At 38.6% G+C, this 144,179-nt stretch overlaps 1 protein-coding gene across 1 annotated transcript, besides 6 other annotated features; it reads right to left on the bottom strand.

The window, feature by feature from the left end:
- Nucleotides 1-8,538: 8,538 nt before the first annotated feature.
- Nucleotides 8,539-9,643: a mobile genetic element.
- A 9,583-nt stretch (nt 9,644-19,226) lies between these two features.
- Nucleotides 19,227-20,182: a mobile genetic element.
- Nucleotides 20,183-49,415: 29,233 nt separating this feature from the next.
- Nucleotides 49,416-56,767: a mobile genetic element.
- Nucleotides 56,768-64,242: 7,475 nt separating this feature from the next.
- On the bottom strand, nt 64,243-141,032 carry nvd (neverland). The gene is made up of 6 exons (NM_001104200.3): nt 140,696-141,032; nt 117,176-117,569; nt 99,836-100,139; nt 64,932-65,043; nt 64,704-64,877; nt 64,243-64,643 (listed from the first exon to the last, which is right to left on the bottom strand). Exons 1-6 carry the CDS (start codon nt 140,840-140,842, stop codon nt 64,485-64,487), a joined length of 1,290 nt encoding a protein of 429 aa, NP_001097670.1. The 5' UTR covers nt 140,843-141,032; the 3' UTR covers nt 64,243-64,484.
- Nucleotides 88,216-89,325: a mobile genetic element.
- Nucleotides 90,700-92,812: a mobile genetic element.
- Nucleotides 92,980-96,779: a mobile genetic element.
- Nucleotides 141,033-144,179: the final 3,147 nt, after the last annotated feature.

Genomic DNA, 144,179 nt, shown 5'->3' with positions numbered 1-144,179 from the left:
GCCTTTGCTGTTTTTTCATACTCTTCTTTGGGGTCCTTTTGTTTAGGGGCCTCTTGGACAACGTTATTCAGACGTTGTCGTCTTGGTCCTGTTGAGCGTTCTGAGGAATTTCTCCTCTTAAACGCGTTCGACTCATTAGGATGATTCTGATAATGTTCAGTACGCTGCCTAAACCTGGAGGATGAATCGACCTCCATTGGCTGGGGCGCTTGCGCCTGAGTGTCCTTGTTGGTTTGTCCGTTATTTTTGTGGCGTTTGGTGAAGTGGGGATTCCTGTCCTGTCCCTGTTCTTCTTTATTTGGCTTCCCCTGGAAACGGCTCTTGCCGTTTGCCCCCGAATGCACTCGCTCCTCTACGGCCTTGGCGTAGGAGTTAGCGAACATGCTTCTCTCTATGCTTGCCTCTGCTTCTCTAGCTAAAGCCAGTGCAGATGGCAGGTCTTTTGGTTGGGCCGGGAAGACCACAGCTCTGAGGGCCTTTTTGAGCCCCGAAATAAAAGCATGCAGGGCGTCGGCTCTGACCTCAGCGTTAAGCAGGTCAGCACCCTCTTGTTCATGCGTCATTACGATTTTGTTAGTGACAAGCGTTAGCTTCTTTTCAACTTCATCGTAGTATTGCATTAGTGGTAGGTCTCCTTGCCTAACCATTTCCAATCCTTGCCTCAACAGGCGTAAGGATGTTTTGTCCGAGTACGTGCAGTCTAGTCTGGCCAAAATAGCATCGAAGTTCAATACCGTATTGTGGGAGACAAGTAAAGCCCCGGCTGCGCCACGGATTTTATTCCTTAATATGGCAACAGCCTGATAATGGGCACTGCTGCCATTGTATGGTTTGAAGAGCTCGTAGGCGTATATGGCCGATTGTCTCCAGGCCACATACTCGTCTTGGGTACCGGAGAACTCTGGTACAGACTTTATTATGTCAAGGGGAATGTCGCACCTAACATCGGGGTTAACAGAGACTTTTTCGTAAATTTTGATTTGCGGTGCTTCCACCTGCAAACTCTGTACCCGCGCAGCTAGGGAATTGAGTTGTGTCTGAAATTGGGATTGCTGTTGCGACAATGCCTGTCTGACGGCATTGTCGATAAGAGCTTGAATCTGATTGGGGTCCATGGTAATATCTACCGTGGCACTATCTAACGGCTGACCTAATGCTTGGCCTACTTGCTCCTCCTCCCAGCTATCCTCGCTTTCGTATTCGACCTTAACCCTTCTGTAGTTATGTGCCCAACTCATTGGTTGTTGGTTGGCACACCACAAATATACTGTTGCCGAGCACAATTGATCGGCTAAATGGTATGGCAAGAAAAAGTATGCAATATAATAATCTTTTATTGGGTATGCAACGAAAATTTGTTTCGTCAAAGTATGCAATATTTTTTATTAAAAGAGGGTATGCAATGTATTTTATTAAAAACGGGTATGCAATATAATAATCTTTTATTGGGTATGCAACGAAAATTTGTTTCGTCAAAGTATGCAATATTTTTTATTAAAAGAGGGTATGCAATGTATTTTATTAAAAACGGGTATGCAATAAAAAATTATTTGGTTTCTCTAAAAAGTATGCAGCACTTATTTTTTGATAAGGTATGCAACAAAATTTTACTTTGCCGAAAATATGCAATGTTTTTGCGAATAAATTCAACGCACACTTATTACGTGGCCAGATACACAACTTTTTTTTTTCCACTCGTAAATTTCTTGATTGCGTCAAAGAAGTGTCTTGTAAAACTTACATGCTTTTCTAACTTAACTACCCTGTTTGTCGCCTGACAAAGTGTGTTAAATTAGATTGGTGGGTTCAGATTGTTGGTTGGGCGCCAATTATATAAGTTCCAATAGGTCCAGAGTTATGTTATTTCCAGTAGGTCCAGAGATCTTCCTTCTTTCGCTGAGGTTCGTCTTAGACACTGTTCATGGAGATTAGGTTGGAGGGCTTGACTTCGCCCCCTTAATTATTATCACTAGCCTTGTGGCGATAGCGATTTGATTGTAAATAAGAACAATTGTGTTTAACGGCAGTGAGCCGGAGCAAGCTGTGGTTTATTTCGTCACAAGATTTGAACTGAGTAGAAGACAATATTGAAACTAAGTTTACCCTCGAGCAATGCATCGCGCCGCCACAAGTCGGCAAGCCGACTCAGCATTTCTTGCAGCGTGAAGCAACACTCCCCGATAGGAAGTGTCAGCTTTCCGCTGCCAGGCGTTCTTCGCGTGGAGCGCTGAACCCAATTCTGGCGCGTCAGCATTGTTCATACAAAGCTACTTAGTTGCTACGAAGCAATACATTGTTAGTTGTTAACTTGCACACATACAGTTGTCTGCTATCACTTTGTGCGTTGAAAAGAGCTGTTCGCTGTAGCGATCTCCGCTCTCTCGCTCTCGAACAAAAATTCGAGAGAGCCTGGAGCCACCTCTAGAGCCACGGCCAAAAAATCGTGTGCCAAAAAATCGTATGGCGTTACGCATCTTGTTATTCTAGGGTCTTTGGTTTGTGTCATGATTTGTTGTAGTGTACTTGCAGCTGTTCTTTCGCACGCGCTTGACGACATTAACACAGTATCGTCTGCTAACGTCGCAATCATTCAATCATTGATTCAGGGGTAGTTGGCGCTAGAATATCGGAGGTGTAAGTCAGGTATAATATGGGCCCAAGCACACTACCTTGGGGAACACCCGCTGACACTGGCATAATATCTGAGCATGCATTGTCGTATTTAATATAGAAATATCTGTTCTTTATATAGCTTTGAAGAATGGTATATAGGTTATATGGTAGTATATTTCTTAGCTTATGCAGCAGTCCTTTGTGCCATACTTTGTCAAATGCTTTAGCAATGTACACAGTACTAAGTACACAGCATATCAAAATTTCTTATTGTAGCAAAATAGCAAAATCGTCTGTTATTTTGTTAATTACTCGATGGGCCTGTTGGACAGTCGAGTGCTGCTTCCGAAAGCCGAATTGATGAGGAGGTATTATGTTTTTTTGCTTAACAGGTAAAAAGCTGATTGGTCTGTACGAGCCTATAGTGTTAGCGTTTTTGTTTGGTTTTGGAATTGCTTTAATTTTGCCTACCTTCCAAGTTATGGGAAAGTACTTCAATCGAGGGATTCCGTTAAACAAGTTTCTAATATAGTTTCAAGTTTCATTTTTATAGATGGTGTCGATTGCGTTGCTGCATATATGATGTTGTCATTTAAATATGCTATTGCAGAGTCCAGTTCGTTGTTTGTCTTTAGAGAGATATTTATTTCCATGTTCTGTTCCAAAATGTTGCAAAACATGTTCCAATTTGTTTTGCGGTTAAATAAAGGGGAGTCTTTGTTGTTTTCTTCTAGTCCACCATGTAATGTAATTAATATTGGGGAATGGTCGGAAGAGAGGCATTAGGCATTATTTTATTTTTAGGTTCTCGCATGTTATATTTCTTGTCAATTAAGTCCGGTAGTTTATAAGTGTCAGTTGGCCAGGAAGTCTAGTCTAGCTCGCCTGTGCTTAGAGCACGGCTATTATTGTTTCTTATTGATTCAAACAGTTTACGCCCCTTTGCTGTGGTAAGTCTGGACCCCCAAGTTATGTGTTTGGCATTATATTCACCTCCTGCCAAATACCGATTTCCCAGTGATTTTAGGAAATCGAGGAATTGGTCTTTTGTATTATTAAATTTAGGCGGGCAATAAACTGCAGATATATTTATTGGACCCGTTGTGTCTGAGGTCGATATAGTAGTAGCCTGTATGTAGTCCTTTTTGAATCCATCGAGTTCTATGCACTTGATGCTTTTTTTTAATTATTACTGCAGTACCACCATGGGCCTTACTGTCCGGGTGATTAGTAGAGAAAATATTATAGTTAGGTATGTTTATATAGGTTTTCCCAGTTGAGTGTGTTTCAGAAAGGAGCATGACGTCAATTGGCTTTTTATTTAAGAATGTTTTTAGTTCAAGTAAATGGCTTGAAAGTCCGTTAGCATTCCAGATGGCGATTGTTAGATGTTTATTTGTCAAGTTTAGATAATAAAAGCGTGAAATGGCTTTTATATCAAAGGCTGTATATCAGGTACAATAGCAGGTTGAGTTGTTGATTTGGTTTGATGGCTAGTTACTTGGTTTTTATTTAAGACTTCAGCATAGCTTACTACGTTATTTGTTGCACTGTGTTGTGTCGTTTGATGGGTTTTTTTTTGTTACAGGTATTTCTTTTTTTCGAAGAGTTGGGTATTTTTGAATTTGCAGTGCTTTGTACACCATACAACCTTTATAGTTTGCAGTGTGGTTTTTACTGCATAGTGCACATGTAATGATTGTTCTGCCCGATTTTGTGTTAATAGTACAAGAGGATGAGCTGTGTTTTCCAGCGCACTTTACGCAAGTGCGGTAATTTTGGTGCAGTAATTTTGTATATTTTTGACAGTTTGTACATTGAGGAAGTGTTCGCTTTGGTCGCGGTGGCTCAAAGATTACTTTGCAATGAAGTAAGTGCTCAATTTTATAAATGTCTTTATTATTTTCTTTCATTTTGAGTTCAATGGAGAATAGAGGCAGTAGTTGTTTGAAGTCGTCGCGCTGGATGTTTTGTAAATTTATAACTTCATGCCTTTGCTGAGCTAGTTCATTGATAATATCGTCTTTGTCTGTAGCATAATGGACGTTACGAAGAACCCTCTCTGGTCTTTTGATCGGAAGGTGTAGTATTTTGTCGATTTATCTTTTAATAGTCTTAATATGTTGTGATAGTGAGTAGTTTCTAGTGGCTGTATTTTTATTTCATTAGTTGATTTTAGTTCATATCGTGTTTCTTCCAATGAATTTAAAGCAGTAGTTAGTCCGTATATGTTTTCAACATTTTGAACATATATATAATAATATCAGGAAACAACATCATTAAAATTAAAAATTGTGCCATGCATATATATGAATTCCTAATTTCTAAAATTCTGGCGATTTTACACAAACGATTTATATCACCAACAATGTGACACGCTTAGAACCAATAGATCACTTACAAACAAGAGAAATGATAAAATCCCATGTAGAAACTACAACTTTTTTCAAATTATATGCATTACAACTTTTGTCATCATGATAATTAGTTTGACTCTGTAAGCTTAAAAATATAACTATAAAAAATATTGTCAAATATTGTAAACAAGAACATCCGCACCTTGAGGCTAATGTCAATGAAAATATTCAACCTGAAAACAATATTACGGTATATCCAAATTTAACGACCTGAGGACATGCAAAATTCAACGATTGGGGGGTGAAGTCCCTAAGACTTAAGCACATGCCTACACCCTAATACACATACCCAAATACATCCTACACTACTCCGGATGTACCCAACAGATACCAGATAAAAATAAGATTGTCATACGATCCTCGAGAGTGGAAAAACCCCAACTCCACCCACTGGTAGACTAAACATCCGTCCCCCAACTTAAACATTCCTTGCTTAAGCCCTCACCCCATCGTCATGTTCCCACGTTCAAAGCTCGGACTCGCAATCCCGAAGAACGAAAGTATTGATTTCAATAAACAAATTATAAGAATCTAAGAGCACTTGTATTCAAGAGCGAATGCTTTCTCTCTTCATTTCATCAGAACCCTAAAGTCTAAAGTCCATATCAGAAAAGCTCGATACCGAGGCTTGAACGTCAATCAAATCAGAATAATTAGTAGAGTTCAGTTTGAGACTTAATTATAATCGGTCAGTGTTCGTCTCAATAAAAATTATTGTAATCATTCAGTAAAATAAAATTATATTTTTTTTTACATATGACTATTGCAATTATTTAATTATATATGTCGGAGAAACCGAACGCGACTTTATATTCGCTTTCGCGTCCATATTGATCATCACAGCAAGTCGCCTGCGTGTTGTTCCTTCGGCAGTTCTCACCAGACTGATTTACTCAGGCGTCGCCCTCTCGATGCTTTTCGTCTATTTATTAACTTCGCTCAATTGCTTCTTTCTTACTTCGTTTCCACGAAAATCTACCACAACATCCATGCTCATTTGAATACACACACAAATGATGTCCACTCAATAACGGAACGCTTTCCGTGAATTTTATTGTTTGCTGCTCATTCTTAACATAACGGATAACATAATTTCGGCTAAATACAAATAATAATTCAACAAGTCGGCGATCTCTCGCATTGGTCAGCGTGTACCTCAACAGGCATCGACCGTAACTATTCGTGAGCGTACTTATACGTTCTTTTGCTTGTCAAAGATCTGAACACATATCGGTCACCATCAAGCTTTTCCGTTACCACAATGGACTTTGTTTGATGCCGTTCTTCACTCTTGAGCAAGACATGGTCGCCTACATTGAATCGGACAATCTTAGTTTTATTCTCATTAAATCTTTGCTTGTCATATTCATATATGATATTTTTTTCTTTATATTTTGCAAGGCCGAATCCCTAATATATATATATAGTAGCATAATATGCTTCACATATTACGCTTACACAAGCATTGTACATACAATCTTGCACATGCATAAACACATGCATACACTTAAGCGCATGATTTGTTGTGCATCCATACCGTTCTTTTTCCGTTCTTTTTTGTACACATATACTGATTAGACATTCCCGTTTCTCGCGACTCACTTCGAGCCGATCAAAAACTCTGCACAGTCAGTCTTAAGCTGACAGTTTTAAAATAAAGACGCTCACTGAAATTATTCGTGTTTCAATTTATAATTTACTTCAGCGTTGATCTTTGTCTTCGTCATAGACGGATCATTTATTCGACTCGAAATAGTAACTACGTAAGTGGCGCAGTCGGTAGGATGATACTAGTTGATGCGATATTAAACATATTCAATTCTCTGTGTATCATCCGCTAAAGAACTACAACTTCAATATCTCGCGTCGGTAAATCGGTACAATTGGTTCAAAAAAAAAAAAAAGAAAAACAACTTTTTGTAAACCAACAACATATCCGAAACCACAGAGTGATTGTGAAAGTGAACAACTTAAAATTGTATCAAATTTTAAGAAGACGCCTTTGAATTCGCTGAGTAGTAAATCCACAAAAGGTTACTCAAAACAAAGCGAAATAGCAAAGTGTGCAACACATGAAAACAGCTAAACTAAGTGAAAACTAAATAAAAGTAATTACAACTAAGTGAACTACAATAACAACAGTTAACCTAAGCGAAAAAAATAAATAAACTTAACCAGAAATAAACGAACAATAATAATAACAGTGTAACTAAGTGAAAACTAAATAAACTTAATTACAACTAATTGAACCATAATATTAACAGCTAAATTAAGTGAAAATTAAATAAAAGTAATTACAACTAAGTGAACTACAATAACAACAGTGAACAACTTAAAATTGTATCAAATTTTAAGAAGACGCCTTTGAATTCGCTGAGTAGTAAATCCACAAAAGGTTACTCAAAACAAAGCGAAATAGCAAAGTGTGCAACACATGAAAACAGCTAAACTAAGTGAAAACTAAATAAAAGTAATTACAACTAAGTGAACTACAATAACAACAGTTAACCTAAGCGAAAAATAAATAAACTTAACCAGAAATAAACGAACAATAATAATAACAGTGTAACTAAGTGAAAACTAAATAAACTTAATTACAACTAATTGAACCATAATAATAACAGCTAAATTAAGTAAAGACTTAATAAACTCAACTACAACTAAAATGAATTAAATGCAATTAAGTGAAACATTATAATAATAATAAGTGAGCGAACAACATGAAACCCATCAAACACATAAACTTAAAACGAAGACACAAACAAATAGTGAGAACTCAAACCCTATCCAAATCGCGAACCAAAATAAAACCACAAACCTTATCTAAGCTACGAACAAACAATAATCAAAATTCAAGACCAACAAACTACAATGGCAGTAGCAGCGCCAACACAAATAGAACTGTCTGAGTCGAATATGATTCAAGTCGAAAGACAAATACACGCAATTGAGGTTTTCAACGGAGATCCGAACACCTTGTATACTTTCATCAGTCGCATCGACTTCATCTTGGCTCTGTATCAGACCACTGATGAAAGACAAAAATTAATAATCTTTGGACACATCGAACGGAACATCAGTGGCGATGTTATCCGCACCCTCGGAGTAACCAACCTCAGCAGCTGGATCGAACTCAGGACGCAGCTTATACTTAACTACAAGCCCCAAACACCGAACCACCAACTTCTGGAAGAATTCAGGAACACACAATATCGAGGCAACATTCGTCATTTCCTTGAAGAAGCCGAAAGAAAACGACAGATACTTATTAGTAAATTAGAACTAGAAAATAATACTAACGAAACCATTCTCTATACTAGATTAATACAAACCAGCATCGAAAATCTAATTCAAAAACTTCCAAGCCACATTTATCTCAGAATAATAAACTGTAATATTCCAAACCTGAGATCATTAATAAACATATTACAAGAAAAAGGTCTTTACGAGGCACCAACCTCAAGTAAAGATAATGTAAAGCCATCTTCAATTCCAAGCAAAGTAACAACAAAGACACTAGAATAACAAGATGCGTAACGGCCATACATTGGTTTGGCACTATGCAGACACTTTTTTAGTGACGGCCAAAATTTCTCTCTTTCCGCTAGCTCCCGCTGAGAGCGTAAAAAATCTAAAAATGGAATTTGCTTGCTTGTGTGAGTAAAAACAAGAGACGAGAACGCGTATATGTGTGCGTGTTGTGCTAGAAGCCGATTTTCGGGCCGAAATCAATTCTGATCGAAGAAACGAATTTACATAGTACATATTAGGGTAGTTTATGCCAATTTCCTAACAATATTATAAAATAAACAAATTTTTAAAAATTCGCGCCCTGACTATTATAATTTTAAAGCTTTTTAAATTTGTTTGTTAAAATCGCCGCTCGAATTAGCTACCGTTTACACATTTATATTTATGTTTAATTCTAATTGGTCTCTCATCTGACAATTTTTTTAAAGCGAAATATTTTTTTTGAAACTCTTTTAATGTTAATGTTACATCATATTAGGTCAAATGATTTAATAAATATACTAAATAATTTAATATGATAACTGTTTATTGCAAAAGTAATATCAAAGACACTAGAATTATTCTAGTGTCTTTGCTTTGTTCATATCTTGAGGCACGAAGTGCGGACACAAGCACTCAACAATCATTGCCTTATTAATTTTTCACACGCCGCAAGATGAATACTCTAATGACAAATATTCTAATATAAAGCCATTTTTGAAATTTATTTTTGTGATAATATGTACATAGATTTGGCTATTTCTAATCTATTTTCAAATAATAATAACGTTAAGGCAATGCAAAACAAGAATTTTTCGCATGGTGCCAATTGATCAAAAATAATATAGATTTAAAGTCAAAGAACTTCTAAGGTGAAGGGCATATTTTGTCAAATTTACAATGCATGAGCATACGTGTGCACACATACAGTTGTCTGCTATCACTTTGTGCGTTGAAAAGAGCTGTTCGCTGTAGCGATCTCCGCTCTCTCGCTCTCGAACAAAAATTCGAGAGAGCCTGGAGCCACCTCTAGAGCCACGGCCAAAAAATCGTGTGCCAAAAAATCGTATGGCGTTATGCATCTTGTTATTCTAGGGTCTTTGGTAACAAACACTCCCCAGAATAGGCAAATGAACAATCAAACCAGACCCCTTGCACCCTTCCAACCATTCTATAACCACGCCTATCAACCCTATCACCAAGCATATTCTTATGTACACAGGTTTAGCACAAATCCGATACCCCAATATCAAAATAGACCTATCTACCCACAACCTAACATACCCCTGACACAAGCACCTAGACCAAACACAGCTTTTAACCGACAAAGTATTTTTCACCAAAATCGCTTTGGACCTAGCCACACTCACATGCCTACAACATATCCACAAACCGGAAACGTACAGACTAATAACCCAATAAAAAGACAGAGACCATCAGACAGCGGACAGTCGAAAATGAGCATAGAAGAGCTAAGATACCAAGAAGTATCGTCTAACCAACCCGAATATTCTTATAACTAAAATTACTATTATCCCTACTGTCCAGAATATTTTCAGCCTTATCCCTATCAATCGAACTATACCCCAGAATTAATTCCATGTCCCCTTGAACAGAACTATGACAATTCAGAAACGACAGAAGAGGAGAGACCAACAACAAATGACAACGAACAAGACAACCCCGAACAAGCAGAAAATTTTCGGTTAGTAGCCCCGGGTCAAGCCAATATAAAACGATCAAACATAATAATACCGAATTGAAATGTCTAATTGATACTGGATCTACGATAAATATGCTCACGCGAAATATTTTTCAAACACCAACACAATAAACCAATTACCTAATCCACACCAGTAATGGCCCGTTAATAATTAATGAACTTACGAACATACCACCTAACAACTACTTCCCTGTTGCCCAAGAGTTCTTGATCCACCCGTTCTCAGATCATTATGACATGCTGATTGGACGCAAATTGTTGTCCGAAGCCAAAGCAATAATCGACTATAAAAAGAAAACTGCCACTCTATTTAACAAAATATACAAGATAAAAGACGGTAACAACATTACCGAACAGAACCATATTCAAATGGACCCTTCATTTCCACAAGACCCCACTTACTTAGAAACCTCCACACTTCAGGAGAACTTGTTCCGATTAGAACACCTTAACGTAGAAGAAAAACTGAAACTAACTAATCTACTGACAAAATACCAAGACATCCAATTTCGTGAAGGTGACACGCTCACGTTCACAAACCAAGAAAAACATATTATGAACACCACACACAATATCCCCGTCTACTCTAAAGTTTATAGTTTCCAACAGACATATGAAAAGGAAGTAGAAAAACAGATCCAGGAGATGTTAGAACAGGGCATTATCCGAGAAAGTAATTCACCATACTGTAGCCCCATTTGGGTAGTACCAAAAAAACTAAATGCTTCTGGACAGCAGAAGCTTCGTATCGTAATAGATTATAGGAAATTGAACGAAATAACAATAAACGACAGATAAACCATACCTAACATAGATGAAATATTAGGGAAACTAGGGAGGTCAAATTATTTCACAACAATAGATCTTGCAAAGGGCTTTCATCAAATAGAAATGGACTCAGAGTCAATAGCCAAAACTGCCTTCTCTACAAAATATGGACACTACGAGTACACACGAATGCCATTTGGTCTTAAAAATGCCCCCGCTACATTTCAAAGATGCATGAACAATTTACTCCGTCCACTTTTAAATAAATGTTGTCTAGTATACCTAGACGACATCATAGTTTTCTCCACCTCTTTAGAAGAACACCTTCAAGCCTTACAAGCTGTTTTCGAAAAATTATCACAGGCAATCTTAAAATTACAACTAGATAAATGCGAGTTCTTAAAACAAGAGACAACCTTCTTAGGACATGTTATTACTAAATACGGGATTAAACCAAACCCGGATAAAATCAAAGCTATAGTTAAATATCCGCTACCAAGAAAAACTAAAGAAATTAAAGCCTTTTTAGGACTTACAGGATATTATAGGAAATTTATACCTAATTTTTCAGACATTGCCAAACCTCTGACCAAGTGCCTAAAGAAAGGAGCAACAATAGATATAAACAATTTAGAATACTTAGAAGCATTCCAAAAGTTAAAATTATTAATATCTGAAGATCCGATCCTAAAAATACCGAATTTCGAGAGGAAATTTACATTAACAACAGATGCCAGCAATGTAGCTATAGGAGCTGTTTTATCACAAGACGGACACCCTATTAGTTACATCAGCAGAACACTAAATGAACATGAAATTAATTATAGCGCCATAGAAAAAGAATTATTAGCAATAGTTTGGGCCACCAAAACCTTCAGACACTATCTGTTAGGACGACATTTCGAAGTAGCTTCTGACCATCAACCCTTGTGCTGGCTACACAAATTAAAAGAACCGAATTCAAAAGTAACAAGATGGAAATTTAGACTTTCGGAATATGACTTCGACATAAAATATATTAAAGGAAAGGAAAATTACGTAGCAGATGCACTTTCTAGAGTAAAGATAGAAGAAACATTTTTTGGAGAATCTACACAACATAGTGCTGAAGAAGACAGTAGCAATTTGATCGGACTATCAGAGAAAGCTATCAATCAACATAAAAGACAAATCATCTTTACCAAAGGTCCCAATAAAACAGAAATAGAAACTTACTTCAAAAAACAAATTATACATCTTTCATATGAAGAAATGACCCCGGAAATAGCCAAACGATATCTACTCGACTACTTCTGTTCAAAAAACAGCGCTCTGTACATCGAAAGCGATGCAGATTTCGAAGTAATTCAAAAAACATACAAAGAAACAATGAATCCAAGATATACAAAGATTTTCCGAAGCCTTATCTTACTAAAAAACATTCCCACATACGCAAATTTCAAAGAACTCATTCTAAAAACACATGAAAAACTTCTACACCCCGGAATACAGAAAACTGTTAAACTTTACGGCGAGACATACTACTTCCCAAATAGCCAACTCCTTATCCAAAATATAATTAACGAATGCCAAGTTTGTAACTTAGCAAAAACTGAACACCGAAATACAAAAATGCCAATGAAAGTCACCCCTAAACCCGAACATTGCCGCGATAAATTTGTAATAGATATCTATTCCTCTGAAGGGAATCACTATTTGAGTTGTATTGACATTTATTCAAAATTCGCCACCCTTCAGCAGATTAAAACAAAATATTGGATAGAGTGCATAAATGCTCTAATGCGCATATTCAATCAGTTGGGGAAACCCGAAATTCTAAAGGCAGATAGAGATGGCGCATTTTCTAGTTTAGCCCTCAAACGTTGCCTCGAAACGGAAAATGTAGAATTACAACTCAATACCACAAAAACAGGTGTTGCAGATATAGAAAGGCTCCATAAAACAATTAAAAAAAAAAAATCCGTATCATAACCAATTCCGATGACAATGAAGCTAAACTCAGTAAAATAGAAACGATTCTTTACATTTACAACCACAAGACCAAACATGACACTACTGGACAAACTCCTGCCCACATATTTATTTATGCTGGACAACCAATTCTAGATACACAACACAACAAAGAAATTAAAATCAACGGAATAAACAAAGACCGAACAGAATATAACGTCGACACTAGATATAGAAAAGGACCGTTGCAAAAAGGGAAATTAGAAAACCCTTTTAAATTAACAAAGAACGTCGAACAAACTGACGAAGACCATTATAAAATCACCAATAGGAATAGAGAGACACATTACTACAAGACCCAATTTAATAAACATAAAAAAAATATTAACTTCCCATTTCACAGGCCCCTGGTTCATCATAATACCCCTCCTCACGTTTATCATAGGAGACATCCCTATTTACCTACCCTAAAGATACTTATTTTGAAGAACATGGCAAAGTCTATAACCAAAATTTTAAAGAAATAAACAACGAATGTATTAAGAAAATTACAAAAAGAACTAAACCAATATGCTATTTCATCCCTACAACAGTTAACCAGATAATTAAATATGTAGAGCCAAACAATATACTTACTTGGAATATAAAAAATACTATTATAGAACAAGATTGCCAAGAAATAAATAGAAATGTAACAATTAACGGCAACAAAATAATAACAATAAAACAATGTAAAATCAAAATAGGAAAAATAACTATTTGAAATGGTGGAGTAAAACGCGAGGCGATTTAGTTAAAATTTAATAACTGTTTTATTTGACATAAGCGTGACACCGTTGTGAGTCGTTTGGAAGTTAACACAAGAAGAAGGAAGTTTCCAGAAAAACAAAAATAACTTATTCAGATCAGTGTGACCAACTTTCAGTATATAGTTGTTGCCAAATTAACATACATTATTTCAATACTCCTTCTCAACAACATATTCAGAAACAATTCATTTCAGTTATACATTTTAAGTGCTTGTTTTTCTGTAGGTTTTTTGTTAAAATATCTGCTAACATGTCGTTTGTACATATATATTTTACATCAATTTCCTTTTTGGAATAAAGTTCCCTAACATAGTGGTACTTTATGTCGATATGCTTACTTCTATTATGTAATACTGGATTCTTAGCTAAACATAAAGCACTCTGATTATCGCAAAGAATTAAAATTGAGTGATCTATAAAAAAACCCATTTCCTTCAGAAACTTTTTTATAAATACTGCTTCTCTTGCTGCAATGGACAATGCAACATATTCTGCCTCCGTGCTGGATAATGCCACCAGACTTTGCTTCTTTGACTCCCAGGATATTGGACCAGCTCCGTTTATGAAGACATATCCACTGTAGGATTTACGATCCGATGTGTCATTTACTGCAGTTTTTGCAAGACTTCATTGAGCTTGGCGTTCCACTCTCTACCGCTCTGTTTTAGTCCGTAAAGTGACTTATTTAGTCTCAAAACTTTTCCATAATGTTTATTATCAAATCCATCGGGTTGCTTCATATAGACTTCTTCGCTCAATTCGCTATTTAAGTAAGCTGTCGATACATTCATCTGATGTAGAAATAAGTTATGCTCAACAGCCAGAGATATAATAAGTCTCACCGACGAATATCTGACAACTGGTGAAAACGTTTCAAAAAAATCTATACCATATTGTTGTGCACATCCTTTAGCCACCAACCTCGATTTAAATCGCATCACATTACCATCCTTATCTCCTTTGATGTCAAAAACCCACTTACTACCGATGGCTTTCTTACCTTCTGGTAAGTCCTGTAGCTCCCATGTCTGATTAGCTTCGAGGGCGTCAATCTCCTTTTGAATTGATGCTACCCACTCTTGACTCATTTCAGACTGCGTCGCTTCAGCAAATGTAACAGGTATCTTGACATCTTGAACCTTCATCATGTTCAACAAGTTGTATTGTTTTCGTGGACGCCCGGGCTTTCCAGTTTTTATCTTCTTAGGACGACCAGGACCATGAATTTCCCGTTCTTCGGTATCATCGCTCTTCGCACTCTCGTAAACATCAGAACTATCGGCTTCATTAACCTCGCTGTCAATTTGCTCTTCCTCGAGCACCTCAGCATCTTCTTTGTTGTTGTCCACTGCCAAAATCTGCGAACAATCAACTCCAATTTCGTCAATAAGTGCCGTCTCGTTCTCGCTGTTTCCATACTTCGGATACCCTATAGTTTCCCCTAGAAAAACTACGTCTCTACTTTCGATTACCTGGTTCGATCCAATGCGCATTAACCTGTAGGCCTTCGCTGATGTTGAATACCCTATCATCATGCATTCAATGCCTTTTGGCTTGAACTTTCCTGCATGTTTCTTATTCAATGCAATCGCTTTGCATCCAAAAATTTTTAAATGCGATATAGAAGGCTTTTTACCTGTCCACAGTTCGAATGGTGTTTGACTCTTCAACGACCTTGTCTCCGATCTGTTGCGTAGATATGCTGCAGTCCTAACTGCCTCTCCCCACAGGGACTCATTCACTCCTGAATGTATAATCAACCTTGCCATTTCCACAAGCGTCCGGTAAGCGCGCTCAGCAACCCCGTTTTGCTGCGGAGTGTACGGTACTGTCAATTGCCGCTTGATACCGTTTTCAGATAGGAACTTCTGAAACTCGTGGCTTATATATTCGCGACCGTTATCGCTGCGAATTGCTTTAAGTTTTTCACCGGTCTGTTTTTCTGCAAACGCGACAAAGTTTTTAAACGTGGGAAGCAATTCATCACGGGTCTTCAAAAAATATACGAACATATAACGCAAATAGTCATCTATAAATGTTACGAAATATCTTGCTCCACCGGCAGATACTTTGTTCATTGGCCCGCAAATGTCCGAATGCACTAGCCCTAGCACTTTGTCCGCACGATTTTCTGCCATTTTTGGGAATGGTTTCACACAGATTTTACCTTTAGCACAGGTTTCACATGCAATTCGGTCTATGTCCACAACATTTTTGATTGACTCTAAGCCATTGACCATATTGTCACTTGCCATCTTTTTTAGGCTCGCCATGTTCAAATGACCATAACGATAATGCCACTTCCACAATTCATCATTTGCACACAAGTACATGCACCGATTGTTCGATGTATCAACATCAAAAAGATTTCCAGCTTTTCTTGCCTGTAACACTTCTTCATTTCGACCGTCCTTTATATACGCACTTTGCTTGTGAAAAATCACTTTATACACTTTTTCAACGGCTTTCGCTACCGATATGAAATTACTTTGCAAGCTTTTTACGTAAAGCACATTTTTCAAATTAACGGAACCATTCTTTGTTTTAACGGCCACCGTACCGACGCCATCCGAAAATATATAGTTTTCTCCTGCAAGTAATATTTTCTCTTTATGCTCTTTAATGTCCGCGAACCACGACCTTTCACAACACATGTGAGCAGTTGCTCCACTGTCCAAGCACCACATCGATTTCGTTAAAACGTCATTTTTATTTACACTTGCAAGCATAGTAAACGACTTCTCTTTTGCAGATGTTTCTACTTCATAATTTTTGTCTTTAACTTTGCACTGCGCAATAAAGTGACCTTCGCGACCACATCGAAAGCATTTTTTTTTTTATTCTTCTTTTCATCACTGTTCTTTTGCGCCGATCTATTTTTCTTGTGTCCCTTTCCACTGGGACGCGACACAAACGCTTGCTGCACACAAAGTTCCGTTTCGTCCGAACTCACTCTTTGTCTCTCTCCCTCTTCTATAATTTTTACTTTTAAATCAGAGAGAGTCGGTAACTGTTCGCGCGTTTCGATCGCTACCACGAAATTTTCGAATTTCTTACCGAGTCCCGGCGGCATCAAAATAGTAAGAATATCTTCAGAAATGTCCATATCAATTTCTTTCAGTCTTTCGACGATATCCACAAAATCATTTATGTAATTTTGTACGCACGCACTTTCCGACAAACTCAACCGGAGTAATTTCCTGAACAAGGTAATTTTCCTGGCGGGTCCACGAGGCTTGTACACAGCTGCAAGCTTGTCCCAAGCTTCTTTAGAACTAGCGCAGTTTTTAATCAAATTAATTTCTGAAGCCTTCACGCACAGCAATATTGTTGCTAGTGCTTTTTCGTCTAGTTCGTCGAATTGGGCTCCTTGCTCAGCTGTATCACCCTCCTGCTTCACGCGTCTTCCGCACACCAACGACCACATGCCCTAGTGCACCAATACACTCTTCATTTGCACCGACCATACTGCGTAATTTTCGCCGTTCAATTTGTCGATCGCACACAGCCCTTGTCCGCTCATGTTTATAAAAAAAAATGTTCAAGCTAATTATTTACAATAATTATTTTCCTCTTGATCACACACAATTCTTAAAGTCTTTACTACTCCTGGGCCCATAACCTATTTGAAATGGTGGAGTAAAACGCGAGGCGATTTAGTTAAAGTTTAATAACTGTTTTATTTGACATAAGCGTGACACCGTTGTGAGTCGTTTGGAAGTTAACACAAGAAGAAGGAAGTTTCCAGAAAAACAAAAATAACTTATTCAGATCAGTGTGACCAACTTTCAGTATATAGTTGTTGCCAAATTAACATACATTATTTCAATAATAACGTTAAACGAAAACCAGCTGAATTCCGAAATAAATCTAACACCATTGTACACACCCATTGAACTAATAAAAATAAAACCAATAGAACATAAGGACATTGTAAAACTAATATCAAATAATAATATTACAGTCTCTATCATCGTATCACTCACATTTTAGTATAGTTTGTATCTACTTAAAACTAAAAATAACAAAAACAATTATGGAAACACAAGACATAAACCCAACTGCATTACCAAGATTATATGCGTCAAGCCCAATACAAGCATAAGCTTCCTTTTAAGGGGAGGGAAGTAGCATAATATGCTTCACATATTACGCTTACACAAGCATTGTACATACAATCTTGAAACCAATTTACATTTTTGCTTACACTTAAGCGCATGATTTGTTGTGCATCCATACCGTTCTTTTTCCGTTCTTTTTTGTACACATATACTGATTAGACATTCCCGTTTCTCGCGACTCACTTCGAGCCGATCAAAAACTCTGTACAGTCAGTCTTAAGCTGGCAGTTTTAAAATAAAGACGCTCACTGAAATTATTCGTGTTTCAATTTATAATTTACTTCAGCGTTGATCTTTGTCTTCGTCATAGACGGATCATTTATTCGACTCGAAATAGTAACTACGTAAGTATATATATATGTATATATAATATCAATCTTTTCCTCTTCTATCATTGGCATCACACCCATTGGTCTAGCTTCCTTACCAATCAATAGTTCTAAAGGAATCATTTTTGTGACTCGATTAGCTGTGCAATTCAAAGCCAACTGAAATTTCTTCAAAGCATCCTGCCAAGATCTACTACTAGTCTCTACAGCAATTAGCGCGGCTAGCTCCCGTAGAAATCATTAAAATCATTACTAGTGAAACTGCGACTCTGATCAGCTATTAAACGACTTGGTACACCAAAAATACATATGGTTGACTTTAATGCCTCAATGCAGCTATCAGTGTCAAGGCTTAATGCGTGATGCAAACATATTTAGTGAAAGCGTCTATTTGAACTATCACGTATTCTTCGATGTCATTTTTACCACTTAGTTTGTCATGATGTCCATATGCACTTTGTGCCATGGTATGGAGACTTTAGGCATGGAGTGCAATTCTATTTGGGGTTTTCCCGATGTTGTTGCAATTCTCTAAAAAGTTTTTCACATATTTGGACATATTTTGAAACCAATATTGTGTGTAGTCCTTATCGAAGTCTTTTCCCACCCTAAATGCATCACAGCTTCGTGGACATGGTTTATTATGGACCACCTGAAGGCGCGTGGTATTACTGACAGGACTATTTCGGCCATTTCTCTGTATTCTTCTATGCAACATGCCCGATCTTAGTTCGTAAGTCTTTGCTAATTCGTGTTGCAATTCTTTATTTTGCAGCTCTGTCACTAGTTCAGAATTTTCTTCATCTTTACGCTGTTCCGCAAGCCACCACTTATCAGTTATGTCAGCAAACTCTACACGAACTTCAGTCACCTTATCGTTAGATAGATTAGGATCTGGTAGTGGGTTTCTAGATAAAAAGTCTACATGCTTTTCTATATTCAATCTCAAACTCATATGACTGTAAATATGCCCACCACTGATGTACCAAAGACACTAGAAGAACAATATGCGAACCGCCATACGATTTTTTGGCACACGATTTTTTCGCTCTAGAGGTGCCTCCAGTCTCTCTTGAATTTTTGTTCGAGAGCGAGAGAGCGGAGAGCGCTACAGCGAACAGGTCTTTTCTACGCATAAAGTGATAGCAGACAACTGTATGTGTGCACACGTATGCTCATGCATTGTAAATTTGACAAAATATGCCCTTCACCTAAGAAGTTCTTAGACTTTTAATCTATATTATTTTTGATCTATTGGCACCATGCAAAAATTCTTGTTTTCCATTGCCTTAACGTTTTTATTATTTAAATATTACTAAGAAAGAGTAAATAAAAATAAAATAAATTTCAAATTTTGTTTTTAAATTACTATTTTAACAATTTCCTAAATTTGTTGCAATAGTAAAGTACGGTAATATAAGCGCAAATAGAAAAATAAACGCGTAAATATAGGACCCATTACAATTGTAATGGCCTCCCCGTGGTGTTCCCTGGGTACCGATTATTACATATGTATATTACACTTAATTAATTATCAACATAAATGTAAATATGTAAACGCTAGCTAATTCGAGCAGCGATCTTAACAAACGAATTGAAAACACTTTAAAATTATAATAGTCAGGGCGTGAATTTTTAATTATTATTTTATTTCATCATATTGCTACGAAATTGGCCAAAACTCCCCTAATATGTAAATTCGTTTCTTCGATCAGAATGGATTTCAGCCAGGAAATCGTCTTCTTACACAAGTACGCACACATATAAACGTTCTCGTCTCTTGTTTTCACTCACACAAGCAAGCAAATTCTATTTTTAGATTTTTTACGCTCTCAGCGGGAGTGAGCGGAAAGAGAGCAATTTTGGCCGTCAGCAAAAAAGTGGCAGCATAGTCCCAAACCAATGTATGGCCGTTACGCATCTTGTTATTCTAGTGTCTTTGATACACTGCTGGTCTTAGGCACCATCTTGTGCACCATCGTTTTTTTAAGCAAAATCAATTATTCATTTAAATGCTTGTTCTCATTGTCCAAAATGCTTTTCTTATCAAAGTTTGAATCATTTTCAAGAAAAAAAAAATGTCCAACGGGTTGATTTGCGAAAAAATAACGGTACATTCGAAGATTCTACAAATTTCTTTGGCAATCACACGTGTTTTCGGTTGATCATTAGACGCAGCTTAATTTTCTTCATATTGCATAGACAAGTGTAAACTTTTGTATTGAAAAAATATAAAATATATACAAATACAGTGTTTCCGAGCTACATTTGAAGAAAAAATGGGTAGAGCTCCTGTTATGAGCTTATTGGAACGTCAAAAAGTAGACTTCCTACACTCGGGAGGGTTGTCCGATCGGAACATTGCCAAACAGATAAATCGCAGCTCCAGAACCGTTGACAGATATTTAAAGAATCCAGAGGCATTTGGGAAATAACTTTAAAGGAAAAAAAGCACTATCAAAACAAGCAGAACGCCAAATTGTTAGAAATGCTTCGATCAAGGAACTTTCCGCAAGCAAGCTTATCAACTGTTCAGCGTACAATCAGTAATTAAGAACACCTGAAGCGTCTAAAAATCAAGAAAAAAACCATTTTTGAAAACGCAAAGAAATACGGCTTCAATTTGCGAAGGAATACATGACGTGGAATGTTCAATCTGACACTCGCTTAAATGATTGGCGTTCAGTTGTCTTTACTGAAGGAAAACGTTTTAATTTAGATGGCCCTGATGGATTTCAATATTATTATCACAATTTGCGGAAAGATGAGCTATATTTAAGTCGCCACCATAGCCGAGAAGGGGGAATAATGGTGTGGGGTGTTATCACATTTTGTGGAACAATTGACTTGATTTTTATCGATCAAAAGATGAACGTATTTCCAAAATGAAAAGATCTTTTTGGACCAATTCCTTGGATTTTTCAAAAAGACAATGCTCCTATTCATAATTTTCGAGTAGTAAAGTCTTTTATTTCGAGTCAAAACGTTAATATCATGACCTGGCCACCATATTCTCCAGATCTTAACGTAATTGAAAATGATTCGGGCTGGCTAATACGGAATGTATAAGCGTTAACTGCAGCTATTAAACGTGCTTGGAGCAAGATTTCCTTGAGCTACATAAATTCCTTGTATCATTCTATGAAGGACCGGATTTATGAAGTTATTACTAACAAAGGAGGCAGTACTCATTACTGATATTATTTTTTTTTTATTGCAAATAATTCAAATAGTAACGCCAACTAATAATTTAAGTTAAAATCCAAATACTTTTCCTATACAAATTTAAAAGCCAACGTGCGTCTATTCTATTGACCATGAAAAATTCGCCCTATTTTGAATAGCTTTAATTTAATAAAATTAGAAAAACACAATTTGGTTACATATTTCAATATTATATTAAAAGTATCATTAAATAAGAAATGTTTTTGCATATCCACTTGTTTTCTATCGTCCTTTGATAAATAAATATGAAGCGAAGTTGTATGCAACTTAAGGTGCGTCTAACCTAAGACCAGCAGTGTACGTTTTGAAGTTATCCATTACCAGCTTCTTGTATTTAAGTACGACTTGCTTTCCATCGGCTATTGTTAGGTAAGTCCACATCAGTCCACTATGGGAAATTTACTCACTTTTTTTTGGCCAAAACCAATTTTTTGAAAGTCGGTCGATTAATATGTTTTATGTTTAGTTCTGCATACCAGAAACAAATAAAAATGCAGCTTTTAAAAACAGCTAGTGCACGTTACCGCCTGGCCATTCATCCTCGGCGATCCCCCGTCGAAACCCCCTCGGCAGCCAGAAGTCTAGAGGGCAAAACGCTGAGTGTTAGCACTAGCACTCGAAACGCTGTATCGGCTTACACTGAAACGCTCACTAGAACTTGAGATGCTGAATCGATACAAACATTGGGGCCACCAAAAACCCCTTGATACACAGAATCGCATCCCCTCCAATTCCATTTTTCTGTCCGATCAGTATATTAGTAAAAGCACAATGTAACAAACCAAGTTGTCAAGAACTATTAAAGAAATTTAAAGTCCAAACGCCCCACTCTCGAACCTATGGGGAGTTCACTGGCGCAGTCGGTAGACCTAGGCCGAAGGACAAGTTCATCTAGGATTCGTGAAGACCGAGGATAATCGGAGGAATCGGGAAGTGCGAGGATAATCAAAGGATTCGCGAAGATCGCCGATAATCCATATAATATTAATTATACTATCCATCAAAGGAGAAGAAAACAGTGAGTATAGTATGTTGTTTGTTGAAAAGGTGCTCCAAGTGTGGAACACTGACAACCATATTGGGAAGATCCTAATCTTCACCCAAACTCAGCGCATTGAGAGCAAAGGCCGAATGAGTAAACGCGAAATAAAAAGTCTTGAGCCGAGCGTCCGAACACGAAGAAGTTTTATTTGAAACTGAAACTGATACACATAAAAATGCCAGCTTCATGCGGCTGCTTATTTACTAATATATATACATACATACAGTTCATGTGTATGTATGTATGTTCTCATACAAAATTACATATGCACATGTGGAAATTGCCTATATTCAACACACATGTGGGCATTGCCTATATTCAACAGCCTTCCTCAATGCCAACATGTTTACAAAAATTAAAACAAATTTAACATTTTCATAAACCCATTATGCTTTCCCTTTGAAAGATTCTTTGTCATAATGTCTGCTATCATCTCATTCGTAGAAGTGTACTCTAACACAACGTGACCCTCTTTCATGACTTCTCTAATGAAATGATATCGAATGTCGATGTGCTTCGTCCTAGAGTGATGAACCGGGTTCTTCGCTAAGTGCTGCGCACTCAGGTTGTCGCCATGCATAACCGTCGGGGTCTTCAGATCACCGCATCCGATCTCCACTATTAGCCTTCGTAAAGCTATAGCTTCCTTGCAAGCAGTACTGCTCAACGCCACGCTCTGCTGCTTCTCGGACCTCCATGATACTGGTCCGCCAGACAGGAAAAACACATACCCTGTGTATGACTTTCGGTCCAAACGGTCGCCTCCCCAATCTGCATCCACAAAGCCGGTAAATGCCTGACCGCACTTTTGATAATGCAGCTTGACGTCCACAGTTGACGCCAAGTACCGGAGGATGTGCTTCACAGCCACCATGTGCTCAGAATGCGGGTCCTTATTCCTCTGAGCCAACTTCGCCACCGAATGTAGTATGTCTGGTCTGGTAGTAAGCCCAAGCCACATTAGCTCACCAATTGTAGACTGATACTGCCCTGCGTCGACCTTCTGGCACTGCTCACCCGCGCACAAAACTTGATGCCCTGCATCCAAAGGTGTCGTCGCTGGTCTACAGTTCTCGCTGCCATATGCCCGCAATAGTTCCTTGATATATTGCGAATGGCCCAAAGTGATTTCTCCAAGGTCGCCATCTCGTTGCACCTCCATGCCTAAGAACAAATGCAGTGGACCCTTGTCCGTGCACTCGAAAGACTCTGAAATCTTGGCTTTCAGATCCTCCATATCTTCTCTTGACTGGCACGCTAGAATTAAATCATCAATATATACTAAGATGAGCATCAGATTACCTTGACCACTTTGCTGATAAAGACATGGTTCATGATTACAGGCCTTAAATCCCAAGTCTTTTAGAACACCGTCGAGCTTGGAGTTCCACTCTCTGCCTGACTGCTTCAAGCCGTATATTGCCTTCCTCAGCAATAACACCTGGTCGGGATTAGCAGCATCTGTGAACCCTTGGGGCTGCTTCATGTACACAGTATCCTTTAGCTCGCTATTTAAGTACGCCGTGCATACGTCCATGTGATGCAAGTACAATTGCATCTCTGCTGCCAATGCCAAAATGAGCCTCACACTCTCGAGCCTGCACACGGGTGAAAAAGTCTCGAAGTAGTCCACTCCGAACTTCTGCGAACACCCCTTTGCTACTAGTCGTGCCTTGAAGCGCTCAATTCTACCAGAGACGTCTCGTTTCAGGGAATACACCCACTTGCAAGCCACACACCGGCGATTTCTTGGTAAGTCAGCCAGCTTCCATGTCTCATTTGCAAGTAGCGCCTTGTACTCCAGGCCCATTGCCTCTTCCCACTTTGCAGAATACTGCGAATTGATGGCCTCCTCATAGGACTTGGGAATTTCGACGTCGCTAGCCATCAACACGCCAAGTACATTGTATTGCTTCTTCGGGCGCCCTGGTCTGCCCGTCCGAACAATCTTTGGCCGTCCAGGCCCCACATGTACTTCAGCTTCTTCTGCCTCAGCTGCACTCTCATAGTCGTCGCTGCTGCCCACGGGTTCTGTATCGTCACCTTCCCGTGCATTCGAATCACTCTGCGGCTCCGGGTCATCAGTTGCGGGAAACTGGAACTCAATGGTATTTCCATGATTTACCAAACTACCAGACTCATCAAAAAGGACATCTCGCTTCTCGATCACACACCGCTTCTCTTTGTCAAACAGACGGTACCCCTTAGCCGCTATTGAATATCCAATCATACGATATTCCTTTCCTTTGGATTCGAATTTGCCTTTATGGACTCCTTTGTCCAATGCCACTGCTATGGCACCAAAAACCCTCAAGTGGCTCTCTGCTGGTATTTTTCCGGTCCACTCTTCCATAGGGGTTTTGCTTTGTAATGCTCTGCCTTTAAATAGTCATCAAAAACATTATTGACGAACTCACCACCATTATCGCTCCGGATACATTTTATCTTTCTACCTGTTTGTCGCTCGACCAGTTTCTTAAACTCGACAAACTTAGTGAAGACTTCGTCCTTCTTCCGCAAGAAATATACAAAAATCCGCCTGGACTTGTCGTCTATGAAAGTGAGAAAGTACTTTGATCCAGCAAGTGACGGTGTGCTAAAAGGCCCGCACAGGTCTGAATGGATCATATCCAACAGCTCTTCAGCTCTGCTCCTCGTTATCTTCGGAAATGGTTGCACATGGATTTTTGCCAGCATGCACGTCTTGCATACTGCGTCTGGTTTGAAAACGACCTTTTCAACACCATACACCATCTTCTTCCTCACCATCTCCTGTAGGCTGCTTGTATTCAAATGGCCATACCTTTTATGCCATAGTGAACCATCAGCATCAACGGCCGCAAAACAACTGTTATGTTTCCCTTGAAACATATACAAATTACCAGCTCTCATTACACGCAGTATTCGCTCGCCTTCCTGAATGACGTCAGCGTATTGTGGTCCAAAATTGACAAAACATTTATACTGAGCTGCACGGCTGACTGACATAAAGTTGCCGTTCAAATCTGGGACGAAGAGTACGTTATTCAATACCAGAGTACATAAATCAGTCTTCAGCTTCACTGTTCCTATGCCCTTTGCTAGTAGGAATCCATTTCCAGCAAGACTAATTTTTTCAGTGTGCTCTTCATACTCAGTAAAAACACTTCTGTCACAGCACATGTGACTGGTAGCCCCGCTATCGAGACACCACTGTGTTTTGCCAAAACCACCACCATCCAGCGCATTTAACAAGGAGCATTGTTTTTGTGTCGGGCTCTCTTTGTTTACTTTCTCGCGACGACAGTTCGCTTTAATATGCCCACGCTCTCCACAGTTATAACAAACTACGTCTTTCCTCTTCTTTGCGCTCGGCCGAGCTTCTCTCGCCGGCGCCTGTGGCTTATGTACTGCAGTAAATGCCTTTGCGCTCTCCGTTTGTTTTTCTCTCTGTTGCTCCGCTCCTCCCCTTCTCATGTCTTCCTCGATCAGCTTTATACATAGAGCATCGAAAAGCGGCAGCTCGTCGCGCGTCTCAATGGCGACAACGAAATTCTCGAAACTCTCTGGAAGGCTCGACAGCAAAACAACACTGCGCAATTTCTCGGTGATACCAATTTCCACCGCATCAAGGGCATCAAAGATTTCCTTAAATTCTTTAATATGTGACGATATACTCTGCCCTTCCAACAAACGTTTGCTCAGCAACTTCTTATACAGCATGACCGTTCGTAACGGCCCTTTCGGCTGGTGGACATCCTGTAAAACTTTCCATGCCTCAGCCGCAGTGAGACACCCTTTTACATAACCAAGTTGCGAAGACTTCACACTCAAGATGATCGTGGCCAATGCTTTTTCATCTTGGGATTGCCAAGCACCTCCAGTATCAACCTCAGGTTTCACGGACTCTCCTGAAACCACCTTCCACAAACATGCGTGCACCAACACTGAACGCATCTGGATGCTCCACGTTTCATAGGATCCATCCTCCAGCTTATCGATCTGATACAGGTTACTCATTCCGGCAATCTTGAGTAGACTCCAAAATCTAACTCCTGAGTTTTCACTACACGTTTCTCCTTTAGGCAGCTCCTAGGGCGCTGGGCCCATAACCTGTTGTATGTTCTCATACAAAATTACATATGCACATGTGGAAATTGCCTATATTCAACACACATGTGGGCATTGCCTATATTCAACATAGTAAAGTGAGGATTCTATTAAGAAGAAACCGCAAGTTATAGTATGAAGTTTTTAAAAGCATTGGGAATAGTATATGCAATGTGCGAAATGAATAATAAGCACATAATAGATAACCTGTATTAATCCAAGCCTAAATAATTATTATGAAGGCAAGTGCAAAGTAAAATAAATCAATAAATAACGAAATGAATAAGCTAAGTTCATAGATATAATTGTGGAAAAGTTTGGTGCAAGTCCAAATGTGTTCAGAAAAAGAAAATTAATTAAAGCGAGTTGAGATTAACAGAAGCGGTATGCGTGGAAATGAGTGGGTTCGACCAAACAAGCAATCGAGCGCGGCTCGATGCCACAACGAACGGCTCAATCGAACGACCGTCGGCAAACCTTGCATACAGTGGCGGACTAAAAATAAAAATTGAACATTTTAGGCTCGTTCAGTAGGCTGGGCGCCATTAGGAGGAGACCAGTTGATTATAAGGTTGATAACGCACAGGACGGCTGCCTAGCGTAGGAATGGATATACATATAGTAGCATATGTGCCATAGTATAATACTACATATACTTACACACACACACACATACATTACCACATAGCAACAGCCAGGTGGGACCGGATCCGAAGAAGCACTAATTGGCTTCAGCGTCCCAGCCTACCTAGTCAGGATCATCCGCAGCTACTTCTCAGATCGGGTCCTACTGTGCGATTTGTCGGAAGCAGTCTTCAGGCACCAGGTCACCAGTGGAGTCCCGCAAGCTCGGTTCTCGGCCCGCTTCTGTGGAACACCATGTTTGACGGGATACTTCGCCTACCGCTCGGGAGGAGCGAGATCGTAGGCTTCGCAGACGACGTGGCCTTGCTCGTTGTTGATAAGCATCCCGGCAAGGCGGAGGAGATGTGTAACCGGAACATCAGGGCCATTGAACATTGGCTCAGCTCAATGCGGCTAGAGCTGGCGCCGGAGAAGACGGAGGCTGTCCTGGTTAGCTCCAGGAAGGCAGTGGAGACGGTCACTGTCGAAGTAGGCGGTACCTCGGTGTCCTCCTCTCGGGCAATTAAGTACCTGGGAGTCACGTTTTTATTATTTAAATATTACTAAGAAAGAGTAAATAAAAATAAAATAAATTTCAAATTTTGTTTTTAAATTACTATTTTAACAATTTCCTAAATTTGTTGCAATAGTAAAGTACGGTAATATAAGCGCAAATAGAAAAATAAACGCGTAAATATAGGACCCATTACAATTGTAATGGCCTCCCCGTGGTGTTCCCTGGGTACCGATTATTACATATGTATATTACACTTAATTAATTATCAACATAAATGTAAATATGTAAACGCTAGCTAATTCGAGCAGCGATCTTAACAAACGAATTGAAAACACTTTAAAATTATAATAGTCAGGGCGTGAATTTTTAATTATTATTTTATTTCATCATATTGCTACGAAATTGGCCAAAACTCCCCTAATATGCAAATTCTATTTTTAGATTTTTTACGCTCTCAGCGGGAGTGAGCGGAAAGAGAGCAATTTTGGCCGTCAGCAAAAAAGTGGCTGCATAGTCCCAAACCAATGTATGGCCGTTACGCATCTTGTTATTCTAGTGTCTTTGATACACTGCTGGTCTTAGGCACCATCTTGTGCAACATCGTTTTTTTAAGCAAAATCAATTATTCATTTAAATGCTTGTTCTCATTGTCCAAAATGCTTTTCTTATCAAAGTTTGAATCATTTTCAAGAAAAAAAAAATGTCCAACGGGTTGATTTGCGAAAAAATAACGGTACATTCGAAGATTCTACAAATTTCTTTGGCAATCACACGTGTTTTCGGTTGATCATTAGACGCAGCTTAATTTTCTTCATATTGCATAGACAAGTGTAAACTTTTGTATTGAAAAAATATAAAATATATACAAATACAGTGTTTCCGAGCTACATTTGAAGAAAAAATGGGTAGAGCTCCTGTTATGAGCTTATTGGAACGTCAAAAAGTAGACTTCCTACACTCGGGAGGGTTGTCCGATCGGAACATTGCCAAACAGATAAATCGCAGCTCCAGAACCGTTGACAGATATTTAAAGAATCCAGAGGCATTTGGGAAATAACTTTAAAGGAAAAAAAGCACTATCAAAACAAGCAGAACGCCAAATTGTTAGAAATGCTTCGATCAAGGAACTTTCCGCAAGCAAGCTTATCAACTGTTCAGCGTACAATCAGTAATTAAGAACACCTGAAGCGTCTAAAAATCAAGAAAAAAACCATTTTTGAAAACGCAAAGAAATACGGCTTCAATTTGCGAAGGAATACATGACGTGGAATGTTCAATCTGACACTCGCTTAAATGATTGGCGTTCAGTTGTCTTTACTGAAGGAAAACGTTTTAATTTAGATGGCCCTGATGGATTTCAATATTATTATCACAATTTGCGGAAAGATGAGCTATATTTAAGTCGCCACCATAGCCGAGAAGGGGGAATAATGGTGTGGGGTGTTATCACATTTTGTGGAAACAATTGACTTGATTTTTATCGATCAAAAGATGAACGTATTTCCAAAAATGAAAAGATCTTTTTGGAACCAATTCCTTGGATTTTTCAAAAAGAACAATGCTCCTATTCATAATTTTCGAGTAGTAAAGTCTTTTATTTCGAGTCAAAACGTTAATATCATGACCTGGCCACCATATTCTCCAGATCTTAACGTAATTGAAAATGATTCGGGCTGGCTAATACGGAATGTATAAGCGTTAACTGCAGCTATTAAACGTGCTTGGAGCAAGATTTCCTTGAGCTACATAAATTCCTTGTATCATTCTATGAAGGACCGGATTTATGAAGTTATTACTAACAAAGGAGGCAGTACTCATTACTGATATTATTTTTTTTTTATTGCAAATAATTCAAATAGTAACGCCAACTAATAATTTAAGTTAAAATCCAAATACTTTTCCTATACAAATTTAAAAGCCAACGTGCGTCTATTCTATTGACCATGAAAAATTCGCCCTATTTTGAATAGCTTTAATTTAATAAAATTAGAAAAACACAATTTGGTTACATATTTCAATATTATATTAAAAGTATCATTAAATAAGAAATGTTTTTGCATATCCACTTGTTTTCTATCGTCCTTTGATAAATAAATATGAAGCGAAGTTGTATGCAACTTAAGGTGCGTCTAACCTAAGACCAGCAGTGTACGTTTTGAAGTTATCCATTACCAGCTTCTTGTATTTAAGTACGACTTGCTTTCCATCGGCTATTGTTAGGTAAGTCCACATCAGTCCACTATGGGAAATTTACTCACTTTTTTTTGGCCAAAACCAATTTTTTGAAAGTCGGTCGATTAATATGTTTTATGTTTAGTTCTGCATACCAGAAACAAATAAAAATGCAGCTTTTAAAAACAGCTAGTGCACGTTACCGCCTGGCCATTCATCCTCGGCGATCCCCCGTCGAAACCCCCTCGGCAGCCAGAAGTCTAGAGGGCAAAACGCTGAGTGTTAGCACTAGCACTCGAAACGCTGTATCGGCTTACACTGAAACGCTCACTAGAACTTGAGATGCTGAATCGATACAAACATTGGGGCCACCAAAAACCCCTTGATACACAGAATCGCATCCCCTCCAATTCCATTTTTCGGTCCGATCAGTATATTAGTAAAAGCACAATGTAACAAACCAAGTTGTCAAGAACTATTAAAGAAATTTAAAGTCCAAACGCCCCACTCTCGAACCTATGGGGAGTTCACTGGCGCAGTCGGTAGACCTAGGCCGAAGGACAAGTTCATCTAGGATTCGTGAAGACCGAGGATAATCGGAGGAATCGGGAAGTGCGAGGATAATCAAAGGATTCGCGAAGATCGCCGATAATCCATATAATATTAATTATACTATCCATCAAAGGAGAAGAAAACAGTGAGTATAGTAAAGTGAGGATTCTATTAAGAAGAAACCGCAAGTTATAGTATGAAGTTTTTAAAAGCATTGGGAATAGTATATGCAATGTGCGAAATGAATAATAAGCACATAATAGATAACCTGTATTAATCCAAGCCTAAATAATTATTATGAAGGCAAGTGCAAAGTAAAATAAATCAATAAATAACGAAATGAATAAGCTAAGTTCATAGATATAATTGTGGAAAAGTTTGGTGCAAGTCCAAATGTGTTCAGAAAAAGAAAATTAATTAAAGCGAGTTGAGATTAACAGAAGCGGTATGCGTGGAAATGAGTGGGTTCGACCAAACAAGCAATCGAGCGCGGCTCGATGCCACAACGAACGGCTCAATCGAACGACCGTCGGCAAACCTTGCATACAGTGGCGGACTAAAAATAAAAATTGAACATTTTAGGCTCGTTCAGTAGGCTGGGCGCCATTAGGAGGAGACCAGTTGATTATAAGGTTGATAACGCACAGGACGGCTGCCTAGCGTAGGAATGGATATACATATAGTAGCATATGTGCCATAGTATAATACTACATATACTTACACACACACACACATACATTACCACATAGCAACAGCCAGGTGGGACCGGATCCGAAGAAGCACTAATTGGCTTCAGCGTCCCAGCCTACCTAGTCAGGATCATCCGCAGCTACTTCTCAGATCGGGTCCTACTGTGCGATTTGTCGGAAGCAGTCTTCAGGCACCAGGTCACCAGTGGAGTCCCGCAAGCTCGGTTCTCGGCCCGCTTCTGTGGAACACCATGTTTGACGGGATACTTCGCCTACCGCTCGGGAGGAGCGAGATCGTAGGCTTCGCAGACGACGTGGCCTTGCTCGTTGTTGATAAGCATCCCGGCAAGGCGGAGGAGATGTGTAACCGGAACATCAGGGCCATTGAACATTGGCTCAGCTCAATGCGGCTAGAGCTGGCGCCGGAGAAGACGGAGGCTGTCCTGGTTAGCTCCAGGAAGGCAGTGGAGACGGTCACTGTCGAAGTAGGCGGTACCTCGGTGTCCTCCTCTCGGGCAATTAAGTACCTGGGAGTCATGATTGACACCAGGCTTTCGTTTCGGGAACACCTAGCCTACGCTAGCTCGAAAGCAACAGGAGTAAATCGGGCGCTTTCAACCCAAAACAGGCGAGCAGACGGCTGCTGACTAGCGTCACCCGAGCGACCCACCCCGGTGTGGGCAAAAGCATTTAAAAAAGAAAGCTACGCCCAGGGCCCAAATGCTACCCACAGACTGTCGGCACTACGCATCTGCTGCGCCTTCAGAACAGTGTCCAACGCGGCGGCATTGGTGATCGCAGGAATACCGCCTCTAAACCTGCTAGCGCAGGAAAATAATATGGTCTTCAACCAAACACACGGTAGAAGCCTCTCCCCCTGCGTAAACAGGGCAATACGAGCAGAAGCGAGGCAGCACACCCTGGAGTCATGGCAGCTCAGGAGGAGCAACGAGCCTAAGGGTCGATGAACGCATCAGCTGATCCCCAATCTCAAGCCGTGGATAGAACGGAAGCATGGCGAAATAACGTTCCATCTAATGCAGCTGATCAGTGCACACGGTTGCTTTCGCAGCTATCTGAAGCGCTTTGGACATGAGGAGGCGGATAATTGCCCATGGTGCGGAAGTGGACGGAGCGAAACAGCACCCAATCCAACAGACATAAACATCAGCAGCCGCATTCGCGACTCCCACCAGAGGGTCAAAACTACTTACACAGCTTAAGGGTCAAAACTTTCCACGTAGCTCAAACTCGGCTGATCTGTATTCATGCGCAATCCACTCAAGAGAGCGCCTAATTAACGTAAACATAAATTAGAGCCTATGTACGCTCAATATGAAGCTCAGCCAAGGGTTTGCTAAGCGTTCGCTTTGCAAATTTGATTTAGATTTTATTCATACTTCAATTGTGTAAGACGTGAATTTGTCTCCGACATTCGCTTAAGTTTTTGATTAATAAAAAAACTTTTTTATAAACCAACAAACCGCAAAGTTGTAATTATATATATAAAAGAAAAAATATATTAATAAAGGAAAGTGAAATGGAAATGAAATAAAGAATGAAATTTAGCAACACAGCCATTCACATGTATTGCGCGGCGCACACAGGGCGTCTGCCTAGCGTAGGAATGGTTAGAAGTAAGCTGGTCACAATTTTTCCCCATTTGCTTCCGAGACTGTATTGCAAAGCCAAGGGGATAGTTTCAGCATGTAAGGTGTCCGCAATCGGTTGTGATGCCTTCAGCGTGCAGGGTATTGGTGAAATAAAATATATAAGGTATATAAAATAAATAAAAAATGTAATAAATGAAGTAACTATAATAAAAAGAGAAATAGAATAAAGAAAGTAAAATAAATAAAAAAACAATAAAATATGTAAAAAATAAAAGAGAAAGAGCTGCGACAAGTTATGATACCCCATTTTGCCGAATTAAATCTTGAACGTCAATGTTACTCATGATGATTAATTACAGAACTCCATTTCACACACAGATACTCGAGGATCCACTTCCACACTCTCAAACCTAGAGTGGAGTGGGGAGTTCACGTGCGCACAAAAACATTTATCTGCAACGTCAAACGTCAATAAAATCGACCTCATATTCTAGGTTACTTAATTCCTCTTTGGATAATGGTAATTACAATCTAAACTTTCTTGGAAGAAATTTTGGTTCTTAAGACTACCAAATACTACCCTACTATTATAAATTCAGACTAATCTTATGCTAAAAGGAAATTAAACAAGACGGTTACTGAATTGTTTTATTATGCTTATTATTATTTGTTAAATAATTTAACATGCAATCACTATCGCGGAATAATTTTTTTTGCTTGGACAAGCTTTCGAAATTAGAGAATTTCCTATAAGAAAATTAGTTAATTAAACATAAGGGGCGGGCCCACGCCCCAGTTTTTGGGATTCTCATAGATATGGACTAGTGTAAGTCAATGGGGGAAAAAACATTCTAACTATCTTTCTCCGTTCTGGATTTAGCAAATGAAAAATATATAAATAATAATATAATAATATAATTTTTATTATATAATATATATTAAAAAATATAATTTTCTAAATGTGTAACATTGTTGGTAATATAAATCGTTTGGGTAAAATCTGCTAGGTTATTAGAAATTAGGAATTCATCTGTTTGCATGGTACAATTTTTTAATTTTAATGATGTTGTTTCCTGATATTAATATTTTGTTCTTTGTACAATCTTGGTTGACAACTGTTTCAGGAATATTCCATGTTAAAAGTATATTTGGTTCTATATAATTTATTTGGAAATTTTAATGGGTTTTAATGTATTTGCACTGAATTTGCTCTTCTTTGATATGTCCAACAATACATTTGTCGAATATTACTTTATCTGTATCTTTATGAAATACTTGGTTATTGAATATGTAGAATTTATCGAATATTTGCTTGGTTAGAATATATTATAGTTAAGTGCATCTGGGTACGGAACTATTTGAAATATCGGAACTCGCTAGGAACGTGGGAAATAATCAAAATGTCGTTCGTGTCTGTCTTGAGCCAAGTTGATATATTTATCTTTAGCATTTTCTCCGAATTTACGTGTTTCAAATAATCGTGTTTTCGTTATTTTGGGTTAAAGATTCCTAGACTGGTTAATTGCATATTAGGTATGCAATATCTCGATATCTTCTATGTATTCTGTAAACTGCTGTAGGTTGAATATCAGTATCGCAATTTGTTGGTTCTGTTCTTTTTCCACCTTGAGTCTATACCGCTGTTGATTACGTCAATAATCATGTTTAGATCATGGGGTTTCACTGAGTCTTCTGACATGTTATTAATTATTTCTTCTAGATCTTCCCTGTCGTCTTCATCTAATGTACCAAATAAGTATTTATATGCTTCCCCTACTACGCTACTTCGATATTGCTGCATTTGACCAGAAATAGAAAAATAGAAAATATGTTGCGTACTTTGCGCTTCTTTGGCTGATTTGGAATTACCGTATTTGCTCTTATCAAATGTTTCTTAAATTTTGATTTATAATGAATGATTTTCCTGCCGCGATTTGTTTCCCTAAAATGTTTACTGTCTACTTGTTCAATGCCTTCTGTCTTTTTAAATGGATTGGTGATTTTACTTTTTACGAGTGGAGCCTGTCTATATTTTATATCAACTTCAAATTCATGTCTATTCTTATTGAGGTATTCTATCTTATCGATTTTGTTTTGTTGTACATTAAAGTCTGGGCTGACTGCATATAGAAAAATGTCTGCCGAAGATCGTTTGGTGCTATTATATTTAGTTTTATGATTATATACATATAATATTGTTTCGAATCTTGTACACATGTCTTCAATATTTTGTTCACTACCAATGATTCTCAGCTTTTCATTTACGATCTAGTGAAATATTTCTATATCAGATACAACATTTTTCTAGTTGTTACAGAAATTTTTACGCATTCGGATATTAACCAGTTTTGCAAAGCTATGTACATACAAGCTGAATCTTTGTCCGCTTTAATTTCCTGTGGCTTCCCATATCATTGAAAATTTTAGTAATGGCTCTTTTCGCTTCTAGCCAATCTCTGCTTTTTACGTCAACTAGTGAGGCAAATTTCGAATAAATTTCAATACAAGATAAAAACATCTGGTTTCCCGTGAGATAAAAAATGTATCAGGGAAAACCCTTGTGTTAAATATTTCTGGCGTTGTTTCATACGTCAATTTTGTGTCTCGATGTTCTGTTTTTGCCAGATTTGCCAGCTACTACAGATGTTTTATTAAGGACTTCGCGGCAGTAGCAAGGCCTATATCAGACATCCTAAAAGGGGAAAACGGAACAGTTAGTAGAAACAGGTCACGAAACATTCCGGTTCAGTTCTCGGAGACGCAGCAACAAGCGTTCCAGAAACTACGAAACATCTTGGCATCCGACGACGTGATGCTAAGGTACCATGACTACAAAAAGGCACTTGATCTAACGACAGATGCTTCGGCCCATGGCATTGGCGCAGTATTGTCCCAAGAGGGACGCCCAATAACAATGATCTCAAGGACATTGAAGGACAGGGAGGTTAACTACGCCACCAACGAGAGGGAACTCTTAGCCATAGTCTGGGCTTTGGCCAAGCTACGGCATTACCTGTATGCGGTTAAAGACATCAACATCTTTACCGACCACCAGCCGATAACCTTTGCAGTATCGGAATCCAATCCGAATGCAAAGATTAAAAGGTGGAAAGCGCGCATTGATGAATCAGAGGCGCGTATTTTCTACAAACCCGGCGAAGAAAACTTGGTCGCCGATGCATTGTCACGGCAACAAATTAACGTCATGGAGGAGCAAGAAGCTCAATCGTGCATGGCCACTGTTGGCAGCGAGCTCTCCTTGACGCACACTATCGAAACGACGGATAAGCCCCTAAACTGCTTTCAGAACCAGATAATTCTGGAGGAGGCACGCTTTCCGTTAAAGCGCAGCTTCGTCCTCTTTGGAAACAAGAGGCGGCATGCGATTAACTTCCCCTGCAAAGAGTCATTGATTGATGAACTCGCAGATGTAATCGTTCCGAAGGGCGTAAACGCCATTCATTGTGACCTGCACACGCTGGCACTAATACAGGACGAATTGGTTCGGAGATTTCCAGCCACCAAATTTTGGCACTGCAAAAACCGTGTAACGGATATTTTTGCAGTCCCTGAGAGACGGGAAATTCTTACCGTAGAACACAATAGGGCACACAGGTCGGCCCAAGAAAACGTTAAGCAGGTACTCTCCGAGTACTACTTTCCGAAGATGACCAAGTTGGCTACCGAAATCGTAGCAAACTGCAAAACATGCGCGAAAGCCAAATACGATAGGCACCCAAAAAAACATGAGCTAGGCGAGACTCCAATCCCCTCTCATGTGGGAGAACTACTGCACATCGACATTTTTTGTACGGATAAAAAGTATTTTCTCACTTGCATTGACAAGTTTTCGAAGTTCGCAATTGTGCAACATGTCCACTCTAGGACAATCGAAGACCTTAAACCGGCCATACTACAGATTATGAATTTTTTCCCTAGGGCTAGAGTAGTTTACTGCGATAATGAACCTTCATTAAATTCGCATACTATCTCGACCATGCTTGACAATCACTTTGGCGTTAGCATTGCCAATGCACCGCCACTCCATAGCGTGTCAAATGGGCAAGTGGAGCGCTTTCATAGCACCCTTTTGGAGCTTGCTCGTTGCCTAAAAATCGACAAGGGCATAACCGATACTGTGGAAATTATTTTGTTGGCAACCGCCAAGTATAATGAGTCAATTCACTCTGTCGTTGACAAACGACCAGTTGACATCGTGCAGGAGCACCCAGATGACCCACAGACGGAAGTCCGGAACAGAATCATTAAGGCACAAAACACGCTCAGGACCAGGGAAAACGCCTCCCGACAACACAGAGTATTCGAAGTCGGCGAGAAGGTATTGGTTAAATCCAATAGAAGTCTGGGAAATAAACTCACACCCTTGTGCGAGTGAGATAAAAAATGTATCAGGGAAAACCCTTGTGTTAAATATTTCTGGCGTTGTTTCATACGTCAATTTTGTGTCTCGATGTTCTGTTTTTGCCAGATTTCAGATTTCACAGTCATTGATAATATTTTGAATCAGCTTTTGACTATCAGGTGATAGTATTTTTCTTTAAACCAATCAAGGGTTTTTCTATACCTGGATGTAAAAGTTCCTTATGTTTCTTTAGGATTAAATCCTTAAATTCCGCATAAGTTAGTATATCAATTAGCTTCGTGTTACATCTCAATAGTTTTGTGAAATTGTTAGGGCTTATGATTTCGATAAATGCCCTCTGGAAGATCAGAAAATCTTCATCATTAAGGAAGTAAATTGCACTTTTCGTGGTGCACACATATTCCTTAATGAGGTTTTTGGACAGTTCAAGTGTCATTTCTTTAAAGATTTTTTTAATTTTTAGTTTTTGAAAGAAGTGGCTTACACTTGTTGTATCACTGTCGCCTTTTTCTATCTCTATTTGTCTAGAGAAGAAATTAATTGGTCTCTTCGTTATGGATATATAATTTAAATTATCTTCGTTAGCACTATGTATAGTTGCGTCTACGCTGTTTGCGACTTCGCCAACCATAACTTCTTCTATCTTTGTGCGGGAAAGAGCATCCGCGACATAGTTTTCTTTGCCTGGAAGATATTTGATTTTATAATCGAATTCATTAAGTTTTATTTTCCACCTTTGTAATTTCATGTTCGGCTCTTTGATATTATTGAGCCATACCAATGGCTTGTGATCGATCACTCATTATTTCAAATGGCCTCCCGAATAGGTATGACCTGAAATATTTTGTCGCCCAAACTATAGCTAACAATTCTATTTCAATAGTAGCACTGCACCCATAGGTACATTATCTGGGTATATTAATATCGGAACTGAAGTTATCAAACAAAACCTTTATACTTTCAAATTATTCGACGTAGTCTTTACATTTATATCTATTACTGCGCCTTTCTTTAGTTTGAGGGTCATGGGTTTAACTATCTTGGAAAAGTTAGGAATGAACTTGCGATAGAACCCACATAATCCAAGAAATGATCTTATCTGTTTAGGTGTCTTAGTTAACGAAAAATTTTTGCATTAGTTTTGTTTGGGTTTGGTTTAATGCCATTTGTTGTGACACTAAGTCAAAGGAATTCAGTTTCCTTTTTCATGAATTCGAATTTGTCTAGCTGCATCTTCAAGTTGGCATCTCTCAGTTTCTCAAAGACTTTCTCCAACTCCAATGAAGTGAAGTAAACAATAATATCGTCCAAATAGACTAAACAATCTTTGTAGATCAAATCTTCCAAAAGATTATTCATAAATCTCTGAAAAGAAGCTGGATCATTTTTTAGGCCAAAAGGCACACGTGTATATTCATAATGCCCATGCTTAGTTGAAAAAGCAGTTTTTGCAATAGAATTTTCATTTGCTTTTTGACTTCCTGGTCAACGCTTTGGGGGTACTTGTAGTGTTTACGGTATGCTGGATCTTCATGCTAAGTCTGGATGACATGTTTAATAGTACTTGTGAATTTCAAATTTTCGCCCTCTTTGTACTGAATGTATATTCGTATAGAACCTCCTTTAAACATTCAACTTCCTCTACATTTAGATGTTCGAGTCTGTACTCGTTACATTCGCGTAACTCATTGTTGATCGCGAAGTTGACTATATCGTTGTCAACGGACATGGGATCGAGAAGTGTTACATCATTGTCCACTGTGTCACTTACAACATTTGAAGTGAGTCATTTTGATAATGCGGTCTCCTTCTTCTGTTGTTGATGCTTTGGTTTGAGGCATTTAGGTGCGGTCTTAACCTCTTGCATCTTTGGATTGATTTTCTCCACTAGAGCAGAATCATCCTTTTGCTCTGGGTCGAGGCATTTAGATGCGGTCTCGCCCTTCTTTTCTCCATACAAAAACTTAAAGGTTTTTGAACCTAGACATACTGAAGTAGTCTTTATTATGCTTTTCTTGGCCCTTTAATGGTATAGACTGTTAGATTTTCTTCTTTTTCTTCTAAATTTTCAACATTTTCCCTTATGATATTGTCTGATGAGCCTGTGTCGATCATTCCCTTGTAAATTTTGTTATGATAACTTATTCCCACATGGAGACTGGTACGTCCTCGTGTGTCACTTGAGTGTCCGAGGCAGTTTGATGAAAATTTTCATCCATTCTGCTTTGGCCACTTTGACTCTCGCGTTGCCTTTTTACCGGCCCCTGACCGTTAGTATTATTTGAGGTTGAAGGTTGGAAATTAAGAGAATTGTTAAGCGGACTGTTTTGTTGGGCTTTTGTTAAATCCCTTCTAAATTTGTAATAATTTCCCCTTTGATTACCCGGTATCAGACAAGGTGAATACTAACTTTGATTTGTCGTAGGTTGATTCAAATTTTAAGGTTGCGTATTATTATTCTGATTCGTTCCTGGATAATAAGTGCTGTAATTGTGATTTCTGTTACTGTAATATATGTGATTACTACTTTGACTATGATTTCCCCTGTTCCTGCGTCTGTTCCCTTCTGATCTATTAGAACGCTGATTTTCTGGGCCGGCGTCGTAAATGCCTAGCTCCATTGAAGCTTGTTTTAATTTATTAATAGTATCGATATCTTTGCGTGCCAATGACATATAAATTCTATCCGGCAATTTTCGATCTATTACTGACTTAACAGTTATATTTAACATTTTAGTGTAATTTGATTTATCGACAGGGTCGCTTTCTAATTCTAGCTTGTCAAACATAATCCAATATTGTGATTCGAGCTTCTCTATGAACTTACAGATGCTTCCGGGGTATGATGTATCCTCCAGTTGTTTTTTAAGTGTTATGTAGGGCCTGTGATCCTCGAATGCCATAGCCAGTGCCTTCTTTGTGTCCCATGAGCCATACATGAGCCATGTATTTGCTCTTCATTGGGTCACGACCTCTAATGCTGCATCACTAGTAACCGTTTTACTGCGCCGCATATAACGTGTGCTTGCCTGGCATCTTGGGTGGGGTATTAGTGAAGTAGCTGTTCGACCTGGTTAACGAATCCAAACAACTTGCCAGGTGTGCCATCGTAGTAGTTCAGTTCCTTAATTTGATTTATGTGGGTTTCCGAAAGTTGTGGAACCGCCATGGTTTATTTGTGTTTGTTTCTGGATAGACGGAGTTTTATTTTGGTTTTTAATTTAGTTTTAGATTTGGTTTTAAGTTTCGGAATTAAAAATTGTAATTAATTTTGTTTCCGACCGCACGGTATTTTCTTTTAATTTTTTTTTTCAGATATTACAGACAACACGGTCATTTCTTTTGAATACTACTTTCACGTAGATTCTTTTGAAGATCTCAAAAAAAAAAATGTTTTTTAGAATCACTGTTTTAATTCGCTGATCTTGGATAGCTAGTTGTATAGTGTATCCTTCAGTTGATCAGTACCGTACTAAAAGGACACTTTTTTTATTGGATCCTACCGACTGCGCCAATTAAATATTTGCAATACTTATATGTGAAAAGAATATCACTAAATAATTACAATATTTTTATTTGAGAAAAACACCGACCGATTACAATTAGGTCTCAAACTGAACTCTACTAATTATTCTGATTTGATTGACGTTCAAGCCTCGGTATCGAGCTTTTCTGATATGGACTTTAGACTTTAGGGTTCTGATGAAATGAAGAGAGAAAGCTTTGCGTTTCTCTTGGATTCATGTGCATTCGCTCTTGGATACAAGTGCTCTTAGATTTTTATAATTTGTTTAGTGAAATCGATACTTTTGTTTTTCGGGATTGCGAGTCCGAGCTTTGAACGTGGGAACGTGACGATGGGGTGAGGGCTTAAGCAAGGAATGTTTAAATTAGGGGACGGATGTTTAGTCTACCAGTAGGTGACTTATCTGGAGTTGAGGTTTTTTCACTCTCAAGGATCATATGACAATCTTGTTCTTATCTGGTATTTGTTGGGTACATCCGGAGTAGTGTAGGGTGTATTTGAGTATGTGTATTAGTGTTTGGGCATGTGCTTAAGTCTTAGGGACTTATGGATATTTTTTTTTATTTTTTTATTATTCGACTTACGGTAGGAAAATTAAAATCTTCTAAAGATACCACCTACCGTCCGTAGGTGGCATGCACGATTCATAAGCCCTATTGGAATTATGCCTACGTACTAAAACAAAAACCTCCGCGTGCTCTTTAGTCCTTGCTCGCTCACCGGGACTGCCGATCAAGGTATGATTTCGGTGAGCAGGATGTGAGGCCAGGTCGCACTCCCTCCCTTCAGTGTAGTCCATGGGGGCTCCTCCTTCCACCCTTTAGACGACTTTTACGACGAGCCGGGAACGCTGAGGAAGAATTCTTCACCCGCCGTCACCCAGGACACCAGTTTGGGTTTAGACATCCACTCTGTTGGCCATCTCGTCTGATCGGACACGCTTCATCATATTAATGATAATGCTGTGTCCACGCTCCCAAGCCCCGCTGTTCGCCAACATAGCCGCGAGCAAGCCACTAGGGCTGAACGGGGTACCTGACAGCGTCTTTAGCTCCTCTCTCTCCGCCGTGAACCTGGAGCAGTGCATTAGCACATGTTCTTCTGTTTCTTGAGCGTCGACGCAGAACAAGCATTGGGCTGACTCTACGTGACGGAACCGGAGTAGATGATCTGGGATGAGCTGATAAGTCCACCTCCCCCGTCGCGACGTTTGCCATCTGCTCTGCCATTCACCTAATAGTCACTCGTGTGCCTCTTGCCTGGAAGCGCCACTCCGCATTAGGCTGAGAGCCTTGATCTTCCGTCCCATGCTTTCCCGGCTGTTCTACTCTGCCGTCTCCTGGGCATGCCCTCCGGGGAGAGACTGAAGGAGATCAGGGCGTGGTCGCTCAGCGTCATGACGTCATGGACCATCCAGTTGTTGTTTTCTACTAGCCCTCAGCTGACAAAGGTAACGTCAATAAAGGACGTACCCCTATCGTTGTTAAACGTCGGCTTCCGTCCGTCGTTCAGCAGTATGAGGTCCAGCATTCCCATGGCGTCAATCACAGCTCGGCCTCTGGTGTTGAATGTCCTGCTGCCCCATTCCACTGCCCAGGCATTAAAGTCGCCGGCAATGACCTTCGGGCTTCGCCCTCTCGCATGGTCCACGAGCGCCTCCAGAAACTCCTCGAACTGATCGGGGGTGTCGCTCGGCGGAGCGTAGCAGCTGTACATGTGCACGTGTTTTAACTTCGCATAAGCGATACCCCGCATGGGTAAAGCAGCCAGTTCCTGGACGTGGAGAGAGCTGCAGCATTTAATAGCTGCTTTACCTGTCTCGTCAAGGATCATGGACGATTGTCCACTACCAGAGACGTAGGGTTCGCTTAGGAGTATGATGTCTACATTGCGCTCAGCCGCAGTCTGGGCCAGGAGGCTCTGCTGCGCAATGATTGACATTGAGCTGTACTACGCTAATATGAGCGTGCATTAAGGTGGCTCTTGGCATCTTTTAGTGTCGCTCTGTAGGTCGGGCACGCAAAGCTACCCGTCGGGTACCCTCGCTGCTGCAGATCAGGCATTTTGGTGCTGCAACGCACCGCTTTGTCTTGTGCCCACGCTCACCGCATCTAAGACAGCAGTCTGCCCTGTCAGTGTCCTTGCAGGTTGCTGATCGATGCCCATAGCCGAGACACCTGTAGCATCTCGTGGGTCGGGCGTCCTGGGTGATACGACATCTAGACCATCCAACGATTATGGTGCCCTGTTTAAGGACTGGTATCGCAACGTTCGCGTTCAGCATCACTGAGGCTATTTGCGTGCCATCCCGCATTCTGCGAAGGCCCCTGATATCTTCAGGATTTATCTGCAGGCCCTGGAATTGGGCGACCAAGCAGCTGTGGAGCTCCTCTGCTGTCGTAGCCTCGTCCAATCCGCTGCAAGATAGAGCTATTCTTTGCGCTCCTGTGCGCACAGAGGCCAAGTCATTGAGCGCCGCTTTCAGGTCGCTCTTAAACTTGGGAACGCTTTCCGAAGCTTTCCCCTCTACCTCAAGCGACAGCTCACCTTTTTGCGTTCTCCCGATTTTTCGCACGTGACTGCCCAGTTCGCTAAGGCTCGTTTCCGATCTTAGCATTCTTGGCGACAGATGCGTAGCTGCCTGGCTTGGACTCGTTAGGTATGGATGTCGTCTTTTCTTCACCGTTGCCACCCAACGTAGGGTTGCTCGGCTTGGGCGCCTGGACTTTTGGCACTTGCACCTTGGGTACCTGCGCATTTTGTGGAGCCTTTTTGGTAGGCTTTTGTACCTCCGTCTGGGTAGCGCTGCTCTTCAAGCGGTGCTCGCTAGTAGTACCTTCGTACAGCTCTATCGCCCTGTTGTTAAGGGCTGAGAGTTCGGAAGCTATGCCCTTTGTCTCTCGTGTCACGTGCCGTTGGGTCTTGAATGCGGATAGCAGGGTGCTGATCTTGCCATTCATCCTGGTAAGTATGCCCCTCAGGTCCTCGTTCTGGAGAGCAGTGGTCAGATCCGAAGACCGATGAGGGGAACCAGCTGGGGACTTCCCTCCCGTCTTTTGCGATGGCACGGCGATGTGGTGCATCGTCTTCTGACTTGTCGCGGTCGTAGATGCTGTAGGAGCCAATTTCTCCACCTCTACAGCATCGCTGCAGTCGCTAGTCAACGGCGGCTGGGGGCCTGCGTGCTCACCACCGACGGGACCGAGATTCCGTCACCATGGGTCGGGTTACCGGCTCCTCTGGTGGGGGATCTCGAAAGTCGGGAGCTCCTCCTGAACGGGTCGTTGCGATCAGGGGAACTGCCCCCCACTGCGCTGTCCCTCAACTGAAGGATGGCCTAAGGTTACCTAGGCGAAGTACCAGCCTTAAAAAGGGGTTCCCACGTAGGTCACGGATTTCCCCCTGGCTTTTACGGATGGAGGTTTGTACCGCCTCGACTCGGACACCAGAGCCTCTGCTTAGGCACCAGCACCGTGAGAGGATGATATTTGGTCTGTCTGCGACCTTTGTGCCTTTTCCCCTTTCTTAAAGACTTGTGCGTTCCCAGTAACCAGAATCAAAATTAAATAAAAAAAAAAAAAAAAAAAACTTTTGGATATGTCACTATATATATGTCGGAGATTGAGTAGATTTAGCGTATTCCTTGAATTATTATTTGTATGTAACCGAAATTATGTTATAGATCCGTTATGTTAAGAATGAGCAGCAAACAATAAAATTCACAGAAAGCGTTCCGTTATTGAGTGGGCATTATTTGTGTATGTATATAAATGAGCATGGCGCCTGTGGTTGTTGTGGTAGAGTTTCGTGGAAACGAAGTAAGAAAGAAGCAATTAAGCGAAGTTAATAAATAGACGAAAAGCATCGAGAGGGCGACGCCTGAGTAAATCAGTCTGGTGAGAACTGCCGAAGGAACAACACACAGGCGACTTGCTGTGCTGATCAATATGGACGCGAAAGTGAATGAAAAGTCGCGCTCGGGTTCTCCGACATCAGAAGTGCGATCGGCCTACTCCCAAGACCTCTCCAGTAATCAGTGGCGTGCATTATTGGAATCGCAAAGCAAAAGTTTCATGGAGTTAATTAAATCTATGCAGAATTCCAAAATGGAGACGCAACAAAAAGCAAAGTGACGCTACCGAAGTTTAGCCCAGACACTGCAAATGCAGATGCAGCTGCATGGCGCAAAAATGGCGATATAATTATGACAGAAAATGTGTTGGAAGGAAGCGCTTTGGTTATGGCACTAAGCAACTCATTAGAAGGAGGAGCATCCCAATGGTTATCCCAGATTTGCTACGGTGGAATTAAGTGGCCAGAATTCAGAGAATTATTTACACAACGATATGACAGTGTAGAGACGCCGGCAGCCACTTTGTTAAACATGTATAACGATGGCCCAAGGGCGAATGAGTGTTTGTCTGTATATGCCAGCAAACAAGTAACGGCATTGCTCTCGAAGTAAAAAGAAGTGAGCAATGAAGAAATTGATGTATCGGTCGTGCTCGCGTATGTAGCTCAACTTGACTACCGACTTCAGCGTATATTATTCACAACGAATATCCAGACACGAAGCGAATTGGAAAAAAAAATTGCGTGCCTTTGCTTTTGGTAAACGCAATGACCAAAAGTCACCAGACTATGCTAATGCTCCAGAGCGTAAGAAGTAGAAATTATCATCGCGCATGAAGTGTCACTATTGTGGCAAACCTGGCCATAAGTTCGCAGAGTGCCGAACCAGATTGGCTGGAGAAGTGAAGATGGCAAAGAGTAACCCTACACACAGCCACTCTACTCCAAAGAGGGACATCTCAACCATAAAATGCTACAAGTGTGGACAGCTGGGGCTATTGCAACAAGGTGCACAACATCGTCAAGCCATGTGTGCCGTTGTTGATCGAAGAGGGAATTTGTACCAAATGGGAGAGCCCGTTCCATACTTTTTGATTCCGGAGCTGAGTGTTCCTTATTGAAAGAAAAATTAGCAGATAAGTTCATGGGAAAAATAATACTGTAATTATGAATGGTATAGGTGAAGGCTCCGTCACATGCACAATGCAAATTCTAGCTACCGTGAAGATTTGTAATTTTTCCTTAGAATTCGTGTTCTATGTAGTCATGGACAAATATTTGAAGTACGATGTGTTGATTGGCTGTGAGATTTTAGGTCAAGGCTTTGACGTAACTATTAGTGCCAACGAATTTGTTTTGTATAAAATTAATACTGTCAATATACTGTCTAGCATTACTAATACGAGTTATATGGATTCTATAAATAGGGATATTGACTTGACTGAGTCCGACAAAGCTGAACTTGCAGAAGTATTAAAATCCTATGCACTGAAATTTATAAATGGTATACCAAGTAGCCGAGTTACCACGGGTGAATTAGATATCCGTATAATTGATGCCAGTAAAACCGTAATGAGGCGCCCGTATAGACTGAGTAACGATGAAAAGTTGTTGGTGAGAAATAAAATTCAGAAACTTTTAGCCTCAAACGTTATTCGTCCAAGCTGCTCCCCATTTGCACGTACAATGCTGTTAGTGAAGAAAGAGGATGGTAGTGATCGTTTGTGCATAGACTACCGTGAACTGAATTCAAATACAATTTAATAATTCAAAATAAGTATCCTTTGCCCTTGATATCAGATCAAATTGATAGACTATGTGGAAGCAAGAATTTTTCTAGCCTCGATATGGCGAGCGGCTTCTATCAGATACCTATAAAGTCAGAATCGATAGAACGCACAGCCTTAGTCACAACAGAAAGACAATATAAATTTGTAGCAATACCCTTTGGCTTGAAGAATGCTTCATCTGTGTTTCAGCTAGCCATAATGAAAGCATTAGGTGAGGTGGCATACTCATATGCTGTTGTCTAAATAGATGATGTTTTAGTCGTAGCTGGCACAAAGGAGGAGGCCTTTGTTAGACTGAGGGACGTGTTGAACAGATTATCTAGTGCGGGATTTTCGTTTAACATGAACAAGTGCTCATTCCTAAAGACGAGTGCTGAATATTTGGTTATAAAATTGAGAATGGTGAAATAAGGCGAAATCCCCACAAGATTCAAGCATTGGTTGCATTGCCGCCGCCACAAACAGTTACACAACTGAGACCGTTTATTGGCCTATCTTCATATTTTCGACAGTTTGTTCCTCCCTTTTCTGAAAAATTTGAGAGAGCCTGGAGCCACCTCTAGAGCCACGCGAAAAAATCGTGCGCCGAAAAATCGTATGGCGTTACGCATCTTGTTATTATCTTGCCTTTGAGTGTATACTCTTCTTGGAAACTATTAATCTATTGGCAAGACGGTCTGATGAGCTGGAAAAAAACGGCTGTATCCCTCGATTACTGAAAGAAGGCCAAGCTGCTTGCGACTATCTTAGCACCAACAAAGACACTAGAATAACAAGATGCGTAACGTCGTACGATTATGTGGCACACGATTTTTTTGCTCTAGAGGTGGCTCCAGGCTCTCTCTTGAATTTTTGTTCGAGAGCGAGAGAGCGGAGAGCGCTACAGCGAACAGCTCTTTTCTACGCATACAGTGATAGCAGACAACTGTATGTGTGCACACGTATGCTCATACATTGTAAATTTGACAAAATATGCCCTTCACCTTAGAAGTTTAAGAACAACTTTAAATCTATATTATTTTTGATCAATTCGCACCATGCGAAAAATTCTTGTTTTGCATTGCCTTAATGTAATTATTATTGAAATATAGCTTAGAAATAGTAATAGCTAAATCATAATATCACAAAATAAATTTCAAAAATGACTTTATATTAGAATATTTGTCATTAGAGTTTCAGCTTGCGGCGTGTGAAAAATTAACAAGGCAATAATTGTTGAGTGCTTGTGTCTGCACTTCGTGCCTCAAGATATGACCAAAGCAAAGACACTAGAATAATTCTAGTGTTTCTGATATGAATTTTGCAATAAACCGTTTCTATTTTTATTTTTATTATATTTTATTTATTTTATAAATATTTATTTTCTTCTTCGAATTATTTTTATGAAATATTTATTTCTCAATGTAATGTTGTAACGAACTGATTTTCTTATTTTTTGTGCGTTCGTCCCACCAAATTTATGATTTGTGTGATTGCCCGACCAAGGAAAAGCAATGGGTTCTTATTATAGTCGTTTATTTTGCTGTCTTATAGATAACGCGTCCGGCGATCTCGCTGCTTCTGCGGCGCCTTGCCTCCGTGGTCCTGCTTGCTCCTAGACACGGACGACGAGTCGGCCCGGCCGGGATTAGGATGTTATGGGGCAGGGTGTATCGTCCTCGGGCGAGGCAACGCTCATCCTGGGACCACCTTTGCCGACCACTGACTCCACTGTCCCTTTCGAACCCGCTACGTCGTTGTCGTCTCCTCTGGAAGACCAACTGCCGGTCGGTATGGGTTTAGGATATGTTATGGGGCAGGGTGCAGCGTCCCCGGGCGAGGCAACGCTCGTCCTGGGACCACCTGTACCGACCACTGACTCCACTGACCCTTACGAGCACGCCAAGTTCTTGCCTTCCCTTCTGAAGGTCCCTTTGCCGGCCGGAACGGGTTTAGGATGTTATGGTATGGGCGAGGCAACGCTCGGCCTGGGACCACCTTTGCTGGCCACTGACTCCACTGACCCTTTCTGACACGACAGATCCTTCTCCTCAACTCCCAGGATCTCTTCCCGTGATCGTCCTTCCGTGTCCTTCGGGCTTTTTGCCGACCGATGCTTTCACTGTTTCTTTTCTTCTGACTTGACCGCGCGTTCTCACTCCCGAACTCCTTCTGTTCCGACGCACTATCTTCGTACACGCGCGATCTTGCTGTCTCACTGACTGCACCGCATCCATGCTCGCGCCGACCCTTTATAGGCCGCAGGGATCCCGTTATTTCCCTTTTTGCGCACGGCCCGCTCGGGTACAAGGTCCACATATTGTGCCGTTAATTCACGGTGAGTCCTCTTTGCGCACGCACCGTTACCGTTCGACCTCTTCGCCCTTGGTCCGCTAGAGTCCAAGGTCCAGAGCGGTACCGTTAGTTCACGGTGCGTCTTCTTTGTGCACGCACCGTTACCCCAATCCGTTGGAGTCCAATGTCCAATGCGGTACCGTTAATTCACGTGTCTCTCCGCTTTGCCGTGCATCGCGGCTGTTGCTAGGCCACTCCCCTACACAAGATTTGTGGGGAGATTTAAGACTCCTCACAATGTCTTCTTTTGGAAAATTTATGTTTTAAATTACAGTAGTTATAATAATTTCCTTTTATTTGCTTTAATTATTTAGTATATTTATGACTTTGGCTGAATAAGATGTATGTAAATGCTCCAAAATATTGTTATTCTAGTGTCACTCAGTCTACCCTATCTCCAATGCATCACGCCATAAAGTCGTGGTAGGCACTTCGACTAATCAATCCATGCATTGCAATGCGGCACTCCGGAGACACAGTGTTTGAATACCGCTGCTGGACGTTCTCAGCGCGGAGCGCTTAATATATTTTGGAACATATTTGTTTGTGTACATACGTACATACATTTCAGTTGTCGCAAATATAAAATCTAATCCAATATCTCATATGCATGAATAAAATATCAAAAAGATAGATACAATAGATAAAAGAATACGAAAATAACTAAATTACAAACAATGAAAATTTCAATATCCAAGTTAGAGGCATTTTATGTATAGCAGATATTTATCAATTTATCGATAGAAGCAACCTCAAACATAAATATAATTACAACTTCGCGGTTTGTTGGTTTATAAAAAAAAGTATTTTTATTGATCAAAAACTTAAGCGAATGTCGGAGACAAATTCTAGTCTTACACAATTGAAGTATGAATAAAATCTAAATCTAATTTGCAAAGCGAACGCTTAGCAAACCCTTGGCTGAGCTTATTTACTTCTTCATATTGAGCGTACATAGGCTCTCATTTATGTTTACGTTAATTAGGCGCTCTCTTGAGTGGATTGTGCATGGATATAGATCAGCCGAGTTTGAGCTACGTGGGAAGTTTCGACCCTTAAAGCTGTGTAAGCAGTTTTGACCCTCTGGTGGGAGTCGCGAATGCGGCTGCGGATGTTTATGTCTGTTGGATTGGGTGCCTTCTTGAGTGGATCACTCATGGGTACTGATCAGCCGAGAACTTGAGCTGCGTAAGCGGTTTTGACCCTTTGGTGGGAATAACTGATTCGGCAGCGGATGTTAATGTTTACATTAGGGTAGGCTGCATTTGTTATTGTCACCAGAATTTGGGTTCTTATTGGATACATGATTTTATGACTTATATCCTAAGGCATTCTATGATTTTGTGTATGGCTGTTCCCATGTGGTTATGTATGTGTGTGTGTGTGTGTAAGTATATGTGGTCTTATACTATGGCACATATGCTACTTCCACATCCTTTAAATTTAGCCTGTCCTCAGGCGGATATTCTAGGATACAATACAGGATTAGTATCAAGTACTGTATTTATATTTTCTGTTGTTGTGTTATTTTGTTGTTCTATTTGTTTTGGATTCTCTTTTTTATATTTAACAATTAGTTTTTTGGGAATGCCTTTATATTTATAAATAAAATATAGTATAAGTGTAAGTATTATAATAGCAAGTATAGTTAATGTAATAATTTGTAATGTGTTGTATGTATTAGTGTGTTCTTTAATTATTTCTTTAGCATTTAGATATGATAATGGTTCTAATTTTGTTACATTGTTATTGATATAGACCGTTTGTGTGTAGTCTAGTGTTGTGCTTGTAATTAATATGTTTTCTATTTGAACAGAACAATTAAAAGCTTTTATTATATTGTCTCCTTCTATTATAATTTCTCTATTAATTATACAGTTTTGATTTAATACAATTTTTGATAATTTCCAAGTTAAAATTATGTTTGGTTCTACATAAGTTATTCCAATATTGTTATGTGTTTTTGAATATCTGCATTCTGTTGGTATTTGATTTAATATTCCTGTAATACATTTGTTTATTATTGGTTTTCCTGAGTTTTGTTTGTAAACTTGATTATCTTGAATATAATATTTATCATTTACATTTTCTATAAGTATATTATTATCTTTGTCTGGATATGGTACGATGTTAAAAAGTGCAGTTTTTATAATGTCTCTAGGAATATGGGAAATAATAAGTATTTCATTTGCATCTGATTTTAACCACGTAGAAGTTTTTATATTTAGCAATTTTTCGGAATTTACATGTGATAATGGATCATGTCTTAATAATTTGGGATTAAAAATACCAAGTCTTGTTAATTGCATACCAAGTTCTATATCTTCAATGTATTCGGTAAACTGTTGTAAATTAAATACTAAAAGTTCTAGTCTTCTGTCACCTTCACTTATTGCGCTTAAATGGTCGATTACTTCAATGCCTCTATTGACTACTTCTATAACTTCATTCAATTCATTAATTTGAATACTATGTTCAGAAAGATCGTATATTTTTTGTTCTAATTCTTCTTTGTCATTTTGATCTAAAGTGCCAAAAAGGTATTTATATGCGGTACCTATAATATTAATTAAACCACGTTTATTGCGTTTTATTATTCTTATTCCATTCATTTCTCTGTCTAATTTTTCAGTTAAATATTGGATTTGGGCTATAGTACCATATTCTTCAGCTTGTTTAATTAAATTTGCAAAAGTTTGTTCGGTCTTTGTTAAGTTTACGGACAAATAGTGATATTCATAGTTTATAGGTATATTAAATGACCCTGTTTTAAATATAAGATATCCATTTTTAGCTTGTATCGGGTTCACCTCTAGGCTTTGACCACGGACGGCACGGATGAAACATATTATGAGTGTTATTATGAATAACTGTTTAATCGGACCCCACTTGATTTTCGGGAGTTGAGCTGGAATTGTATTTACTTTTATTAATTCTCTTTTGTTTTTTAAATTTAGATTTATGATGTTCAACTTTTCTTCCTCTATTTGTTTCTTCGTAATGTTTCTCATCTATTTGTTCTACGTGTCCTGTTTTCTTAAATGGGTTAGTTGTTTTACTTTTTACCAATGGTGCTTGTTTATATCTAGTATCTACTTCATAGGTATGTCTATCTTTATTCAACTTATATATTTTTGATTGTTTCTCTTTTTGGGTGTCATATGCAGGTGTTCCTGCATAAAGGAAAATATCAGCTGGTGTTCTCCCAGTTGTATTGTGTTTAGTTTTGTGGTTATATACATAGAGAATAGTTTCAAATTGTGTTATCTTATTTTCTGGGTCGGACTCACTATTAATGATTCTTAACTTTTCATTGAGTGTTTTATGGAATCTTTCAATGTCAGAAATTCCATTTTTACTTGTTGTGATATTTATATTCCCTATTCTCGGAACATATAAAAGCTGAATCTTTATCGGCCTTTATTTCTGACGGTTTTCCCATTTCATTGAAAATTTTAAGGAGAGCTCTTTTTGCTTCCAGCCAGTCTCTACTACTGACTTCAATCAAAGCGGCATATTTTGAATAAATGTCAATGCATGACAGGAACGTTTTATTATTGATTAAATAAAAATCTATAACATATTTTTCTCTGGGATTAAAAGTTTCTGGTGTTAACTCATATCTTAGTTTAGTATCTCTATGTTCTGTTTTGGATATGTTACATACTTCGCATTCATTAATAATGTTCTGTATTAACTTTTGGTAGTCTGGGTAATAATATTTTTCTTTAAAAAGGTTAGTTTGTTTCTCTATTCCTGGGTGTAAAAGTTCTCTGTGACTTTTTATAATTATTTCTTTAAATTCTGAATATGTTTCAATGTCTTTTAATTTGATGTTTGATTTCATAATTTTAGTTATGTTATTCGGACTGACAATTTCTATGTAAGCGTTTTGAAATGTAAGGAAATCTATTTCGTTATGAAAGAAAATTACGCTTCATTTGGTACATAAGTATTCTTTAATTAATTCCTTGGCATGGACATTTGTCATTTCTATGTAATGAATTTTAATTTTTGTTTTATGAAAGTATCTTTTAGTTTCTACGTTATTATTATCGTCTTTTATAAATTCTATCTGCCTGTTGTAGTAATTAATTGGTCTTTCCGTTAAGGAAATATAAGATTGGTTATCTTCTTGAGCACTGTGAATAGTAGCTTGTGTTGGTAACGAAATGTTACTGGAGGTTTCTCCTAGGAAGTTTTCTTCAATTTTTACTCTCGATAGAGCATCTGCTACATGGTTTTCTTTACCAGGGAGGTATTTGATATGATAGTCAAATTCATTTAATTTGATTTTCCATCTCTGAAGTTTCATGTTTGGCTCCTTAATTGAATCAAGCCAAACCAATGGCCTGTGATCACTATGGATCCCGAATTTTCTACCAAATAAATAGGACGTGAAATATTTAGTGGCCCAAACAATAGCAAGGAGTTCCTTTTCTATTGCGGAATAATTAACTTCATGTTCGTTCAGAGTTCTGCTAGCATAGCATATAGGTTTATGCTCTTTCGATAATACCGCGCCTATAGCAAAATTGCTAGCATCAGTAGTTAATGAAAAAGACTTTTTAAAATCTGGGTGTATTAATATGGGATCGGACGTTATTAACACTTTTAATTTTTCAAAAGCTAAGTAATAGTCTGAATCTTTGATATTTATTATTGAGCCTTTTTTTAGTCGTAATGTCATTGGTTTTGCTATTTTAGCGAAGTTTGGAATAAATTTGCGGTAAAAACCGCAAAGACCAAGAAATGATTTTATTTCCTTAGTGGACTTTGGTATAGGGAAATTAACTACGGCTTTAATTTTTGCGGGATTTGGTTTAATACCATCTGTTGTAATTATGTGCCCTAGGAATTCAGTTTCCTTTTTTAGGAATTCGCATTTATCTAGCTGTAATTTTAAATTTGCTTCTCTGAGCTTTAAGAATACCTTTCGCAAAGACATTATGTGTTCTTCCAATGAAGTGGAGTACACAATTATGTCATCCATATATACGAGACAGTTTTTGTATATTAAATCTGCTAAGAGATTATTCATGCAACGTTGAAAAGTTGCGGGTGCATTTTTTAAACCAAATGGCATTCGAGTATATTCAAAATGACCATTTTTGGTTGAAAAAGCTGTCTTCGCTATAGAATTTTCATCCATTTGTATTTGATGAAAACCTTTTGCGAGGTCAATGGTTGTAAAATATTGGCAATTTCCAAGCTTATCCAATATTTCATCCATTACTGGTATTGGGTATTTGTCATCAACGGTTATTTCGTTGAGGTTGCGATAGTCAATGACTATGCGAAATTTCGATTTTCCCGATGCATCTGGCTTTTTGGGTACTACCCAAACAGGAGAGCAATATGGAGAATTCGATTTTCTTATGATTCCTTGTCGAATCATGTCTTTCATTTGGTTTTCGACTTCTTCGTCGAAGCTTTGTGGGTACTTATATGGACGTCTGTAAATTGGGTCTTCGTGTTTAGTTGTTATGACATGTTTAGTTGTACTTGTGAAGGTCAAATTTTCACCTTCTTTGTACTGTATGTCACTAAACTCGTATAAGACACTGGTGAGGGCTTTCCTCTCTTCATCGTTTAGATGATCAAGTCGAAATTCATTTGTTTCATTGAGTTCGTTGTCAATTACATAATTGACATACTCAATATTTGGGGAATCTAATAAGTTTTCTTTTAAACTCTCTTTAGGTGTTTCCTCTTCTTCGTTAATATCTTCAAGTCGCAATTTAAATGTGTATTTATTTAAAGTGACTGTATTGGATGTATAGCATATAGTTGCTTTGGAATCTTCCAAATATTCCCTGCCTAACAAAATGTCGTATTTTTCTGAGAATTTATGTAAATAAAATGTTTGCTTTGTCGAACATAATTTACTAGGTTTTAATGTAATTTTTGATTTTAAAATAATGTGACCGTTTATTGTGTGTACATCTAATGGAGCTTTTGAGTTGATCGGACAATTGAAAAATTTTTTACTCATCAAATTTATTGATGAACCTGTGTCAATCAAACATTTGAGTTTGATATCGTTCATGGTTATTTGTATGAATGGGTATGTTCTTCTTCTACTTCTGATTCCGATCCCGAGGCAAGTTGATGAAAATTTTCACTGGTATCCATTTTAGACTGACCACTAGAACTTTCACGCTGCCTTTTTTGGGGTTGGTTAGTAGTAGAATAAGATGTGGGTTTTTGAAAATTTAGAGCGTTTTGCGCTCTACCTTGTTCTAACTTTTGTTTGAACTCATTGTATGTCGCTTGGTTGCTTTCAACTTTTTTTGAATTATTACTTGTATAATTATTTCGATTTTGACTTTGCTGTGCTTGAATGTAATAAGGTTTTATACATTGGTCATTATTATTTCCTTTATTCTTCTGAGAATCATTATTTTTACTACTGCTTTGTGGTGTAGATGGACTGTTTAATTTAGCTTTAGCTTTTTCTGTATTTAATACAATTGTATCGTAAAGGCCTTCCCTTTGAGCTACTTGTCTTAATAATGTTGTTGTTGTAATGTCATATCTTGCTAATGTCATGAACATTCTGTCTGGAATTCTTTTATAAATTACATCTTTAATGGTATTAGCCATTGCGGCGGTATAAAGAGTTGTATTTGTATAATTATTTTCTAGTGATAATTTACTTGAAATTTCGAACATCTTATTTTCTAGTTCTTCTACAAACTTACGAATACTACCACTCCAGTAGGTGTTGTAAAGTCTTCTTAGCAACTCTTCGTATGGGATTTGGGTTTTAAATTCATCAATGAGGACTGATCGTAGTTCAGCCCAAGTGTTGCACTGTTGTAGCTGGGATACTTCTTGTGCATGTTGGGACAGCTGCCTCTCGATGGCACTGTAGAGTACACTATGTTGCCTCTTGTCTGTTGTAGGGTATAGGGACATCACGAAGTCCACACGTCTCACAAATGATGCCAGTTCTCTTGTGGAACCGTCAAATGTTGAGATGTGACGAATCTGGCCCAAAGCCTGATTCAAATGTAATTCAGATAGAATCATAATTTGTTCTCTGGATTGTGCCATGTTGTTGGCTATTGTTGATTTTTCTTTGAATCACTTGGTAGATTGATACCGGGGTTTTAATTTTTTTTTTTTTTTTAATTCGCACACCTTTGTAGCAGTCCAATCAATGCTAGATGGGCTACACAACACTGACCTGGTAACAGTCACACCTTTTCTTTATTTTGGTGGTTCACACTTTAATGGTCACTTGCAGTTTTTAAATTTATATTTGTATTAATATTATCCAACATCGAGAGTTAGATAACTGTTCACAAATATTTTGTCACATAAGTTCTTTTGCGGATCTGCTTTGTATAAACTGAAGCACAAGCGAAACTTTGTTCGTCACGAGTTGCGCTTTATTAATCTCGAACTAATCTATTAGCTCTAAGAGATTATGTTCACACGCGGATCCTACCGACTGCGCCAATTACAACTTCGCGGTTTGTTGGTTTAAAAAAAAAAAGGATTTTATTGATCAAAAACTTAAGCGAATGTCGGAGACAAATTCACGTCTTACACAATTGAATAAAATCTAAATCTAATTTGCAAAGCGAACGCTTAGCAAACCCTTGGCTGAGCTTATTTACTTCTTCATATTGAGCGTACATAGGCTCTCATTTATGTTTACGTTAATTAGGCGCTCTCTTGAGTGGATTGCGCATGGATATAGATCAGCCGAGTTTGAGCTACGTGGAAAGTTTTGACCCTTAAAGCTGTGTTAGCAGTTTTGACCCTCTGGTGGGAGTCGCGAATGCGGCAGCGGATGTTTATGTCTGTTGGATTGGGTGCCTTCTTGAGTGGATCACTCATGGGTACTGATCAGCCGAGAACTTGAGCTGCGTAAGCCGTTTTGACCCTTTGGTGGGAATAACTGATTCGGCAGCGGATGTTAATGTTTACATTAGGGTAGGCTGCATTTGTTATTGTCACCAGAATTTGGGTTCTTATTGGATACATGATTTTATGACTTATATCCTAAGGCATTCTATGATTTTGTGTATGGCTGTTCCTATATGGTTATGTATGTGTGTGTGTGTGTAAGTATATGTGGTCTTATACTATGGCACATATGCTACTATATAATACGTGTCGGAAATATGTGAAACAGGTTTCGTTGAGGTAAAATGGTATAGATTCCTAAAAGCACTTCTTTTAACAGATCCCACAAAAAAAAGGTCAATAAATGTTAGCAATCGAGATTACCAAAAAAAAAGTGGTCAAGAAGACAAAAGAATTTTCGACGAAATCAAAAGACAGGATTGTGGACTGTGGTCATCTGGACAAAGTGCAAGGCGTGAATTAGTTTTGGTGGAAGGCGGATTGCAGTTGTGCATCAGGAGAGACGAGGAATCGAGCTTCAAGTGGCTTCTCAAAGCAAGTAAGGGAAGCAGAGGAGCGACAACAAGGCGATAGTGATCCACAATAAGGTTCCCGTAGGTGTAACTAGTATACAGGAGGATCTAAAGATGTGCCCCTTGGATCTGGAACGCGATGGACGAAAAAGCCAAGCTAGAGCAGTAGTGGTGAAGCTTCGTGTATTTATAAAGAAGGAGGAGAACGAGAAGGCCAAGCTTACAAGGCCAAAATTACAAACAAATCAATAGATTATATATTATTAAAATTGTACCATTTGCAACGAAAGAATTCAATCAGAGCATTCATTCGACGATAAATCAAAAACCTTTTAATATTCTATTTAATAAAACTAAACACAAAAACATTTCAAAAATTCTAAAGAACACTCAAGAAAAAATGTTAGCAACACATAATGAAGAAATGGAAACACATAAAAATCATTTAGGCCAAATGGTTTTTGAAAAGAAATAAGCTAAAAACAATATATAAGAAGCAGGTTGTTAAGGAAAACTTACTTAACAAAATAATAATCAATAGTAGAAACAGAATTATTCACAAAGACAACATTAAGTTTTAACAAATAATATATTTCTTTTAAAACTACAGAAAATTATTATTTTATTACTTATTACTTTTAACACCATTCCTAATGATAGCCACTTTAGAAATAATTGATTACAGCAATCACGAATTTTTCCTGTTCAAAGACAAAAAGAATGTTCTTACTTATAATTCATATGCCAACTTAATTCACGTAACTAATTTAACTTTTTATAAAGAAACAATCGATCTAGAATCAGGATATATAAAAAAGGATACAAATAACAGGTCACAATGGGAATTAACTTACGAACTATAATTAATCGAATTAATTTTGTCACAGCTGATATCAACTAGATCAAATAAATGAATAAATAATAATAAATTTATTAAATTTATATTAAATAAATGAGTTAGGCACTGTTTGGATATGGTTCGCTGGAACTCCGGATTACGATTTCATTTAATACCGAATAAATAAATGACTTCATTGAAAACAATAACCAACAATTTATTATAAATTCCAAATCGTTTAACATTTTTTTTTAAGTATAAATCATTTATTATTATTCATTAGTCAGTAGGAACCGTTCAGTTCCTTTTGAACTTGACCTAATGTGTAGCTTAAAAGGTATTATGAATTCTGTTCCCTTATTATAGTGTATACAAATGCACCGTGGAGAGATTACGCTATTTTACGTTTAAGGAGTTCTCTCCAGACGTCGGAAGATAATAGGGTCGACAAGATCATTCGCCAACTTGTTGGGGTGGCCGCTAAGTCTGTCGGCATATCGGCTGCTGTGGAATTTTATTTATTTTATTTAAAGAGATAAAATCACCTTCCGATCATTTTAAAACAAGAACTGCCATTATGACAATATCGTTTAAGATTTTTAACATTCGACTTGCAAAATATTTGATACTATTAATACTATTAATTGATACTATTACACTTGCAAAAGTTGGTGTATTTAACACAAATACAGTTCAAGAAAATTCCAAAGAAAAGCTTCTGGCCGAGGTTGACTGGATTAATTTTTTTTTTTTAATAATTATAAAGTAAAAATTTTATTTTGCATTCCCCGAAGCACTATTCGGTATGGCTTGTCTTCGTTAAGTTGATGATGCCAAAACTGACATTTTACCATTAAATGCCTTACAACAGCAGAAAAAGCATCAGAATTGGCTGTGCTTATCCGTGAAACACAAAATGTATAGGTTTTTGTTAGTATAGTTATTCACACCAGCGCACGAATTTAGAGCCCGTTCGAAAACGTGGAGATTGTAATATTCGGGACACCAAGCCAACAGCTAGGCGGGCATATTTGAGGACTGTTTTGCACTAAGGTAAATGTCATCTGCTCTAGGTTCCGTTTTGGTCAAGTCTTGATCCATTCATCAAAAGTTTCTCTTCTTCAACCAGGGCTGCATCTCGGTTATTGCTTAGAAATTTTTTCCGCGGGGACATTGTCACAACATTGGGCAGGAAGGACACGTTATTGTAGGTGACCCCACTAGCTTGAGACTTAGTAATATTGGAGGTAACGTTAGTGGTATTACTTGTTGTTACTGATGTGTAAGATTGAGTTGAATTTTGCAATGAGCCCAAGTTATTAGATGTTAATGCAATTATGTTTAATATTTGGGATCGTGTTGGTACAGGGCTAGCGCCAGCAATTTTTCTCAACTCCTCAAAATCCCGCTTATCTGTAGATAAGATATGAGCCGATGATTTTTCGTCCATTTCTAAAATAACAATACCCTCCTCCCGTTTGCGCTGAGCGCAGGGCGAGAGGAGTGCTAAGCGCTGTTTGACACAAGTTAAGTGCTGGTAACGGCATTAACTATCCACAGCCACCGATAGAAATTGGACAGACACACAATAAAACAAAGGAAAAGAAAGAAAGCTTTTGTACCAACAACTACAACAAAAGAAGCAGACGATACGATTTAATTTAAACAAGATGTCACTTTAGGGGATTCACAGAAGCAATCCAAGCCTCTTTTTATTATATATGCTTGGAAAAAAAAATTAAAACACCTTAAGGTGGATTATTTTAAATTTATGAAAGAATATATCGATTTAGGACACATGGTCAAAGTAAAAATTGATTGTAAGTATTTTTTACCACGCCAGGCTGTTATCAAAGGCATGTTTTTTTTCTCTCTCTTCTTATTTACAATCTGTCTTAAAAAAGTATGACAATAAGTAAATTTTATAATTAATTTTAAATTAACAGAGGCAATAGTTATTCATTAATCCCTACTACATACCCTACTCATAACATGTTTTAATACTTAAAACCTGTCGGGGAGATCTAGCACATTAAATCTTTTAAGTCTTCTGACGTTGTTATTATTATTTACCAAACTTAAGGCTAAGTTATTTTCATGTGTTCTTAGTCTGTCTATATATTTTTTAATATGTTTTGCTATTTCTTCTTTAACACAAGGGATTCCTAAGTGTTTATGGATATTTGCATTTGAAATATAAAATGGAGCATTAACAATTTGTCTTAATATTTGTGATTGGTAGCGTTGTAGCGTTGGTAGCTTTGGTATAGCTTTGTATAAACTGACTTTATTTGCCAGAGTGGTTGCAGATTTTTGGACAAGTAACCAGGTCATCTTCAAACTTTTTAAATTTAGTTGCTGACGCATTGCTTTTATGTGGTTTTTCCACCTCTGCGATCGAGGCGCAAGCCAAAGTACTTTATGCACTTACTTTGTGGGATTGGTGATCCATTAAATGGCACTTCTGGGCAGTCACCTCTTCTTAATGCAAAAGTTATTTGCGCAGATTTCAGGGCGTTGACTTTAATTTTCCAAAGAAGAAACCAGCTTTCAATGAGGCGTAGCTCTGCTTGCAGGAGTTGTGAGGCTTCCTCTTTAGATGAGCTGATAGCTAATAACGCTGTATCATCCGCGTATGTTGCCACAGTGCAGGTGTACAGGGTGTATAAGACAGGTCCTAAGACCCTAAGACGCTTCCTTGTGGGACTTCAGCTTTTATAAAGTGCAAGGGCGAGTATTCAATTTTGTGTTGCACATAAAATTGTCTATGGTTAAGTATGACTTTAATAATAAAAAATATGGTGCAGGTACCCACTTTTTGATTTTATATAATAAGCCATTATGCCAGACTCGATCAAACGCTTGTTGAACGTCAAGAAATGTTGCAGTGCAGTATTTTTTGCTCTCAAATGCTGACAAAATTTCATTTATAATCCTGTGACATTGTTTAGGGGTTCCGTGGCCTTTTCTGAATCCAAACTGGTGTTCGGATATGATAGCGAATTCTTCCCAGATTGGCAACATTCTCTTTAAAATTATTTTTTCAAATACTTTAGTCACTTCATTTTTTCCCTTGTTTGGTTTAAGGATCATTATAATTTCTGCACATTTCCATTGGCTTGGGAAGTGGTCAACTCTTAACATTGCATTAAATATAAACATTAGAAATCGTACACACTTTGGTGGTAGAATTTTCAAGGTTATGCCATCTTTTTTGTCCCAACCTGGAGCCTTTTTACTATTCAGCCATTTAATTTCTGATGAAACTTCATTAATACTGATTTTACGAATGGGGAAGCTCATTTGGCAGGGTGACTCGAGAAGGTTATCTACTTCCCTTTCTGTTTGCGGGTTATCAATATCATTTGGCTGAAATACAGAGTGCAGGTGTTGAGCAAATGCTTTGGCTTGTTCATCATCAGATCTACACCATTCGCCATTACAGTTTCGGACTACTGTGTTTCTTTTTGCAGGTCGCTTGAGATATTTGGTCCATAAATTATGTTCGTGGTTACAAGAATGTGGATCTAGATTTCTAAGATATTCAGCGAGAGATTCATTTCTTAAAGTTGAGTTGTAGTTGTATTTGTTGTCGGATTTTAGCTGAGAGATAAAGCTGATTTGATTGTGAGCTTCTGGCTGGTAGCTTCCTACATATATAGCTTGCTTTATGGATCTTGTTTGTGAGTAACTCCACAGCATGGTCTATCTCTTCTCCTGATTTTAGCGAGATGTCCAGGGTGATAGCTGTTTCCAGATAACTTTTAAATGCATTGATATCTGTATTTGCAGAAATTACTTTGTATGGTTTTGTCAATATGTGAGCTACTGTACTGTATGTCACTATTATTGGAGAATGGTCTGAGCTTAGATCAAAACTTTCCATTATTCGCATGTGTGATTGTGGGATTCCAAAGTATACTACGAAGTCTATTAAGTCTGGTATCTTTCTACTATCAGTAGGTCAGTATGTAGGCTTGCCGGTTGAAAGTGTTGTTATGCTGTTGCTTACTATGCATTTGTACAGTTCGCTTCCCTTCGGATTTGTCAATCTGAAGCCCCAACAGGGGTGCTTAGCATTGAAGTCGCCTCCTACTATAAACTGTCGTCCAAGTTTTTGAAAAAGTTCTTAAAATCTGCTTCTTTAAGAGCAAATCGTGGGGGAAGATAAATTGCTGTTACAGATACGTCCGCATGCATACATTTGATCTTAACCGTGGCAGCCTGCATAGCATTTTCTCTAATGCTGTCCATAATTTGAAATTTCAGGCCGTGTTTAATTAAAATAGCTGTGCCACCATGAGCTCTGCCCGAAGGGTGGTCAGCTCTAATTATATTATATCCAACAACCTTGATATATGATTTGCTGGTGAGGTGTGTCACGGAAATTAACGTAATATCAATTTCATTCGTTTTTATAAAGATGGATATTTCATTTACATGGCTGGAAAACCCATTGGCATTCCATATTCCTAGGTTAAGATTTACTTGCATAATTTGTTACAAGTAACATTATCATGTTAAGTAAATTATTTGTAAGTTCAGACTGTTTTTCTAATAGTTGCTCTATTCTCTCCAGTGATGTGTTTGTTTTGCAATTTTTGCTGGTTGTTCTGTATTTTTCGGGCAGATGTTGCTTGGGTGTCGAGAAGAGCATTTTACACAGCGGTACGTTTCAGTACAATATGATTTAGTATGTCCGAATTCCTGGCAGCGATAGCATTGAACGATTTCATTGTTTTTGCGGGGAGGCTCAATATTGACAATAGCGTTAACTTTAGAATCAAGATAGGCTAGCATTTCACTTACATCATTGACGTCAGACAGAATGATAGGTGGGGGCTTAGCAGAATCAGTTGCGCTGTCTTCATTTACCGTTTCAAGATCTTCGTTTTTGTTATATTTCTTTCCTGTTTTGTCGGGCAATCCGTCGCTTAAGAGAGCGAATTTATTTGCGCTGGTGCTTGATGAAATGTCCAGGGAATTCTTTTTTCTCTGAACTTCGGGAGAGGCTTGGCTTGGTCTCTTTTTTGGCTTTGATTTAACTCTCTGCCATTTCAAAGCAGTAAGGTCTTCGTCGCTGTCGCTCTGCCATTTCAAAGCAGTTAGGTCTTCGACGCTCATGATGACAGCAAAGAGAGTCAACAGTTACTCGGTGCTTATCAGCAACCACAAACTTATTGTTGTATTTTATGATTGTATCACAAGAAATATCTGATTTTAAGCAAAACAAACGAACTTGACACTACATCCAAGGAGATTTATTTAATTACTCATATGTAAAAAAATATAATTTTATTTTACTAAATAATAATTGCAATATTTTTTTTTTGAGAAGAACACCGACTGATTATAATTAGGTCTCAAACTGAACTCTGATAATTACTGTGATTTGATTGACGTTCAAACCTCGGTATCGAGTTTTTCTGATATGGACTTTAGACCTTAGGGTTCTGATCAAATGAACAGAGAAAGCTCTTGCTGACTTTTGCGTTTCTCTTGGATTCAAGTGCATTCGCTCTTGAATACAAGTGCTCTTAGATTCTTATAATTTGTTTATTGAAATCAATACTTTTGTTTTTCGGGATTGCGAGTCCGAGCTTTGAACGTGGGAACGGGACGATGGGATAAGGGCTTAAGCAAGGAATGTTTTAATTAGGCAACGGATGTTTAGTCTACCAGTGGGTGGCTTATCTGGAGTTGGGGTTTTTCCACTCAACCTTGTTTTGAGGATCATAAGATTTAAGATTTAAGATCACTTAAAAATAATGACTATCGATTACAATTTTCGATCCGCGACATCCGCCACCCCGTGAAGAACCGCTTCACTCAAATCCAAAATCGTCGAAGCGAGATGCCACTTCCAGGCAATCAATTCGCTAATTCGCATAAAGAAGCAGATGCAAATTCGCATTCACACTCCATCGGTCTTCGAACATGGGCGGACAATGGGAGGCAGGTGTCAAAACTGTCGAGCACCTACTCCTACGAGCGGTGGGCATGGCGCTACTCAACGCATAATAGCTGGGGACTGTCCTCGCCGAAATAGATGCCGTGATGAAATCACGGCCTCTCGGAGCTCTCAGGCAGGACCCAAGTGACGGAGACGCTCTCACGTCCGGGTGTCCCGCTGACAAGCGGGCCCCTCATCACAGCTCCAGCACTCCGGACCCCGGACCAGGCGGGTCTCAGTTGCTTGCAGCGATAGCGACTTGTCTCGTCAGTCGGGGCAAATGGCAACACAAGGAGGAGAACGGCGAGGAGGGACAACTAGCTCCGACTTCACCAGCCTTCAATTATGATCATATAACTATATAAGTTATGTCGAAAATTGAAACCGCCTTGCCACGAAGTTTATCGGTGTTTTAATAAACTGCTTAATCAATTTTATTAATTTTTTTTTTTTTTTTTTACAGCCCTTTACTTTTTTCAAAACTTTTAACATACATACTTTTTAGATTTAAAGTCTAACCACCATATCCACTTAGCCGTCAGTCTAAAAGCCACGCTTATTTCCCGTATAAAGTGCCGAAAAAAAAATTTGTTCAATTTCTAAAAACTCTAAAATCGTTTAAAAGCATTTGAAATTTCAGTACAAAGTTAGCTACCAACCAATATTGGTTGCTTCAGAATATATTTTGCTGTTCGACGAATAAAATTGGGAGAACCACAGCCTAAACTTCTTTATCGATGCATCTTCCTTAGCTAAGATTGGATTCCGGTTAAATACTTTATGATTCCATATTTTAATATCGCGTTCGAACTAAAGGAATGCAAATATTGATTTAATTGATGTGGTATATTATTTATACAGTTTCCTTACCATGAGACTTTCTCCATAAATAAATATTTTCATAAGTGGCGCAATCCAACGAGGACCATAAAACTCATGAACAACTTTTTGCAACATAGGTTCGATTGGTGTAATATATTGGAAAACTTTAATTTTTCCAAATGTATATGAATTAACTTCAAGGCACACGATTGATGGTCCAATCTGAAAAAATCGATTGAAAACACATAAAAAATAACAAACACACATCTGGCTTACCTGTTTGCCAGAAACTTCCATACGAAAACAGCCGAACTTTCCAAATAGTTTAAATGTATGACTTAGGTTTACTTCCGCCAAGTATTTTAATTTTCCGGTAAATGGGGACCACCTTGAAAAAAAAAATTATTCCGTTTAATAGTTATGTTTTGTATGGAAGCACTTAATTCACATTTAAAACAAGTGGAAATACTATAGTCGACTTCCCAGACTATCAGATACCCGTTACTCAGCTACTAGAAATGCAGACGCTAAATTTCGAAATTTTTCTGGGATATCGATAGATATTGGGAAATAAAATGAGAAAATAAATAAATATTGTTCAAAACTGTGTGACTGTTTTCAATGAAACGAAGAAACATCTAAGAATATTTCAAAAATGTGGGAGTTACAGTTGTGGGCGGTTTTAGGGCGTTAGAGTGGGCGTAGCAAAAAGGGTTTGGGCAATTCGATAGCAGTTTGCAATATTAATAAAATTATGAAATAATATCCAAAAAAGTGTGGGCATATCAGCTTTGTCGGTTGGTAAGCGTTACAGTGGACGTGGCAACGTGGGTCAAGAAATATGCGCTGCAACTATTTATGTCTTTAGAATCTGTTCGCTTAATCTCTACCTTCTACCTATTATATTGATAGATATAAAGGCAAAGTTCGTTGTCAATACAACAAACCCTTTTTTTTAATTAATATTTATTAAGTGAAGATCCGTACATCATAATATTGTATCTTAACATCACAGGGTGGAATACAGCAAATCGAAAATAGCAATAATAACTCTTCCAAACAAGTGCTAGCTCAAGTAATTTGAGAATCAGATAGCGGGCAGAGCGTGATTTAGGAAGCATACATATCTACACTAATATACGTAAATAATTATAGTGTGTTCTTTTTATACGCGTCACTCGTAGAGTAAAAGGGTACACTAGATTCGATGAAATGTATGTAACAGGCAGAAGGAACCGAATAAGTATATATTCTTGACTAGGATCAAAAGCCGAGTCCGTCTGTTGGTATGAACGTCTCAGGAACTTTAAAAGCTAGAAGGTGGAGATTATGCAAGCAGATTTTAAAGACATAGACACAGCGCAAGTGTCTTGACCACGCCCAATCTAACGCTCACCAACCGATCAAAGCTCCCATGCCCACACTTTTGGATTGCCCGACAAAACAGGAAAGAAATATAACAAAAACGAAGATCTTGAAACGGTAAATGAAGACAGCGCAACTGATTCTGCTAAGCCCCCACCTATCATTCTGTCTGACGTCAATGATGTAAGTGAAATGCTAGCCTATCTTGATTCTAAAGTTAACGCTATTGTCAATATTGAGCCTCCCCGCAAAAACAATGAAATCGTTCAATGCTATCGCTGCCAGGAATTCGGACATACTAAATCATATTGTACTGAAACGTACCGCTGTGTAAAATGCTCTTCTCGACACCCAAGCAACATCTGCCCGAAAAATACAGAACAACCAGCAAAAATTGCAAAACAAACACATCACTGGAGAGAATAGAGCAACTATTAGAAAAACAGTCTGAACTTACAAATAATTTACTTAACATGATAATGTTACTTGTAACAAATTATGCAAGTAAATCTTAACCTAGGAATATGGAATGCCAATGGGTTTTCCAGCCATGTAAATGAAATATCCATCTTTATAAAAACGAATGAAATTGATATTACGTTAATTTCCGTGACACACCTCACCAGCAAATCATATATCAAGGTTGTTGGATATAATATAATTAGAGCTGACCACCCTTCGGGCAGAGCTCATGGTGGCACAGCTATTTTAATTAAACACGGCCTGAAATTTCAAATTATGGACAGCATTAGAGAAAATGCTATGCAGACTGCCACGGTTAAGATCAAATGTATGCATGCGGACGTATCTGTAACAGCAATTTATCTTCCCCCACGATTTGCTCTTAAAGAAGCAGATTTTAAGAACTTTTTCAAAAACTTGGACGACAGTTTATAGTAGGAGGCGACTTCAGTGCTAAGCACCCCTGTTGGGGATTCAGATTGACAAATCCGAAGGGAAGCGAACTGTACAAATGCATAGTAAGCAACAGCATAACAACACTTTCAACCGGCAAGCCTACATACTGACCTACTGATAGTAGAAAGATACCAGACTTAATAGACTTCGTAGTATACTTTGGAATCCCACAATCACACATGCGAATAATGGAAAGTTTTGATCTAAGCTCAGACCATTCTCCAATAATAGTGACATACAGTACAGTAGCTCACATATTGACAAAACCATACAAAGTAATTTCTGCAAATACAGATATCAATGCATTTAAAAGTTATCTGGAAACAGCTATCACCCTGGACATCTCGCTAAAATCAGGAGAAGAGATAGACCATGCTGTGGAGTTACTCACAAACAAGATCCATAAAGCAAGCTATATATGTAGGAAGCTACCAGCCAGAAGCTCACAATCAAATCAGCTTTATCTCTCAGCTAAAATCCGACAACAAATACAACTACAACTCAACTTTAAGAAATGAATCTCTCGCTGAATATCTTAGAAATCTAGATCCACATTCTTGTAACCACGAACATAATTTATGGACCAAATATCTCAAGCGACCTGCAAAAAGAAACACAGTAGTCCGAAACTGTAATGGCGAATGGTGTAGATCTGATGATGAACAAGCCAAAGCATTTGCTCAACACCTGCACTCTGTATTTCAGCCAAATGATATTGATAACCCGCAAACAGAAAGGGAAGTAGATAACCTTCTCGAGTCACCCTGCCAAATGAGCTTCCCCATTCGTAAAATCAGTATTAATGAAGTTTCATCAGAAATTAAATGGCTGAATAGTAAAAAGGCTCCAGGTTGGGACAAAAAAGATGGCATAACCTTGAAAATTCTACCACCAAAGTGTGTACGATTTCTAATGTTTATATTTAATGCAATGTTAAGAGTTGACCACTTCCCAAGCCAATGGAAATGTGCAGAAATTATAATGATCCTTAAACCAAACAAGGGAAAAAATGAAGTGACTAAAGTATTTGAAAAAATAATTTTAAAGAGAATGTTGCCAATCTGGGAAGAATTCGCTATCATATCCGAACACCAGTTTGGATTCAGAAAAGGCCACGGAACCCCTAAACAATGTCACAGGATTATAAATGAAATTTTGTCAGCATTTGAGAGCAAAAAATACTGCACTGCAACATTTCTTGACGTTCAACAAGCGTTTGATCGAGTCTGGCATAATGGCTTATTATATAAAATCAAAAAGTGGGTACCTGCACCATATTTTTTATTATTAAAGTCATACTTAACCATAGACAATTTTATGTGCAACACAAAATTGAATACTCGCCCTTGCACTTTATAAAAGCTGAAGTCCCACAAGGAAGCGTCTTAGGGTCTTAGGACCTGTCTTATACACCCTGTACACCTGCACTGTGGCAACATACGCGGATGATACAGCGTTATTAGCTATCAGCTCATCTAAAGAGGAAGCCTCACAACTCCTGCAAGCAGAGCTACGCCTCATTGAAAGCTGGTTTCTTCTTTGGAAAATTAAAGTCAACGCCCTGAAATCTGCGCAAATAACTTTTGCATTAAGAAGAGGTGACTGCCCAGAAGTGCCATTTAATGGATCACCAATCCCACAAAGTAAGTGCATAAAGTACTTTGGCTTGCGCCTCGATCGCAGAGGTGGAAAAACCACATAAAAGCAATGCGTCAGCAACTAAATTTAAAAAGTTTGAAGATGACCTGGTTACTTGTCCAAAAATCTGCAACCACTCTGGCAAATAAAGTCAGTTTATACAAAGCTATACCAAAGCTACCAACGCTACAACGCTACCAATCACAAATATTAAGACAAATTGTTAATGCTCCATTTTATATTTCAAATGCAAATATCCATAAACACTTAGGAATCCCTTGTGTTAAAGAAGAAATAGCAAAACATATTAAAAAATATATAGACAGACTAAGAACACATGAAAATAACTTAGCCTTAAGTTTGGTAAATAATAATAACAACGTCAGAAGACTTAAAAGATTTAATGTGCTAGATCTCCCCGACAGGTTTTAAGTATTAAAACATGTTATGAGTAGGGTATGTAGTAGGGATTAATGAATAACTATTGCCTCTGTTAATTTAAAATTAATTATAAAATTTACTTATTGTCATACTTTTTTAAGACAGATTGTAAATAAAAAGAGAGAGAAAAAAAACATGCCTTTGATAACAGCCTGGCGTGGTAAAAAATACTTACAATCAATTTTTACTTTGACCATGTGTCCTAAATCGATATATTCTTTCATAAATTTAAAATAATCCACCTTAAGGTGTTTTAATTTTTTTTTCCAAGCATATATAATAAAAAGAGGCTTGGATTGCTTCTGTGAATCCCCTAAAGTGACATCTTGTTTAAATTAAATCGTATCGTCTGCTTCTTTTGTTGTAGTTGTTGGTACAAAAGCTTTCTTTCTTTTCCTTTGTTTTATTGTGTGTCTGTCCAATTTCTATCGGTGGCTGTGGATAGTTAATGCCGTTACCAGCAGTTAACTTGTGTCAAACAGCGCTTAGCACTCCTCTCGCCCTGCGCTCAGCGCAAACGGGAGGAGGGTATTGTTATTTTAGAAATGGACGAAAAATCATCGGCTCATATCTTATCTACAGATAAGCGGGATTTTGAGGAGTTGAGAAAAATTGCTGGCGCTAGCCCTGTACCAACACGATCCCAAATATTAAACATAATTGCATTAACATCTAATAACTTGGGCTCATTGCAAAATTCAACTCAATCTTACACATCAGTAACAACAAGTAATACCACTAACGTTACCTTCAATATTACTAAGTCTCAAGCTAGTGGGGTCACCTACAATAACGTGTCCTTCCTGCCCAATGTTGTGACAATGTCCCCGCGGAAAAAATTTCTAAGCAATAACCGAGATGCAGCCCTGGTTGAAGAAGAGAAACTTTTGATGAATGGATCAAGACTTGACCAAAACGGAACCTAGAGCAGATGACATTTACCTTAGTGCAAAACAGTCCTCAAATATGCCCGCCTAGCTGTTGGCTTGGTGTCCCGAATATTACAATCTCCACGTTTTCGAACGGGCTCTAAATTCGTGCGCTGGTGTGAATAACTATACTAACAAAAACCTATACATTTTGTGTTTCACGGATAAGCACAGCCAATTCTGATGCTTTTTCTGCTGTTGTAAGGCATTTAATGGTAAAATGTCAGTTTTGGCATCATCAACTTAACGAAGACAAGCCATACCGAATAGTGCTTCGGGGAATGCAAAATAAAATTTTTACTTTATAATTATTAAAAAAAAAAATTAATCCAGTCAACCTCGGCCAGAAGCTTTTCTTTGGAATTTTCTTGAACTGTATTTGTGTTAAATACACCAACTTTTGCAAGTGTAATAGTATCAATTAATAGTATTAATAGTATCAAATATTTTGCAAGTCGAATGTTAAAAATCTTAAACGATATTGTCATAATGGCAGTTCTTGTTTTAAAATGATCGGAAGGTGATTTTATCTCGTTAAATAAAATAAATAAAATTCCACAGCAGCCGATATGCCGACAGACTTAGCGGCCACCCCAACAAGTTGGCGAATGATCTTGTCGACCCTATTATCTTCCGACGTCTGGAGAGAACTCCTTAAACGTAAAATAGCGTAATCTCTCCACGGTGCATTTGTATACACTATAATAAGGGAACAGAATTCATAATACCTTTTAAGCTACACATTAGGTCAAGTTCAAAAGGAACTGAACGGTTCCTACTGACTAATGAATAATAATAAATGATTTATACTTAAAAAAAAATGTTAAACGATTTGGAATTTATAATAAATTGTTGGTTATTGTTTTCAATGAAGTCATTTATTTATTCGGTATTAAATGAAATCGTAATCCGGAGTTCCAGCGAACCATTTCCAAACAGTGCCTAACTCATTTATTTAATATAAATTTAATAAATTTATTATTATTTATTCATTTATTTGATCTAGTTGATATCAGCTGTGACAAAATTAATTCGATTAAGTGTAGTTCGTAAGTTAATTCCCATTGTGACCTGTTATTTGTATCCTTTTTTATATATCCTGATTCTAGATCGATTGTTTCTTTATAAAAAGTTAAATTAGTTACGTGAATTAAGTTGGCATATGAATTATAAGTAAGAACATTCTTTTTGTCTTTGAACAGGAAAAATTCGTGATTGCTGTAATCAATTATTTCTAAAGTGGCTATCATTAGGAATGGTGTTAAAAGTAATAAGTAATAAAAAAATAATTTTCTGTAATTTTAAAAGAAAAATAATATTTGTTAAAACTTAATGTTGTCTTTGTGAATAATTCTGTTTCTACTATTGATTATTATTTTGTTAAGTAAGTTTTCCTTAAAAACCTGCTTCTTATATATTGTTTTTAGCTTATTTCTTTTCAAAAACCATTTGCCCTAACTGATTTTTATGTGTTTCCATTTCTTCATTATGTGTTTCTAACATTTTTTCTTGAGTGTTCTTTAGAATTTTTGAAATGTTTTTGTGTTTAGTTTTATTAAATAGAATATTAAAAGGTTTTTGATTTATCGTCAAATGAGTGCTCTGATTGAATTCTTTCGTTGCAAATGGTACAATTTTAATAATATATAATCTATTGATTTGTTTGTAATTTTCGACTAGTCCTCTATGAGCTCGACTATGTGTTTCTTCTATTATGATAGCCTTATCTTCATTATTCTCTTCGTCTTGCAGAAATATTTTGGTAAAAAGAAATTTGTTAGTACAAATTTTTTTAAAGGTAATATATGTAACAGGTAAGATCTTCTAATGTGCAATGAATTCATACCGTTATTCTCATAATATTCCTGTTAAATTTTCTGGCGTATCATATTCGATTATATGTCGTGTCTTATCAAAAACTCTCAATGACTCATGTATTGTATACCTCCCCGTTGTAAATAACAGTTGTTGTTTAAACTAATTTAATGGTTTACGGGTTTCATGTATTACATTTTCCAAACTACTTTTAGCAGAATGCTGTGTATTTTGATGTGAGCTTGATTGTTATATATCGCTGCTTGTAATGTTATATATTTCTATTCGAGGTAATGCGTCAGCTACGGCATTTGTTGTTCCGGGCTTACATATTTTTTTTTCTTGGGTGAAACTTTATATGAAAAAATACAATCTTTTCATTTCTGAGATTTTAAAAGAAAAACATTGATAGTCTGTTTGTATTTCTATACCGATTACTCCCAAACTATGGCTAACAATTCTTTTTTATTTGTGACGAAAAGTTGTTCGGTTTATTTTAAGTTTAAGATATGAAAGCAATTGGTTTATTATTCGGTGATAAAACCGCTCCGATAGCTACATCTGATGCGTCTGTTGTCAAAGTGATTTTTTTGTTATAATCGGGTTGAACTAATTCAACTTGTGCTATTAAATTATCTTTAAGTTCGTTAAAGGCTTTTACAGCTGGGTCTCCTAGAAATTTTACCTCCTAAGTATTTGGTAAAAGGTTTTTGTGTAATTTCGGTAAAATTTTCGGCCTAAAAAATTCTCTATGTTTTGCTCTCTAATGTTTTGTGGAGTCGGACACTTCATAATTGAGGACATTTTTCTGGATATGTTTTAATTACATTGCGAGAAACAATATAACCAAGAAATGCTGTTTCTAATTTAAAGAATTTCGATTTTTCAAGAGAGTTTTGTAGTAGGCTGCTCCTTCTACCCTCTTCCTTTATTCTTAGTCATACATTCCTAGTCATACATACCTAATTATACATAGCCAATCTAGTCATAAGCTTATACACTCATACACCCATCCTTAATATACCAATATTATCGAGAAACTTATCGACTAATCGACTCGCCACTCTGCAGAGAGCGCGGCAGTCAGTCGCTGTTGAACCAAGCTAAAGTACAGATCGAAATAAAAGAGACACTTGAAATAGTATTCGAATATTAACTTCTGTAAACGGCGGCTAAAATCTCAGAAGTGGGATTAATAATCCAAAATGGACGATAAAATCATCCTGAACGACTTTTCGCTGACAACCCCAGAAAAACGCTCCACCAGGAAACGACATTTTTTCTTCACTGGATTTTCAGAATTGTGAAATTAACACCGATCACGTAAGTGTGAATGCGATGAACAGAAAAGAATCAACCGAAACTGGCAGTGAGAGGGAGACAAACATGTTCGAGCTACAGCAACTACGCGCAGAGCTAGCAGAAGCGAAGGCAATGCTTAACGGAACACGATCGAGCTTGCAGTTCCAAGAACAACAACAACCAGAGCAAAGCAAGGCTACAGTTAGTTTCGTTATCCAGACGGCGCAGTTTACGCAGGCTGGCGCCACAAAAGAGAACACAACATTTCACTCGCCGCAGCGATCCAACGAGAGAGCGGAGAGCCAGCGTTTTCCAGTTGATGCTCTCGCTCTCGCCAAAGAGACGATAACCGATTACGATGGGAAAACTTGCGCGCGTGCCTGGATAACACTGGTCAAAAATATCGCACGCACTTTCAACATCGATGACAACTATTTACGCATCTTACTCATCACTAAACTTAAAGGAAACGCGCAAGTCTGGTTACATGCGCACCCTGCTCGATTGATCGAACCAATTGACAATTTGCTTGATCAATTGTCATTGACTTTTGGCGAGCAATTATCCAAGGCTGAGATCCGGCGAAAATTCGAGAGTCGCAAGTGGAAACCCGAGGAGAATTTTTGCAGTTATTACGACGAGAAGATGGCTCTCTCAAACGGGATAAACATCGACGACGACGAACTACTGGACCAGATGATAGAGGGCATACCACTGCAAAATTTCCGTACCCAAGCACGGATTCAATGCTTCTCTACTCCATCGGAGATGCTACGCGCATTTTCGAACATCCGTTTGCCAGCTCGGAGGGAGCCACCTGTACAGCCAACCGACTACAAAGATGCCATACGATGCGCAAACTGTAATTCAAGAGGACACAAAGCTGACATCTGCAAGAAGCCCAAACGTGAACCAGGTTCGTGCTACGCCTGTGGACAACTTGGACACCTGGTGGCACAATGTCCCACAAGGAAGAGCGTTTCAACTAATAATTATGTAAGATGGTTTAAAATTAATTTTTTTGAAAATGCTTATAAGCCTATAATTTCAGAATGCCCCATAGACTCTGGCAGTCCTATATCTATCAATAAAAAGTCATTTATTAACGAGACAATGAAGTTAGCCCTAGTTAATACTTGCTATTTTGGTTTATACAACTGTATTCTCAAAACACATGGACAAACCACATGTTATGTATTGAAAGGATCAATAAAAATATATTTTCGTTTAATCATTGTTTGCGACCAGTCTATGAGGTATAATGTTATTCTCGGCAGAGATTTTTTAACTGCATGCAATTTAAATTTAGACCCGTACACCTTGGGAATGATTGCGTTAAGAAAACCCATGGAAATAAACAAGAGATCAATGTATACTGAAAATGATAGTCCTGAGAAATCGTTAGAAAATGAAATTGTTAGTTCAAAATCGTCAGAAAATGCAATTGTTATTTAAAAATCGTTAGAAAATGAAATTGTTAGTCCAAAATCGTTAGAGAATGAAATTGTTAGTCCAAAATCGTTTAAAAATGCAATTATTAGTCCGAAATCGTTAAAAAAATGCAACTATTAGTCCGAAATCGTTAGAAAATAAAATCGTTAATCAACAGCATAAAGAAACTGGTCCAATATCGTTAAGAGATGAAATAGTTAGTCAACAAAAGAATGTCAGTAAATCAAAATTATCAGAAGATGAAATTAACACTTCAAAAGAAATCGTTAGTTTTAAATTGCCAAAAGATAAAAACGTTTATGAACAATTAAATCACAACTTTGATAAGGAAGTACTAAGAATATGTCATGTAACTGAAAGTGAGTTAGAATACAAAATAGGAGAAAATGTTTGCAATAGGTTACAACTAGAATTCGATAGGTTGTTTAGAAATTTTTATATAAATGCAAAAAGGCCAAATGAACCGACAGTTAGAAGTGAAATACAATTGTGTTTGAAAAACCCGAAACCGTTTAGCTGTTCTCCTAGGAGGCTTTCATACACAGAAAAAGACAGGTTACAAAAACTATTAGACGAATATTTGGAAAACGGATTTATACGACCAAGCGACTCGGAATATGCATCGCCTATTGTTTTAGTGAAAAAGAAAACTGGAGACTTACGTATGTGCGTCGACTTTAGAAAACTTAATAAAATGACAATGAAAGACAACTATCCTCTACCTCTTATAGATGACTTGTTAGATAGAATGAATGAGAAAACTGTTTTCACCAAACTCGATCTTAAAAACGGTTTTTTCCACGTGCATGTTAAAAAAGAATCAATAAAATACACCTCTTTCGTTACACCATTAGGCCAATACGAGTGGCTGCGAATGCCATTTGGCCTCTGTGTTCCAAAGATTTGTTAACAAAATTTTTTTTTAGAGAAAACAAAGTAGTAGTATATATGGACGACATTCTATTGGCAACCGAAAATATAAACGAACACTTAGAAACGTTGAAAGAAATTTTTAAAAGATTAGTTGAAAATAAACTTGAATTAAGAATAGACAAATGTGAGTTTATGCAATCGAGTATAAAATATCTTGGGTTCATAATAAATAAAGACGGCCCAATGACAAAGGAATCGAGGCAATAAAAAATTTCCCAATACCTAACAATGTTCATACAGTACAAAGTTTTTTGGGATTATGCTCATATTTTCGACGGTTCATAAAAGATTTTTCTAGACTAGCTAAACCATTGCACGACATTCTTAAAAAAGATAAACCGTTCAAATTTGGTAGTGAAGAAATGATTTGTTTTAATATGTTAAAAGATAAATTAATACAGTCACCGGTCTTAGCTATATACAACCATAAACACGAAACAGAATTGCATTGTGATGCAAGTTCTTCTGGATTCGGTGCTGTACTTATGCAAAAGAAGGAGGACCAGAAATGACACCCAGTTTCATTCTTTTCAAAACGGACAACAGATATTGAATCAAAATACCACAGTTTCGAGTTAGAAACTTTAGCCATTGTTTATTCGTTACGTAGATTTAGAGTTTATCTTCATTGAAGGACATTTAAAATAGTCACCGACTGCAACTCATTAATTTTGACCCTAAGCAAAAAAGAGCTAAACCCTAGGATAGCCAGGTGGGCTTTAGAATTCCAAGGTTATGATTTTGAAATTGTGCATAGGGCAGGTAGCCGCATGCAACATGTTGACGCACTGAGTAGGTGTACAAATATTATGGTAATACAAACAAACAGTTTCGAAGATAATCTAGTTATATGTCAAGGGAAAGATACAATATTAAAAGAAATCAGGCAATTGTTAGAAAACACAGAAAATAAATTGTATGAGATGAGAAATGGTTTAGTTTACAAAAAGACAAATGAAAATAGATTGCTGTTCTACGTTCCGATAGAAATGGAAGAACAAGTGTTATACAAATATCACAACGAACTTGGACACGTAGGAAGAGACAAAATGATAGAAGCTATAATGAAAAACTATTGGTTTCCAAACTTAAAACAGAAGTGTAGCACACATATCAGCAACTGTTTAAAATGTATTTCATTCAGTCCCAAAACAGGAAAAACAGAAGGATTTCTACACAACATACCTAAGGGAAACAAACCTTTTGAAATAATCCATATTGACCATTATGGTCCAGTAGACTTGGCTAGACCGAAGTCTTGATCCAATGATTAGCAAGTTAATTGAACCTGATCAAGGTCTACACTGGGACTCAGTCTTAGAAAAGGTCGAATATACCCTGAACAATACACAACACCGCAGCATTAAACAGTATCCTAGCATAATGTTATTTGGGTTACAACAAAAAGGACAAATTATGGATGAATTAAAAGAAAAAATTGAGGAAATTGGAGAAACGATTGAAGAAAGAGATTTAGAAAGTATTAGAAATAAAGGCGAGGCAAGTCAGAAAATAGCACAAGCATACAATAAAGAATATGTTGACAAATAACGAAAACGATCAGGAGTGTTCACAAAAGGCGACTACGTCATGGTTAAAAATTTTGACTCAACAACAGGCATAGCTAAGAAGTTAATTCCAAAGCATAAAGGACCCTATGTCATAAGCAAAGTTCTCAAAAATGATCGTTCCTTCTGGAAGATGTTGATGGATTTCAAATTTCTCGCAATCCTTACCGGGGTGTATGGAGCATACAGAATATAAAACACTGGCAAAGAAAAATTAAGAGTCTACAAAATAGAAAGTATAATTTGAGAAACTCTGTACAAAATAGAAAGTATAATTTAAGAAACTCTGTACGAAATAGAAAGTATAATTTAAGAAGCAATTGTAAAACAAAGAAAACAAACAAGAAGAAAAGAAAACCTAAAAAATGTTTAAGACCGTTCAAAAGTATCTCTACTAAGAAGAATAAAATAAGAAACAGGACCCTTAGCTTTAAGAAACGTTAATTGTTATAAAATCCTACGATCGGGAGATCTAGTTGTCAGGACGGCCGAGTTGTAGTAGGCTGCTCCTTCTACCCTCTTCCTTTATTCTTAGTCATACATTCCTAGTCATACATACCTAATTATACATAGCCAATCTAGTCATAAGCTTATACACTCATACACCCATCCTTAACATACCAATATTATCGAGAAACTTATCGACTAATCGACTCGCCACTCTGCAGAGAGCGCGGCAGTCAGTCGCTGTTGAACCAAGCTAAAGTACAGATCGAAATAAAAGAGACACTTGAAATAGTATTCGAATATTAACTTCTGTAAACGGCGGCTAAAGTTTCATATTAGCTTGTTGTAAAATATTCATTATTTGAATTAGATCGGTATAATGTTGTTCTGTTGTTGTTGCAATGTTTATATGGATGATATATTAATGTTATCCATATAAACATGGCAAGTTTTTCCGACGTGTTTTCTTAATATATCGTCCATTGCTCTTTGAAATATTCTAGGTGCTTTTATTAACCCAAATGACATAGGTAAGGCTGTTTTACAGAAAAGGCTGTTTTTTCAATATCTTACTCTTTCATTAAGGATTGGTGAAATCCTCATTCCAAATCAATTGTTGAGAAATATTTTGACTTTCCTAAGTTAGATAATATTACAGAAGGGTCTTTTATCGGGTATCTGTCCTGTATTGTGTTTTCGTTTAGTTTTTTATAATCAATTACTAGTCGATGGTTTAGAGTTCCATCTTCATTTTGAACCTTTTTAGATTATGCATTTTTTCTTTGTCTTTCAACAACGTGTTCAGGATTTGTGGATCCCAAACTTTTAGTTTTCTTGTTGACGGATAATTCAACGTCGGCGTGCTCAGAATTCTTTGATCCCAAGCTATACACACTTCCATCGCTCATTACCGTTTCGGTTTTAAATACTTTTTGTTCATCAAAGTATTTTTTTATAATATATTCCTTTAATGGAAGAACATTTTTTTCCTCAATTAAACACAAATCGTTTTTTCCTCATTGTCATAATATTCGAGCTTTTCTTATTTCCCATTATACTCTATGATACCCTTTTCTGCATCTATTTTAGCTGCAATTAATAAGTCATATTCTAAACCTTCTATTTCATAAAATAGAAGTTTTGTTTCAAATATTGTTAATAAATGGTAATATTTTATAATTGTGAATCCATGTATTGTAGATACTCCCATATCAGTTAGCAATTCTCTTTTATCTCATAAATTCCCTTTGATATAGCAGGATGTGGCTCCTGTGTCAATTAATATTTTTTGTTGTTTTTCTGTCTATTCAAGTATATGAGTATATGATGAGTATCATCAAATTTATTCATTTCTCATTCCTTTCTGGGGTGGTTGAGTTGCTTCCCTTTTTTTTTTGCACACGCTAAACCAAGAAATCTACAAAACTTACAATTTTCCCATCAACCTAATATGCCCTACGCAATAGCTAATCAACTTCGACTAAGACGAAAGGTCAGGAAATAACATGTGAGATCAGGAGATACCAGAACCCAGCAAATTTACCAGAAACTAGCTTCTTTAGAAACGCCCTTTCAAATCTTACTTCCTGTTGATTCAGTCACTCTAGAACAATTGCAGTACTTTGTAGCCAGTAAGCTAAAACCAAAGAAGGCCGCGGGTGAGGACCTGATTGATAACAGAGCCATCCGAATGTTATCAGGCCTTGCGATACGAATTTACTTTCTTTCCTAAGGGTTATTTTCTAAAAGTCGGAAAGTCTGCTAACATAATCATGATTCTCACGCCAGGAAAACAACAAACTAAGGTCGTTTCAACTCGAAATTTACAATGCTAAAAAAATGTGAAAAATATTAACACATTTTTTAAAAGTGTGGGTGTGGCGGTTTTGTGCTTTTTGTGGGCGTTAGAATCGGCGTGGCAACATGGGGCAACAAATTTGCTTTGCGTCTAGGTCTCTTGAATCTGTATGCGGAATCTAAACCTTTTAGATTTTCTAGTTCCTGAGATTTCGAAGTTCATACGGACAGACGGGCATTGCCGGAGCGATTCGGCTATTGATTCTGATCAAGAATATATAAAGATTTTTTTTTTCGCACCAAGGGGCGCTGCCGTGTATCGTACGGCTCGACTCGCGAGAAGATATAGACGCGATGTAAAAAAGAGAACAGGAACGAAGAAATGAATATAATGTAAAATAACTATATAAAATATTACTGTTAGTAGGATCTAATTATGTAATAAAAAAGTTAAAATCGATTGCTTTAAGAGCGACAGAGAGTCAAGATTACAGATAATAGGATAAAGTCTACTATAGTTAGAACATAATACTCTGTAAGGCTCATGCAACTCATAGTTAGATCTACAATAATATATGATAACGGGTATTTAGTTTCTAGTGAATCTACTTGGAACCGAGAAGTTAAGCCGACTAATCAAGTCGGGACTCTCAACATACCCACGAATAAGCATACAAATAAAGACTGTTCCAAGCATAGTTCTACGGTTAGCTAGGGACGGAAAATTAATAAAAAGTAATCTATTGGAATAAGGAGGTAATATACGGTTTGCATCCCATTTTTGGCGCCGCAACGCAAAAAGTAAGAAGTTTTTTTGGACCGATTCACTGCGGTCCGAGTGGACTGCGTATTGTGGACTCCAAACAGGTGATCCGTACTCGAGAATCGAACGGACTAGCGAAATAAATAAGGTTTTAGTCATGAAAGGATCATCTAATTCCTTAGACCACCTTTTTATAAAACCAAGCACACCCCTGGCCTTATTGACAATAGACGAAATATGATCAGAAAATTTTAGTTTAGGGTCCAGAAGAACATTCTGTCCAAAGAGCACCCACTTAGAGTGTGAGTCGTGCGTGTTGGGTTAACTATACACTTGGAGCCATTTAAGTCTAATAGGTTATCACGGCACCATATTTGAAATCTGTCTAGATCGGATTGTAAGTCGAAATGGCGCGAAATATCCTTGTGCTGGAGGCATAATTTAACATCGTCTGCGTATATAAGTACGCGATGGTTTAATAACTAAAGGGAAGTCGTTAATAAATAAGGTAAAAAGAAGGGGACCAATGTGGCTCCCTTGTGGGACACCGGATGTGACTCGAAGAATACAAGATAGAGAATTTTTAAAGGGGACCTGTTGCGTCCTGCCATTCAGATAGATTATTTTTGAAGCCCTGCTTTACGAAAGAAGTCAGCTCCAAGACGCTAGTAGTTGATCCGCGTTTCATAAAACCGGACCAACACGGTGATATTATTGATCTACAAAGGTGCTGCAAATGAGGAGTGATAACATTTTCAAAAAGTTTTGGGATAACCGACAACTTAGAGATTCCTCTGTAATTGCTTGTATATAGTTTGCTACCTTTTTCATGAAGAGGAATCACAAAGGACTCCTTCCATATATGAGGGAACTGTGAAGATTCCAGAGATAAGGTAAACACTTTCAGTAGAGGCTTGCACAAGGCTTCCGCACAGAGTCTAAGCACACAGCCAGGAATTCCGTCGGGACCTGGCGAATAGACCGGTTTAACACGCTGAAGATCGTTGTGAGCTTTCGTTTATAGTGGGGCAAAATATTAGATTCGACTTTGATACCGCATAAGAGTATGGCTGTTCGGAATGAGGTAAAGTTGAATATGTTGTTTGAAAAAGCTTGGCGAATAGATCGGCTATTGCCTGATACGATGTTACCGTAGTGTTTTCAAAAAATAGCGTGGAAGTGTAAGAACTTGTTTTTCGCTTATTGTAAACGAAATTATAAAACTGTTTCGGATGCTGTGCTAACTGGAACTTACAACGGTTTAAATAATTCCTGTAGCACTGAGCATTAAGCACGGTAAAGTTTAACCGAGCGCTTAAATATTTACAGTGGATGGACTGAGAACCGGTATTTTTAAATTTCTTATATAGTCTGGACTTTACATGTCTTAGATGTGTCAACTCTTTATTAAACCAATTAGATTGACGGATAGTACATCGGAACACAAGAGTCAAAAAATGATTTAATTGCGGTATAAAACATATTAATCGCATCCGCCATTATGTTGCAGGAGTAAAGATCGGACCAATTAAAGCCAGCTATAAAATTGTTTAGCCTCCGAAAATTTGCCTTGCGAACACAGGGAATTCGCATTGTTGACTTCTCTGAATTTACTTTTAATACCGTACCTATGTCGATTGCCACCTAGAAAGTAGGATGATATGGATCTTCAGGTTGAGTAAGAGATGCTACCCTGGACACAAACACACTTTCAGGACTTGTTACAAAACAGATCCAACAGTCGACCAAGAGAATTTGGAATATAATTAACTTGCGACAACGATAAGTCGAGCAAGCCGTCAGTAAAATCATGTTGTGCTAAAGGGAGAAGGATATTCTGGGGACCACATTGTGCCAGGTATATTAAAATCACCTAGAACTATCAATTGGTCCCTGTCAGACTGTTTATTCAAGATGGACTGGATAGCGGACAGATGATTCTGATATTCCAGAATATCTCCGCTAGCTCCCGCTGAGAGCGTAAGAAATCTAAAAATAGAATTTGCTTGCTTGTGTGAGTAAAAACAAGAGACGAGAACGCGTATATATATGTTGTGCTAGAAGCCGATTTTCGGGCCGAAATCAATTCTGATCGAAGAAACGAATTTACATTGTACATATTAGGGTAGTTTTTGCCAATTTCGTAGGAATATGATGAAATAAAAAAATTTTCAAAAATTCGCGCTCTGACTATTATAATTTTAAAGCCTTTTAAATTCGTTTGTTAAAATCGCCGCTCGAATTAGCTACCGTTTACACATTTATATTTATGTTTAATTCTAATTTGTCTCTCATCTGACAATTTTTTTAAAGCGAAATATTTTTTTTTAAACACTTTTAATGTTAATGTTACACTATATTGTAGTAGGCTAGAGGTACACATACATAAGTTCAGTTCATAATAGCAACATAGTATATAAACATTAAGTCATTGTTCGCTTTCGGGTGGCATTCTCTCTGTTTCGCAACATCGGCTCTGTAGCAACAAGCATAAAGGCAGATCGCAAACGGAGAGGGAGTCAGTCGAATGCTAAAGCTGAACACGGGAAGTATCAAATAAACCAAAGAGTCCAACTCCTGCCTTTGTGTTTTAGTTAACTAAGAGGATATATAGTACACCTACAATGTTAAGTCAAATAACTTAATTAATATACTAAATAATTAAAGGAAGTACAATAGAAATTATTATAACTACTGTAATTTCATAAATTTCATAAAAATATGATAACTGTTTATTGCAAAAGTCATATCAAAGACACTAGAATTATTCTAGTGTCTTTGCTTTGGTCATATCTTGAGGCACGAAGTGCGGACACAAGCACTCAGCAATCATTGCCTTATTAATTTTTCAACCCCCGCAAGATGAATACTCTAATGACAAATATTCTTATATAAAGTCATTTTTGAAATTTATTTTTGTGATAATATGTACATAATTATATTTGTACATATGTACATTTTCAAATAATAATAACGTTAGGGCAATGCAAAACAAGAATTTTTCGCATGGTGCCAATTGATCAAAAATAATATAGATTTAAAGTCAAAGAACTTCTAAGGTGAAGGGCATATTTTGTCAAATTTACAATGCATGAGCATACGTGTGCACACATACAGTTGTCTGCTATCACTTTATGCGTTGAAAAGAGCTGTTCGCTGTAGCGCTCTCCGCTTTCTCGCTCTCTAACAAAAATTCGAGAGACCCTGGAGCCACCTCTAGAGCCACGGCGAAAAAATCGTGTGCCAAAAAATCGAATGGCGTTACGCATCTTGTTATTCTAGTGTCTTTGGTCAAACCTATATATAGTGTACATACCTGGGAAGTCTTCGGAGTTAAGTATCTCCGGTTTTAACCAAGTCTCTGTGAGCACTATTATATGGGATGCAAATGAATGACTATCACAATACAATTTGCTTAATTTGCTACGCAAGCCTCTAACATTTTGGTAGGAGATAATAAGATTCGTTGTTAGTTTTTTGAAGAGGATGAAGAGAGAAGATGAAGAGGCGGATGTGGTCTGGCCACGTAAGTGAAGTTTAATTCCCACGGGCCCCTTTTTCCTATTTTTGATCTTAGCTTCGAACTCTTTTACCACCATATCCGGCCAAAAATCACCCGAACATATGGTCGAAAAAAGCTCGTTTGGGACAGTTATCTTGAAAGATGATACGTCTCTAGCGTAAGAGAAGTTAAATTTTTCCACTTTTATATTATCGACTTTTGTTTTGTCCTGTATATCATCAGACGATGTTTGATCAGGGGAAAGCCAAGAAACGAAAATTTGTTTCTTTAGTGGAACCACCGCGAGGGGTTTTGGCCCTGCAGATTGTATTTCTGAAGTGCAAATTTGTGCCGGTAGTCCGGACTCAATGTTCCCTTGTGGTGATAAACTAATCGAGACAGGTGGAATCACTGGTTGAGAAACCAGTGCACACAATTCGGAATTTCCCAGACAAATTAGCTGTTTAACGGGTATGTGATAGTCTGGGAAAAAAGAGGCGCGCGCGCGGAGTGCAACGAGTTGGCGCTCCTGAAAAATCTCTAAATTTTCCGGGTCTCGCCGGCCCGACAAAACCAGGAGCGGCTGTCCCTAACGCGCAATGTTTGGGTCGTTCTCACCAGCAGTAGGCAGAGCTCCAATGGTTCAGGGTTCGCCCGCCGACGACGATCTTCAGGGCCATGGGGCAGGACAGGGTGAGAGTAGCAAACAACTTTCTCTTTCGCTATTTTCTCTTAGTCCCGTGTGTTGTTGGTGTGGCTGCCACTTGCTAGTCACACCAGCTGATCACGCAGTCAGCTGGGATAGTGCAGCAGTGCTGGCAAACGGCAAAAGCTCCCAGTCTGGCAGCGCTGGTCGGCTGCACGAGTCCTCTGGCAGAGGTGGCGCTTTCCTCTCAGTGCACTCACTGACAAAAGCTAGCAGCGGAAATCACCTAACGATCTGTCCACTGGGCGTAGCATACATAAATGGGCGGCCAACGGTTATCCTTGGCAACATCCCATGGAAACCCGGAGGCAGATCCATAAATCGAGCAGGAGAGGCAGAAGAAGAGTGTAAAAAGTCAATGGCCAACCCCCCCCCCCCCCACGCTTAGGCGGCACACTATAAACTCGGGGCTCTGGCGACCGAGCTGGAGAGGTATATCTCCCACCGTGGCAGCTTTTTGTTTCGCCTGCTCACTCCACCACAAAACACCCGCGCTGGTTATCACTTCCTCAGCTGGATTACCGTACAGCGAAGTACTGTCGCTGGTCACAAGAGGGCAGGACGCTATCAAGGGTGAAGAGGACGGCTAAGGGCGAACTGCTCCTCGAGCTACGTGCCTCTGCCCAAGACTTGACGCAGAAGCTCAAGAAGCACATGGGAGCGGTACTAGGAGACCGCGCCATCCTTCGCGCGTTAACTCAATCCAAGGTATTCTTGATTCGCAAACTCGACGAGCTCACCACGGAAGACGAGTTGAAGAGTACCCTGGAGGCCCAGGCAGAGATCCCTACAGCAGTGGTGGCTATCAAAAGCCTCCGGCAAACGCAGTACGGAGGGAAGTCTGCGGTAATAGCAGTCCCAATCAATCTGGCGGACCCGCTGATCAAGCGCGGCAAGCTGACGGTAGGATGGTCCCAATGCCTGATCAAGGAGCTGGAGCCACGCCAAAGATGCTTCAGATGTCTGGAAGCAGGCCACATAGCGGCCCACTGCAGAAGCACCGTTGACAGAAGCCAGTGCTGCTTCAGATGTGGGACCGCGGGACACAAGGCCGCTGAGTGCCCTAACGAAGCTAAGTGCTTCTTGTGCGCAAGCAGAGGAAGCCAAGCGACCAACCACCAACTAGGCACCCGGAAGTGCCCACTGGCGGGCAAAGGAGCACCAAAGGCACTGCAATGATGCGGAATCTCTGCACGGCAGCCCAAGACCTGCTAGTGCAGACGGTGCGTGAACGCAGAGTGGAGCTTGCGCTACTCAGCGAGCCCTACCGGACGGCGGCTAGCCCAGACTGGGCTTTCTAGATGCTAGAGGCCGCACCCAGGTTCTTATAGCGGGCGACTTCAACGCATGGTCAGAGAGCTGGGGCAGCTCAACAACCAACGCGAGAGGAAGGATGGTGCTGGAGGCATTCGCGACGTTGGACCTGGCTCTTCTTAACCATGGAAACCGGCACACGTTCAGGCGCGCCGGACTGGGCTCTGTGGTGGAGCTCATCTTCACCAGCGGCTCGTCGTACAGGCTAAGGAGGTGGAGACTCAGCGAGGATTACACTGGCAGTGGCCACATGGCCATCATCTGCGACCTGGGATGCCCTCCCTCGTCCCAAGCCCAGACAACAGCTCAAGCCAGTATTAAATACAAGGCGGTCACTCTGGTCACGCATTTCGAGAGCAGTTCCTACCCACGGAGATCAGACAAGGAGCTGAGCTGACGGCAGTGGAGCTGATGAGGCGGTTGAAGGCCGCGTGCGACGCCAGCATGCAAACGAGCAGGACGCATAGCCGACAAAGAGCCCCTGTCTACTGGTGGAACCAGGAGATAGAGACGGCTCGTCGAGAGTGCCTCTCCGCCAGACGTCGCTACCAACGCGCGAGAGATGCGGAGTCCTTTGCCGAACGCCAATCCGAGTACAGAGACCGCAGAAAATATCTCAAAATAGCCATAAGGGAGAGCAAACGCAAATGATTCCTCAACCTATGCGATTCCGCCGATAGCGAACCATGGGGAAGTGCCTACAAGGTGGTGGTCAAGAAGGCGTACACAAGGACTCCCAAGCTACTGGACCCAGCGATGCTCCGCAGTGTAGCGGAACATCTGTTCCCTGTGATGGATGGGTTACGCCCCGCCGACCCAACCCCAGGGGACCACGTCGAAACCGACGCCACGGTCAGCAGTGAAGAGATTCTGGAACTGGGAAAACTGCTGAAGGACGGCAAGGCCCCAGGGCCCGACGGCATCCCGACCAGGGCGCTTCGGTTTGCTCTCTACCTCCAGCCAGACTCGTTTGCGAAGGCATTCACCCAGTGCCTGACGGAAGGAGTCTTCCCGAGTTGCTGGAAAGTTCAAAAGCTGCTGCTCCTCCCAAAACCAGGGAAGCCACCCGAGGAGCCTTCATCGTTCCGACCAATATGCCTCATCGATGGATCTGGCAAGCTCCTGGAGAAACTGGTGTGCATTCGGCTAGAGAGGGCTATCGCCGACGCGGGTGACCTCTCTCGGTCCCAGTTTGGATTCAGGAAAGCGCGGTCCACCGTCGACGCGGTCAACAGAGTGGTCGAAATAGCGGCCCAAGCAATCGAGGGCACCAGATTGGAAGGGGGTAGCAAAGAGTACTGCCTCATGGTCACACTAGACATCAGGAACGCCTTCAACACAGCGAGATGGGACCAGATCCTAGAAGCACTAATTGGCTTCAGCGTCCCAGCCTACCTAGTCAGGATCATCCGCAGCTATTTTTCTAATCGGGTCCTACTGTGCGAGTCGTCGGATGGAAATGATTTAATTTTCTTGTATTAAATCAGTTGTTTTGCCAATTTCTGTCGGTATGCCAAAAACATTTTACGGCACTTTTTTGGTGACGGCCAAAATTCTCCTCTGTCCACTCGCTTACGCTGAGAGCGTAAGAAATCTAAAAATAGATTTGCTTGCTTGTGTGAGTAAAAACAAGATGCGAGAACGTGTATACACGTGTATATGTATGTGTGCGTACTCATGCTATAAGACGATTTTCGGTCCGAAATCAATTCTGATCGAAGAAACGATGTTACATATTTAGAATTTTATATATAATATATAAAATAAAATTATAATTAAAAATTCACGCAGTGACTATTATAATTTTAAAATTATTAAATTCGTTTGTTAAAATCGCCGCACGAATTAGCAACCGTTTACATATTTATATTTATGTTGATAATTAATTGTCTGTAATATATGTAATAATTGGTACAGAGGGAACATAGTTTAAATTTTAAATAATAAAAATGGATCATTTACATACATTATTATTAATTCAAATTACTTAATAAATATACTAAATAATTAAAGCAAATACAAGGAAAATTATTATAACTACTTTAATTTAAAACAAAAATTTTCCAAAAAGAAGTACATTAAGAAAAAAATATTTAATAAAAATAATACGTAGTAGAAAATACAAATTTATAAAATATTTAAAAATATGATAACTGTTTATTACAAAAGTCATATCTTGAGGCACAAAGTGCGGACAAAAGCACTCAACAAGCATTGCCTTATTAATTTTTCACCGTCGCAAGCTGAATACTCCTACTTCTAGCATAAAGTCACTTTTTAGTCATTAATTTTGTGAAATTATGTTTCGGCTATTACTATTTCTAAGCTATATTTATATAATAATAACGTTAAGGCAAGGCAAAACAAGAATTGTTCGCATGGTGCCAATTGATCAAAAATAATATAGATTTAAGGTCTAAAAACTTCTATGGTGAAGGGCATATTTTGTCAAATTTAAAATGCATGATCATACGTGTGCACACACGCTCTCCGCTCTCTCGCTCTTGAACAAAAATTCGCGAGAGTCTGGAGCCACCTCTAGACCCACGGCGAAAAAATCGTGTGCCAAAAAATCGTATGGCGTTACGCATCTTGTTATTCTAGTGTCTTTGGAGCGACCTTATTCCGTTTTTTTACCTTATTTATTAACGACCTTCCTTTAGTAATAAACAAAGACACTAGAATAACAAGATGCGTAACGGCCATACATTGGTTTGGCACTATGCAGACACTTTTTTAGTGACGGCCAAAATTTCTCTCTTTCCGCTAGCTCCCGCTGAGAGCGTAAGAAATCTAAAAATTTAATTTGCTTGCTTGTGTGAGTAAAAACAAGAGACGAGAACGCGTATATGTGTGCGTGTTGTGCTAGAAGCCGATTTTCGGGCCGAAATCAATTCTGATCGAAGAAACGAATTTACATTGTACATATTAGGGTAGTTTTTGCCAATTTCGTAGCAATATGATGAAATAAAATAATTTTTAAAAATTCGCGCCCTGACTATTATAATTTTAAAGCCTTTTAAATTTGTTTGTTAAAATTTGTTTGTTAAAATTTGTTATGTTTAATTCTAATTTGTCTCTCATCTGACAATTTTTTAAAAGCGATATATTTTTTTTGAAACACTTTTAATGTTAATGTTACATCATTTTAAGTCAAATGACTTAATAAATATACTAATTAATTAAAGGAAGTACAATAGAAATTATTATAACTACTGTAATTTCATAAATTTCATAATAATATGATAACTAGAATTATTCCAGTGTCTTTGCTTTGTTCATATCTTGAGGCACGAAGTGCGGACACAAGCACTCAACAATCATTGCCTTATTAATTTTTCACACGCCGCAAGATGAATACTCTAATGAAAAATATTCTTACATAAAGTCATTTTTGAAATTTATTTTTGTGATAATATGTACATAGATTTGGCTATTTCTAATCTATTTTCAAACAATAATAACGTTAAGGCAATGCAAAACAAGAATTTTTCGCATGGTGCCAATTGATCAAAAATAATATAGATTTAAAGTCAAAGAACTTTGATGGTGAAAGGCATATTTTGTCAAATTTACAATGCATGAGCATACGTGTGCACACATACAGTTGTCTGCTATCACTTTGTGCGTTGAAAAGAGCTGTTCGCTGTAGCGCTCTTCGCTTTCTCGCTCTCTAACAAAAATTCGAGAGAGCCTGGAGCCACCTCTAGAGCCACGGCCAAAAAATCGTGTGCCAAAAAATCGTATGGCGTTACGCATCTTGTTATTCTAGGGTCTTTGGTAATAAAACATTCGCGTGTACTTAGTTAAACGATATTAAATTATGCCTCCAGCACAAGGACATTTCGCGCCATTTGGACTTACAATCCGATCTAGACAGATTTCAAATATGGTGCCGTGATAACGAATTAGACTTAAATGGATCCAAGTGTAAAGTTATGACCTTTTGTCGTGTCAACCCAACGCGCACGACTTACACTCTGAGTGGGTGCCCTTTGGACAGAATAACACGGGTTGATGATCTTGGTGTTCTTCTGGACCCTGTACTAAAATTTATGACCATATTTCGACTGTTGTGAATAAGGCCATGGGTGTGCTTGGTTTTACAAAAAGGTGTTCTAAGGAATTTGATGATCCTTACATGACTAAAACCTTATTTATTTCGTAGTCCGATTCTTGAGTATGGATCACCTGTTTGGAGTCCACAATACGTAGTCCACTCGGACTGCATTGAATCGGTCAAAAAAAAACTTCTTACTTTTTGCCTTGTGGCGCCTAAACTGACCTCCTTATTCCAGTAGACTAATTTTAATTAATTTACCTCCCCTAGCTAACCGTAGAACGATTCTTGGAACAACCTTTATTTGTAAGCTTATTCGTGGTGATGTTGAGAGTCCCGACTTGATTAGTAGATTCACTAGAAACTATATACCCCTTATCTTAATTCATTGTAGATCTAACTATGAGATGCATGACCCTTACAGAGTATTATTCTGACTATAATAGACGTTATCCAATCAATTTTTAATTTTTTAATACATAATTAGATCATGTTAACACTAAAATTTATTCGAGTTATTTTACAATATATTTATTTTCTCGTTTCTTTTCTCTTTTCTATATCGCGTCTATCTTCTTTCGAATCGAGCGGATAAACGGGAGGTGTGGGGACAGAAAAAAAAAAAAAACTACTACCAAATTAACGGATACTACAGAACTAATAATAATAATAATAACTACAATAGAGGACAAGGAAATTCGAAAAGAAACAACCGGCGTGGAGTCTTTAACCCTAACAAAAACAACGGCACCAACAGACAAAATAATAATGTCCGACAGATACAAACTGTACCGGAAAACGAATAGATCCCCTAAAGATAAACAAAAAATCCACAATTAAAAAGGAACATCCAAAAAAGCAATACACATTAATAGTTGAAACAGGTGCAGAAATTTCTTTAATAAAATAAATTTCATTCAGAAACATCGATTATTGAGAAATTTCACATATATTAGGTGAAGAAGCGACAAATTCAAAATAAAGTTAAATAAAGCTTCAGTTACCAAGATTTATTTTGTGTTTGCTTAGGCAAACCTACTTGATTTACGTCATTGTAAATAAAGAAGTATGAAAAGTGGACAAAAATCTGTCTGTGGCATTTCAAGTGAACAGACGTGTTTTCATCGAGCTCCGTATAAAATCACTTGATTTTAGTGAAGCAAATAGTAAATAACATAAAATAAATAAATGAATCGAAAGCGAAAGAGACGCTATTGGCATTATTAAATTGCTATACTACAAAATTTTCTGTGTGTAGAACAATAAAGTAAAACTAAAAAAAAAAACAAATAGACAACGAACAAATCGATCGTTCTAAAACGAGCCAACGCGAATTGCGCGCTCAGCGGCAAAGAGACCAAGACGAGCGCCGACTCTCTTCGCAGCGGAACAATGCATACTTCACCGTCGTGTCAGACGCTCACGAGTGCCAAATCATACACCCGGTCCATAACCTAGCACCTGCAGAATGCAAACGATCGCAGGCTTGCTCACCAATGCTTATGGCTCCATGAAATGAACCCGAAAGCACTGAGAGCGTCTCTCTCAAGCTCTCCCCATTCCAAATGGTGTCAAGTTCTTAAGCCACCAGCACAGCAATCACGATATCTACTGCAACTTCACCTTTAGCAACAACAACTACAACAACAACTGCAACAGCATCAAAATCAACTCTATGCTCAATACCGATAGCGGTGTACAATTCCGCTATACCAACAACAACAAAAGCAAGAGCACTCACACCGACTCTAGAAAGCGGAAGCGACAAGAACCAAAACGAAACAAAAAAGTTTGTCAAACAGGGCTGGATAACAAGTTCCATGTTATACCTCTTACTAAGGGCAACATACAAGAAACGAAAGTGCAGACCCAGGATGAATCTAGCCACCGATCAGTGACCAGGTACCTGGACGAAGCTGGGAAGGGTTACTATACCTACCAGCTGAAAAGTGCCAAAGGATTGCAGGTTGTCATTAAAGGAATAGAATCATCAGTGACCTCATCCGAAATTATCGTTGCACTAAAGGAGAAGAACTTCAACGCCAAAACGGTGATCAACATTCTCAACAGGAACAAAGAGCCGCAGCCACTCTTTAAAGTCGAACTGGAGCCATCGAGTGAGAAAAACAACAAAAATGAAGTACATCCTATATATAAGCTACAGTACCGTAGAACTGCCACACAAGCGCAGGCAACCTGTGCAGCGCACCAACTGCCAAGAATATAGCCACACCAAAACGTACTGCACCCTAAAATCCATCTGCGTCGTTTGCAGCGATGCCCACAGTAATGTGAACCTTCCTAAGAATGAAAAAGACAGTTCAATTAAGTTATTCAGCAACTATGGCGAAAAACACACAGCCAACTGCCGAGCATGCATTGTTTACAAGGAACTCAAGAGTTCCTTCAGAGAGATTCAGCTCGAGGTCGTATCACACCAACAATTCACAAAGCAATGGAACCGACTACAACTAACATCCCTTCGTTTGCCAGCCACCGAACAATGCCAAATTTTTCCTTTGCAAGTGTACTAAAATCAGGGATCCAAGCACCAACAGCAGTCACCTCCAGCGTCCAGCATAAAACTCACCAAATAAAGAAACAAACACACAGAACATGCAACAGCAGCCAATTGGCGTTGAAGCGATCATTCTTTCGAATCAGCAAAGTATGAAAGAACGCCACCTAACTTGTGTAGGACTTGCAAATTGGCACATACGAGTAAACGAACGAAAGTGCAAACAGGTAACATTTAACATAACTTGGTAATGAACAACACGCACATCCCACAAGCCGATAACGAAACATAGGTATTAGGTATTCATCTGGACAAGCGGCTTTCCTGGCGGAAGCACATAGAGGCCAAGACGCCGCACCTCAGATACTACTGGAGCTCCATGGTATCTTCGAAACGAGAATATACACCGAGACTTACAAATAAAACTTGCCATTGAGACAATAGTAGAGAAGAAAGTAAAATACAATGAAAAACTAGCCTCACATCCAAATCCTCTTGTAAGAAAACTTATTCGAATATGGAGCCAAAGCCGACTGCACCGGAACGACCAACCAGCCCAGCGTTAAATTTGTTAGGCCGAATAATTTCATAAAATGATATTTAGTTAGTTTAGAATAAGATTTGAAAACTTATTGTTAGTCTCTTAAGTAAAAGAGAAGATTCAATAAATAAGCAAAACATGAAAAAAAGAAAAGTTGTAACCTAGCGACTAACAGATTCACTATGTCTACTAAAAAATTAAAGCGATATGTATACCAATGGAATTCTCGAGGTCAGTTCTTTCAAAGGCTTGAAAAAGAAGCCAGTATATGTAATATCAGCAAACTCATATTGGTACCGGGTGAAACGATTTTTTTTTTTTTTTTTTTTTTTTTTTTAATTTTTATTATTTATTGAATCTTCCCTTTGTGTTAAGAGACTAACAATAAGTGTTCAAATCTTAATCTAACTTAATTAACTTTCACTTAGTGATAGTTTTTTTTTTTTCATTAATGCCCTAATAAGTTTATTGCTGGGCTGGGAGGTCGTTGCGGTGCAGCCGGCTTTGACTGCATACTCGGATTAGTTTTCTTGCGAGGGGATTTGTATGGGTGGTCAGCTTTTCGTTATACTTCGTTTTTTTCTCAGCTATTACTTCGATTACTAATTTGATTTTTAGGTCTCTGTGTATGTTTTCGTTTCGAAGGTACCACGGCGCTCCAGTGATAATTCTCAGAATTCTTGACTGTGCTCGCTGAATAATGTCTATGTTACTTCTGGATGCGTTGCCCCACAGCTCGGAGCCATAAGTCCAGATAGGTTTTAAGACGGAGTTGTATAGAAGAGCTTTGAACTCCAGACTAAGTGGAGAGCGAGCATTTATGAGCCAGTGGAGGTTCCTTGCTTTAAGTTTAAGATGTTTCGATTTGGCTTCTATATGTTTGCGCCAAGTGAGCCGCCTGTCCAGATGAACTCCCAGATATGTTACCTCGTCGGCTTGTGGAATGCATATGTTATTCAAGACCAGTGGTGGGCATGTTTGTTTGTTTAAGGTAAAGGTAACCTGCTTGCATTTTTGAACATTTATTGAAATTCTCCAGTCGGCAAGCCATCGTTCTACAGATGTTAAGTGTCGGGATAGGAGTGCCGTGGCTTTTATTGGGCATTTCGAGCGACTGAGTATCGCGGTATCATCAGCGAACGTGGAGGTTGTTAGATTGTAGTCTATGGGGAAATCCGCCGTATACAGGGTGTATAAGATTGGACCCAGTACACTGCCTTGCGGCACTCCAGCTTCGATTGCGCAATCGCGTGAAGTGCTTGTATCGCATCTTATTGCAAACACTCTGTTGTATAGGTATGACTTCAGTAGCTTATGTGTGTTTTGGGGCAACAGCTTGATTATTTTAAACAAAAGTCCATCGAGCCACACTCTGTCAAATGCCTGCGTTTTCAAGAGTTTCCGTTGACTTGTCTATATCCTCCTTTGTAGATAATGCCGTCGTTAGTTCTATGTGTGAACAGACATACTTTTGATACCTTGGCCAGTTTGTTCTAAAATTTGTGAGTCTATACGGTGGGTCGACGATGTGGGGGCGAGTTAGCATATTTAGAAAAACAGGTGAGTGATCTGATGATAAATCTGCTAGTGCTTCGGCGGTGACCATGTTGCGGGGGACATGTTTAGTAATTGCAAAATCGATCAGGTCTGGGATTTTTCTTGGGTCTGCTGGCCAGTATGTAGGCTTACCCGGGGATACATAGTCTAGCTTGTTTTCTGGCTTCGTAAGCGCATTGTACAATTGCTTACCCTTTGGCGACACAAGTCGAGATCCCCAATGGGTGTGCTTGGCGTTATAGTCACCCGCTGCGATGAACCTGTCACCTAGTGTGTTAAAGAATTCCATGAATTGATCCTCAGAGATTGGAAAGCGCGGTGGGCAGTAGACTGCGGCTAGAGTCGTTGAACCATTGTTGAGTTGTAAGGCTATGGACGTAGATTGTAAGTAGTTTTTGTCAAAATTGTTTAAGTGGTGGTGTTTTATGCGATTTCTGATGAGTATTCCAGTGCCTCCATGAGCTTTACCATCTGGATGATTTGTACCATAGAACAAGTATCCTGGTATATGAAAATTGTTTTTATTTGTGAGGTGCGTTTCTGATAGTAGCATTACGTCGATGTTTTTTTCGTAAATGAACTGTGTGAGCTCTTGTGTATGCCGTGAAACGCCATTTGCGTTCCACAGAGATATCCGTAGGGAAGCCATTATGGGGATTTTGAAGATACAAGAAGTTGAATCAGGATATTTTGGTTTTTCATGAGCTCTTGCAAAGTATTTTGCATGAACGTCATGAAGTCTTTCATGCTTTGCTGTAGGGATAGCATCATAGCTTCGATGCCACTTTGTTGTGTTTGTTGGATGTTTGTCGGTGTATGTTCGGAATGAGCAGTTCTTGTCGGTGGGGCGGGCACTTCTAGTCCGGATTTTAGGGCGCTAGCGAAAGAAATTGTTGGAGTAGTGCTTGGGACAGTTAGGGGTGGTTGAAAAATCGGTTGCGGAGAGTAGAAATTGACTTTGTTGTATGTATGTGCTGTGGCAATACGTTTGTTTAGGCGGCTCTTCAATTCTTTGTACACCACACAGCCTCTGTAGTTTGCAGTATGTTTTTCCCCGCAGTTACTGCATTTCTTCACAGACTTATCGTCCTTGTTTTTGGGGCAGTTTGCGGTAGTATGAGGTTCGCTACAGACAACACATACGGACTTAAGGGTGCAGTATGCCTTGGTGTGGCCGTATTCTTGGCAATTAGTACATTGAACTGGATTGATACGTTTGTGCGGCTCCTCCACGGTGATCCTCCGATGTAGCAAGTACTGTAAATTGTATATTGGGTGCACTTCGTTTTTCTTTAGTGCCTGGAGCTCTGGTTCGAGTTCTATTTTGAATAGTGGCTGCGGAACTTTGTCTTTGTTTAAAATATTAATAGCTGTCTTTGCAGAAAAGTTTTTGGCCTTCAGAGCCTCAATTATCTCAGCTGGTGTCACTGTTGCTTCAATGCCCTTAAGTACTACCTGTAGCCCTTTGCAACTTTTTAATTGGTATGTGTAGTAGTTTTTACCAGCATCATTTAGGTATTTAGTCACTATACGGTGGTCTGCTTCTGTTTGGATCTGTAGTTTTATTTCATGAATATTTCCTTTTTTAAGTGGGATAATGTGGAACTTGCTGTCACCAATCAAAGCAACGAGTTTATTTACAAGTGCATTTGTACTTTGTTCTCGTATGAAAATTGGTGGAGGCCTGGTCTTTTTTGGTTCCCCTACCGTTTTTTCGTTGGGTTGTTCGGTCGCAGAATCAGCCAAGATAGCATATCGGTTTGAATTATTTACTGCAGAGTTTTCATTGCCGTTGTTGGTTCGATTGATTTTGGGTTGATTACCTGCCTTATTGTTTTGAGGGCTGAGCTTTCTCTTGATTTGGATGTAGCGATCCATGCCAGTCTGCACAGTCGAAATCGACTTCTGCTTTTGTTTTGATTCTTCTTTACGTGCATTATTGTTGTTGCAAACGGTCAGTGCTGCTGAATTATTTACAGCTGGCACAGCGATAATTAGTTGGGCCGCTGACGAAGTTGATGTTGTGGCAGTTGCCAGTGAGGTCACTGCACTCGTTATTGCAGTGTTACAGTTACCCGGGACGGTCGTTTGGCGCTGCGAGAGGAGCGGGGTAGGAGAGGCGGTCTCTTCGCTCCACGACTTGTGAGCCGAAGCAGGCAGAGAGGGAGAGCAAGAACGCGGTCTGTCGTTCGCTGAGGGCAAAAGTTTCGAGTTAGTTGAAGGTGAGGGTGCTCGATCACCGATTTGCGGTGAGACGAAAGAAAAGTATGCATTGTTGCGTTGTAAAGAGAGCCGGCGCTCGTCTTGTTCACATTGTCGCTGAGAACGTATGTCGTTTTGATTCATTGTTCTAAGTCCACATATAACAATTACCAGAACAATATGGAATAATTATTTATTTTAGTAAATAATTACTATAGTCAATAATTGTTAGTTGTGCAAACTGCACTTTACACTTTGTGTTTAACTTTCACTATACTGTTGTAGTTTTTAGAACTTGCTATTCGTAGCTTGAAAGAAACACGTCTCCACCCGAAGACTGTGGAATGCCGAATGTCAACGAAACGATTTTTGACACTATCTTTATAGAATCTTTTAAGATAATGGTCAATAACATGTTACAATCTCTTAGAGTAGCGCTACTCAAGCCGGTAACCTTATTAAATAATAAAAAAGATAAAGAAGCAATTCCGTTTACATTTCACGATGATCCAATACTAGGAGGTCGTCATACAGGAATAGCTAGAACATAAGCTAAAATAAAAAGGCATTCTTATTGGAAAAACATGTTTTTAAACTAGCACAAATCATCGACCTTGCCACAAGGCAACAGCTCATCGGCGAACTGGATGAAGAAGTAGCCGAAATGACCGATAGACGAATGGCCACTTTACTAACGCACTACTTGGTGGATGCTTCAGAGGGAATGAGACGATTAATAAGAACACGCAGTGCACGGTCCATAGAAATGGAAATGGGTGGCCGGGTCCCCACATGCAGCAGACTGGAACGCTATATTGAAGGCTCAGAACTACGTCATTGCAAACACGGACCAGCAGATTAGAATCAACACGAGACTCTTCGACTCCACATATGAGTCGGTACAAGAAATCCACAAGATGGTGGAAAGAGTCAACGCGATCGACGGGGATCGCGTCAACCCTACACAGGGTCATCATACTGGCTAACCAGGTTGGCGAGTTCATTAGAGCATGCCAGCTTGGCAAAATAGGAACTGTTAATTCAAAGCTCCTGGACCATGAGGAAGTGAAGACGATTCTGAGTGAGGTCAAACATTTCCCGTACCAAAACGCGATCGAAGCCATCAAATTCTCCCGCCCATCAATAATAACGATGGGTACAATGTTATTGTACATCTTAGCGTTTCCAAAGGTCAGAATCGTAAAGGTTCATGCACCTATTCTCAACCACCTGCGAGGTAAAACAAGAGATGCCGAAGTACAACAGATTAGCTGTAAATCTCGCCAAAACGTATGCAGTGCTTGGGGATTGTCTATCTATCGGCAACACGACTGTTTGTCAAGAAAAGGATCTCCTCAGATTAAAGGAAAACGACTGCATCCCTCGATTATTGAAGGGTGGACACGCCGCCTTTACATATCTCAGGAACGACCAAGAGGTGGTCTACCTCATCGATGTCGGAACACTTCTCCTATCTAACTTTAACGGATCGGTGACCTTTGACATAAAGAAACATTATCTCGTCGGTTCCTTTGTGGTGCAATTCTCAAACAAAACGATTACGGTCGGTAATCAGAACTGCACCACCTATTGCACTACCTACTTGATGGCAATGCCGGCTGTCTTAACTCGTGTGACGTCCACGGATTATCAACTATCACTGAAATATGTACACGAAGTGAGCAACCAGAACCTTTAAAGGTTGTCTCTAAGGACTATCAAGTTGCTCTACTCTTCGATTTCGGAGGGAATAGTGGCATTACCTATCTTCTCCCTCGTATACTTCCTGTGGAGGAAGGTGACTTCTAGCAAAGGAATCCCGAAGACCGACAGCACCCCAATCGTCTTTAAGGCACTCACCACCCCTGGTCTACCTATGGCTCTCTGATCTGTGGGATCTTGTGAAGGGGAGGAGTTTACGACCTACTCTCGTCAACAGCCAACGACCCGCCCTAGCCAACCCCCGCGGACGCCCCTTGCCTTTGCGTAAGATCGCAACTTCAGCACAAACATCGGTAGCAGCGCCGGCGATCATGTGCAGCGTCAGGTTTATTACGCCGGCGCGTTGACGTCGAGCTGATGCGACGCAACATTCTTGCGGTTATGTGCAACGTAAGCTTTTTTACTCCGGCTTACACTCTTGCGCCCAGGTGCAGAGTAAGCTTTTCCATGCAGACACATTGTCAAAGAGCGCAGCAGAAACTCTGACGGGCACTTACGCAGCGTAAGCAACCGGGACTGTTGGAGCAGAGTCGATTTGGCGATCAACAGGATTTGAACGTTTTGGATAAAGTTGTGATTAAGAACAAAACTACCAAAACTTATCATTGACATCTCAAGGGACATGTAATGTAATGTGATGTAATGATTTTGCTAGTATTCTGAATTTTTATCGAGTTTTTGCCCCTTCGCGAAATTTTAAAAGGCGTGGCAGCATCGCGTGGTGCCCTTTCATTTCTTGCCATTGATCGAATGCATTTAATTCATTCGACATAGGCTCGATATTTGTCTGTGACATATAAAACTTGATTATGGACGAGGTCATAGTTATGAACAATTTCCATTTTTGATAAAATTGGCAATAAAAACAATATAACAAAGAAAAATCTAAAAAATTTTCAAAAGTGAGGGCATGTCAGTTTTTGCGGCGTGGAAAAAATTTTTTTTGGCAAATTGATTTTAACAAGATTAATGAAATTAAGAAAATATATCCAATATTTTTTTTAAATGCGGGCGTGGCGACTTTTCCCAGTTGTAGGGCGTTGGTGTGGGTGGGATAAAAAGTTTTTTTTGCCAATTGACAGAAATTTACAAGACCAATAAAAATATGAAAACATATCAACATAATAAAAAATTCACAAGTTTGGGTGTGACAGTTTTGTGTGGTATGTGGGCGTAAGATTTGGCGTGGCAACATGGGTCAATAAACTTGCGCTGCGTCTATGTCTCTGAATCTCAACCTTTTTTGTTTTACAGTTCCTGAGATCTCGACGTTCATACGGACAGACGGACGTGGCCAGTTCGACTTGGCTATTGATCGTGATCAAGAATATATATGCTTTATATGGTCGGAAACGCTTCCTTCTGCCTGTTACATACTTTTCAACTAATCTAGTATACCTTTAAAAAAAATTTCCATTAACAGCGTTCTTACGCCGGCCAAATGCTGACCGAACACCATGCGTGCCTATAGCACTCCAAATGCACGGCGCCATTTCCAAGCTCCAATCAATCCAATTTATCTGTTTTGTTGGTCCCCGTCAGTGTTATTAAATAATATTATTATATTGAAAGGCAGTATAATAATTTTGTTACCCAAAAAATCTTAAGTTATAAATTTTAAGTACACCAATTAGTACCATATGCCAAAAAAAGTTATGACTGTAGATTAAAGAATTATTTCTTTTATTACCTCGCTTTCCAATGATGAGATCCAAGTCCAAACAATCTTTTTTTTTGAGCCCAACTGCCATTAATAAAATTTTTCTTGTGAATGGCATTAAAGTGCGCTATATCAGCGCCGTTTTCCGGTATCTCTTGAATATGGCAATTAATGTAAAACTCATTGTGTCCGTGATAGACAAATGTATCGTCAATCTCCCCCATAGGTACAGGAAGATCCCAAGGTAATTCTGTTTGTTCAGCATGATACCAAATAAAAATAAAGCCGTCCACTTCCTGCGAAATCCACTTTTTTAATTTCGATCCTTTAGGAACTATAATTATAAAATATTAAAAGTATCAAGAAATTACAATATGTATACCTGTTATTTGGCGCGTTAAATACCTAGCTTATATAAAAACAATTACTTTTATGAGTAAGTTAGTTTTATGAGTAACACAAATGTGCCGCATTACATCCATTTACTTAAAATGTTTACCCGAAACGTTTGCTATTTATTTCTTATATATCTTATATGTATTGCTGTTGCTCAACAGAGGAGTGCGGCAGCGCTGAAAATGATTTTAATAAAATAGCCCTCATGTGGGTGATTATGCAGCAAAAATTAAAAGTTTACGATTTGACAACGATTTGACTCTGAATACGTTCCCTTGTAGCAAATTTCGATTGGCTCATTCAAAAAATTTTGTCTATATAATGTAGAATGGTCACAGATATTATGCTGGGTTTAAAGACTTACTCTTTTTTTTAATTTTAAAAATTTTGTGTGGCTCATGTCGACGATAAAGGTAGTTTGTGTGTTGTCAGTTTTGGACGACAAATTTTGTTTTTTTTAATTTTGGCTGGGTTTGGTCTCCATATATATATACATACTTTATGTTTGCGTGACCAAAATTTGCGTGGCAACGTTCTGAAACACGTTTGCGCTCCGTAGAATCTGCATGATCAATTTGATATTTTTGGTTGCTTTACTTTCCGAGATCTTCTCATTCATACGGCCGGACGGAAATGGTCGGATTAACGAAGCTAGGGATCCTGATCAAGAATATGTTTTTTATAGGATAGGAAACGCTTTTTTCAACTTGCTACATACTGTTCCTGCAGCTTCCTGCAGGTGGCATTCTTGAATCTTGATTCGTGACCTCGACGAGCTTACTACAGAAGACGAACTGAGGAGTGCTATGGTAGACACGGTGTCAATTAAGAGCCTCCGGGTAAGTATCACTTCCAGCAGATCTGGCGGACCCGCTAGTCAAGCGTGGCAAGCTGAGGGTAGGATAGTCACAAGGTTTGCCGCAGAACTGGATCCTCGCAAAAGGTGCTTTATATGCTTGGAGGAAGTCCACATGTCGGGTCATTGTAGAAACGCCGTTGACAGAAGCCAGAGCTGCTTCAGATGCGGGACCGCTGGACACAAGGCCGCAGAGTGCCCTAAAGGCTAAGTGCTTTATTTTCGGAGGCAGAGGGAGCCTAGCGACCAGAAACCAAGCGGTCACCAGTAAGTGCCCATTGGCGGACAGAGGAGCACCAAAGACATCATCATTGTGCGCCATTGTGGTAGTTGAACATCCCCCAGCCTGACGATAAGCGAATTCAATCGGGCAGTAGACAGTCTAGAGTCAGAGGTAGGACGGTGCTCGAGGCATTCGAGACGCTGGACCTGGCTCTATTAAACTAAGGGAACCAGCACAAGTTCCGGATGGCCGGAATGGGCTCGTTTGACGACCTCAACAAGGATAAGCGAGGAATACACTGGTAGTGACCACTTGGCCATCATCTGTAATTTGGGACGCGCAGGCAGGCCTCAAACCGACCCAGCATCCCAAGTCAGGAAGAAGTACAAAGCGGACACCCTAAGCACGCGGATATTCCGAGAGCAATTTTTACCTTTGGTAAGTGGAAGAGTCGCAGAGCTGAGTAGAAGACGGCGCGTGATGGCGGCATGCAAACTAGGAGAATCCATAGCCAGCTTAGGGTCTACAGGTGGAATCAGGAGATGAAGACAGCTCGTTGTGAATACCTCCAAACGTCGCTATCAACGCTCCGAAGGTCCGGAGTCATTCGGCGAACGCCAAGCTGAATACAGAGTATGCAGGACAGCACTTATGCGATGCAGCTTTCAGACACCCATGGGGGCAGAAACCCTTGCCTCAGATGGACACAACAAAAGCGAGGAAATCCAGGAGTTGGCGAAGCTACTGAAGGATGGCATTTGAATTATACGCAGATACTTCTCGGCCGGGTCCTACTGGCAAACCGTCTGAAAGAGTCTTCAGGCACCAAGTCACCGGGAGAGTTCGGCAAGGATCGCATCTTGGATCTGTACTGCGGAACGCCATGTACGACGGAATACTTTGCCTTCCACTGGTTAGTAGGAGCGAGATTGTAGGCTTCGCGGACGACGTGGCATTACTGGTTGTCGACAAGCAAGTCGGCCAGGCAGATGAAATGTGTAACCGCAACATCAGGGCTATCGAACAATGGCTCAGCACAACTGAGAAGACGGCAATCGAAATCGGCAGTACCTCTGTGATCTCTACTCGGGCTATAAAGTATCTGGTTTTTATGATTGACATAACGCTTTCGTTCCGAGAGCACCCATGCGAGCAGCGGCAGCTATCCGCTATAATCAGCGGGCGACTGCTGTAGGCCGCCCCGGTGTGGGCAATAACTGTCGACGCTAACTTATGAAGTAAGCCATAACACTCGTAACACACGTTCATAAGGTCAGTTAATGTCAAGGAAAATAGCTGAGAAGTTAAGACTCCGAACAAATGCAGATTGTAACTGCAGATGAAGAGCCTGTCTGTATAACGGAGAGTTCTGAGAAACGGAGTCTGTAGGGAAATAGTTTGAAAAAATTGGATCTGTAGAGAGAAAGTTTAGAGACACGAAGCATAGAATACAACTGGAGAACAAGGCTATGAAGGAACTGATCTTGAACTGAACTGACGGCACGAATTAGAGCAAGACAACATTGGATCTTAGATCATCAACGTTAAGATAAGGAGCAGAACCATGCTGGACTTTGGACCAGACTAGCGGTAAAATCGTGGACTTTGGATCTGGAGACTGGAAACATCAAGGAATAGCGGTGAAGGGAAGCCTTTATATGCAGGGTCGAGGGTGTCCCGTAGTCGAGGAGAACGAGAATACGAATAAGCACCGCGAAGCAACGCAAGAATCAAGGAAACTACAGTCGTGAAAGTCAACCAGGACCAAGATAGCTAAGTCGAAACATTCGGTACTAAGCAAGTCACCGGATTGAGTCAAGTGTTGCTGAGGTTGGCTCGGCGAGTCCGTTAGTGTGCGAACAGGCGAGCCCAATCCTAGCAAGGATACGAGTGCGTGGCTGCCCACACTTTGGAACAATTTTAAATATTTTCTCATTTTATTCCACAATATCTATCGGTATCCCAGATACACATGGGCCCAAGGCTGCGATCAAAAAGTTAAGATTTTAGTAAAAGAAATTGGTCAGTTGGGAGTTTCCTACTGTACTTTTACATCCTACTTATAAAGTAAGCCATCACGATTATAAGCTCTTTTACATAAAAAAAAAATAGCATATTTTTATTGATTATTTTAAAAGTCTTTAATTAATTAAGCAAGTAGTTCTCATTCAGAATATTCAAAAGACTTTGGGTAGCAAGCTGGTCGCTTAATATGCCCGCGTAACAATTACAATTACAATACAATTTTTTATTAATCAAAAACTTAAGCGAACGTCGGAGACAAATTCACGTCTTACACAATTTAAGTATGAATAAAATCTAAATCTAATTTGCAAAGCAAACGCTTAGCTAATCTTGGCTGAGCTTATTTACTTCTTCATATTGAGCGTACATAGGCTCTCATTTATGTTTACGTTAATTAGGCGCTCTCTTGAGTGGATTGCGCATGGATATAGATCAGCCGAGTTTTAGCTACGTGGAAAGTTTTGACCCTTAAAGCTGTGTGAGCAGTTTTCACCCTTCTAGTGGGAGTCGCGAATGAAGCTGTGGATGTTTATGTCTGTTGGATTGGGTGCCCTCTTGAGTGGATCCCTCATGGGTACTGATCAGCCGAGAACTTGATCTGCGTAAGCGGTTTTGACCCTTTGGTGGGAATAACGGATTCGGCAGCAGATATTAATGTTTACATTAGGGTAGGCTGGATTTGTTATTGTCACCAGAATTGGGGTTCTTATGGGATACTTGAATTTATGACTTAAATCCTAAGGCATTCTATGATTTGGTGTATGGCTGTTGCAATGTGGTAAAGTATGTCCGTGTGTGTGTGTAAGTATATGTAGTCAAGTGTTATACTATGGCCCATATGCTACTATATAGTTATATTATAATCCTATATATACAATATATACTGCCGCTTGGATAGCCGTTAGCTGTGCATGCGCTGTGTTCGTATTGAAGCTTTTTGCCTTTGATAATGCAAGCAGGGCAAAGAGAGTGGACTTTTTTAAAGCGTAAAACAACTGCATTATACGCAAGGGTTCACAGGTTGCAAACAACGTTGTCAAGTGATACGCTGAGCGGCTGCGATGAGTCGATGCTGCTTGTGAGGCTGGAACAAATCGACGAGCTTCGGGAAGCTTTCAATACGCTGCACACCCAGCTTGAGGAACTGGAGCTTGACTAAATTAGCAGCATGTTATGTGAAAACTACGAGCGGAAATAGTTCAGCGTAATGCCAATTTTGCTGCGAATTTCACGTTTGCCGATAGTGTCACGCCAATAAGTGCAGTTATCCACAGCATCAGCCGCGAAATAGGTCGCCTGCATTGCCGCCATTGCCGCTTCCAACTTTCAGCGGAGGTTATGCGACCTGAACAGACTTTAACTCGATGTTTATGAGTATTATAGATTCCACGACTCAGGCCAAATGGGAAGAACGTCTAGATGATCCGGAATTCGTTAATTTGATTCTGTCGTTGGAATCGATGAAATTTCAAAAGAAATCGAAAATATTCTGGAGCAGAACTTTAGAAAATTGGAAGCCGTGGATACGCTATGGCAACTTACACGCCAGGCGTCCAGGTGGGAAAAAATAGACACGATAACAGATCCTCATTTATAGCTATTGCCCAAACTACTATTGGCTGCTTGCTTTGTAATGATGTAGGTCATGCAATTAACTGTTGTTCCCTGTTCCGGGAGTTAACGCCATCTTACCAACTTAAAAAGGGGAAAAGGCTTCCTCTGTGTATGAATTTCCTTAAAGGAGCGCATCAACTACGCCATTGCAATTCAAGCCACTGCCGCACTTGTGGATCTAAGCATCACACTTTGATGCATTTTGAAAACACAATCTTTTCTTCCGAGCAGACGCCATTGATTCATTCACGGTTAAGTCTTATCACGGATGTCACTGCATTCATTACCCAGCCTGTGGATCTGTTATAAGAAACTGCATCTGGAGCTAATCAAGGACCTCTCAAGAGTAGACTTTTCCACGGTCTCAAGCGCTTTCTATGCACCAGGCGGAAGCCTAAATAAATTTGGTCAGACGACACCACTACGTCACAATACCACGCTACTGGAACTAAAGCGGCTGTTAAGCAATGATCACCAGAAGTCGGTGCATGATTTTTGTCTATCTGAAACTATCGATGGGCATTTTATCCCTCCACGTTCGCCCAATTTTGGTGGGCTTTGGAAGGCGGTGAAACCGGCCAAGCACCATTTTTATCGTGCTGTGGGTCCTTCAGTCCTTGCATTCCATATGCATATAAGTTATCCAACCCATAAACATAGCACCCTTCCACAGTTTATAAACAAATTTCAATTCTCAATCTCGTCGGCATTTCATTTGTCTTTGTTTTTGTCATTGCCTATGCCAGCGCTTAGCTACCCGCTAAAATAAATAACCCAAACTTAACGTAAACACAGCTTCCGCTTGGAGGCCAAACCACGGCCAACTTATTGCGCTTCAATCAAAAACTGCATCGATCAGCATAATTGTATTTCACAATGCAGTGGAATAATTTCAGCATAAAGCTTTTATCGAAAGTTCAGAAAGTTTCAAAGAAACTCTTCTGGCCGAGGTTGATTGGATTAGGATTCAGAATTTGAAGATCAGTCTGATTCGGGAGGATTAAAAGAACGGTTTATAAATGTATAAATAGATAAGAATAAGTGTCTTGTAATAAAGTGATAAGTTTAAAAGTTTAACACCAATAAAAATATTAAAAAATAAAAAATAATTTTTTTTTAAATAATTTATACCGCAAAAAGTTAATTGGCGCCCAACGTGGGGCGGCGTACTTAAAAGTTCTAAATAAATATTAACGAAAATAAGTTAAATACAAAACGGAACTCGAGCCGCCAACAACTCATATTTTTAGTGGAAAAATTAAAACATCCACAACAATCCAACGACACCTAACTACTGTGACAGTGATCGTGAATAAACTTAATTGGAAATCAATAAATGCAATAATCCAATTAAGAATTTAATATAAAAGTTGGACTGAATACTTAATACTAATTACGAGAACACAATAATTAAAAATCAGAACTCAACTACAAACACAATTAAAACAAAAAAACAAACGTAAAAATCAACACCAAGAAGGAAGGAAGAGCTGAAGGCAAACCACCGCCACAGCTAGATAAAAAAATTGAAGGAAGACCCCAATAAATAATAATCAAGACGACCCAATTGAAGGAAGACTCCAAAATAATTAAGACAAACCTATTGAAGGAAGACCCCAACAGAAGATCAGGACAACTACATTGAAGGAAGAACTCCCACGGAAAGTATCGTGAGCACATAAAAAATAACACTAAGTCTTTAAATAGAATCTAAAAATTAAGATCAAGATACCGAGAGTACTACAAGCTTTAAAATTAAACATTACAATGTCAATTTTAAAACAATCTGGAAGGTTTGATAAAAAGTTTTGAAAATTTAAAATTAACAATGGCAACCGGAGGTTCAACCCTACCAACCCTTTCTGCGGGCGGGATATCCAGCGCCAGTAATCTGACAATGGAATTAATAAATAGATTAATAAATGTACAGTTGACTGAAGTGACCAGAAAAATTGAAGGGATAGAAGGGCAGTTAACCGCTAACAGAAATGAAGTGGAAGACTATAAGATCCAAACAATTGAACGAACCATAAAATGCGAAACTACATGAGAGGTAATTAAATCCTTACCTAAGTTCACAGGTTAAATAACCCAATATGTAGGCTGGAGAGAAGCGGCAGAAACCGCAATGAGTTTATGTAAAATTGAAAGTGAACAATATTTTATCGCTTTAACAATCCTACGTAATAAAATCATGGGAGCAGCACACAATGCTCTAACCAACCATGGTACCGTTTTAAACTTTCAAGCAATTCTTTCAAGATTGGATTTTATTTATAGCGATAAAAGACCAATCCATATACTAGAATCAGAATTAAGCATCCTTAGACGTCCTTAGGGACGTATGACCATTACAGAATTTCACAACGAAGTAAACAAGAAAATGACTTTACTCATAAATAAAACTAAAATGACTTATGGGAAGGACAGCGTTATAACCAAGGAAACAAATAAAACAATTAGAAGCAATGCTCTTAGAATTTTTATTTCTAGATTAAACGGTTCAATTTCAGAATCGCCAAATGCTTTGGCAAGGTGTCAGGAACTAGAGTCTAACAACTTTAGAGCTCAATTTGCAAATAGGTATAATGGATTTAGGAATGAAAATAAAAATCAAGGAAACAACCTTAGATTTGCCTCTAGACAGAATAATATTACGCCAAATAGAATAAATAATAATTGGCCGCAAAACGAGAACTTGGGAACGAACAACAATTGGAACTTTAACAATAATTCCAAAGTTCAACCACCACCAGAACCTATGGAAGTAGACAACTCCATAAGAGTTCAAAATCGTCCGTATAAAAATTATAACCGTCCTAGGAATAATAACAGCCAGTGGAATTATAATAACAACCGACACAATTTTAATAATAATTTCCAAGGAAATAATTATAACCAAACCCAGCGCAAAAACCCATCACAAACGCACGACAGGTAAATCAGTCCGACGCACACCCCCCGATAAAACGGGAATCAACGGGAACAGTCAACCAGCCAACTCAAAAAACAATGAGAGTAAATAATATCAACAAGGGCCATTTTTTAGATCAGCACCCTACAGAGAAATGCCTCATATAACAAGGGTAGACAGAAAAAGTAAAAGACAACTTAAAATATTAATAGATACAGGAGCCACCGCGTGCTATATAAAAAAGGGTATTTACGACAATAAAAGAGCATTATCAATACACAAAAGAGTATCTACAGTTCATGGATATTCAATCATAAAATATTATCATTTGATAAATATATTTGGGGAACACCATTTATTTTATGAAATTGAGGGTTTAGAATCTGATCTATTAGTTGGATTCAATCTGTTAAGAAAGATTGGAGCTGAATTAGATATTGAGAAAGGAATCATGGAGTATAAGGGAAATAAAGAGAAACTCGAATATTTTGAGGAGGAAACAAACGATTTATGTTTAATTGAGGAAAAAAATATTCTTCCATTGAAAGAATATTTTATCAAAAAATACTTTGATGAGCAAAAGGTATTTGAAACCGAAACGGTTATTGCTGAAGGCAGTTTATATAGTTCGGGATCTGAAAATCCTGAGCACGCCGACGTTGAATTATCCGTCATTAATAAAACCAATAGTTCGGGATCTGAAAATCCTGAGCACGCCAGCGTAGATTTATCCGCTAATAAACAATATATCAGTTTGGGATTGAAAAATCCTGAACAAGCCGACGATGTTAATTCCGTCATTTTTAAATCAAATAGTTTAGGATCCAAAAATCCTGAGCACGCCGTCGTTGAGTTATCTGACAAAGAAATAATTCATAACCTAAATATAACTTCAAATCAAATAAAAGATCTTGCAAATAAAGTTATGAATAAAATTGAAAAGGAGCATTCTAAAATAAATATGCAAATTCCTTTTCGTACCGATATTCGAGGAGAAATAAATACTGACAATGACAGGGCAATTTATGGCAAACAATATCCTTATGCTATGTCGGTCTCAGATTTCCTTAATAATGAAATCGATATAATGCTAAAAGAACAAATTATAAGACCAAATAGAAGCCCTTACAATTCACCAGTCTTAGTAGTGTCCAAAAAAGGTCAAAACGAAGATGGGTCTCCAAAACATCGACTAGTTATTGACTATAAAAAATTAAACGAAAGCACAATACCTGACAGATACCCGATGCAAGATCCGTCTGTAATATTATCTATTATGAAGTATCCGATTCCAAAAAACATTAGAGAGCTTCCAAGTTTTTTGGACCTCACTGGATATTACCGAAAATTTGTCCGAAATTATGCAAAAATTGCCAAACCTCTAACCAAATACTTAGGAGGAAAAAATGGAAAAATTTCTAGGAGAATGTCTACAAAAATTACAATACAGTTAGATGACCCAGCTGTTAAAGCTTTTAACGAACTTAAAGATAATTTAATAGCACGAGTGGAATTAGTTCAACCTGATTATAACGAAAAATTCACTTTAACGACAGACGCATCAGATATAGCTATCGGAACAGTTTTATCACAGGATAATAAACCAATTACCTTCATATCCAAAACATTAAATAAAACCGAACAACTTTATGCCACAAATAAAAAAGAATTGTTGACAATAGTTTGGGCTCTTAAAAATCTCAGGAATTACTTATATGGTGTTGTTGGTATAGAAATACAAACAGACCACCAATCTTTATCATTCACAATCTCAGATAAAAACCCGAACGTGGAAATGAAAAGATGGTACTCTTTCATAGAAAGTTTCACCCCGAAAATAATATATAAACCCGGAACAACTAATGTCGTAGCCGACGCATTATCTCGAATAAAAATAAATAATATCATATAATATAGAACAATCAAGCTCAGATCGAAATACTCATCATTCTGCCGAAAGTAGTTTTGAAAATGTAATACAAGAGACCCGAAAACCGTTAAATCAGTTTCAACAACAACTGTTATTAACAAAAGGGAGGTATACAATACATGAGTCATTGAACGTTTTGGATAAGACACGACATATAATTGAATATGACACGCCAGAAAACTTAATAGAAATATTAAGGAAGTATCTAAAACCAAACATAACGGTAGGAATTCATTGCACTTTAGAAGATCTTTATCATATTCAATTACCATTAACAAATAACTTTACCAACAAGTTTCTTTATACTAAAATATTTCTACAATACGTGGAAAATAATGAATATAAAGCTATTATAATAGAAGAGACACATAGTCGAGCTCATAGAGGTTTAGATGAAAATTACAAGCAAATCAATAGATTATATTATGGGCCAAATTTATTTATCAAATTAAAAGAATATGTCGTGGCGAAAATAATGAGTATGCGTGTAGTCGCTGTTTACTTCTTTTCCATGTTCCCTTTGCTATTATGCGTGTTCCTATTTATTGTCAATGTGTGAGGATGAATAGATGAATTATCTATGAACGGGATTTTGCAAAAACGAGAGCGATAGAGCTGTTGCTGAACGTGGCCACTTGCGCTGCTTGGTTAGAAAGGGAAAACTATATAATGAAAAGGGAATGCCAAAAATTGAGAAGAGACAAAGCAGGCTGCACGAAACTGGAGTGAGGGCATTAATCGTGGAGAAGCCAAAGCAGACGCAAGTGGACTCGTTGACTGCGTTGACTGCATAAAATTATATAAAAAAAAAGAGATTTGAGCGACGCTGATATGGACGGACGGACGGCAGCGAGGCCTCTGATATTCTTAACCCGACAAATACATAAAAAATTGTACAATTTGCAACGAAAATAAATACAACAGGCATCCTATTAAAATTCCTATTGGGGAAGCCCCTATTCCAACTAAAGACATACACATCGACATTTATTACGCGCAAAGTCTTATTTTCTTAACTGGTATTGACGCGTATTCAAAATTCCTGGTTGTAAAAGAAATACAAAACAAACTAATCATCGAGAATAAAGTAATGGAACTACTCCAACAATTTCCCCACGCCAAAGTAATTATGACTGATAATTAACCAAGCTTTACCTCTGTCCAATTTAAATCCTTTGCACAAAGATGTGATTTAACTCTACATTTCGCAGACCCCAGACACAGTACCTCGAACGGACAAGAAGAAAGGGCACATTCAACATTAACAGAATTAGCTCGTTGTATAAAGGAAGAATTTAATCTTACTGACTATTCTGAAATAATTATTAGAGCCGCTAAAGAATTCAATCAGAGCATTCATTCTACAACAAACCAAAAACCTTTTGATATTCTTTATAATAAAATTAATCACGAAAACATTTCAAGAATTCTAAAGAATACACAAGAAAAAATGTTAGTAAGACACAATGAAGGTCGCAAAGAAAAAGAATGTCATGTAGGTCAAGTTTTTTATGAAAAGAAACACGGAGAAAGAAATAAGCTAAAAACTAGATAGAAAAAACAGGTTGTTAAGGAAAACTTACCTAACAAAGTTATAATCAATAATAGAAACAGATCTATTCACAAATACAACATTAAGTTTTAACAAATACCATATTTTTTTTATTTTATTAAATTACAGAAAATGCATTTCTTATTACTTCTAATACCATTCGTAATGATAACCACTTCAGAAATAATTGATTACTCCAATCACGAATTCTTCCTGTTCAAGGACAAAAAGGATGTCCTTACCTATGAATCATATGCCGACTTATTCCACGTAACTAACTTAAGTTTTTATAAAGAAATAATCAATCTAGAATCAGGATATGTTAGAAAGGATACAAATATTCGGACAAAATGGGAAAATACTTACGAAATACAGGTACTGGAATTAATTCTGTCACAATTGATACCAACTAGATCAAAAAGGGGAATAAATGAGTTAGGCACTATTTGGAAATGGTTAGCTGGAACTCCGGATCACGATGATTTCATTAAAATACAGAATAAAATAAATGATTTAATTGAAAACAATAACCAACAATTTATTATTAATTCCAAATTGTTTAAAAAATTAAAATCACTTTCCGATCACTTTAAAAACATTTTTATTGATCAAGAATTGCCGTTACGAAAACATCGTTTACGTTTATTAACATTCGACTTACAAAACCTAATTGATACTATCACACTAGCCAAAATTGATTTATTCAACACACAAATTTTAAATAATGAAGACATTAAAGAAATATTAGATCACGAACAACAACCTGTAATTATTGCAGACTTAATGGACATCTCCATATTCAAAATTGTATTGCAAAAAGAACTCTTAATTATTTATATAAAATACCCCGTTATAACAAACAGATGGGAAATTTACTATGCCAGATCCATTTCACATAATGATGGAAAATTACTAATAAGTAATCAGGTCGCAAAATGCGAAAATACCTTTTATGACATATCTAATTTTAAGAACGAACTTTTTAACAACTATTGTATTATAAGTAAAGATAAGACTTGTTTTACCCGTTTACTAAATGGAGAAAAATCAATTTGCACTAAAATTCTAGAAAAAAATAAGAATATAGATATCATTCAAGAAGGTGCCATTCTAATAAGTGGAAATAATATTGTGAACGATTCTCATTTAAACTGGTCATATTTAATAACATTTAAGAGCACAACTACAATAAATAATATTTCATACACCAACTCAGAAAACAAAATACTTGAGTACATTACTACCAACCATTTTAAAAACCTGGAAATATCAGAATATATAAAATCCAACAATTCAGAACATTCTCTTGAGAACATTAATATTTTAAACCCATTTATTGAAATTTACAATTGGAAAATTTCAATTTCACTTATATTACTAATTTTAATCATTTTGTACTTCATTACTATGTTAATATTAAAATTCAGAAATTATATATTTGTAACCAAACAAAAACGGCCACAACTAGAAAAACCAAATAATGAAGTAGAATTTTCAACAGAATTAAATGAGCGTTTAAACGAAATTAATAATGAAGCGGGACGCGTCATTTTAGAAGGGGGAGAGGTTTCCAAGCCATAAACATAGCACCCTTCCATAGTTTATAAACAAATTTCAATTCTCAATCTCGTCGGCATTTCCTTTGTCTTTGTTTTTGTCATTGCCTTTGCCAGCGCTTAGCTACCTGCTAAAATAAATAACCCAATAACCTCAATTATTGTTTTCCCCTTGCTCATTTATTTGCTTATTTATGTAAGCAAACATCTTTGTACACAGCGTTTGGAGAGACAAGGTCTCTTAATTTTGAGCTCAGCCGTCCACATATTCCGCCTGCATACAAACGGTTTCGGTGTCAAATAAAGTTCGATAAACCAAGAATATTATATAAACAATATCAGAATATTATCTGAACAGCTGGCACTGAGCTCCGGAAACAAACCACCCAACGCTTCTAAGTCACATTCCTGCAGCTGATTGTATGGCAACATTACGATCTTCGAAAGGGACAACAAACACTTAGTAAAGACACTCGGCTTGTACTGCAGCCTAGTAACGACGTCTATGGTTTCCAAATCAAGTTCATTATCAATCCTACCTATTCTTAAAGATCACTCTTATCCACAGTGTTCACACTATAAACTTGTGCGTACACTTAATGCGTTCAATTCGGGTGTTTGAATCTAACTGACTCGCTGCTGCGAAGGCTTCGCCTTTTATTCATTCATACATAGGTTCTTATCATCCGCCGCAGTCTGCGTTGGTAAATGCAGCTGAGTTTTATTCTTAAATCTATGTTTAAGGCCTATGACCGCGCTAATCACCTCCCGCGTGGTCATATCTCTTGACAATTCGGCAATAGGCCGCTGCAATCGTACTTATCTGTAGTTGCCACTTATGCTGTCCATTATGCTGTTTATTGAAAAAACACATATTTAGACACATAGTGGTACGTCTTTATGACCCATTGGGCTAAACCCCAATGCCCGTGATCGTCATATCAAAGATCCTCTTAAAAGACTTATGGAACTTCCGCGATCAGGAAACCGGAAACGGTTATCAAGCACATCGAACGCCTTCCTGATATCCAACAAATCCATGTCGCACGCTGGCTTGGATTCTATTTAAACAAAGTTGTCTCTCTCCAGTTACATATGCTTTCCTCCGTATATGCAACGTGCGCATAGCTTGGGACAACCCACACCAATTTACTAGGGTCGGGTCACCTCAACTGGACCTCTCACTGTACCTAAGGTGAAATTATCGGCAGCCGACCAAACTCACTACATGGATCCAGGAGCAACTGCACGTTCCAAATAAATACCGCCATGATCTTATTATACAGGATACATAAAGATCTTTGCAGTTGACGCCTTGTTCCTACCCAGGAGAATCCTGCCGATTGCGGAACACGTGGCTTAACCCCATCGCAGCAAAAGCTGTAGTGAAACGGGCCAAATTGGCTACACCAATCCGAAGACCAGTAGCCCCCGGACAAAACTACGCCTCCATGCCCGTCCAAAGTCGTAGAAGAACAAATAACTACATAGATCATAGTACACACTTGTTCCCCTTTCAATACGTTCATTTCTTTGTATAATGAACTTATATTCTGCACCGCTTATATCTACAGATATCTACAGAAGCGTCAGAATTTACCGCATTTGAAGACTAAAATCAGTAAGCTTTGCTCGCTGTCGCCATTCATAGATGACCAAGGGGTGATGAGGATTCCAGGGAGACTAGGATACGCACCTAACTACTGAACAACTTAATTCTATCATCATATCCAAGCTCTATCAGTTTACGAATCTGGTCATAAAAAACGATCACTTAAATACGCTGCAGTTTTGGATTGTCAACGACAAGCAAGCGGTGAAAAGAGCATTACGCCTATGTGTGCTCTGCTTTAAACATGGTCAAAATTAATAACTCCACATATTTTTTATGACACCAAAAATTTTTGGCGTGACACCGCCCCCTATTTTTTATTTAGTTTGTAACTCCGGAATGGATAAAGATATTTAATTTATTTTTTTGCATTCGGCTCATATCATTTATGATACCAAAAATTGTGCTCGTGGCACCGCCCCTTTTATTTATTTAACTTCATTTATAAGGGGATTTCTCTAATTTCGTATGGTTTTTCTAGTCAAGCAAAAAACTTAATTTCGTGATAGTGGTTGCATATTAAATTATTTTATAAATAAAAACCACAGAAATTTTTCCCTTGTAGCTGAAATTACTCTGCATTTTAAAAACGGACATTTTTACTGTACCCCATTTTTTATTAGTTTTGACTGACTAGTTTTTGACTACAAACCACACTGAATAAAACTCATTTTGCAGAATGAAAAAAAACGCTTTGGCTCAAAAGGTATTAAAATATTTGTATCAAGGAAAAAACTTATCGTTGCAGAGAAACCTTTTATTGTGCGTGCAACAGCTGTTTAGCGAGTAAAGCTATCCATTTAGAGCTGTTTTATTAACCGAATAGGACCGGTTCAACACATGTACAGCGACTGCGGTACTAATTTCATCCTATCCTTTAACTGCAGACAAGTATAACCTGCATGCGCTAACTCCTGCACACATTCCCATCGAGATTCAATGCTTGCCTTGCAAGCAAATACAAAAAAAAAAGTGTCGAGTTCCATTGCTATCCAGTTTTTAAACTGGAAATGCGAAAGCGAAATTTCATAATTTTTATGGAATATCGATAGATATTGGTGAATAAATGAGAACAAATTTCAAAATTGTTCAAAAGTGGAATATACTGATAAAACATTTTGGGTGTTTATAGGTGTAAGAAGGGGCGGGGCCAAAAAGTTTTTGGTATACCGATAGAACTTGGAAAGACAAACAATAAAACGAATAAAAATAAAAACTTTTTGGCAAATCGATAGAAATTTACAAGACTTATAAATAAATGAAAAATATCAAAACATTTTTCAAAATTGTGGGCGTGACAGTTTTGGGATTCTATTCCATTCTATTCTTCTGTTGACTCTATTCCATTCTATTTCTTTATGAATTATGTATTTACGTTACTCCTGTGTTTCTTAGTTCGAATATTTTACTTCAATTTAAATAAGAATTCATATTTACATCTCTTAACGCTATTATTATAATCTTCTATCTTTACAACTGCTGCAGCATCTTTATAAGCGGTCTTTGACTTTAACGAAAGGTTATGGACTATATGATTTTACTGTATACTTTCGTGATCTAGTTAATTTGCATTGCGAAAAAGAAAACTTGTAAAGTCTTAGCTCAGAGAAACGGGATCTGATCAGAGGCACATATCGGTTTCACAATTTTTTTTTTAGGGAAAACGGCAAATTAAACGGAATCCGCAAAAATCTACAATTAAGTCGCTCATCACTCGCTTTAGAACCAAACAAATAAACGGAACCCATTCGAAATCGCACACACTAAATCGTCGTTTAATTTCTCAGAAAGTAGCTAACAAAAAAGTTTATTATTTCAACATTTGGCGACCCAGCGTAATTTGTCCATAAACAATACATAGTGCAAATCACACAAAGCTTTTTATAGCTAAAAATGTAAAAATATCGCTGTTGTTTCTCTGAATTATTCCAAAAAGATTACATTCAGTGAATATAAGAAATTCCGCTGGTTACGCAAAATTGCAATATGTAAGGAGTTCGATTTGTTAGTACTCAGCAAAATAACGTAATCTGCTGTTTTTTTGTTGTTGCTGTTGCCATGGCTGCTGAAAATTTCGGAAACTTTACCGCTGACAAAAATGTCACCCTATTTTTGAGGCTCCTCCTCTGCTATTTTTAGTAGAGTGGAACGTTTAGCGGACTCCTATTCGTTTAACGAGTTCGTTCTTGGAGCTGAACCATGAGCTTCAGCTAACACTTAGAACTGGATTTTTTACGAAATTGATAATAATTGAATTGAGAATAAAATTGATAACAGTTTCGTGACACTTAAATCTTCGGTTCGGGGGGAGATTTCAAAGCGTGCCTTGCGTTTCTTACTACAAGTCTCAAACCTTCGACCTCTGCCTTCTGCATGAGTTTGGGCACTCAATATATTGTTTAGCCTTTAAAAGCTGATCCCAGCTAAGCATAACACTCTCTGTCACATGCGAGACGTAGTAAAGATATTGTGCGTCTAGCCACTGACAGCGAATAAGTGAATAACGGTTCAGGAACCTTTGTTTCTAGCCGGGGTCTTCTCGACTCAGGACCCCAGCTGCACATTATAACATCCCTATTCGCGCAAATCAGCTTCACCTCTAATACCCACAATCCGAACCGCGCACGAACAAACTGTGGTCCAATATAAATAAAAATTAATTATGTTATAATTTAGAACATTGATTACTTACCTGATGTGCTATATGGAATATTTATACATAATCCGTCTGTACCCCGAAATTTCCATTGATGAAAAGGGCATATAACACAGTCGTCAGCAACGCTTCCACCAATACCCAAGTTGGCTCCTAGGTGAGGGCAATAAGCATCCAGAATAAACACGATATCTTTCTTTGAACGAAAGATGACTAGATCTTCGCCCAAGCATGACACACAAGTTGCTTCCCCAGCTTTAAGCTGAGACGATTTGAGGATACCATACCAGCCATTTGGATAAGGGGGAGGTAGTTCGATGATTTTTTGAATTTTTAATTTTCTTAATCGGTTTATGGTATCTCGTTTATGATTGTAGCAAACGACATTTTCTGTTTTCCTTAAAAATGACCATTTTTCGTTGTCCAAATCCTAAAAATTTTAAAAAGACTAGTTATTTATCAATTCTAAAAATAAGTTTGGCATACACACTGAAAGTATTATTACGGAAAGTTTCTTTTTAAAAGTTTGGATCCATATATAATATCAAATCCTCTCCGGGTCTCCATCAATTTCATTAGCTTACAGCCATTAGAGCTCGGAAAAAAGGTATTGTAAGCTCAACGGAAAAGGCTTTCCTTTTTTGTAAACGAGAACAGATTGGATTGGACAACTTTAAATATATATTATTGGATAGACTTCGCTATACAGGCGGATAGATAAACGGATAAACGTACATGGCAAGTGATCCTGACCAAAAATATACTTATGAGGGTCGCCAGGACTTTCATCTATAATATCTCTTACAATTTGTTATAAGTATAATTTGCCCTCTAAAAAATTTAAAATTTTCCAAAGTGTGGGCGTGACCGGTTTGGCGGCTTTAGAGCGTTAAAGTGGCCATAGCAAAACGTTTTTCAACAAAACGATAGAAATTTACAAGACTAATGAAATAATGAAAATATACCCAAAAGTTTTTCAAATATTTGGGCGGGGCAGTTTTGGGCGATTTTAGGGCGAGAGAGGGGCCGTGGCAAAAAGTTTTTTTTTGCATATCGATAGACAGTTACAAGAGTAATAAACTGTGAAAAATTATTAAGACATTTTTCCAAAGTGTGGGCGTGGCGGTTGTGTGCGGCTTGTGGGGGTAAGAGTGGACGAGGCAATGGGCATGGGTCAACAAACTTGCCCTCCGTCTATGTCCGTTTACTGCTTTCTGTCGAGTATCGATTGTTGGGTAAAGGCTGAGCAGGTATTCAATTCGTCTGATAAATTAACTAAAGCTTCTTCGCTCTCCAGGGGACTTGGCGTATTTGTCGACGAAGTTGGGATAGATTATCAACGGATAATGCTATCTATGTTTTATTTGGTTATAAGACAGGGAAACTCTTATTGTTCACATACTGCTACAGTATGTCGAGTCTTATGTCTTACGTGAGCTACACTGTGCACTTTTATTTTCTTTTACACTTTAGTCGCGGTCTCACTTTGCGAAGAGGGCGATAAATTATGGTATAAAATATAATCAGGACACAGCGTTTATTGGCGGATACCGATGCGGCAAAATCGCGTGCGCAATCTATGTATGTATGGTATGTTCTATGTAGGTCACCTTTAGACTTGATTGTCAAAGGACTAGGACTTTCTTTTCGGTATCCTACCGGCTACCGCTATTTATACGATTTATTTGATGTTGAGTAAGCGAGTCATTCTAGAACAAATTATTAAAATTGTTCTTATGTTCTTATAAGTTTTGACAGCTTTTGTCCATTTAAGTCTGAAACAAACTTGCACTAATCTGAGTCATCCGTTTAGCCTTTACATTTTAGCTAAGAACTATATCGAAAATATTTAATAACAATAATAATATTGTTCGAGGTCAATTTATTAGGAAATGTAAGAAGCTTTATTTGACATATAGTATATGTATTACAACTTCATTATTCATCGACTACGGATTACGACTTACTTATCGATTACACTGAAGCGAAGTTCTTGTCAGGGGTTTCCAGACGTAATTTAAAAAGGGACATACAGCGTTGCCAGTAATTTTCAATTCTCAACAGTCTTTCTCAAAACTAAATTTACAAACTCAAACTAAAAATACACATGTTTAATGCAATCCCATCATAGTGACAAATTTAACATGTTTAACCTTTCACAAGTTTTTAGTTAGCACATCTGAAATCATACTTTCCGCTGGTACATACTCGATTTCAATTTTCTTATTCTTGCACAAATCTCTTATATGATGACACCTAATGTCTGTGTGCTTAATACGCGCATGAAATTTGGAGTTCTTTGCAAGGCTCAGTGTACTCTGGTTGTCGCTGTATGTCTTCACTGCCAGGACATCGCCGAAGGCAATTTCATCAACAAGTTTCATAATATACACCGCTTCTTTAGCTTTTGACGAAAGCACCACATATTCCGCCTTCGTAGTAGTCAGTGCCACGACCGATTGCTTCTTGGACTCCCAAATAAATGCAAGACTTTCGTTCTCTGCTATCTCCAGCCCAGACCGCCTGACCATTGCTTTGGTAGTACAACTTCAAATATCGCAATATTCGTTGGGCGTCTACTTCCACAAGGAGCATCCTTGTGCTGGTCGACATTCCCTTGTGCAAGCTTCGTTACGGAATGTAGGATATCTGGCCGGGTTGTCATCGCCAGATACATCAGTGAGCCAATCAATGACTGATACGTCTATAGGTTGACACGTTGGCAGCCTTCTTCATTACATTTTACCTGACAGCCTGAGAAGACTCTCAATTAACTGTTTGTGGCCAATATGGAGACTGCCAAGCTCAGCATCGCGCTCGATTTCCATACCCATGGAATGTTTTAGAACGCCGCCGCCTTCGAATGCACCAGATATAAGCTATTTGAATCAGCGAAGTTCGGCTTACCTATAAAGTGGAAGAAATTTCATTTCCTTGTAATCGAAATCCACTTCCTGGGACATGCAGTACAAGATGGAAAGGTTTGGCCTGGCAGAGGAAAAACAATGGCCGTTAAGCTGTTTGCAGTACCTAAGAATGTAAAAGCTGTTCAATCCTTTATCGGTCTAACGGGATTCTTCAGGAAGTTTATAACAGACTATGCCATCATTGCGCGACCTTTAACAAATCTATTAAAAAATGATGCTACTTTCAAATGGGAGTCTAAAGAATACGCAGCTATTGAAAATCTAAAGAGAGCATTGTGTGAAGAACCTGTTTCAAGGATTTGTTGTATAGGTGCATCAACGGAGCTGCACACAGATGCTCAAAGGACGGATTCGGTACCACATTGCTGCAGAAGGATGGCAGAATATGCTCCCCATATTTTATTGGAGCAAAAGGACGAGTCCAAGTGAATCAGGAAGGCACAGTTACATTTTGGATGTAAAGACCATTTCGCCATTATTTACTTGAAGTTCCATTCAAGCTGGTTAATGACAACATAGCGCTTACACAGACCATTAAGAAGAAAGACGATCCTCGAGAGGTAGCAGAATGGATTTTGTATATGGCACATTTCGACTTCAAGACAAAGCATCGTGCGGGTGAGAGAATGCGTCACATGGACTGTCTCAGCCGTTATGCCAACGAGATTTGTTTAGTATCGTCTGAGATATCTTGTCGGTTGAAGGCTGCCCAACAAAAAGATGAATATATTCAGGCCATACGCACGATATTGGAACAACGACCTTACAACGACTTTAAACTGAAGGGAGGAGTTTTGTTCAAGTTTGTCAAAGAAAATGATTTGCTTGTTGTACCTAAAATAACAGCCGACATGCCAGTAGGTATCACAAGGGGATCAACGCGCGATAATTGTGACACACTACTGGAAATGCAACTACACTCTCCACGCGAGGGCGGCTGGAAACAGGCTCTTAGTTAGTGCTGGCTAATCGTAGTTGGGCTGGAGCTGGTAGCTCTCTAAATTTCCACATCTCCGGGCCGGACTAAGGTGTCATTCGACCCGTGCCGAGAGTCTGCTAGGCTGGAAGCCCAGGAAACAACTAGCCCAGTCGCTAACGGAGAGTCCGGACAAAAAAAAAAAACCCATTACCGCAACTTGGTCAGCCTGGGGCCCGGGATGACACTAACCGTAAGGGGCTGAGGGGGCCAGAACGAAGTGGTATCTTCGTTACATTCAGTAGGGCAAATCACCCGCAGGAGCTTTGTCTCTGGCCAAGACACCGCAGCCGCTAGAACAAAGGCCCAACTCTGCTTCGAAGCGGGCAAGCTCAACCTGACGCCTCCGACGGAAACGCCTAAGAGGCAGAAGGTGGAGAAGAGCAGGCCACTGACTGCTTCTTTCGATGGCCCAAGTACCTCAAGGGCTGCAAAGGCAACTGTGGATCATGGAATTGATCAAAAAACAGAATGACTTGTACACTGAGAACTGGCGTCTCATATCATGGAAGAATGAGGGTGGTGGCTCGCTCCTCAGCCTTGGCATTGATGACAACTCATGTGCCAAGAATATTTCTAGCGACCACAAGCTGAGCTTCAGGTTTGGAGACATCTCAGCTTATGGTCTAAAGGAGGCCAAGGCGATCAAAGCCGGCACAAGACCGGTCTAGACTCCTCGAAATCTACCAGTCTAAGCGGAGAAGGAGAAGCCCCGTTTTAATATACCCGAATACACTATATACAGAAATGACAGGAAGGAAAGTAGGGGAGGCGGCGTTGCCATTGCAGTTAGTAACACATTGATACATGAACAAATACCCTGCATTAAAAGTCATGTTATTGAAAATGTAGGTATACAAATCAACACTGACTCTAATTCCAGTCTAAAAATTTACTCTATTTACTTTGCTGGAAATACTTCAAAATGTATTCCTAGTTCATGTGATTTATCTTGGGACCATAATCATTTAAAAAGTTTGTATAGATCTGATCTCCTTAAGATCTCACAAATAAATGGAAATTTTCTAATTTGCGGGGACTTCAACTCGCGCCACAGAGCATGGAAGTGTACCCGAGCCAATGGTTGGGGCAAAATTCTCAATGAACTTTCAGATCTGGGAAAATTCAGTATTTTGTACCCTACGCAACCCACATATATTCCGCATAACCATAAAGCAAAAGCATCAACATTGGACCTATGCCTCACTAATATCCCTAACCAGCTGGCTAATCCAGCAGTAATGCAAGAGCTTTCCTCTGATCACCTACCAGTGGTTATTAAATACTCTACAAATTTTATGCGCAATGTAAAAACATATCCGATTTTGGGAAGGGCAAATTGGGCGCTTTTTAAGAGAATTATAAATGAAAGGCTGATGGTTGAAGAGGTGGTTGTCAACTGCTCACAGATATCGACTTTGGATATTGATAATTTAATCGGCTCTTTCACTAGAGTAATCAATTATGCCTTTCTTAAAGCAGTCCCTCATAAACCTATACATCACTCCAAGCTTACACTCCCTGTACATATAACTGAATTATTTAAAACAAGAAATATTATCCAAAGACAATGGTTTAGGTCACGTCATCCATTATTAAAATCAAGATGTGATCATTTAAATTACATCATACGAAAAGAGCTTTTCATATATAATAATGCAAAATGGAACAATAAACTTCAAAAGCTGGATAAATGCAGCAAACCCTTTTGGAATATAACCAAAGCAATTAAAAAAAGAAAACAAATTGTTCCGTGTCTAAGTAAAGCTGATGAAATATACGCTTCTGGAAAAGAAAAAGCGAATATTCTTGCTGATGTCTTTCAACTGAAGCATAATCTGACACATTCATATTCAAACCAAAATACAATTGACCAAGTCAAAATATCTTTACAATCTATAGCTGAAACCCCAAACAACATCGCAGAAATTTGTAGAGTCACTTATCCAGAGGTTTTTTCAATTGTAAAAGCTCTCCATACTAGAAAATCTCCTGGAATTGATGGAATACCTAATATATCCTTGAAAAACCTTCCTACAAGCGCCATTAATCATATTGTTAACATTGCCAATCACTGTCTTCAGGCAGGCTATTTCCCACGGGATTGGAAGATAGCAAAAATAGTTCCAATTCTCAAACCAGGAAAACCTCCTGATAACCCTGAAAGCTACCGACCAATAAGCCTATTAAGCGGATTGTCCAAGATTCTGGAAAAATTAATTAAATTGAGATTGGTGAAATTTTTGGACATACACAACACACTACCAACGGTACAGTATGGTTTTAGAAATGGTCTAAATACCATACTGCCGACCTTAAAACTAAGAAATTATATTAAAGAAAGTATCCAATCCAAACAATCTGTAGGGCTGGTTACACTTGATATTGAGGCTGCATTTGATACTGTATGGCATGACGGACTGCTGCACAAACTAAAGATGATTGGAACTCCCATATACCTCATTAAAATAGTTCAAAATTTTTTGACACATCGATACTTTAGCGTTAATTTGAACAGTAGTCAATCTGCTAGACGAATTTTAAATGCAGGTGTGCCACAGGGTTCTGTCTTAGGGCCTACATTGTTTAATATTTTTACACACGATATTCCACAAGCTACAAACTGTGTACTTTCACTGTTTGCTGACGACGCCGCTGTCTACAGTGCTGGTTTCTCGTACAGCGAGATAAATCAATCCATGCAGAGTTACTTAAATGAATTAGACATATATTACAAAAAATGGAAAATTAAAATTAACCCTAATAAAACGAATGCTATATTTTTTACAAAAAGAAGGAAACCTCGTTATCTTCCTGATAGACAGTTGCGAATACTAGACTCTCCAATACAATGGGTTGACAACATTCGATATTTGGGTATAATTTTTGATAAAAAACTAACATTTAAATACCACATCAACAACACAATTATGAAAGTTAATAAAATTATTTGCACACTGTACCCTCTAATAAATCGTAAATCTAAATTATCAATATCCAATAAGATCATAATTTTTAAAACAATTTTTAATCCAATATTAATGTATGGGTCACCTGTTTGGGGTAGATGTGCTCAAACTCATATCAAAAAACTTCAAATATGCCAAAACAAGCTGTTAAAATTAATAATGAACTTACCTTATTACACAAACACTAAGTATCTACATATAAAAGCAGGTGTACAAAAAGTTCAACAAAAAATACAATATTAACAATCTTTTGTTTCAAGTCTTAGTTTTTAAGTTAGTTGTAAGTCAATTAAGGTTTTTCTTCTCCCTTGTTTTCCTTAATAAATAATAAATATTGTTATACAAAAAACTAAAAACAGGTCAACTAGACATAATTAATAAATATTTCAGATGAAAGCCTTAGCTAAACACTGTAAATACCTAATTATACCATTAGCTTTAATGAAATGTACATATATATATAAGGGATAAAGCACAAATAAATTAATTAATTAAATTAATTACGACTTACTTATCGATTACACTGAAGCGAAGTTCTTGTCAGGGGTTTCCAGACGTAATTTAAAAAGGGACATACAGCGTTGCCAGTAATTTTCAATTCTCAACAGTCTTTCTCAAAACTAAATTTACAAACTCAAACTAAAAATACACATGTTTAATGCAATCCCATCATAGTGACAAATTTAACATGTTTAACCTTTCACAAGTTTTTAGTTAGCACATCTGAAATCATACTTTCCGCTGGTACATACTCGATTTCAATTTTCTTATTCTTGCACAAATCTCTTATATGATGACACCTAATGTCTGTGTGCTTAATACGCGCATGAAATTTGGAGTTCTTTGCAAGGCTCAGTGTACTCTGGTTGTCGCTGTATGTCTTCACTGCCAGGACATCGCCGAAGGCAATTTCATCAACAAGTTTCATAATATACACCGCTTCTTTAGCTTTTGACGAAAGCACCACATATTCCGCCTTCGTAGTAGTCAGTGCCACGACCGATTGCTTCTTGGACTCCCAAATAAATGCAAGACTTTCGTTCTCTGCTATCTCCAGCCCAGACCGCCTGACCATTGCTTTGGTAGTACAACTTCAAATATCGCAATATTCGTTGGGCGTCTACTTCCACAAGGAGCATCCTTGTGCTGGTCGACATTCCCTTGTGCAAGCTTCGTTACGGAATGTAGGATATCTGGCCGGGTTGTCATCGCCAGATACATCAGTGAGCCAATCAATGACTGATACGTCTATAGGTTGACACGTTGGCAGCCTTCTTCATTACATTTTACCTGACAGCCTGAGAAGACTCTCAATTAACTGTTTGTGGCCAATATGGAGACTGCCAAGCTCAGCATCGCGCTCGATTTCCATACCCATGGAATGTTTTAGAACGCCGCCGCCTTCGAATGCACCAGATATAAGCTATTTGAATCAGCGAAGTTCGGCTTACCTATAAAGTGGAAGAAATTTCATTTCCTTGTAATCGAAATCCACTTCCTGGGACATGCAGTACAAGATGGAAAGGTTTGGCCTGGCAGAGGAAAAACAATGGCCGTTAAGCTGTTTGCAGTACCTAAGAATGTAAAAGCTGTTCAATCCTTTATCGGTCTAACGGGATTCTTCAGGAAGTTTATAACAGACTATGCCATCATTGCGCGACCTTTAACAAATCTATTAAAAAATGATGCTACTTTCAAATGGGAGTCTAAAGAATACGCAGCTATTGAAAATCTAAAGAGAGCATTGTGTGAAGAACCTGTTTCAAGGATTTGTTGTATAGGTGCATCAACGGAGCTGCACACAGATGCTCAAAGGACGGATTCGGTACCACATTGCTGCAGAAGGATGGCAGAATATGCTCCCCATATTTTATTGGAGCAAAAGGACGAGTCCAAGTGAATCAGGAAGGCACAGTTACATTTTGGATGTAAAGACCATTTCGCCATTATTTACTTGAAGTTCCATTCAAGCTGGTTAATGACAACATAGCGCTTACACAGACCATTAAGAAGAAAGACGATCCTCGAGAGGTAGCAGAATGGATTTTGTATATGGCACATTTCGACTTCAAGACAAAGCATCGTGCGGGTGAGAGAATGCGTCACATGGACTGTCTCAGCCGTTATGCCAACGAGATTTGTTTAGTATCGTCTGAGATATCTTGTCGGTTGAAGGCTGCCCAACAAAAAGATGAATATATTCAGGCCATACGCACGATATTGGAACAACGACCTTACAACGACTTTAAACTGAAGGGAGGAGTTTTGTTCAAGTTTGTCAAAGAAAATGATTTGCTTGTTGTACCTAAAATAACAGCCGACATGCCAGTAGGTATCACAAGGGGATCAACGCGCGATAATTGTGACACACTACTGGAAATGCAACTACACTCTCCACGCGAGGGCGGCTGGAAACAGGCTCTTAGTTAGTGCTGGCTAATCGTAGTTGGGCTGGAGCTGGTAGCTCTCTAAATTTCCACATCTCCGGGCCGGACTAAGGTGTCATTCGACCCGTGCCGAGAGTCTGCTAGGCTGGAAGCCCAGGAAACAACTAGCCCAGTCGCTAACGGAGAGTCCGGACAAAAAAAAAAAACCCATTACCGCAACTTGGTCAGCCTGGGGCCCGGGATGACACTAACCGTAAGGGGCTGAGGGGGCCAGAACGAAGTGGTATCTTCGTTACATTCAGTAGGGCAAATCACCCGCAGGAGCTTTGTCTCTGGCCAAGACACCGCAGCCGCTAGAACAAAGGCCCAACTCTGCTTCGAAGCGGGCAAGCTCAACCTGACGCCTCCGACGGAAACGCCTAAGAGGCAGAAGGTGGAGAAGAGCAGGCCACTGACTGCTTCTTTCGATGGCCCAAGTACCTCAAGGGCTGCAAAGGCAACTGTGGATCATGGAATTGATCAAAAAACAGAATGACTTGTACACTGAGAACTGGCGTCTCATATCATGGAAGAATGAGGGTGGTGGCTCGCTCCTCAGCCTTGGCATTGATGACAACTCATGTGCCAAGAATATTTCTAGCGACCACAAGCTGAGCTTCAGGTTTGGAGACATCTCAGCTTATGGTCTAAAGGAGGCCAAGGCGATCAAAGCCGGCACAAGACCGGTCTAGACTCCTCGAAATCTACCAGTCTAAGCGGAGAAGGAGAAGCCCAATAAGCTCTCCGAATCCAGCGAGGATCTGGCGGATGATGAGGATCTCGATGCGACCGTCATCGAGATGGGGGATCAGACCCCTACATCCCCTCAGGAGCTAGTCATGGAACTAGACCTTCGAGTAAGGAAGAAGCGGTACCGGCGGATGGTGATCTGGGCATCTCCAGAACGCCGACGATGGAGCCGATCATCTAATGGACGGGAGTACAGGGATAGCTCAGGTGAACATCCATCGAGCCAAGGCGGCCTCGGCCGTGCTGGCAAGAATGTTCACCAAAAAAACATCTTGGGCTAGCCCTGGTAGAGGAACCCTGGTATAATCAGGAAATAAAAGGACTGTACGTGAAAAACGCCAAGGTAATTTGGGATCAACGGGCTTCTAGCCCTAGAGCCTGTATCCTGGCATGTAGAAGTATTAATTATTATATACTTACAGAATTTCTCACGCGGGACTGTGTACCGATCATGGTAGAATATGTGGGAGCGGCCAAGAAGACTGTGGTGGCATCGGCATACTTTGTCGGTGACGAGGCGGGCCCACCGCCCGAAATCACTGCACTGGTTAAACACTGTATGAAGATGCACTTTCCCATCACCATTGGATGTGATGCAAATGCACATCACGTGATATGGGGCAGCAGTGACGCGAACCAAAGAGGTGAGTCAGAGGTTAGAATTTATCTTAAATAACAATCTAGAAATCCTAAATGTCGGCAATGTTCCGACATTTGTTACTAGGGTAAGATGTGAGGTTCTGGACATTACACTGTTAAACAGATCAGTGGCTTCGCATATAAGCGACTGGCACGTATCTCCTGAGGAGTCAATGTCAGATCACAGAATTATAAGTTTTAACATTGGGCTAAATCTAGAATGTAGCGAGCGTAAGCGCAATTCCAGGAATACGAACTGGGAAGGGTTCAATGCCTCCTTACTGCGAGATCAAGTTACTAGGGTAACCGAGAAGCTCCGTACCACTCCAGAACTGGAAGCCGCCGTAGAAGATCTTAACTCGTGTCTTACTAAGGCGTTCAGGGAAAACTGCTCCCTTGGCCGAGCCAAGAGGGATAAAGATGCTCCATGGTGAAACGACCAATTGGAGAAGTTGAGGAAACCGACCAGGCGTCTTTTTAACAAAGCAAAAAGAGAAGGGAACTGGGATGCTATGCCAGTTGGGCATAGATTCGCTCAGAACTTTAGCACTCATATCAGTAATAAAAACTGTTGGACATCCCTGGGGAAAGTACACCCTATTAAACAAAAAACATTAAAATGGTATACAGACGGATCCCTCACCGACGAGGGTAGTGGGCTGGTGGTTATAGGCCCCAAGTTGGAAATACCACGAATCAATGGGCAGATACACCAGCATTTTTCAAGCTGAAGTCTGCGCTATTGGACGCTCTGCAAAGGAACTATCATGGCAAGGACATTGCTATACTGTCTGATAGTCAAGAAGTCATAAAGGCGCTCGGTAAAGCTAAGATAACATCCAGGCTAGTAAGTGAAGTGAGGACAGCCCTAGACAAACTAGGAGCTGTCAACAAACTCACAATAAGGTGGGACACAACAACATCCCGGAAAATGAGCTAGCGGACAACCTAGCCAGGAAAGGGGCAGAGAATCTCTAATTGGGCCCGAACCCTTCTGTGGTGTTGGTCACCACAGAGTACGGGGCTTACTAAAGTCACTGGAAGAAGAAAAACGTCTGTCCTTCTGGGAAGACCTACCAGGACTTAGGCAGTCTAAGATTCTCCTCCGTAAATATAACCATAAAAGGTTCAAGACTCATTTTGCCTGGCCTTCTTACGGGGCATTGACGACTTCACAGCCATTTGCACAAGATTGGCATTGCAGACAGTGAACTCTGTCGGTTCTGCTGCATGGAGGAGGAGAGCTCTGCACATATTATATGTGACTGCATGGCGCTTTCCATCAGGAGGAACAGACTCCTGAGCATGTATGTAGTCCCACGGGAAACCATTTCAGCCCTGAACCCCAATAAAATTCTGGCATTTATACAGTGCATTGGACTTCTGGGGGATCCTTGAGTCATGAAGGGGTAGTACAATAGATCCGACTGGGTCGCAGTACACATACAAACCCACTTAATAATAATAAAATAATGGAACGTGAGATTATAAGCGAAGCTCATGGAGTCGGACATTATGCAAACCAGAAGACCGTACATTCTATACAACAGCAGTTTTGGATTCCACACCTAGAGACCAAGGTCGCAAAGCTTATAAACGCGTGTATTCAGTATATTATTACGAACAAAAAGCTGGGCAAACAGGATGGACTTTTATTTTGCATTGAGAAAGGTGACAAGCCGTTAGACACTTTGCATTCTGATCACTTAGTTCCGATGGACTCGTCTGTGAAACAATATAAGTACATCTTCGCACTTGTTGATGGATTTTCAAAATTCGTGTGGATTTTTACTACAAAATCAACAGGAGCTGACGAAGTTTTGAGAACAATGGAAGAATGGTCAGACGTTATCGGTAATCCGAGCAGAATAATAACCGACAGAGGAGTTGCGTTTACTTCTGGAGCATTTGAAGAATACGTCAAGAGAAATGGAATCGAGCATGTCTTAACAACAACTGGAGTTCCCAGAGGAAATGGGCAGGTAGAGAGAATAAATAGATCTATCTTATCTATTATTTCTAAATTGTCGACTGAAGATTCTTCAAAGTGGTATAAGTTCACATCACAAGTGCAAAGAGCTATTAATTCCCATTTAAGTTGCTCTACAAAGAAGTCACCATTTGAGATAATGTTTGGAGTAAAAATGCAGAATAAGTCCAACGCCAGACTATTGGAACTTTTGGAAAATAAAATGCTGAAGAATTTGACAAAGAGAGGCAGATATTGCGGTTTAGGAACAAATACTGAAGGCTCAAGATATTTCTAAAAAACAGCACGACAAGAAACGTAAAGGAGAAGTTGTATACAAAGAACCTGATCTGATCTTGTAGCAGTAAAACGTACTCAGTTTGTTGCTGAAAAAAAGTTGGCAAACGCTTTTCTAGGACCTTTTGAAGTAATAAAAGCAAAACGCAATGGAATTCGTAAAGCTGTCCAAAGAGAAGGCCCCAACAAGATCGTCTATTAGCTTTTAAAGCGAACGGTGGTGTTTTTTTTGCGCCCCGATTTTTATTTTGTGTTTGTCAAACCAGCCGTGGTTTTTAATAATCTTCTTTAATTATCATATATTTTAAACATAATTATTAAAGATCCGTTCGCTTCGCGAGTGAATCTTTTGTGATTTGTGCAGTAGTTTAAACAAATATTCAAAGTATTTTGCATTTTTCGTCGTTGTGTTTTGTTTACTCTCCCTTTTGTGCGTTGTTCGCAGTGCACATAAACTTCACTGTGCACCTATTCTCTACTCTCGCTCTTTCGCTCTCCCACACGAAATCGAAATTTCTGAGCGTGCAAACTGCTCTCGTGCGGTTCTTTTAACAGCTCGCTTGAAAGTTTTCATTTTGTGTTTTCGTCCAAAGTGGTCTGATTTTAGATAAAAATGGAAACAGTAAATGTTTTATAAAAATTGTTGCCAGGTTATAAAACCTGAGCAGCCAAAATGGCAATGTGCTACAATGGTTCATAGTATGAACTTCATACTAAGTGCGCTGGTTTTAATGGCCGTACAAGTGATGACCTAGCAAAGGATACAAATCTAAATTACTGTTGTGATGCTTGCCTTGTGGTTGCGAACGAGATGAAATCGTTTATGCGCCAAACTAAAGGTGGCTTGAAAGAACTGATCAATAGTTTTGGAGTAGCTAGAGATAATTTTCGTCGAGCCGATGATCTTCTTTCGGCGCCTAATTCACAGTTTAATGGCCTTACGCTTATAGAGGAATCTCAAAAGCGCAAAAAAGGCGGTGGTCGTAGGCTGCCTAAGGCGAACGCTACGCCACCACAAGCAATTGATCAACAGGACTCCACAACTGATCAGCTGTCGCAGCAAATCCGCATATGTTGCTAAGATCGGCAGCTAAAAAATATTCGGATTGCTAAAAATTCCGAATTGTCTGCACTGGTTTCTCAACCAGTGATTCCACCTGTCTCGATTAGTTTACCACCACAAGGGAACATTGAGTCCGGACTACCGGCACAAGTTGGCACTACAGAAATACAATCTGCAGGGCCAAAACCCCTCGCCATGGTTCCACTAAAGAAACAAATTTTCGTTTCTCAGCTTTCCCCTGATCAAACATCGTCTGATGCATTGTCTTATATACAAGACAAAACAAAAGCCCATAATATAAAAGTGAAAAAATGTATCTTCTCTTACGCTAGGGACATATCATCTTTCAAGATAACTGTCCCAAATGACCTTTTTCGACCATATGTTCGGGTGATTTTTGGCCGGATAGTATGGTGGTAAAAGAGTTCGAAGCTAAGATCAAAAATAGGAAAAAGGGGCCCGTGGGAATTAAACTTCACTTACGTGGCCAGACCACATCCGCCTCTTCATCTTCTCTCTTCATCCTCTTCAAAAAACTAACAACGAATCTTATTATCTCCCACCAAAATGTTAGAGGCTTGCGTAGCAAATTAACCAAATTGTATTGTGATAGTCTTTCATTTGCATCCCATATAATAGTGTTCACAGAGACTTGGTTAAAACCGGAGATACTTAACTCCGAAGTCTCCCAAGGTATGTACACTATATATAGGTTTGACCAAAGACACTAGAATAACAAGATGCGTAACGCCATTCGATTTTTTGGCACACGATTTTTTCGCCGTGGCTCTAGAGGTGGCTCCAGGCTCTCTCGAATTTTTGTTAGAGAGCGAGAAAGCGGAGAGCGCTACAGCGAACAGCTCTTTTCAACGCATAAAGTGATAGCAGACAACTGTATGTGTGCACACGTATGCTCATGCATTGTAAATTTGACAAAATATGCCCTTCACCTTAGAAGTTCTTTGACTTTAAATCTATATTATTTTTGATCAATTGGCACCATGCGAAAAATTCTTGTTTTGCATTGCCCTAACGTTATTATTATTTGAAAATGTACATATGTACAAATATAATTATGTACATATTATCACAAAAATAAATTTCAAAAATGACTTTATATAAGAATATTTGTCATTAGAGTATTCATCTTGCGGGGGTTGAAAAATTAATAAGGCAATGATTGCTGAGTGCTTGTGTCCGCACTTCGTGCCTCAAGATATGACCAAAGCAAAGACACTAGAATAATTCTAGTGTCTTTGATATGACTTTTGCAATAAACAGTTATCATATTTTTATGAAATTTATGAAATTACAGTAGTTATAATAATTTCTATTGTACTTCCTTTAATTATTTAGTATATTAATTAAGTTATTTGACTTAACATTGTAGGTGTACTATATATCCTCTTAGTTAACTAAAACACAAAGGCAGGAGTTGGACTCTTTGGTTTATTTGATACTTCCCGTGTTCAGCTTTAGCATTCGACTGACTCCCTCTCCGTTTGCGATCTGCCTTTATGCTTGTTGCTACAGAGCCGATGTTGCGAAACAGAGAGAATGCCACCCGAAAGCGAACAATGACTTAATGTTTATATACTATGTTGCTATTATGAACTGAACTTATGTATGTGTACCTCTAGCCTACTACAATATAGTGTAACATTAACATTAAAAGTGTTTAAAAAAAAATATTTCGCTTTTAAAAAATTGTCAGATGAGAGACAAATTAGAATTAAACATAAATATAAATGTGTAAACGGTAGCTAATTCGAGCGGCGATTTTAACAAACGAATTTAAAAGGCTTTAAAATTATAATAGTCAGAGCGCGAATTTTTGAAAATTTTTTTATTTCATCATATTCCTACGAAATTGGCAAAAACTACCCTAATATGTACAATGTAAATTCGTTTCTTCGATCAGAATTGATTTCGGCCCGAAAATCGGCTTCTAGCACAACATATATATACGCGTTCTCGTCTCTTGTTTTTACTCACACAAGCAAGCAAATTCTATTTTTAGATTTCTTACGCTCTCAGCGGGAGCTAGCGGAGATATTCTGGAATATCAGAATCATCTGTCCGCTATCCAGTCCATCTTGAATAAACAGTCTGACAGGGACCAATTGATAGTTCTAGGTGATTTTAATATACCTGGCACAATGTGGTCCCCAGAATATCCTTCTCCCTTTAGCACAACATGATTTTACTGACGGCTTGCTCGACTTATCGTTGTCGCAAGTTAATTATATTCCAAATTCTCTTGGTCGACTGTTGGATCTGTTTTGTAACAAGTCCTGAAAGTGTGTTTGTGTCCAGGGTAGCATCTCTTACTCAACCTGAAGATCCATATCATCCTACTTTCTAGGTGGCAATCGACATAGGTACGGTATTAAAAGTAAATTCAGAGAAGTCAACAATGCGAATTCCCTGTGTTCGCAAGGCAAATTTTCGGAGGCTAAACAATTTTATAGCTGGCTTTAATTGGTCCGATCTTTACTCCTGCAACATAATGGCGGATGCGATTAATATGTTTTATACCGCAATTAAATCATTTTTTGACTCTTGTGTTCCGATGTACTATCCGTCAATCTAATTGGTTTAATAAAGAGTTGACACATCTAAGAAATGTAAAGTCCAGACTATATAAGAAATTTAAAAATACCGGTTCTCAGTCCATCCACTGTAAATATTTAAGCGCTCGGTTAAACTTTACCGTGCTTAATGCTCAGTGCTACAGGAATTATTTAAACCGTTGTAAGTTCCAGTTAGCACAGCATCCGAAACAGTTTTATAATTTCGTTTACAATAAGCGAAAAACAAGTTCTTACACTTCCACGCTATTTTTTGAAAACACTACGGTAACATCGTATCAGGCAATAGCCGATCTATTCGCCAAGCTTTTTCAAACAACATATTCAACTTTACCTCATTCCGAACAGCCATACTCTTATGCGGTATCAAAGTCGAATCTAATATTTTGCCCCACTATAAACGAAAGCTCACAACGATCTTCAGCGTGTTAAACCGGTCTATTCGCCAGGTCCCGACGGAATTCCTGGCTGTGTGCTTAGACTCTGTGCGGAAGCCTTGTGCAAGCCTCTACTGAAAGTGTTTACCTTATCTCTGGAATCTTCACAGTTCCCTCATATATGGAAGGAGTCCTTTGTGATTCCTCTTCATGAAAAAGTTAGCAAACTAGATACAAGCAATTACAGAGGAATCTCTAAGTTGTCGGTTATCCCAAAACTTTTTGAAAATGTTATCACTCCTCATTTGCAGCACCTTTGTAGATTAATAATATCACCGTGTTGGTCCGGTTTTATGAAACGCGGATCAACTACTAGCGTCTTGGAGCTGACTTCTTTCGTAAAGCAGGGCTTCAAAAATAATCTATCTGAATGGCAGGACGCAACAGGTCCCCTTTAAAAATTCTCTATCTTGTATTCTTCGAGTCACATCCGGTGTCCCACAAGGGAGCCACATTGGTCCCCTTCTTTTTACCTTATTTATTAACGACTTCCCTTTAGTTATTAAACCATCGCGTACTTATATACGCAGACGATGTTAAATTATGCCTCCAGCACAAGGATATTTCGCGCCATTTCGACTTACAATCCGATCTAGACAGATTTCAAATATGGTGCCGTGATAACCTATTAGACTTAAATGGCTCCAAGTGTATAGTTAACCCAACACGCACGACTCACACTCTAAGTGGGTGTTCTTTGGACAGAATGTTCTTCTGGACCCTAAACTAAAATTTTCTGATCATATTTCGTCTATTGTCTATAAGGCCAGGGGTGTGCTTGGTTTTATAAAAAGGTGGTCTAAGGAATTAGATGATCCTTTCATGACTAAAACCTTATTTATTTCGCTAGTCCGTCCGATTCTCGAGTACGGATCACCTGTTTGGAGTCCACAATACGCAGTCCACTCGGACCGCAGTGAATCGGTCGGAATCCAAAAAAACTTCTTACTTTTTGCGTTGCGGCGCCTAAATTGAGATGCAAACACTAGTTTAATTTATTAAAAGAAGTCTACTGGAATAAGGAGGAAATATCCTTACTCCAGTAATATCCTTATTCTAGTAGACTACTTTTAATTAATTTACCTTGTAAAAGGCGGAAAGCGAAGTTTCTTTTGTTTCGTCGTAGGCATGACTCTACTTGGAGGATTATGAATCGTGCATGCCATGTACGGTCGGTAGGTGGTATCTTTAGATGTTTTCATTTTCCTGCGGCATATAGAAGATTGCTACGAGTAGGACCTGGTGGAATGGTTAGGCTTAAGGTCGCTACCTTATGCCATGACACCTTATGCCATCAACAAGTGGACCAGAACCGCTCAGCGCCTCAGCTCGCCTCATTACGACGGGCTTCCACGAGCGAACAGGTTGAGAGGTTGAACTTCAGGTTCTTCAAAACGTTCAATTGACGCCCTACGACAATGGTATAAGTTCATCAGTAGCGTACAGCAAGGCATTAACTCAACGTTTTTAGAAGCACTAAAACTGCACCATTATAGCTATTAACGGTCACGAAGATGCGCCTTAAATCTGATGTAATGATTCAGGAGGTGCTATAGGATGAAAGAATTCAGGATTTCAACGACGAGCGGGATCAACTTAGAATCCAAGCAAAGAAGCATATTCACGAAATTTAAAGAGATACAATCTACTACGATTATCAGTAATGAGTACTGCCTCCTTTGTTAGTAATAACTTCATAAATCCGGTCCTTCATAGAATGATACAAGGAATTTATGTAGCTCAAGGAAATCTTGCTCCAAGCACGTTTAATAGCTGCAGTTAACGCTTATACATTCCGTATTAGCCAGCCCGAATCATTTTCAATTACGTTAAGATCTGGAGAATATGGTGGCCAGGTCATGATATTAACGTTTTGACTCGAAATAAAAGACTTTACTACTCGAAAATTATGAATAGGAGCATTGTCTTTTTGAAAAATCCAAGGAATTGGTCCAAAAAGATCTTTTCATTTTGGAAATACGTTCATCTTTTGATCGATAAAAATCAAGTCAATTGTTCCACAAAATGTGATAACACCCCACACCATTATTCCCCCTTCTCGGCTATGGTGGCGACTTAAATATAGCTCATCTTTCCGCAAATTGTGATAATAATATTGAAATCCATCAGGGCCATCTAAATTAAAACGTTTTCCTTCAGTAAAGACAACTGAACGCCAATCATTTAAGCGAGTGTCAGATTGAACATTCCACGTCATGTATTCCTTCGCAAATTGAAGCCGTATTTCTTTGCGTTTTCAAAAATGGTTTTTTTCTTGATTTTTAGACGCTTCAGGTGTTCTTAATTACTGATTGTACGCTGAACAGTTGATAAGCTTGCTTGCGGAAAATTCCTTGATCGAAGCATTTCTAACAATTTGGCGTTCTGCTTGTTTTGATAGTGCTTTTTTTCCTTTAAAGTTATTTCCCAAATGCCTCTGGATTCTTTAAATATCTGTCAACGGTTCTGGAGCTGCGATTTATCTGTTTGGCAATGTTCCGATCGGACAACCCTCCCGAGTGTAGGAAGTCTACTTTTTGACGTTCCAATAAGCTCATAACAGGAGCTCTACCCATTTTTTCTTCAAATGTAGCTCGGAAACACTGTATTTGTATATATTTTATATTTTTTCAATACAAAAGTTTACACTTGTCTATGCAATATGAAGAAAATTAAGCTGCGTCTAATGATCAACCGAAAACACGTGTGATTGCCAAAGAAATTTGTAGAATCTTCGAATGTAACGTTATTTTTTCGCAAATCAACCCGTTGGACATTTTTTTTCTTGAAAATGATTCAAACTTTGATAAGAAAAGCATTTTGGACAATGAGAACAAGCATTTAAATGAATAATTGATTTTGCTTAAAAAAAACGATGGTGCACAAGATGGTGCCTAAGACCAGCAGTGTATCAAAGACACTAGAATAACAAGATGCGTAACGGCCATACATTGGTTTGGGACTATGCAGCCACTTTTTTGCTGACGGCCAAAATTGCTCTCTTTCCGCTCACTCCCGCTGAGAGCGTAAGAAATCTAAAAATGGAATTTGCTTGCTTGGTTGAGTGAAAACAAGAGACGAGAACGTGTATATGTGTGCGTACTTGTGTAAGAAGACGATTTTCTGGCTGAAATCCATTCTGATCGAAGAAACGAATTTACATATTAGGGGAGTTTTGGCCAATTTCGTTGGTGTTCCCTGGGTACCGATTATTACATATTATATTACACTTAATTAATTATCAACATAAATGTAAATATGTAAACGCTAGCTAATTCGAGCAGCGATCTTAACAAACGAATTGAAAACACTTTAAAATTATAATAGTCAGGGCGTGAATTTTTAATTATTATTTTATTTCATCATATTGCTACGAAATTGGCCAAAACTCTCCTAATATGTAAATTCGTTTCTTCGATCAGAATTGATTTTGGCCAGAAAATCGTCTTCTTACACAAGTACGCACACATATACACGTTCTCGTCTCTTGTTTTTACTCACACAAGCAAGCAAATTCTATTTTCAAATTTCGTATGCTCTCAGCGGGACCGAGCGGAAAGAGAGCAATTTTGGTCGTCACTAAAAAATTGGCTGCATAGTGCCAGACCAATGTATGGCCGTTACGCATCTTGTTATTCTAGTGTCTTTGGTTGTCTGCTATCCCTTTGTGCGTTGAAAAGAGCTGTACGCTGTAGCGCTCTCTCGCTCTCTAACAAAAATTCGAGAGAGCCTGGAGCCACCTCTAGAGCCACGGCGAAAAAATCGTGTGCCAAAAAATCGTATGGCGTTACGCATCTTGTTATTCTAGGGTCTTTGGTAAAACTATTTCAAGGCCTGCAACTTTCCAGCCGAATATATACAGCAAAAACTCCTTAATCAGGTTAGAAACTATCAACCTATCAAAACTGTTGGAGCAGAACTTCACACTAACAGAACTTGAATCTGCATTGGCTAATGCTAAAGTGAAAAGTCCAGGAGGGGATAGAATATCCTACCGATCAAACATAATCACTCCACTTACTGACATTATGCATGAAAATTATTGTATTAAAAGCGTAGACCACTTAAAAATTCTGGGTAAAACCTTGGACTCAAAAGTAAATTTTAAATACCATTGCAATAATCGTAGAAAACGACTTGAATCTCGCTTTAATATTATTACATTTAAGTTCCAACTACTCCTGTATACACACCAATTCTTGGTGGTTTTTTGGCAGATCGATATAAATTAATAAGACTTATACAAATTTGTAAAAACATCAGAATATTTTTCAAATGAGCAAGTGAGCGTGTCAGCTTTGGTCGGCTGTCGTCGAGGCACACAGTTTTTTGCCATATCGATAAAAAGTTACAAGACTAATAAAAATGTGAAAAAAAACACTTTTCTCAAAAGTCGCAATTTTGGGCGGTTTGTGGGAGTTAGATGGGGCGTGGAAACATGACCGACGCTGCGTCTTTGTATCTAGAATCTGCATGCTTAATCTCAACCTAGCTTTTAATAGTTCCTGAGACCTCGACTTCATACGGACAGACAGTCGGTTTTTTATTTATATTCCTAATTTCTTTAGATACGCCAAAGACATTCATGCCGCGCCGACAAGCCGATAATGGTACAGTTTGTCAAGAAACTGTTTACACATTGTGAAATTAGTTGAATTGTTGACTTTAAAGGTAAAAATTAATTAATTAATTAAAAAGTAATTGTTTCTTAATTAAATTTTTTTATTTAATATAATTAAACAATATTTATTTTACTTATAAATCCAAAAACAAATTAAAAATATTAAATATACAAGAAAATAAATAACAAATTCCAAGTTAACACACTTTTGAGACCGTCAAGAAACTCTACACATTTCGTTTTCCTACTTTGTCTTGCTCTTTTTCGATTTTTCCGTTATTTTTGATTTTTGCACTGCTTTTTACAACGCTTCTATTGACATTTTTTGACTTTGCTTGTGAAATTTTGCTGATCAAACGTGCTTAAAGCGAATTATTTAATTTAATAAAATGCCTAGAAAGAGATTAACTTTTGAAGTTACCCAATTAATAAACTATAAGCACCAGTTGGGAAAATCTATTCTAGAATTAGTATAAATGTTTTCTGTATCCCGTAAGACCGTCTACAATGTTTTAAATCGCTCGGAAAAAGAGGGCAAGATTGAACCTAAGAGTGGTGGTGGGCGCAAAACCAAAATTAACAAGCGTGTAGACCGCCTTATTATGCGAATAGTGATTGCGAGCCCCCGGATCTCGGTCAGAGCACTTGCTCAATATATCAGGCAAGAATGTCACCAATTGTGTCACACGAAACTGTGCGCCAATTCATTGTACGCCATAGGTACTCTTCCAGAGTTGCAAGGAAAAAGACTTTGCTATCAGAAAAAAGCCATATTGAAAAGCGTCATTCATTCGCAGTGAGCATGGTGGATCATCCGGAATAGTACTGGGATGACGTCATATTTTAATACGAAACTAAAATTATGCTCTTTTATAACGATGGAGCAAGCAGAGTATGCCGCAAACCGTTGAGTGCGCTGGAAATAAAAAATATCATTCCAACCATAAAACTTAGAAAAATGGCACTGATGGTTTGGGGCTGTATCTCCAGCCGTGGAGTGGGAAAACTGGCTTTCATTGAAAACACAATAAATGCCGTGCAATATCTGGAAATTTTAAAATCAAATTTGAAGGCCAGTGCAGAAATATTTGGTCTAGTTAGCAACAACAAGCCAAGTTTTAAGTTTTACCAGGACATGATCAGAAACATAAAGAGTGCAATGTACGCACCTGGTTCCTTTATAACTGTGGCCCTCTCAGAGTCTTGATCTGAACCCCAGATAAAAATTTGTGGGCCTACTTAAAGAAGAAGGTGGCAAAAAGAGCCTTAAAACACGACAACAGCTTATGACTGCAATAGTCGAAAATATCCCGCTTGAATATAACCTACAAAAACTTATCCATTCCAACTTGTAGCCAAAGAAAATGGAAATTTTTCCTAATTTAAAAATTTAGGATTAAACTTCGATTTAGTGTTTGGTGTAAAGAGTTTCTTGACAGTCTCAAAAGTGTGTAAACTTGGAATTTTTTGTTTATTTTCTTGTATATTCAATATTTTAAATTTGGTTTTGATTTATAAGTAAAATAAATATTGTTTAATTGTATTGAATAAAAAAATTCCGTTTGATTAATTTTAACCTTTAAAGTCAAAAATTCAACTTATTCCACAGTTGGTAAACAGTTTATTGACAAACTGTATCTTTTTGATGTGTCCATCCGATTGGCTAGATCTTACCATAAACAGAGAAAACAATAATGAACTAAGTTTATACAATAATAAACAAATAGCTTTTAAGCTTGTCAAATGTTTATTTAAAACATTTGTGATACTGAGCATATTGCATTTCAATATCTATAGACTTTCGATAAATTATTCTTACAGAGAACCTGAAAATCATTATTATATACTTCTGATATACTTCTCAATATTACAAACAGTAAATTATACACACCTTTTTCCATTCTAGTGGAACAAAAAATATCCAGTAAATCCGTATGAAAGTCACAGCTAAAGTCCACAGACAAATAACAAAATCATTACTGATCGGTTTCCAATTATTCTTTAGCAATGACATCCAAAATAAACTGTAGCTCGTCATATTATTAATAAGTATCTATAATAATAGTAAAATGTATATACAACTCAACTTTACAGCAGAAGTTATACACAATATTCGTAGTCCAACAGATACATATCCCAATAAAAAAATTGTTAGTGTTTATAATTCAGTTAAATTCCACATTGTCTGAGAATTCCTCTACACCGTACATTTCATTGATAGAGAACTGTTTTAAAATTTTTGTAGGAATTACAATTTCAGTAAAACAATTATTTAAGTTCACCGTTTTCGTTAGGGTGGTCCTTAGCTGAGCAATAAAGCTATTTAATATTTTTCCGGCATACGCGAAGGGAGTTTTTTAATTGGTCATTATTTTTAACAACAATACTTCTTAAAGAACTACTATGTTAATCTCTATCTACAGTCTATTTATTATAAGCATTTTATATAAGCAACAATGAAAAAAATCTGTAATTGACGATAAAATAGAAAATATGTATATTACCTGTTTATATTTATGTATCTTTATAATCCATAATATAGCACTTTTTGTAAAAATAATAGACAATTTAGACGTTATTGGGTTGCAAAGTCTCAATAGACATTTACAAGACTAAAAAAATTAATATATATCATAATTTTTTTTGCGCTCCGCTTATGTCGCTCAAATTTCAGCTTCCCTGATTTATAGTTTTCGAAATCTCGGCGATAAGGTTACAGCGACATATTACATATTATACATATCACGATTTATCTAATATAAATCTTAGTAGTTTCGATGGCAGCTACATGGTAGAGTGTAAACCAGAGATAGGCACCGGTGCCTGATTTGAGCACTACAAGTATACTCGCATAAAAAGCGGTGGCGGTGTTACTCACACCGCATCAAATGCGTTTGCGGTGTTACTCACACCGCATAATATGTGGTTGCGGTTTTTTACCACCGAAATGTCTGTGAGTGGAACGCAGACAATACACAAAAATATGCGACGGAATAAGACACACTCAAAAATGTACTCTGTCTCTTTCACGAGCGGAATTTTGGCACATTTCTTTTTAGGTCCATTTTTCGTTCTGTAAGTCGCACACCGCGTAGCAGAATACACATGCCTAAAATCGACCAAGGCACACTTAGAAGAATGACAATGTGCAAGAAAAAAACATGAAGTTTACAGTTGTTTTTGCATATTTCCTTTTGGTAGCCTTTTTTAGCCCGGTGCATTGGTTTTGTAATATTTCTATTCACTGACTTTATTACTCAAAAGTCTTCAGTCGTTGCGGATGTGGTAATTTAGGAACTTGTAACGAACAACGTTAGTGGTCGCTTCTAGGCAAACAATTTTAATATAATTGCTGATGCTATATGGTTCTATGCTGGTGCTTGGCGGTTCCACCGCGTTGCCAATATGAATGTGGTTGTTGGTAGTATTTGCGACCTTGCCCAAGCGCGGCCTGTAGAAGCGAGCACTGAGCAATTCCACAGCCTCTCGCGATATTCAGATCCACTAACTAGACACTAAATTTCTTAATATCTTTGTGTACCCTGTAGCCAGGGTCCCCGCCTTATAAACCTTTGGTGGATTTTTCCCGAGCACAACCCGCACGCAGCACACTGCTGCCAACCGTCATGTTGCTGAAACATAGGTTGCGGATGCCTCCGGACTTATCCCTACGTTACAATCCGTGTTGCTAGGAACTAATTTCCAGATACATTTGCTGGTATTAGCGCCCTTTCAAATCTCCCCAACCAAAATCTACGTGCGAAACGCAAGAGAACCAGGACTGATACCGAGAGTCAGCTATTGCCGTGTGTCCTTGGCGTGGTATTTGCTCAGGAATTTGCCCTACATGTGTTCTAAGTCGTAGTAGGCACCACCCAACCGTTTACTAATGTGAGCCTTCAGAAACCTGGGACCAAACTTGGCGTTGTGGCCTCCTGCGAAGTTACTTTTCTTGAAATTTCTGCGAAATACTTCTTGGCCTTCAACCAAAATTTCCACTGTAGTACGAAGATTATATTGTCGCTCGTTTTTCTCATACTGTTGCTGCATGATTTCCCGGGATCGACTGCGGACTATTTCAAGCGAGTTCTTTTGGACTAGGTTTATTGAATGCTCTCCTATAAAATCCAATTCCCGAAGCAGGGGGTAAGTAATTCCAGAGGTGATCATATGCTGACCTGACCATAGGCCATCTAATATAAGCTTGGCCCTACTGCGAAATGCACCGCTGACCTCAGCACCCAACATAAGGGAAATGTATTTGTCCCTATCCTTTTGGTCTTCTTTTACAAAAGACCGGATTTTACGAAGTGCATGAACTCTAGTAAATGAGTGTGCCACCTTGTAGTTATCCAAAAGATTTTGAAAAACCTCGGACCGGGCACGCCAAGCACATGGAACACCTCTTTCTCCAAATACTTCACGAAAACGTCATCGTTTTTTTTTTTTTTGCACCGTTTGTAAATGTTTCCATTCCCTAATCCAGTATGTCCCAAGAAAATCTATACATAAATTCTGATTCAGCCGGCTTGCCTAGCGGAAGTCTGTGGAAGTTATGCATGTTTCACGGGAGGTCACGTACTTCTTGATATCCGGTTCAAGTCTTGGCCAGAAATAATGTTGACGAATCCGTTCGACCGTTTTGTGAATTTCTCTATGAATCTCCGCAACGAAATGGTTCTCTAACGTGTCTGACACGATAAGCAAGTCATCTATATAGGCAAACACTTAATTCCGCAACTGGGGCGGAATAACTTTGTCCATTAGTGTGGACATAGTTTTGGTGGCATTACATTACGAAAAAGGCATGACTTTAAAATGGTACTGCGGTCTTCCTGGTCGAAATCGATAGGGCTAGGCTGATTTTTTGCAGAATCACTTAAAGTTCCCCCTTCGTTTGGAGCACGCAAAGCCTTCGGTTCGTGTTGCGGAATCTGCAAATGAAAATTGTTACTATTTAATTATTTAAAATAGTTTTTAGTCTTCATTATTTAATATTTATTTGGTGATACCCTTTTTCACTGATACTTTTACAAGATAATTTATCACTAGTTTATCTTTTGTTTGAAGCTGTTCTCGATCTCGTCCCGATTCAGACTGATCTTCTAATTCTTAATCCTGATTCAATCAACCTCGGCCAGAAGCTTTTGATTTGAACTTTTTGGACTTTTAGTTATGTTTAGGATAAAAGCTTTATGCTGAAGTTTTTCCCCATCATTGTGAAATTTGAAATTTGCTGACTGATCCAGTTTTATTGAAGCGCAATAAGGTGATTGTGGCTTGGTCTCCAAGTGGAGGTTGTGTTTACTTTATCGGGTGGCTAAGTGTTGGCGGCAAAAACGAGGGTAAAGGCAACCTAAGTGTTGGCGACAAAA

This window comes from Drosophila melanogaster, chromosome 3L (assembly GCF_000001215.4).
Source record: "Drosophila melanogaster chromosome 3L".
Taxonomy (NCBI): domain Eukaryota; kingdom Metazoa; phylum Arthropoda; class Insecta; order Diptera; family Drosophilidae; genus Drosophila; species Drosophila melanogaster.
The sequence above is the reverse complement of the archived record's forward strand: the minus strand, read 5'-3'. Positions and strand labels throughout refer to the sequence as shown.

Coding starts and splice junctions, on each gene's coding strand:
- nvd (NM_001104200.3), bottom strand. CDS start 140,842: ATGACGAGCTACAGTTTATTTTGGATGTCATTGCTAAAGAATAATTGG. Junction 117,570..140,695: donor TTCCACTAGAATGGAAAAAG/GTGTGTATAATT, acceptor TAAAATTTTTAG/GATTTGGACAACGAAAAATG. Junction 64,878..64,931: donor TGGAAGTTTCTGGCAAACAG/GTAAGCCAGATG, acceptor CGATTTTTTCAG/ATTGGACCATCAATCGTGTG.